This window comes from Melopsittacus undulatus, chromosome 1, assembly GCF_012275295.1.
Source record: "Melopsittacus undulatus isolate bMelUnd1 chromosome 1, bMelUnd1.mat.Z, whole genome shotgun sequence".
Lineage (NCBI taxonomy): Eukaryota > Metazoa > Chordata > Aves > Psittaciformes > Psittaculidae > Melopsittacus > Melopsittacus undulatus.
Window position 1 is genome coordinate 23,008,563 of NC_047527.1, and position 144,179 is coordinate 23,152,741.

A 144,179-nucleotide genomic window follows, 5' to 3' on the forward strand; every position below is an offset into this window, starting at 1 on the left:
AAAAGCTCATCCCTGCTATTGCTGGTCATGTTGACCTCAAAGAACAAACAGAAATCTTCTGATAGGGCTGCAGAGGCTCTGCCGTGACTCCCTGTCTCAGAGTAGCTTCACAGCTCTTCTGTCTTTGCTGGCTCCCTAGCTTCCCCTGTAAGCCAAGTAGCCAGCCCTGCTCCATGCCTGATTCGTCTACTTGCTGTTTATTCAGTCTTTCAAGTGATCCCTTTGTCCTCTGCTCCCACTAATTAGTTAAGTCCAGTCCTGGCTACACAAGATGAACCTTTCACGACTTACTGAAAACTCTCCTGTTCGAAAGGTTTGAATAATCTGAAAGAAAAAAAGTTCTTCATTAAAATAAACTACTGTTGTAGCTTGTTGTCTTGGGTAGAGTTGTAGAACTGCCTTTTTGCTTTGAAACAGCTTTGTATCTGCTGGCTGGGTGACAATGAGGTTTTCACTCCTGTAGCTTCAGTATTCTGTTCTGCTGGAGGTGGACTCAGGCTGCAGGCAGAAGGTCACACATGTGGTTTCCACACCCTGCTGAACAATTTAGCTGAAAAACTGGCCACGTTGCAGAACTGTTTTGGGTCAAGTCCATGGGTGTGGAGACATCACTTACAAATAGCAGAGTCCATCTCTGAAAGAACTCTAATCCTGATTTATCAGAGCCAAGCCTCCCTTCAGATAACCATGGCTGCTGTTTTGGATTTCTCAGAGCTGTGAACTGAGATAGTGCTGGAACACCTCCATATCATAGACACTGAGATTTTGCAAGACATGCTTTTTGATGATAGCTGACTGCAACTTCTGCAGCTAATAGAGACATATAAATGGGAAGGATATAACTTAGCTCCAGAGAAGCAGCCTCTAAGGAGAGCAGCCTCTAAGGATATAGCAGCTCCAGAGAAGCAGCTCAGAGTCATCTGTCAGACAAGAGAGTGTGGCAAGAATTTAACCAATATTCCTTCAGGTTTTAAAAAAATACATCTGTAGATGTCTTTGCTTTACAAGTGAGACCAAGAGACCAAGGTATCATCCACTACAGCAACAGAAATCTGAAACAGAACTGGTGTAGCATCTAATGTAACAGGTTACAGGAGCAATCCTACTTCCTCCTGACCCAGTGGGATTTGTAGCAGTGAACCCTGTCAATGCAGCGACATCTGGCTATCTGTGCTGTTTAGAAGATGTACATGAATGTTGCCCTCCCATGCTCTGTTCCTGTTGCCACTCTTCTCTCCATGCTGCCCTTACCGGTAGCCAAGTCTTCCATCTTGCTTACTCCCAAGCGTCAGTGAGCAGACTTGTTGATATTACCAAAAATTTGTTAACGCTGTCTGTGATGTCCCTCTAGTCGCTATACTTTGGCCAACAGGCCGCATAGGAATGCCTGATTTTGCAAGCACAGAGTTTGGAATTTGTTTCAGACTAGTTATTGTTCTTTCTGCTTCCTTGCCAAGCTTTTCTCTGGCCATAAATCGATCTGATATGGTAACATATCAAGTCTGGTATGGTAACATAGCAAGCCTTTGGTAACATATCAAGTCTGGATTGTTTTTACCAGCTGGAGGTTTTCCCAAAGAAGAACAGACAGGCGGACACCTAAAATAATGTTTTAGAAAACGGAATGTACGTAGAAGCATGAGTCACACAGTGCTGGGTTGCCACTACTGATTCCCTTTTGCTTTCTCCAATGTGATGCATGGAAGAGTGTACAGCAAAGGGAAGTTGCATTTTTGCATCAGGAATAAGAGTGTCAGGCACAGATTTGTGCCTTAGTATGTATAAGATTTGTGAAGCTTTTAGGGCCTTGTGACAGATATGTTTCAGCAAAAATCTACTGACATTTCTGGCACTATCAAGGTTTAGATTCCCATTTGCTGTTTTCCCCCCCGTATTTATGATATTCCATGTCAACAAACCTTGAAAATATTTTTTTCCACTCTTCAGTAAGTTATTAGAAATTATAAATGAAATAAATTATTTCTGTATCAGAGTGGAAGATAAGGAAAGCAGGAGAGAATTTGATAAGCACATGTTCCTAGTATCTGGGAGATAGGAAAAAATGCAAGGAATATTGAAAAAAGCACTCTTAGGAGCAAGCAGTTCCCAAAGCAAGGAAACTTAAGAAAACCAAGTTTTTAATGGGTTTCTGTGCCACAGATGATTGACTATTAAAAATGAATTACAGAAAAAGCTGGGTGTGAATTTCCGAGCATTAGACATGGAAAATTAATTCAACAACTGAGAATAAAAAACCTCCAGCTGGATTTCGTGTCTCTTCATGCAACACAGGGAACCAAGCTTTTCTTTGGAAGAGGGGGAACTCATCTCCCACAAGGGTCATCTGTACAGCTGAACTGACATTATCAGCTCCCTCCTACCTGTCACCAGCTGCCTCAGCTGTCTATCTACAGTACATTTAGGAAGGTCATGGTTTGGTACCATAACCTTCCTGCCCTCTTTAACTCAAACTGGACAAAATCCAAAAGGTATTAGGAGTACTGGCAGGACACATATACTCACACTTATGCACATATGGTATGTATGAAGAAGTCCTGATTCTTTAGTAAGACAAGCTAAAGCCTACATAAATATCATGTGAATTAGCACAACATTATTTCTACAATGATGTGGAGAAAAAGAAGCCCCAGCTTTCTATGCAGTATAGCACTGTTCTACATCACACACTTCATAAGACCTGGAAAACTGCCTGCAGTTCTGGACTGTGAGCTAACAGCTTGAATTATCTCTTGGTTTTATTGTACAATAAATTGTAGAACTTAATGGTCTATTCTCCATTTATACAGAATGGAGGGAAAGCTGGTGAATGGACTGAGGAGTAGACAGAAAAACTGTTGTTTAGGTCATTTACAAAGAAAATCTGTCCATGTCAGATTTATTGGGCAGGAATTTGCATTAGGGTTGTGCTTGGAAGACCAGTAAAGTGATTTCCATAGTTTTGAGGTAACACCCTTTTATTGTAGAGAAGTTTGTGTACACAGATGCAATGTATTTACAACTGTCTTTTCTCAAGCAGATGACTGTTTAAAATCCTTCACAAATCTGCCAAGAATGAAAGAAAATGAAGCTCAGAAGCCCAGCCAGCCCAACCCCCAAATTCAGATTCATTCCCGAAGATAACTGTAATGAGAAAATAATACGTGGAGCTATTCTGAAGGAAGCAATAGGACAATGACAGAGATCAACGGATGGACCTCAGGATTGGTTCAGTCAAAAGCATTGCTTAGTTTGTTCTCAAAGTAGACGAACCCCAAAGTAAAATTCCAACAAGCAGATGGGGATCTGCCTTTCCCAGGGCTGTGGAAGAGGCAGGCAGAAAGAGTCTGGCCCTTCCTTCCCTGGCCTCTGCAAGGACAGGTCACAGTTGCAATCTCCATGTAGACAAGTTGTTGTTCCTGTGTTCCCCTGGAAAGCTCTTTTTCCAGAAAAAGGCAGGAAAAGTTGCACTCTTGTTCAGTCTGCACAATGGAGTCAGTGCACTGAGGGCGAGAATGCGTGTCCTCCTTAGGGAGAGTGTGAACTCACATGCCAGCCGAGCCACAGGAGAGACAGCAGTGAGGTTTCTTCTGGTGCCCCTCGGCTCTGTGGCTCAGCTCTGCACTGCCCTTTATCTGGGGTGGTGTGCAGTGGCATCAGTCTAGCTTCAACCTGTTTAATCACCCCAAATGCAGAGGAGACAATACAGAGGGAAATGAAGAGAGGTAGAGACACACACTATATTCCCTTCCTTGTTCCTTTTCAATTAAAAGTAGAACCTTCATCAGCAACAAAAAGTTACATGTGCAGGAGGCACTTCTCCGGGGAATAAATAAATACCTCACGCAACCATTCATGGATGGATGAGTCCCATGGGAAAGATTCCCAGCACAACCAGTTCAGTCATAAAAGGAATCTAATATCTCCAAGCTGATGTATATGAGAAACATGCAACACATTTCTGTTGATACTTGAGGAAGTTACATGCATAAATTTCCCATAGGTTGGGAACATATATCTTAGAATTTGCATAATTTAGTTCACACTCAGCAGAACATTGTTATATTTACAGGCACATTCCAATGGAAAAACATTTGCATATCGAGTGCGAAAGTTGCAGATTTGTCACCTAACCATGAGACTTTAAAAGTAGGGATTCTGTGACCTCAAAACACTATTTGTGAGGTTTGTGGGAAGGAAAAAGGTGTACAGGCAGGAAAAGAAAATTACAAAAAATTGGTAAGAACTCTTTTTTTTGTTAAGTGTTAAAATGGTTGTAGGCTGGGACAAGGTGAGTCCATGTAGACCACAAGTTCTGTCTTGTTACACATCAGAGTGCTTTGTCTACTCTTATTTCCCATACTTATTCTTCGCAATTAAATTTGGTTCCCATTAGCCAGGTTGATAAGCGTATGGATAGTGCATAAGAATAATTCTTCCTCTTGCAATCATCATCCTTTATAGCGTAACAACTTAATAAATCCCTGCAGAACAGGAATGAAGTGGAATGTCATTGTTTTGGGCTTGGTCTGTATTCTGAAGGTGAAAGTGGGTGTCTGAGAAACACATTTGTAACGCTTTGGAAGGTTCACAAATTAAAAACACCCATAAATTACACTCTCAATGTGATTGGGAATGCAAAGTTCTATGTTCTCTATCAATCACTTCATGTCAGACGTGGAAAAAGCTATTCAGTGACTACTCTAACCGTAGCACTACCAAGAATTGTTCTGAAAGTAGTTTACTAGTTTCTGAAACACTACTGCAGCAAATTATTAAAACTATCTACAGAGTTTTAATGATACAATTTAGTTTTCAATATGTCAGCAAACCAGCAATGTATAACCCAAAGAGGTTATATCCTGGAAGTGGAATTGTCAAACTATTGCTCCAATGTCTGAAAAGTAAAGCTATCCTCCCTAGGTACACAGCACTCTCTCACTTATGCCGACACATAAGGTGGTGGTGGATCTTTAGCAGCTCCATTCACAGGATCATCATAAGGTGGCAACAGGACCTGCAGGAAAGGAAAAAAGGGTTATATTTTTTTAAAAAGAAGCTATCTGATAAAATTTACAGAAAAGAAAACCCTTATGGCCTTGCCTAAAAAAATAGTAAAAAAAAGAGTAAATTAGTAAGCAGGAGCAGACAGTTAGAAAAAGAAACACTGTTAGTTTGAAGTTCCTCATTTTCAATTTGTGTGACTGTTTTCATTATGAAGGAAAATGCAATTTCTCCTAATTTCTTACTGACTCCAGTGACAGCTTGATTTCAGCCAAAGATCATTATTGATGGTACCTGAATTTGTTCAGCCTGGTAGTGACAGTAGCTGCTTATTCTGCAGCTCTCCTCTGTCAAGAGTGCTTAAATTATGTCTTCTGGAGGAGTGCTTGAACTGCTAAGCCAGAGTGAGAAAAGTCCCGGAAACCTCTCTTCCTGAGCTCTCCCTGGAATAGCTAATAATTAGTTTGGGGAGAGGATAAGAAAAGAAAATGGAGAATTACACAATCTCTAAATAAATCTCCAGTTTTGTGCTTCTGAGGCACTCAGCCATAAGAAGGAAGACCTACATTCCCAAAAGCACTGCAGTGAATACTTAAACATTTGATAGAAATTAGGGCAGCTTTAATCATATATCATCCCTATTCATAGGAGTCCAGGCAGCTTCCTAGGACATGGGAGATGCAAGTTCAGGCCACACTGGGCAGAGAAGAGATTTGAACCAAGATTTCTACTTCTTTAGGCAAGAAAGCTAGCTATTATGCAATTTTTGATGGCACCAGCACTAACATTAATTAGCTTGCATGAGAAAAGGCAAAGGAGCACTTGGTCTGTGAATCCCAGCAGGGACTGAGGATAAAATAGATGCCTGAATGAGGAATGAGTGTATGTTCCCTAAAATATCTCAATATTGTGTAAGAATATCAGTTGTAATGCATTGGCAGAGATATTTTATGCAGCTGAAGTTCAATTATTCATGATGGAATTTCCAGATTTATCATTATTGCTTCTTAGTCATTGAAAAGTACATAAAGCTGATTGTCTAAACATGCATAGGGAAAATCCTGATCTCAATAAAGTCAATGGAAGTTTCACCATGAGAGGATGTCACCTGTTCCTAAAGAAGTTGATAAACCTGCCTGCAAAGCAGCATCTGTAATCATCCATTTTGGTCCTCATCCACAACAAAATCAGTGGAAATCTTTCTATAGATTTAAATAGACTTTGGATCATGGTTTTGTAGGACAGTTCCATGGTTTTGTAGGATAGTTCACAATTATGCTTATGTGAATTTACAGACGTGTTGATGAGCATGTGTTCAAGTACATCTGTGAACGTTTGTTAGAATACAGAATGGCTACCCTGGCACAAACAGCCCTTAATCAAAAAAATTTCATTATTTAGAAAAGGAAATTGTCAGCCCATCATTCTTTATTAATACCATATGTTTGAGCTTGTAAATACAATACACTATGCACACTATGTAATAAAAAAAACAGCATTTAATAGATTATGTCAGCTTTAGAGGGGGCAAACAGTTCACAGCAGACTAGTCTAGTGAAATTAGGACAACACAGGGAACTTCAAATAAACATTGTGATAAAAAATAATAAACATATTTTGCAATGTAACTTTGGTGAATCAAACCACTAGAGCATGTAAACTGAAAAATACTGCAGCTGAGAGCCTCTTCCTAGTACTGATCATTAGTTTAATAACAGGGTTTTTAGTAAAATCCTTGTGTTACTAAAAAGGCATTAGTTTCTCAAATGTACTGAAACATGTTCATTAGTTGATTATGAAGCAACATAATTTGTAATTAAATCTGCTCTATAGATGACTCAGAAAATTAATCGAGTTCACTTTGTGAAGATTTAGCGGTCTTACTGAACTCTTGTAATCCTAAGCCCCAAACTGTGGTCCATTTCTTTCAGGTTCAGAGTCCATCAGGTGTGATAAGAAATTACAGCAGATACAATCCAAAAAGCTGTGCATCTTCCAGGTCTATGAGCTGATTAATACAGGACAATACCTCTTCCTGTGCTCTGATCATCTTTTAGATCAATGTGTGCTAAGAGTAGTTACATCAGTGTTATTGCTTCAGCATTGAGGTTGCTGTCATTCACAGTAGGTCTACTAGAGGATATACTGAGATGAGTAAGTTTTTTCGTTCCCTTCACTCCAGTATGAAACAAAATCTGTTTCGTAGTAGAACAGCCTTCTGGCAAGTCTTTTACCTCCTCGGAGGTGGGCACTCAGATTTGCTCTATGGACCCAAAGCTCTTACATGTGTCCATGGCCCCAAGAACCCTGGGACAATGCCTTATCACAAGAAAATATCTGCAGTGGAAATATTTGCAAATGTCTGTAAGGTTTAGGGTCGCTTTATTGCTGGCAAAGGTTATTTGTCTGAACGGTTCTATCAGTGGCGACTTTACAGGTTTACTCCCCACACATTTTTGTGTTTAAATACTTCAATGTCCAGATCTTGCATTCCTGGCATGAACACAACAGTGATAAAAAAAATAAGTGTAGAATGAGCAGAATTCAAAATTACTACCTTTGCCTAACAGTGTTTGAGTTAGACAAAGAAACTATCACCAGGATATTAAACAAACGGTAAGGTGAATGAAGATGTTGGACAAAACATGGAAGAAAGCACTCAGAGTTTGTGGAATACATGGCTGGGACTCCAAGTATCTCATGTCATTAGTATAGTAAAAGTCTTTTAAACTAATTTAACTGTTCAGCTTTAGGCCAGTGTGGTTTTATTATTGTTACTTAATCATTTGTCAACTGTAAGTCTAAATAATCATCCTTCAGCTTTCACAACAGCTTGAATAACTCTGCAACCACTCTAGTACTACAAATATTGCAACTCTGCCTCTGTAAGACTACCTTTTAAGTATTTTTTCATTACTTTCCCTTAACAATTTTTCCATCTTTTCTCAATTAAATCAACTTTTGTAAGTTAATTTTGGCAAAAGGGAAAAATATGATAAAACCTGAATTATCTCAGCTTTTAACTGGTCACTGCTGAAAAGGTTAACAGTTTACAAAAATCTTAAGGAAAAGAGAATTTCATTAGAATTTTTATCATTGAATTTTTACAAAAGTATCTAATATGAAAATCTAGATCAGAGAGGTTTTCCCTTCTCTCATGTTTATTTTAAAACTCAGCATGGTTTAATGGAAGCAGGTAAATGCCTGGGACATGAACCAGCATAGTTATTCAGGCAGTATGTTATGGTCTCCAAACACAAAATGGAAGCCAGTCATTGGGCCAAAGGATGAATTCAGAAACTGGAAAAACAAACAGAAACTCACTGCTCAGTCTTATATAAGAACCTAATAAGAATGGATGCAGTCTAAAATAATTCATGAAGAACAAAAAATATGCATATTTTAGGTCCATGGTATCCCCAGGGTACAACATCCACTAGGGAACTGATGCATTTTGCTTCCAAGGCACTACATTTGCTAGTTTGTTGTGAATTGGGAAAACTGTATGCTATTTCCCCTGGATGCTCTGGGACTAATGTTTACAGTGTGATTGAGATTGTCACTGGCAAGTTATTACAAAACATAGGTATGAAGGACCCCCATTTTTGGAACTCAGTGATCACTGTGAAAAGACCTTCTGGCTTTTTATCAGCAGACGGGCAAGCAAGTTTGGAAGATCAGATGGTTGCAGGGGTCAGTACTACAAGATGCCTAAAATCCAAAGGACAGAAGCTCCTGACTTCTTTCACAACTCCTATAATTGTATTTAAGAACCATGTAGCATTTTAACATCATCCTTTAATATGGATCCAATGGAGGAGCTGACATGACTAGTCTGGTGATAAAAGCACTGCACAGAGACTCTTGAGATGAGAGCTGTAGGGGCTCCCAAACCAAGAGGATTCAACCCACAGCTCTTGCACATGAATGCTCCAGACACAAAGTCTTCAGTCAGGTTGGAAGAACCATTTTCCACCTTCCCATTGTCACAGTGACACCAAGTGTGCAAGAATCCATGGAGAAAGAAAGAAAATAGGAGAAAGTGTGACTATGTAGCCCCATGGACAGGTTAGGTGCTTAAGTGGGACAGGAAGCCCTGGATGCTGGGCTTTGCTCCCAACACTATTTAGGCATTTTGTGATGAGCAGTCTTGTTGTATAATATACAGAAATAATCCAGAACTGACCCATGAATAATACTGGTCCTGACTTAGCTGTTGTCATCCAAGTGGTTTGAATAATTGTATTACATAAGCATCTCTCTATAATAAACCATATGATACATGATGACCTTTTCTGGAAGAAATAATTACCATACAGGTTTGCCAAAAGCTATAACATATTCAGTTAATATAAGCATTTGTCATTTATTTCTACATCCTGGTTAATCTAGTTTTGGAGAACAAGTTTTTAAAAACATTGCTTAGAAATATGCCTAAGAAATAAAACAGACAAATACTTGTATATTCAAACAGTCTGAAATTAATCTTGGCCCAAAGGTGTTCTTTTCTGGAGTGGAATTGACTTTTAACAGTCACTCTGTACCTTTGCAGCTGATTCCCCATTTACCTAACCTTCCAGTAGAAAATTTCTTTCTTCAGCTTACATACAAGTTTCCTCATATTGCTGCCATTACTGTTGTTTGCACTCAAATCCTCAGATCTGTTTGTTATCTAGGACATTTGTAAAGAAAATGTGCTTAGTTCTGTATGAGTAAATTTCAATATTTGATTGATTATTTCTACATTCTTGATAGTCTCATCTGAAACTCACTGAACTCAACAGAAATCTTCCTGTCTCTCCAGAGAGCTTTGGATCACTTCTTTCCACAGCCATTTGTATTCTTCACTGTGTAGAATAGTACAGTTGTCACATAGCAGCTTTGAGCTTGAGCAGCATTTTGTCTGGCAGCTATATGTCTCCATGGCAAAACACCTTGCTGATGTCTTGTTAGAAACAAACACTGCTAGGGACAGCTCTAACATATCTAACACCTTCTAGAACAGAAATGCATTTGATAATGCCAAAAAAACCTACAGATTCAAAATGTCTGTGGAAGGTGCAGATGGTTATAGTGAGTGTTTGGGATGCTTTCTCAAACTTTAGCTTTTCAATAAAACTCCAGTCCTTTACGCTGAAGGACTTCACGCTGCGTCAATACACAGTATATAGACAGGGACAGGTGACCACAAGTAGTTGAGAGGAATCATCACCACTGCAATTTAATCCTGGTTCTGTCGCTGACCTTTTGAGTTTTATCAAAGTGCTTGACTTTGTGTTTAGGAAGATCTTCCATTTGTGAATCGCGCACATTATATGAAACATCCTAAAAGGTGTTGGGAAACCTTAAGATAGATTTAAAGCTCTCTTGGATGAAACTTTCATATGACTGTATGAGACAGGGACTAAATCGTGGAAGTATGTATGAACTAAATATATATTTGCAGAAGTTTCAGCCTATGCCTGGAAATGTTTACCCTAACCTCTTTACCACAGCTCTGTATGCATTACACATCATTCCTCTGCAGAAGTGATCTTTACATTTCAGACACCCAAACCCCTACCAGGAATCTTTATGGGACGCCCATGCTAATACACGGGGAGGAAAGAGGGCAAAAGGTGCCCTTTCTTTCACACAGCTCACATACAGAGTGTCAGTGGATTCAGGCCTTACACTCTGTTTACTTAGAAAGGGAGAGGGAGTAACCACAGAATGAATAGTGGTATGCAGATGGTGAGGGCACACTAAAGGCAGTGCTGGACTGTTTCACAGATGAAAGTGCTGAACCACAGCTATTTCCTCATCCAGGAGCCTCTGTCTCACATGCAGCCCCTGGCCTGGTGATGGGACAAATGCTGACACAGCTGCAGGCTGAAGTAGTCACCACATGCCTTTCTTCTCCTAATTCGGGAAGACAGCACTGATGCAATGGGTTCAGAGACAACACAATTGAAAGATGAGGTTTTAAACAGCACATGCCTAGTTGCACCAGTCCTCTACTGTGGGTTCATTTCACCTCAATGATTCCATGAGATCAACCAACTTGTACCAACCCAGTACCATTTTGGAGAGTGTTTAATGGTGCATAATAACATTTACTAATTTAATGTTTATTTCCTTGCTCTCATGTCACTCACACAGCCAAGAGGAGTGGAATTTCCTTCCACAGCTGCAGTGCTTTGAGGAGCCATTAACTGCAATCTAACCCAGCTCAGCTGCAGTGAAACTAGCAGTGAGTCTACAGACAGCTCTGGAGGGAAGGCTGCTGATGTGACCACCTGTCCAGTTCAAAATAGTCCCAACAGCCCTCGTGTTCTGTTGGATTCTTGACGACGCAAATATTATGGAGATCACCTGGGGAAAACAGAAGATTTCTGTGTGCATAAACAGCTATCGCTGGCTGATTGCTTCACTCTGTACACAGGAAAGGCTGAGAGTAATCCTGTCTTTGCAACATTTCCCTGTCAAGTTTGACAATGTGGTTTTCTTGTGAGAACTCTGAGATTATAGAGGAAAATGTAAAGTTAAGGTGTATTTTTTGATTAAAATGGTCAGAAATCCAGATCTCAGCACAGCTCTGTGCTGGAGACCCAAGGCACCAGGTAGCATCTATTTCCTTCCGTACTAAGTATAACAAAGAGCACTGGACTCACTGATTACATAATTAAATTGGTATTTTACGTGAAAAGAAATAAGCTAATTAATGTATTCCATGTTCTATTTCCTGTACCAAGCTTTCTGGGAGTTACTATATATACTGGTTTTATTGAGGCACATTCTTCTAAAGTCTAACTTTCCTGTATGTAGGGTGGGAAGAAATCATGTTTATCGAGAGTTTCTGGAGAAATGTGCTTTTTCTATAATGCGTGTCCAAGAGTTTTTAAGCCCAAAGGCTTTTCAGATGACTCAGAAGTGACTCACCCAAGGTCTTCCACTACCTTTAATATTTAATACTTTAAAAAATTCAGTTCATAAAATGGAGGTGCAAACTGCACCTTTGGGTCATCTGATCTGGTCATCTCTGAGATAACTTCAGAAAAGTAGGTAATATTTGGCCCTGAAGAACAGTACACTCAATGGGAGAGATTGACTGAAACAGTCAGGAAGTATTAAAACTAAATCCCTTAGAATTCAGTTTTCTCTTTAACCCTTTAACATGAAGACATACTTTAAACTGACTGTATGAGAAGACTGACAGGCCTCAGGAGAAGAAAGAGCTTTTTCCTAGTAGTGAAGAAACTATTACTAGTATTATTATTATTACTACTACTAGTATTATTATTCTGTGGTGAGAAGCACTCAAATGTTGCATACAAGATAAGCATCGAAGAAAGAAGTAGGGAGTAGCTTTCATCACACTGCAGCTAAACTACTTGCATGCAGGGACAGCTCTACTGGATCAGGTGAAAGGTCCATCCAGATCACAGCAATTAGTGAAGGATGATGAAAAAGAGAAGTGTAAGCCAGAACAATGAAAGAAATTAAGGAGGAGCAGTACAAACATATTGTCACAACATGCCCAGAATATTCTTCAAACTGTTAGCAATTTGAATGTCAGGGACTTGCTGAATCAGTGGTCGTGTCTTACAGGAATTTTTCTTCCACTGATTTTCCTAGCCTGCATTTGAATCCATGTTGACTTTCAGTACCTGCAGTGTCCTGTGGTAAGCAGTCCCACAGCTAATCTAGGCGTTACATGAAGAAATACTTTCTTTGGTTTGCTATGAAACCTGCCACTAGCTGTTTCATCGAATCTACTCTGGTTCTTTTGCTAGGATGGTGAGCAGTTGTTCCTCCTTTACTTCCCCTGCCACTCATGACTTTAAAGACCTCTATCATGTTTTCTTTTATTCTATCCCTCTTTCATCCCACTAAAGATTCTTGTTCCCCTGTAGTGTAGCTTGCAGTGAATTTCTTCATACAAACAGTTTTGGGCTGAAGAGAGAGCTCCAAGACCAGGCATGTGAAGAAGTATCACAGTCAGGAGGGTGCTGGGAAGGGAGATGACCTCCATTTGGATGAAGCTTCCTTCATCGCTCAGGAGGGCAGCAAGTGTTAGATGTTCTCCCAGATGAGACTAAGTGCCCTTTAGAAGCAATTCTTATAAATAAGTGCTTATAAATATGTGCTTGAGGGGTGGCTGTTTACAATGTAAATGGCTGCTCTGGTCAAATGAGTCCAGTCAAAGCAACTGTTTCTGAGAAAATCAGAGAGAAATGTTTACAAAATACCTTTCCCATCTTTCTTTTTCTCCTTTCCCTGTCCCCAGATGAAAAAGCCCTGGGGATAGGGCCAAAGCTTCATATCTGAGCCAAATCATCTTTATACGAAATGAGAAATGTTTTACTTTGCTTTAAGCACATATGCTTTTGCTTGAAAAGTTTGTCCAAAATGTGCTAGTTAGTTACAATTTAAGGGTTTCATGATGTGTTGTCTGTCAAATAAATCCCAAGAAACCTTCCTCTCAATGTGGACAGGAACTATTTTCATGTTTATATGCATGCATTTCCTTTTGAAACCACACTAGAATGATTACAGATGGAGTAACTGGAAGCAGAATAACTCTGAGATAATTTATCACCCCATTCAGTGAAGTAGGCCTCAATGCTGCAGAACCATCTGTGCGAAGTTAGAGTTGTTATGTTTTATTTCCCCTTGACCAAGCTGCTAAGCTTCCAAGCCACCAGCTCTCCAAAACACTATTTAAGAAACTTTGCAAGAGTTTATGGATTTCTGTAACAAAGCAGCACAATGTTTTCAGCACTCCAGATACAGGAATAAATGTATATATTAGTAGGACACAGCAATATTTAGGGACAGATTGTGATTACCCCTGCGTGGGAAGAAAATTGGATTCGGGAAGCTATTATATTTTTCCATCATGTGCAACCTCTTAAAAGTCATCCAGAATAATGGTGTAGTTACTTTCTCCCTTCAAAGGCATGGAGGGATAGTCCACCTCAGGCCGCAGAAGTCTTTCCTACATCTTGGCCAGCCCTCTACTGCTGCATCTCTAGCTGCACATCATGATTTTGTATGGACAGAACATACTTATCTTTCAATTTTTCCTTAGTTGTTTTCAAAATGAGAGTGTTCTGGATGAGGACATGCAGGGGGTATTTGCCTGCAGGTCATCGGTACTGAAAACCTGAAGTATCCTTTGTGTAACAAACAGGTGATGTGTTATCCTGAGGGCAGAGACTGTGTCAGAGCACTAATCTTCCAACAGATTTTTTAATTACTAACCTGAATCTTTTTCTAACCTTATCTCCTCTTATGATTACATTGTGTATCCCACACAAGAATAAACAATACAAGCTCCTAGGAACAGCTCACACAGAGCAGCCAAATGGTTTAATAGGAATGGTTATCTCCCCTAAAGTGTGGTTATCACAGCCATGCTTGCATTACAGGTATTGCTGGAAAGCCTTCTGTTTTATCTTCATGTCACCAAATGCACCATTTTTCCTTATCTACATGCCTAAGGACATTGGGTGACCCAATGTCAGTCTTTGAGCACCACAACAGAGAGATGGGCCAGTTGTAAAGTTTAATGATAGATTTTGAAGTCTCACTATGAAATTTGGGAGCAGTAAAATCCGGGATTTTAAGATAATCAATCTCTACTTCTGTCTTCCATATAGATTTTTCAACTAATTTTTTATTTTTAAACAAACAAACACATTCTTTTGGTATCCCTATTAAAAAGTAAGGCATAATACTGCCATATAAAATGGCACAGGTATTTTGCACAATGTATTTTGGCATTTCATAGTGAACACTGAATGCCTTTGTTTATAACCAAATTTTTAGTGTGTTAAAACTACAAAGGACAAGTGTAACAAAAAGTGATGAACTGACAGCCTGAAGGGAAAGCCTTACATTTATATAAAATCTGTTAATGTTAGTAAAACACATCTGTAAAGCACTTGTCAACCAGAAACTCCCGCTTTTGAAGATCTTCTAAACTGGGTACGTCAACACCCGCTCAGCCTTGTTCTTTCTGAAGCTGAGTGTCAGAGTTCATTCAACTCAGACCTTACTTTCCTCACTGCTCTTAAGACAGAGGACCAAAACCGCAAGTGCTCTGTGGGATGGGACAGACTGCAGCCAACAGTCCATAAAAAGTCCTGAGGGATACTTGGGAAGAGCACAGTTGCTCTATGGGAGCCATTAAAGAGAATTGAAATTAGACTGAAAGAATGGTTCCAAAATCCCCAGAAACCATTAATAACCACAGGAAGCCAGACCTCTCCATTATTGTCACATTCTTAGCAAAACAACCGCAGGAGGGTGCTCCTCCCTGGAGCTGAGCATCGCTTTCATGCCATATCCAAGAGGACAATGCCACCTACTGAACCACCAGCTACAACAGCTCCCTCCATTCAGCTGATGGCTGACGTTCTTTCTGCATCTGCCTAGTTTGTGGTGTTGGGTAAGTTTCAGCAGTGATGCTTATGGCTGGAGGGACTGGGATGTACGAGGAGTTCCTCCTCCGCTTGGCAAAGGCCTGGCTTGCACTGTGGGAGGGGATTTGATGCAAAGACACCAGATGAGCTTGTGCTGCAGCTCTGCAGAAGGGCAGGGCTTTTAGTGTGGGCCAACTATATGGTAGAAAGCCACAACATGGCTAACTGCTGCAGAGACTTTGCCTCTTGCACTCTGCTGTGTTTCCCTGTTTGAGCAATACCTGCCTGAGTGAATTCAGGCTTCCCCCATCCTTCCTTGTACAGTGTAACTACAATTTGAGCCTGACCTGAAAAATTCACACACGGCTCAGCTTAACACCCGTACATCCTTGGCAACAGGGATTTAAGTTGTCATCAGCTTTTGCAGCACTGGTGCATATCCTTTGAATTACACTGAAGATTCTGACTCGTTTTCTGAAGCCCACAAAACAGCAGCTGTCAGATGGTAATGAATCAACCCTGCTAGAAAAAAAGGGTCTGTAAAGAAACACTGCAAATTTATAAACATTCTGTTTCTTCCCACATTGCAACACTCCCAATTAGCGAATCCAAAATGATTTGGAAGATTTAAATCACATATCCCCATTTCATGTCTTCCTTTTAATCTAATTATGAATACTGAGAACAGATTTGTCTATTCCTATTGCAAATCTCTTAGGAATTTTATGTATTAGAATAATCCCAGTATTTGAGCTGCAAACATAAATACATTTTTTTGTGTTCAAGATAAAATCTACTGGGGAAGATAGATAAAAATGTATATTTTGATCTTTCAATTTAACTTGTAAGTAAAGTTAATGACTGCAGTGACAAATGAAAACGTTTTGGAAATCTTATTTTTAAATTTAAGAGGGCATTTGCTCCAAATTGTCACTGTTAATAGCCTGTTCCAAACAGCACATCTGGCTCCTGACAGCAGCTACCTTGTAATAGGTAAGACATAACAAGATAGCAAATAGCACTAAGCAAGAGAGCAAACAGGCAGTATGAAGTAATTCAGACCACAGGAGATGCTTGATTTCAGGACAAAATCCTTTCACAAACCAGGAAGCAGTGGAAAAAAGAGCAGAGTATAGATGCTAAGGTGGGAAAGTTAAAAAAAGGAAAGGAAAGGGAATGAAAGAAAAGAAGAAAAAAAAAGAAAAGAAGAAAAAAAACAAAAAAGAAAAGAAGAGAAAAGAAAAAAAAAGGAAAGGAAAAGAAAAAAAGAAAAGGAAAAAAGAAAAGAGAAAAGAAAAGAAAAAAGAAAGGAAAGGAAAGGAAAGGAAAGGAAAGGAAAGGAAAGGAAAGGAAAGGAAAGGAAAGGAAAGGAAAGGAAAGGAAAGGAAAGGAAAGGAAAGGAAAGGAAAGGAAAGGAAAGGAAAGGAAAGGAAAGGAAAGGAAAGGAAAGGAAAGGAAAGGAAAGGAAAGGAAAGGAAAGGAAAGGAAAGGAAAGGAAAGGAAAGGAAAGGAAAGGAAAGGAAAGGAAAGGAAAGGAAAGGAAAGGAAAGGAAAGAAAAGAAAAGAAAAGAAAAGAAAAGAAAAGAAAAGAAAAGAAAAGAAAAGAAAAGAAAAGAAAAGAAAAGAAAAGAAAAGAAAAGAAAAGAAAAGAAAAGAAAAGAAAAGAAAAGAAAAGAAAAGAAAAGAAAAGAAAAGAAAAGAAAAGAAAAGAAAAGAAAAGAAAAGAAAAAAGAAAAGAAAAGAAGAAAAGAAAAGAAAAAAGACATTCTCTTTGCTAAGACTGAAGAACAACTGACACGGGATGGGACTAGAGGTAGAACGTGAAACACTGGAGAGGCTGAATAGCTCTTTGTTGGCAGATACAGACTGTCATGATACTTTTATGCAACGCAAAGACAAACAGAAGAGGAGGAAGGGCACACGCATACTAGCAAGACATGAAAGCTGGCACCCACAAGCCTGAGTCCTTTGAAGATTCTTGGGTTAAAGACATTGCTATGGGAATGTTATAAGCGCAATTCTGCAGAAAACCAGATCCGGCATTTAAACCACATTCCCAGGTCTCATGTAGACTATTGCATGTGGTTACTAACTAACCACCTCCTTTACCTCCAGCTCTGGGTAGTTCTGCTCCTGCTTCTTCTTCATCTTCTCTGCCTCCTGTTTTACCTGCTTTCCCTCTTGCAGGTCTTACCAGACAGTTTCCACTAAGGAAGGTCAGAGCTCCTCGGCCTGGACTCAACTGGAGGCCCTGAGAAGGGCTCAGAGAGTGAGTCATGACAGGAGGATTCATTTGTGGTGTTTGCTCACTTTAAAGCATGCTCATGGTTACTACTCACTGGAGAAAGACGTCTCTGATCTAGTGGCTCAGTAATAATGCTGTGCATACAAACTGTCGCACAAGACCAGCTACCTGGTGAACACTGCCAAGTCTGTAGGATTTTTATGCCACATTATGGAAATACTGCTTTAAAGCAGTATTCTTCTCCAAGTTGTCTTCTACTCTTAACATGTACCATCCCAAAACTGGCTCAGTAGCTGGAAATCTTAGTTCCCAAAGGGTCTATCATCTCCTGCTTCAATCTGTTTATTTGACATAAGTCTAATGGTTCTTCTCCAATAGCCAAATTAATTGTCTTTCACACATAATGACACAAAGAATAGTTTTTCCAACCTTATCTAAGAATATTTTTCCTCTGCTCAGAGGAATCATCCAACAGGAATGAAAGACCTAACCCTGCACTTCTCAAATAGGTTTCCTATTGCTTTGAGAAAGGGAGAGCAAACAAAAGTGTTGACAGATTAATTACAGGCTACTTAGCTGATCTCATGTCCACAGAAGGAATGCATCTGCATTGAAAAAAACAAGTAACTTATTAACTGTTGTGGCTAAATCGATGTCAGATAGACTCTACTGAAGTGATTTGATAAAGTATGTAAGGATCTAAATCCCACTTTGAAGGGAGATTTACGGCTTTACATTTTATCCCCACCGGCAGCATGACTGGAGATAAAACTTCCATTGATTGGCTTCAGTGAGAGTTAAAAATAAACAGAATGAAATCCCCTGGCTGTCCAAGAACACAAAGGAGCTGTTCCTGCTCCAGAGAACAAAGTGGCTGACTTTGGGTTATCTTCTGAGCTCAGAAGCTGGCATTTTTTACCAAATTAGATAAACATTTCCATGGTACTGCTGTCACAGTTTAAATTAGTGCAGAAAATTAATCTTCATCCATGGTGTGCTTGAGCAGTTGGCAGAAAAAAGCAATCCCAGGTTGGGAAAGTGGAAAAAAATAATCTTCAGGTTACTACGGTTCACTGCAGGGGAGTTACCTTTCTGCCATGCCAAAATCTCCTACAGATACCTCCAGAAAATGAGGGGAAAGTAATATTGGAAGAACATTTAGAGGGGGTAGATGTTACCATATCCCTAAGAGGCTCTGCTGTGACTAAGGTACACAGCTGGATACTCAGGTCCTAGCATTATCAGTCCCAAGAGCACTAGGGGGTCATGTTTTCCCACCAGCTGAGGTCCATTCCCCTGCCCCATACCTCCTGGTCTCCCCATCCACAAACACAGTCTGTTTTTTGATCAAAGACAGGTACATTCATGTGATGCTGAATTTTGATCCAGGACCACTGGAGGAGGACCTCTCAACTAACAGGGGCAGCAGGAATATCCCATTCAGAGCCTGCAGTGGGGAGGATGACCTTTTCTTCCAGATGGCACACTTGCAAAAGGGATGGCTTAAACCACTTAGTCTGAGTGAAAAAAAAATCAGATTATCTGGTAGCCGATAACCATGGTTAATTACAGTTCAGATCTATGAGCATTGTTTATAAGAACCAGTTTGACTGGGGGGAGCTAACTGGAAATTTCAGTACTGAGAATTTCCTCCCCAGTTCAGTCCACACTTGAGTTGTTCCCATGGCTTTTAGTGGTATGACAATTGGATAGTAAGTAGGAAGGCACAGACAGCTGAATATTGTTAAAAATAAAGTATTACTGAATTGGGGTCTGGTAACAGAGAGGGGTCTATACAGAGCATCTCATGAGGACCATGAGAGAAGGTACAACAGATGCGGCAGAGTGCCAGTGACCAGCGCTGGCAGAGAGCAGTGCTTTATGAGGACAGAAAACACAAAAGCTCAGCTCTTGGAAAGACGTATCAGTAGATTTCTACCATGCCACCAGCCAGGAAGATGACAGATCAATACTGCTGTTGAGATGCTCCCAACATGAATTTACAGAGTCACAATGAATTTGTTTTAGATAGAAATGGGGGAAACTAATTGTGAGATCAGCCAAGGACTTCCTGAATGCAGAGAGCCAAGTAACAAAAAAACAGGTCTGCACGGCTGTGCTTAAGGACTTGTCCATTCTCCTAATCAAATCACATCCAATGTGATGTGTAAATGTGCTTACCCACCTTGCCAGTGGTAAATTAAGAAATGCAGTAAAACAAAAGATAATCCAGTTACTATGTTCAGAACAGCTTCCTGGACTGGAGAACCAATTACATACAATCACAATTTCTAACTCTCTTGAACCAAATCCTAGTGCTCTATATTAAAGAAGTTTCTTACTTTCCTAAGAGACCTGTAATGTAAACATCTCAGAAGGGTTCACACCTCCTGCAGCCAGCAAGTAAATGTGGATCCTTCCTGCCTCTCATGCCACAGCATCCCAGTTAGCAAGGATTTGACTGTTCTTCTTGAGAAAAGCTCAGTCATTAATGTCCTATTTCCATTTAAAATGAAGATATACTTGTCAAGGGTTCTGACCAGGTAAAACAGGCAACTTCTAGTTCAAAAGTCAGAAGAGGGAAAATAATAATCCTTATGAAGGTATAAGTAAATTTGTATTTAGCTGGCAATAGAAGATCCAAGAATCTGATTTTTCCAAGATGTTAAAAGACCTGAGATAAAAATAGCTATTGCAGGTGACATGTCTTCTCTTACAACAGACATAAGTCTCCCTTCAAAAAACGGCACACTACAACCATCAAATAGCCATAACATGAATGTAATTGTTTATGGCTATTAAATCATGTGTAATTAGAGTTAGTAGAGGACAAGGGCTTACCCATTCCTTTTCCATTTTCAGTACAAATCTTCCAGGTATATAGAATTTTGAATTCAAGGATGAATCAGTTGATGATATGTTATTGAAGGCAGAGATTTCTTTTTTTCCTCTGAATGCAAATTATAATAGAACTAAGGTATACATTTTAGTTTTAAGGTATTTTTCAAAGACAGCTTTCCCACTAAAAATTAGAAGACACAATAATAAAGCATTTGAGTAATAAATTTCTTAGCTCCATTGAAAATATTAATGCAACTGGAGAAAGATTCTGAATTTCTAATCATGCAAATATATAAACTAGATCTTTTAAGCCTGGCAGTAAACTAACCCATACTGTAGCCTGTACCTAAACTTTATTCTAAATGCTTTTTTCTTTGTAATACAGTGTCTAGCACTTGCAAACCTAATAACTTAAAAAAATTGTGTGTAAAGTGTAGATGTGATACATCAATTACTATGCAGCGCAAGAGATATTAGGTGGGATCTGATCTCTAGATTTTGGAAGTGTTGGGGCATATTTAAAGCTTGTTAGTCTAATTGTAGCTCTTATGCCCAGTCCCATAATTAAGCTTAGATCTTCACCTCTGTTTGTACAGACTGGTATTCTTTCAGCAATGATGATGACGAGTATATATCAAAAAAACATCCTGAAGCTGAGAATATGCCCTGCAGAAATGAGCTGCAGCTCTGTTGAATTCATGTAGTAGTTTTGAGTCTATAAAAATGAGACATTTCTTTCAAAACAGCAGAGACTGACCCACATGTTTTAAGAACCCGGTAGTCTAGAATTCAGAGGCATGTCGGTGTGAAGGAGCCCTACCAAAAGAAGTTTCCCAGCATCAATAAAAATAAGAAAACATTGTTTTAATACAAAAGCACACTTGAGTGTTGGAGGAATATTATACAATTCAACAGATAGCAGTGACCTATCACAGCAGTTCATAATTTCACAAGGTTTCTTCAAGAGTCCTGAACTCTCAAAGATCCTCTGCACTCGACTTTTAAAGCTCTCTTTTTCCACACTTCATTTTGAAACCATTTTTGTCCATTGTATTGAGCTTACTTTTTTATAGTCATCTGAAGAGGGGTTCTTGCTGATGTCTCTCAATGTAGACATAGAAAAAAAGTATCTTTCTGAATCTGATTTGAGGGGCAAAGGAAGGGAATAACAATCTTTGGATTCACAGTGGAGAATGATAAGTATTTAACCTAATCTCATTTAACTGATGTAGAAAGAATGAACCACAGATGCATCATACCTGAATGCAAGACCATATTAAAATTAAGGAAGTGTGAATATTAAGGAAAGAAGAGCCAAATTATCAGGGCACTAGCTAGGAATGCACAGCATTTCTCAAAACCTGCCCCTTCTGTAGCTGTCTTGTAAGATCAAGATAAGCAAAATTAATTTAAACAATCACTGCAAGAATATGTCATCTGTAAATGAGATAAAATGGCTTCCATTCATACAGAAACATAAGTGCTTTAAAGATGAGGAGACAGCTGAGAGCACTTTGGTGATTACTAACTACAAAAGTGCCAAGAGAGGTTTTGTTAACCAGGCATCTCTGAAAGAAGTATTTTCCTTTGCCAAGGCAGCAAGTGGTTTTAATGTAGCTTTTAAAAAGCCTTAATAAATTTAGTTTTCAAAATAATGCAGCTGACACTGTCCCACCACCGAGCCTGCCAGTTCTGTGGGCTGTACGGTTAGCAGTGTTTGAAGATGAGTTACAGCTACCCACAAGCTGAACAAAAGAGCTATCAAAATCATTTCACATAAACATCCTGGTTTTACTCAAAGTAAATCCCAGTAAAGAAAGTAGTAAATACTTCTTAGCTTTCAATAAACCCGTATTTTTATACTTAAATGACTTGGTTGCCAACTCTGATCATATTCTGTAAAACTTTACGCTTTCCTTAAAGCTCCGGGTATTGAAGACAAGTAACTATGCAAGAGTTAGAGCTTTAATGCAAAAATAGTAATAGTTTTCTAAGTGGCTTTCTTTTTTTTGCAGCTGCAAAGGAATACTCATTCCAGTGGTCTAAAGTTGAAGTCTAATACCTCAGTGTGTGGAGACCACCCATGATTAGGAAAACCTGAGGAAGGCAATCCTCAAATTTTACCCAGATGATCCAAAGGACCGAGTTCATGCTGCTCTCATTCTGTTACGTAAATGATGCAAAGACCCTCATTACATAAGCCAGTGGAGTCACCCCGGGGACCGATTTGGCACAGTGCTCTCAGTGTAGCTTGGGTGGAACCGAGCAGCTCCACAGAGATACTGCTGCAAACAGAACTGGCTCTTTCCAGGGACTCTTTCTTCTTGTGTTCTTCAGTGCCTTCCACAACAAGCAAGACCTTGCTTACCAGCCAAGCTCTGCATGTACCCATGTCATCACTAACCTATAAAATGAACCTTCCACTCTTTGAGGTTAAAACCTGCTTATTCATTCCTTTCATGTTGATCTCCTTTTTTATTCTGCCTCCCTACTATACAAAGCCCATCATGTGCTGGGAGATGAATCCCTGAACTTTTGTTGCCTTTTAGCTCCTCTCTGTGAGCATGTAAAGCACTACATCAGATGCTGAGTGTCCTAAATGACAATTTCTACAGTGAAATCCACATTTCACAGCATGTGTATACTATGGCATCCATGGGTCCTAATCAGGCTCCCCTCCAGTGTCCAGACCATCACACAGCTGAAGAGCTCAGAACTAGGGGCCATTCCTGTGGCCACAAGGTAAACTGTAATTTATGCTTAACACTGACTCTTTAACAAATTGTATACCTAAAATAAAAGCAGTATATAGCAGTAGATGTGATTTGTAACCACAGTACACCAGCCTGTTGAATCCCAAGTCTAAACATAACCAGCAGACGAGGACTCTCAAAAGAATGAATATGGTTAACTAAGGAGTCAGAATTTAATGTAAACTAAAGCTATTAAATATATAATATTAGACAAATGTTTGTGATCTAACATCCTTACCGCAGTGTCATTGGTGGTAATGTACACCAGCACATCTGAGTTGTTTCTGCTGTTAATGTATCGGTAACAGTTCCACACGCAGCTTATCAAGTAACCCTGAAAAGAAAAGGGATTTATAATTCTGTGCAGAAAAATAAACTATGCAGTTCCCTGTTAGAGCATTTATACTCTTATATAAATAAGAATATGAGCCTTCTAGAAGCAAGGGACAGTCACTTTGCTGGTTGCATTGACTGTAAGTATGTGTAGGGGCTCTGTGAGTAATTCAACACTGTTACTCATAATTACAGTTGGGGTTATTCAGCTGTGAGAAGAGAAGGCTCCAGGGACACCTTACTGTAGCCTTTCAATATATAAAAGAAGCTTCTAAGAAAGTTGGAGAGAGAAGGCCTGTAGTGACAGGACAAGGGACAATTGTTTTAGACTGAAAAGGTTTTGACTAGACAAAAGGAATAAACGTTTTACAGTGAGGGTGGTGATACACTGAAACAGGTTGCCCAGAGTTGTTGTGGATGCCCCATCCCTGGAAGTGTTCATGGCCAGGCAGGATGGGGCTTTGAGCAACATGATCTAGTGAAAGGTGTCCCTGTCCACAGAGAGGGGTGGACTACATGACCTTTAAAAGTCCCTTGCAACCCAAGCCATTCTGTGATTATATGGTTCTGTGATTATGGATACTTGTGTTGCACTACAAGATGCTCCATCTAGGCAGAGATACACCAACCTAGACCACCCGAATGAAATTTACTATTCCAGATATTTGATATTACAGGTAGTAGTAATATTCTTCAGGTAGATTAACTGATTTGAAAAGAAGAGGTTTCTTTGGGCCTGAATGTAGCTAAAGTAACATCATTTTGTGTATATAACCCCCATTTTCCTTAAACGAGCAGGTCACATATGCTGTCTTTCTTTCTTACACCTCTCTAGAAATAGAGAGATGAGTTCAGTCAGGCACTGCGTTACTGTGTATGGGACACTGGGTACCATCAGAGGTGAGTTTTACTACATAAAATGAAGGCACAAATTAGACTGTGGCAAAAGAGGTGATACTGTGTATGCAGAATTCTCAGGGACAGCAACAAAAAGTGAACAGAAATCAGTTTTGTATTCCTCCATGGGAAGGATGTTTAAATATCATCAACTGGGGGTTAACAGTATTAGAAACTGGAAGCAAACCCCAGTGAAAGAGCACAAACATGCTGGGGACCAAAGAATCACCCAGCAAATTACAGGAAACCCTCCTTGTCTTCTGGCCTGGCCTGACCTGGCCAATGACTTTGTGATGATCCTATATATCAGCTGATTGTTCTAATACTTTCTTTCACTTAATCTGACATTAAATCAATGTATTCCATATGATTGGAATGGTCAGGGGTCTTCCTATTCTTGCCTGTCTAGAGGAACATGCCAGTGTTAAAGTTTTAATTGAAATCTGACATTATTTCTAACCTTTTAACCACTATTACAAATTATTCTCCTTTTTTCCTGTATAAAGCAAAGCAAACTGCTATTGTAGCAATGCTCCTACCACAGAATCATAAACTTCGCTGGTTTTGTTCTTGGAGCTCACTTGGCTCTGGGTGGAGCTGCTCCCTGGCAAAAAAAAAACAAACTAGTTTTCTCCACTTATTTTGGAACTGGTTGGGCGAAGTGCTCATGTCTATCATCTCCTTCACCAGTCTGGGCCAGCAGAGGCGTGCAAAGTGACTGGGAGAAAGACAGGAGGCAGTAACACATATGGAGGAGCAAGAATCAGATTCTCAGCATGCCAGGGACAAAGCTGGTGGGACTAAGCAGATCCCTCTGGAGCTCTCTGCTTCCCATGTAGTCACACATGACAGTAGTGAGGAGAACAATGTGTTTTGATAGCACACAACTTATATTTTTACTTAGTAGGTTCCGCATAGCAATTCTTTCACAAACCTAGCGAGTGCAAATTAATCTGCCAGCGCTGATTGGATCTGCATCTGTGCCTCACTGAGTGAGTCATACTTCTATGACTCACTTGCACTGATGACCTTCCAAAAGCCTCTTATCCTTTTGAGCTGCCCTGTGCTTCCTCCCTCTCCAGAGCTGTCACACATGAGCTGTGTTTTTCAGGATGCCACATGACTCACTGATGGCTCTCTTGCAGATCAGGAAGGTTTTTCAGCCAGGGCTGAACTGGCTGAAATCCAGTAAGTTTGATTCCTCTTCTCTATGGTATCTTACAGAGCCTGGGTGACTTGGAGGTGTCGCAGACTTCCCAGTACTTCTGACCAGCAAATGGAGAGAGCAAAAGGCTTCTGGAGCAGCAGAGTCCCAAAGGGAAGGTGAGACTGGCTCTACAGCGTAAGCTACTAAAACCTGCCCCAGGCTACTGAAACAAGTGGAGCAAAGGCATATGCATGGAAAACTGCATCTTTTTCAGAATTAAGTAAAATGCCATTGTTAATTATAAATAGTAATAAGTAGTTCAGTAGCTCTCAATGCTCAGATTCTGTGTGCTGAGAAAGGCATGAGAACTAGTACAGAACAGAGACTGAATACAGTACCCTTCTGTGGGGATATAGCCTGACGTCGTGGTTTAAACCCAAATCGCACAGCTCGTTCACGCACTCCCCCCCTTGCTCCCCCAACTCCCGGAGAGTTAGGAAGGAGAATCCAAAGAATGTAGCCCCCACGGGTTGAGATAAGAACAGTTTAATAGCTAAGGTATAACACAAATCACTACTGCTACTACTACTACTAATAATAATGATAAAGCCAATAACAAGTGAAGAGAATACAACAGCTCACCAGCCACCGACCCATAACTCACCTCACACTCTGCCCAACCGAGCACCGACTGATACCTCCTCCATCCCCCCCAGAGCTCCAGCCCTTCCAGGTAACTCCTGGTTACATACTGGGTATGACGTGCTATGGTATGGAATACCTCTTTGGCTAGCCTGGGTCAGGTGTCCTGCCTCTCCTTCCTCCTGGCCTCCCCTCCTCCCTGGCAGAGCATGAGCTCAGAAAGTCCTTGGACAAACCAAACATTTGAGCAGTAACTCAAAACACACTTGCTATCAGCAACCGTTCCCAGCCCGAAAGTCAAAACACAGCACTGCACCAGCTACCAAGGAGAAAAAAATCACTGCTACTGCTGAACCCAAGACACCCGACTTTGTAAGACATCCTTTACATTAAGCCTACCCTATTTGCAGACCAATTTCTATACTCCTGTCAAAATCCAAACTGAGGGAAGCCCCATTTCAGATAATACAGGCTTATCTGGAAGACACTGGCAGGAGATTTATTTTTAAATGCTCCAATTCCATTACATGTGATGAATAAAACACATTTAACCCCACAATGAGCTCCTACAGCTCTTCCAGCTCTGAGCCCTAGCTCTAATCAGCCCTGCTTCTACATGCACGGGTTGTTTCTCAGTGGGTGAGGTCCATTCCAGCCCTTGAATTAAAGAGGTCATTAGCCAGCACACACCAAGTTAATTGGCTCTGAGACAGTGACCCACATACAGCTGAGAGCAACAGCAGCTTTTGGAGCATGTACTTGTCCAAGTGCTTTGGCCTGCAAATCATGAGTCATGGAAACTTTTTCCTCAACCTGTAACTTCTTTAAACTTGTTCCTAATAATTGTTTTCTAATGATGCTGCTGCACTGTTCTACGGGATTGCTCAGTTACCTTTTCTTTTTTCTGAAAAACTTGGCTGAGCTTTCAAATACTGCTTTAAAATGTGTGGCTGAACATGCAGTATATAAATATATCAATTTTTCTTTCAGGAGACCAATATTCTCATTTGGAATAGGCCCTGTGTAAAGGCATTAAATCACTGCAGCCTAATCCATCCTTAGAGGTGTTTCTGCATACCACCGCACAGGCTGCTGACAGCCACCTTTTGGGGGCAGCCCCAAGCAGCCACCATGTGAAAGGAAGGGTGCACAAGAAGGGCTAAATGTGGAAACTGTGCCTGTTTCTGCTACATTTCGGTCTTCCCCTTTGAATGGTGAGAAATTACTTGAGCCCCTGAGGAACTGAAACCCAGAAAAATTTCTAACCCTGCCTCTTGCTGTTGTTACTGCATATGCACTTGTTAAGCAGCATAACAAAGTAATGTACTGCACAACTTCTGCTTATCAGACATGTGTCTGACCAGATGACTGACCAGCCTCTCTGTGGAAATTAGAAGCTGCTGTATCCTACTGTTTCTTGTAACACAGCAAGAAATCTGCCTATCTGGGTCAAGGCAGCCCTCTGGGCTGCTCCCTCGCTGGCAGCAAGCGCAGGGTGAGTGCCACAGACCTGACAGAGCTCCCTTGGGTATGGAGCTTTCTGCACCAAGTCCCATTTTATTCTTCCATCTGCTGTGAATTTTCTATTTATAGAGCTGGGCTGATGTGCAGTAACTGGTGAAAATGAGATAAAGATTTCTACACAAAACAAAATTTATACAAAGATTTCAGATGGAAGCTAATGGCAGACAAGTCAACCATGTGTATTTCACATGTTGGTGCTGCAGGAGAAACAGTGGGCTGCTGTGCTAATGAAATCTGCAAATAAAGCTTCTCACTATCTTGTGAGTATAAAAAGGCTGCAAATCTTGCATTTCTTTGCAGTTGTACAGAAATGCAAGAATTAATGATGTCAAACCACTGGTATGCAATGGTTATGGGCCAGGACACCATCTACTGGCTCACAAGTCACACATACACATATATGATTTAAAGCAAATGACCCTTGCTTTACAGATGCTTCTCATATAAGAACCCTGCCACCAGCAAGCCCTGGGCTGGGACCTGTCCCAGGCTTTCTTAGAACAGGTGGCAACCTCATGGCTCTGTGTTGGCCATTCCCGGGAGCAGGGATCAGAGTTTGGCCATTAGGGCTGTGTTTGTGTCATGACTGCTGCTCCATCATTGCTGCAGGAAGGTAGCAGACACTGGGGTGATGTGCTGCTCGTCAGGGTTCTCCCTGCCAGGAGCAATCCCCCTTGGGCTGAGACATGAAATGTCTCAGGGTGAGCATAGAACTTCATTCTACATTACCCTTTCCCATGTGTTGATGATACCAGAGCATGCAGAGTGGTTTCATCTCCAAGCTCAACACCTTGTACATGCAGGTTATAGGCATATGATGGAAAACAGGGTTAATATTGCATTTGGTGAAGACCAGCCTGTGTCACTGAACTGGAATACCTTTTATCTGTCCCACTGGTAACTAGTTCTTCTTATCTCCTTTCCAGTATAAGAAGGGCCAGAAAAAAAGAGTCCAATATTCTGCAGCTGCAGAGTACTCAGGGCAACTTGTTCTGATTGTGTTTGTGGTCACCAGAGCTTAGCTCATTTGAGACTGGGGATCTTTGCTCAGCGTGAGGAGGGAAAGGTTGAAGTCTCAACCATTCTGTTTCAGCAGCTGGGACTGGCGAGAGGAAACGAAGCCCCTGTTCTCCAAACCAGCTGCAAAGGAAGGCATGATTCAAGAACCACCGTGTTGGCCATATGCTCTTTGAAATCCTGTGTACATGTATATAAATACATTTGTGCCACTGGATGTCCTTCCTCAGCCAGATAGGAAACACATATGTTACATGGTATGTAACTCTGGTTCAGTTTCTAAACAAACACAGTAAATGGCATAACACATTTTGGTCTACCCTGAAAAAGATTTTGCATGAAAGCACTTGGAATATCCATTAGCTGCTTCAGATCCAAGTAAATCCTAAGGACTAAAAAGACAAGTGCTAGCTGGCTCCCTTTTTAGCTACCCTCTCTTGTTACCCTTCCCTTTTGATAATCCTATTACTGCAAAGCACAAACCCACCATATTATACTGCTATATCTTGGTTTCTGCTCAACAGTGCTTTCCTTTACATGTAGCTTCACTCAAAAAAAAGCATAATGATGCCAAATGTTTCTAAGGAGTTATGTGATTCTGTTTCATATTACCCACCAGCTGAAAGCAGCTTTTACTACTGTAGCTTTTCCTAGGCTACAATGTTTTGGTTTCTCTCCTTATTTCTAGTTGAACTCCAGAGGGAGAGGGAGCTCAGGCATATTTTTACTCACAGTACCTTTTCAGTTTCAATGTATAAATGTGGTACCATCTGTTAAGTCTATCAGTGATAAAGTGTGATGCATCTCATCGTGTCCAGCTTTCTTTTCATGGAGCAGACTACATAAATCTGCATAGCAGCTCTTCTGGGAACACAAGAAATTCAAATGAAAATGCTAACTATAATTTAGCATGTGTTTCTGCATGAGTCATATCTTTTGTGACTCATTTGCATGATAATATGTTGCTAGAATGAGCATTATATGAACCACATATACTCTTGGAAAAAACATAAAATCTGCGTTCACCACTTTAAAACAAAACTAAGTCTTTTTTGCTATTTGTTAGGTTTCTTTCTTCTGTAGTATTTTTGCCATTCCAATTTTAGTTCCACTTTTTCTTTATAATCTTAGAACTTCCCTGCCATACTTAGGTCAACAAAATACCAGCCCAGCCTGGGGCAGAAATGAGCTAATGCTTGCATCTGAGAAATTTAAGAGCACATCGCTTGTGGCACCTGACACATCTATGTGTTTATCACATTCATTCATATTTCTTAAAGGTGCAAAAAAATCAGCTGTATGGCTGTGAACACATAAAGCCAGAAGGCTAAATTATATTTCTAAATGACAGAAAAAAAGTGAAGATCACTTCCAACAGTACCTTAAAATACCCTGTTTGTTGGTTTGGGGTTCTTTTCCTTCCATTTTGAAGTATCTTAAATAACCTAATCTACCTCTTTTGTCACAATAACATTCATGTTGTCAAATGTGTTGTCTGGAAGCAACATCCCTGGTGTCGCTGTGTCTCTTCGGGACTTCTCTAGTCTAATGCATAATTGTTCTGCAGAGCAAGAGCAAGACCTATTCTGAAATAAAACCCAACACAAGAAATACAAGAGTGGCAGCACTGCACTGTGAGAAACTTGCAGAAGGGTGCAAGAAGAGGGCAAACATACCAGCGTACTTTGCTGGAGGTCCAAGGCTCAGGGACTTGTTGAGCCACAGGTGGTTGTTTTTCATATGATGATTTGTATGATCTTATTCTGAGCTCCTTTTGGACTTCTGACCTGCACAGCAGGTGGGGGTGGGCCTTGCTGGACCAGAAACCTCGTTCAGTGGTTTCACATGAGCCCTTTCTGGCTGTGCTGGGTGATGCTACATCTCCCCTTTATCTGGTATCTACCACTGCTAGAGTCTCATTCATGAGGTTTATGTAACAGCAACTAAATCATCACTCCCCTGTGTCCTTTTGCTGCCTTGTGTGACAGTTGTTTCCATTGTCCCACCCAGGAGGGATTGTTTGGATCTATTTACCTGCTCTACAACGTCCTTTTTGAGATAAGGCACCAGAAGCAAATGCATACTTCCAGAGGTGGTAGGCATCAAAACTGGCAAAGAAATCTTTACATTTCTGTTTTTTCTATTCCTTTCTTAATATTCTTAGCATTTTATTTACTTGGTTGATCAGAACTGAGCAGTAAACTAATATTTTCACAGGTCTAGCTATTACAGCTATGAGATCACTTTTCCATGTGGTCATGCTCAGTTCAGAGTCTACTGGAGTGTCTGCAAAACAAGATTGTGCTTCCTCTGTGCCCACCACCTGGAATTTATCACCACTGAGCTTCTCTGCCATTTCACTGCCCAATCACTCAGTGCCATGAGCTCTTTCTGCAAAGCTTTCTTGGCTGTTTTCTCTGCTTTGAATAACATTGCAAAACAGTGTTGTTGTAGATTTCCTTCCCCTTCCCAGATCTTTTATGAGCATGAGTCTCGCTATTGTAAAAAACAATGATTTATCCTTATTCTCTATTTCCTAGCTACTGTCTGTGAGATGACCTTTCCTCTTGTCCCTACACATCTGAGGGTGGTCTTTAAAGCCTTTGATGACAGACTCTGCCACAGACCTTTTGAAAAAACAAGAAGTCTGTATCAACAGGCTCTCCCTTGTCCACTGAACAACCTGCTCCTTCAAAGGATTTATGTTATGAGTTGCCCCTACAGCATCACATTTCTCCATGGAGGCCCATATGTTCACGTGTTTGTCTGTGAGATTTTCTGCCTTTTTTCCATAATGCTTTGTACAGCTGTCAGGATGCCTGGTCTGTAGTTCCCAAGATCTCTTTTAAAGCCACGTTCCCCAAGCAAGGGACATTCCATCCAGGACCAGAAGTAGACATTATACACAGTAATGTACTTACCTTAAAAGCCAAAATGATACTTATGAAAAGGAGGATAATCACGACCAGACACGTAGGGTTCACAGACATAATCTCTTCCTTGTAGGGAAAATTGGTGGGCTGCAAAAGCAAAAAGCAAACCACTGTACGTTAATCTCACAAGTCAATCAGGAGCCATTCAATTAGTGCACTCTATATAAACAGCTCACAAAACTTTCTGTGATCTACTAAATCAGGAGCTCACCACACCAAAAACCAGTTTCAGTGAGTTTGGCTGGGACACTTTGGGAAGGCTCAGCAGCCAAACGTTTCCTGGAGGGCTGAGGATTTACTTTTTGCTTTGTATGTGGTGTGAGCTGTCTTCTCTCTGCACACTGGGTTTGTATCTGACACAGACTGGCAAAGGACATCTCTTGGGGAGCTTTGCAGCAGAAAACCTGCCATCATGGGCAGTGGCAGGCAAGTCCTGTACTTATTAAGTAATCATTATACTGGCACTGGTTGCCAACGTGGCAGTTCCTGCCAGAAAATCAAAGCAGGAAAAGCTGGACAGTGAAATCCTTTCACCTAAATATTTGATCAAAAGACATTTTGTCTATTCTGCTCCATCTTGTTTTGGCTAAATTTGGACTACTTCTCTAGGACACTTGTTAGTGCTGCTGTCTGAGTGTTTGCCCCAAGGAGGAATGGCTCCTACAGTGGAGCAATGACATGATTTCAAACTGAAATGTGCCCCAGGTTCTTCTCTTATCTCATACATGAAATAGAGGTAACAAAACTAATCTTTCCACGTAGCATAGGCTCTAGTGATTTACAATTGTGAAACGTTTTAAGATTCCTGGCTGAAAAACTGCCTCTAAAGATGTTTTAGTACCTTGTAATCCTTGTTACTACTTCAAGAAAACACACCCTCTAAAATGAATGTTCAAAATCGGTTTGAAATATTGCAAGGCACAAGTTCCTGTTTCGGTTAGAAGAAACCATTGTTCACAAAAGATAGCTTTGCCGCAACAGTAGCTCATTATAACTGAATGCATTAGCTCCTTCCACACACAACTCCCTTTTCCCTTACAGGTCTAATTACTTAACCAGGCCAGCTCTGCATCCTTGTCAGGACAATTAACTAGACCAAGCTATAACTGTATTCTTGGCGATGATGATGTAAATAGAGACTAACCCCTTAATACCCCTTACACCAGCACTCAGCCCAGTGAATCAGGAAATCATCTTTTTGTGGACAGATGTTAGTGAGAATGGCTCTTTATTTAGCGTGTCCATGACCTGTTCAGAGTGGTTAACATCAACAGCAGCTGTAACCGTTTGCAGATAACATTACATAAGCACATTTTCCGCTTCTTGACAGCAATGTTTCTGTTCCTGTACTGAATTTCATGGCTGGAGTTTTTATCATGTTATCTTCTTTGTTGAGCTACAGCTTTTGTAAGACATTAGCTTGGTATAATTCAGTAAGTTGCTTTTCTTTTTTTACTTTTTTTTTTGACAGAGGGTTATAGCTAAATATAGTGGATGCAGTCACCCAGAGATCAAGAAAGCAAGAGTATATGCCAAGAAAAGATGAACTGAAAAATAAACACAAACCTTATATGCAGAAAATGTAAGTATTAACACCACAGCTTGCCCTCCGGCTTGCAGGAGGGAGGCCATGCCCGTGGTTAGAAAGTTTTATCAGTTAAGGACAGTGACAATAAAACTGCTCCAAAACGATTTTTTTATACTGACTGACCATTAAAAAACTAGTCAAACTAGTTTGTGAATGTAATAAAAACTCCTACTGAGGCTTTGGTCCTCCTACACACTGGTTTCTGGGAACCAGTCATCAGTCAAACACTTGGTGACTGCATGCTGGGGTCTTGGCCATAACCTAAATGCTTGCTTCCAGATGTCAACTCAACTGGGATTTGCATGGGGCTGAGAGGAGGGCAGGAAAATGACCGAGAAAGTTCCTGCTACCTTGAAGAGAAGGAACATCTGCTGGAGCCATGAGCTATAAGCCAGGAGCAGCATGTGCTGTAGAGCAGTGCCTGGCCCTTCCTTACAGCAGCAGTGTTCCACGTGAAAAGACAGTAATTTAGCACCAGAATCACAAGCCAGGAGAGCACATGAGGAACAAATGCTGCAGTTTGTTCCCTTCAGCCTCTGCTCTCTGCGTCTCTATCCTGAAGTGATGCAAGGTTTGAGCAAGCCCCAGCAAGGCAGCAGGTGCTGCAGCCATGCAGCAGTCACCCCCACCACAGGTGCCTGGGAGTTCTGGGTGCAGGCTGGAAAACTGAAGCAGTCCCTCCCAGAGCTTCCAAGATTGCTGTGTGGGAGACAAGAGCTTTCATAAGAGTGATTTTGCAGCAGGACATGATGAAATTTTCCATACAAACAAGAGGTCATTGTAGTAGTGTGGCACTGACATACTAATTTCATAATTAAAGTGTCATTTATAACCTTGTTATGGACATGAAGAGGCCAGCATGCATAATATACCTGGTCGATTTTCCATTCGAAAAAAAATTATACATAGCAAACCTCTATTAGGGACTTAAAAAGAATCTAAAACTTGCATGGAAATCATATTTCTACTGTATCAATATTGTAGAAATGCACAAGAAGAAAAGTTCAAGGCTGAAGCACTTTGTCATTCCCTCAGCCTGCTTGCATAATGCTTTTCTTCCCTCAGACCACAAAAATCCATTTAAAAAGGTGGCACAGATTCTCATTCAGCAGTTACAGTCCTTTGAGTATTCACATCTTACAAACCCGAAAGAAAATGGTAACGTGTCTGCAGAACTTTTAAAGCTCTGCTAGAAGTTAGTAGTACTTCTTTGGAATTATAAAATGGTGTTAAGAATGTCAGGAAGGATATTCCTTGTTTAAGCTTTAGTTTATAGGAAACATTTCTTCAGATTTAATGTCTTTTACACTCTCTAGATATTTCCCCTAGGATTGAAATGCATACTGAAACCACCTGAATTGTTAAATAGTAACACTGGAGGTAGTCCCATAGAAAAGCTATTTAATATACTCTAAAATCTTCTTTAGATGAACTGTCATAGGCCTGTACTTTAATAAAACCCAAGTTTGCATTACTCGGTGGCAGACTCGCCTGTTCTGCACCTCCGCTTCAATTCATTTCATGTACTGTTATCAGTTGACAGAAGGTGAAGTGTTTAATTTAGAGACCTAAGAAAGCCCATATATCAAAGATTTAGTGTGGCTAAAGAAATGTGCTTTAGGTCAAACTGCCTTAGCACATTACTGCTGCAGGAACCAAAATCATTTTTGATGTACACATTCTGGATTTACCATGTGTAAAGGTTTTTGTTTTTCTAGTGACAGCGATAATGACCAAGATGTCCAACATAACCCTACCCTCAGAAAGTTTCACCACATCATCGCCACACATTTCAAACATGAGGTTTACAAGTTTATAACATCTGCTTATTTTACATGACCTTTCATGCTCAGATGCTTTTGCAATTTATGGGAATTAGGTGGCACACCTGTGTTCAATTGGGTATTAAAAGGCAACAAAAAGTTTCCAAAGACAGTTGTGCCTCTGAAATCAGCAGCCAGTATAGGCTGACATTACCAAATACCCTGTGAACACGATGTTCTGTATTTTACAATTGCAACATTTTCAGCTAATGCTCTGCCTCACCTACTGGTAGGCACTTATTGATCATCTTGCTACAAGTATATAGAGGGTTTGACAGCAGCTTGTAACTCATCACTGGTAGGCTGAAATCTAGGAGATGTGCACCAATGTGAATAGATAATATAATCCCAAACGCTAACATAGGGAAGTAGAAACTGTTAAAGACATGGAGTATTCACCTTTGAGCAAGAAAGAAATGTTCTTCTAAGATTGCCAAATATATTCCATCACATAATGCATACCTTCTTCCAGAAGAAGAATATGGATAATGGATTTGAAGAACTATCAGGATTTTTCATTTCCCTTATGGAGCTGTGCTCCCTAAAATGTCATGCACCAAATTCAAAGCAGTTTTAGAGGAACAAAAAATGCGGGAATGCCAGGAAGAAATACAACCCTTGTTTTCTGCCTACCTTGGCAGACCTCTGCAAAGGGGGTGAGATCAAGATGACTCTAGGGCTAATTTATAAATCATCAGGAGGGATCACACCCAATTGGCACAACTCAGGTCTCACCTATGGGTACAAGGGTATTGACTGCAGTCTTGTTCTAAACATGGTGTTTCAGATGACAAACTTATCTACCATAAGCATTATTAAAAGATAGGGAAACAAGTCCACAGGTACAAGCCTGTTTGTTTAACAATGTTTGAGTGCTAGGACTGCAATGACAGCATTACTGCTAAAAGTTTGAAAAGCTTGGGTTTAGCTTCATCTCATTGTGTGTGTGAGTATGATACCGATGGATGTGATCTTCTCTCCCTTTTGCTTTTCCCCCTCAGACACAGTGTATTTGCTCTGAACCAAACACACCAACCTTCTGCCAACTGATATAGCCCTTCCAGGTAAAGGTATGAGGGGTTTCTGCTGAGCTGCTTGTGCTTGGGACTACAGCTAAGACACAGGAGGCATAAACAGCTTCAAAGCAGATTCAGAACAGCTTCAAAACTTCGTTAACAGGTGACATTAACTGTACAAATTTCATTACAGCTCTTTTTAGTTTTTGACAACCACTAATCTCCACTGTGAATGGTAAAATAGAAATTACTTGTTTCTAAATGAGCTGAATTTGGACTAGCTTTTAGCTACTCACTGTGCCTTACATCTAATTTAAACAGCCTTTTAATACCTCATTATTCTGCATACAAAAACCCTAATGGCACCACCTCTTGGTCACCTTTCTCAGTAAAGGAAGCAGGAAAAGCTGACTCTCATCATACTTCAATATATACCAATCTTACAAAGTTTTTGGGGGAACTTTTCTAAATGTTCTCCAACTTTTAAGCATTGTTTTGCAAACAGACACCATAAACAGACAAATGAAACCTATGTCACCAAGCGAGAAAGGAAGTCTCTCTATTACTATTAATTGCTGGTTTTTATCTGTTCACAAATATAGTTATCTGTCCACAAATGGTCTCTGCAAACAGCAAAAAAAACCCTGGATACTCTTGTTTTGACACTTAGTTCCCTAGACTACTTACAGGGTCACTGCATCCCAGGTACAGTTGCCATAGCATGCTCATCTGTATTCCTCATGTTTTCACATTTCTTTGCTTTTAACAGTGTAGCACCCATTAGTGACTGAACTCAGGCTCTCAGTCACTCTAACTCACTGATTAATGGCTCTGTCCTTACTGTTATTTACTTCATCATTAATCTCTGTGTCAGCCATGGGTTATATTAGAAGCGATTTTGCTGGGAAAAGTCACAAATACAGCCTCTGTGAAATGCCAATGTGCTCACTTTGGGCAATGCAGGGATAGGGTCTTTCAGAGGATGACACAGATTAGGCTCCTGCTTGCAATCTCCAGCTAGAGAATTCAATTGCTCTGGACAGTGAGCCTGGGGAAGCTCTCCCAAGGCTGACATTAGCCTTTGTGAATGGCCTGTTTGATACCAACTTTATTAATCGAAGTCAGGAAGAGCATGAAATCCACTGCCGATTCCTGGAGACGTTCCTCTACCCAAAATAGAAACTCTTTGGCAGATGGTCAGCTTGACCATAACCCATTGCAGTCTGCCAGCTAAACTTTCTTAATCCATCTGATACATCCTTTATTGATCTAGTGTTTTATTGTTGCTTTGAGCATCATGCTGCAACGTCAAATGTCTTACGGAAGTCTATTATGCCCCTGCCCATCTTTATTGATGAAGACAGTAATCCTGTCAGTGAAAGAAAATGAGTTTGCCTGCAGGACTGATTTTCCCTGAAACCATGTTGGCAACCATTAATCATATTCCTCTGCTCTAATCCTCTACCAATTGACTTTCCTCTCAGACCTCCTGTTACTATTCTGCTTGGTAACAATGTCAGGCTAATCAGCCTATAATTATCCTGGAAATCCCCCTTGCCCTTTTGCGCACTGACAGTTTAGCACTTCTGAAGTCTTGCCGCATTTCATTACCAGTCCAGAAAATTTTTTACAACAGCAAGACAGAGATTTGTGCAACCAGAGATTTTAATGCTCCAGAGCCCCAACGTGGCTCACACTGTGCTCTGCTGCACTGTTCCAAACACCTTTCAAGGCCTGCTACAGAAGGGCCTGTTATTTCTTCTATCTGCGGGAATGACAGTGATGTTTAGCAGACATTTCAGGAGAATCAGCTACTTTCTACCCTGTTAGTGAGCCAGCTCTAGATGTGGCACTAGGTTTTCAGCAGAAGAGCAGGGGCTTTTTGGTGTGTAGCTCCCAGCCTGCTCCTGCACCCCTCATGTTCTCCCACAGCGACCAAAACTGAGTAAAACCTGGTTACAACTCCTGCTCTGAAGAGGGGAGAATTCCTGCAGCCAAACAGATGCTTGTGCTGCCAAATGAGCAGGGCTGGCACTGATGCAGAAGCAAGGAACTGAAGGCAAAAGATGGGCAGAATAGCTCCAGTCAGTGGCAGCGCCAGCTTCAAGCACTTGACAAAATGCCATAATTTGCTCTTTTCCACTCATATTTCTGAGAACCTTTCGAATTATTCCTCTGCTGCTCTTCTAGTGTACCAGCAGCTGTGAATGCAAGTGAGTGTTAAATAAGGTGAAGGATAACAGGCCTCTGACACATCCCAGCTCCTCTGGCTTGACACATTGCCTCTTCCAGCAGATTTGTGTGGCTACTTATCTGCTTGCTGTTTGTTATTATCTGTTATTCATAGAATCACAGAATTATTTAGGTTGGAAAGACCTTTAAGATCATTGAGTCCAACTGCTAACTTAGTACTGCCAAGTCCACCACTAAACCATGTTCCTAAGTAAGTGCCACATCTTTTAAATACCTCCAGGGACGGTGACTCCACCACTTCCTTGTGCAGCCTGTTCCAGTGCTTGACAACCCTTTCAGTGAAGAAATTTTTCCCAATACCAAACCTAAACCTCCTATGGCACAACTTGATGCCATTTCCTCTCGTCCTGTCACTTGTTACTTGGGAAAAGAGAAAACACTCACCTCACTACAACCTCCTTTCAGGCAGCTGTGGAGAGCAATAAGGTCCCTCCTGAGCCTCCTTTTCTCAGGCTAAACAACTCCAGTTCCCTCAGCCATTCCTCATAATACCTGTGCTCTTGACTGACCACCAGCTTTTGCTGCCCTTCTCTGGACCCACTCCAGCACCTCAATGTCTCTTGTAGTGAGGGGCCCAGATGCAGCCTCACCAGTGCTGAGTACAGGGTGACAATCACTTCCCTGGCCCTGATGCCACACTATTGATGATACAGGCCAGGATGCCATTGGCCTTGGCCACCTGGGCACACTGATGGCTCATATTCAGCTCTGTCAATCAGCACCTGCAGGTCCTTTTCCACTGAGCAGCTTTCCAAACACTCTTCCCCAGGCCTGTAGTGCTGCATGGGGTTATTGTGGCCCAAGTGCAGGACCCAGCACTTTGCCTTATTGAATCTCATACAATTGGCCACAGCCCAGCCAGCCAGCCTGTCTAAATACCTCTGCAGAGCCTTCCTACCCTCAAGCCCACTCCTGCCCAGCTTGATGTCAGCTGCAAACTTATTGAGTGTGCAGCCGATCTCCTTGTCCAGATCATTGATAGAGATATTAATAGAACTGGCCCCAATACTGAGCCCTGGGGAACACCTGTGGAACACTTTTTATACTGCCCTAACTAGTTTCCCATCCACATAACAAAGTTCACAGCCAAGATAATCTGTATTCCGGTTCTCAAGGCAGATTCTCAGAGACAGCTGCACTGTTGGCTTCTTGAGAGAACTCCTACTCCACCTGAACCCTGCTGGACATGGTATGTGATCCTGTGATGAGACAGAGGGTCATGGGCTCTTGTCTTTATGTTAGGTGATTATAATCACACCCTGTAAGTCTACACAATGGCTATGGATGTTTGGCCAAAGCAGACCACAGCAATAAGAGAACCTCTGGTTGTCCATTAGACAGGATCCAAACATATGCTTTAGCAAAACGAAACCTACATTGAATTGAACTCCTGCCTAATGAAATCTGCATTAAAGCCACAAAATGAATTAAAAGGAGCAATAAAACATCCTTGAAATAGTACCAAAAATAAGCCATGTATAGGAACACAATAACTCTGAATCCAAAAGCAATTATTTATTATCTATGTCTTGCAATATGAGTCTCAGTCTAAATGAAGTGGTGTTGAGAGCTTCCACGATATTGCAGAACTCCAGAGCTCTGCACAAATGTTGTAATAAGTAATGTAACCTTGCAAGAGATCTTGAACACACTAGCAAGGACTGAGAGGACTTCCAAGGACTGCATAGTAAGTCAACAGCAAATCGTGGGATAGAAATAGAGGACAAACAGTGCACTTTGCACATTTCTCCTCCCTCCCCCCCACCTTGAAGGCTTGTGAACATCGACTGATTTACCAGCTGGCGGAGGTAGTCCTGAATTGTGCTGGGATAGACAAGTACACTGATGGCAACCAATGTGTTGAGAGCAAAGTCAAAGATCTGGTAACAGAAGAAAGGGATGATCCAAGCTGCATGTTGCTAAAAAGGAAATAAAACAAAAACAGCCACAGGTTAAAATAGAAGGATATATGCCTTTCTGCATGAAACTGTAAGGAATATTTGACACAATGCAGTGTTAGATAAGCTAAAAGAAATAGGGTATTTGGCCAAAAAGGTTGGCCAAGCCAGTTTGGCTGCTGATCTGCAATAATATGTGTGGTGTAAGCCCACAACCCATTATACTAGGATATTTAGAAACCACATGATACTTTTCTCCCCTAATCAATAGGAATAATACTGGGACAAAGCACAGGTTTGGCAGGTGAATGGGGAAAATAATCCCTTAACTTTGGTAGGTACAAGATTCAGTTATCTGAATTCCCAGTTTGCCCAGAGCTTACTGATATTTGAAACTGCAGGCACTTGACACAGCTGAGCACTCTTCCTACCTGCAGCACAGGGCTCTGGGATAGCATCAATCTAATCAATCAGTTCTGCTGCCTCTGACTTTTTTTTCCCCTCTCAGTTTTGAGCTAAACAGCTAAGCAAGACAGCATTAGAGAACAATTTTCTTAATTTTGTTTCTACAGGGTTTTACATTTCACTTGATTCATGTCTTCATCAAATATAATTAAATTACCTTGTATGCGCCATATGTAGCCATTGCACAGATCAGAATCATAAGAAGAGAAATTGCTGTTGCAATGCACATATCTGGAAGAGAAACACATCAAAATGATTGCAGATAAATCCAGAGCTTGGTTCAGTTATTTTGCCCTCTACCTGATGCAGAGCATCCCAAAGAGCAGGGTGGAAAGTGGGTGGAGATGGGAGTCAGGTGCATATTGAGCCGTTGCTGGAGGAAATCCATGGCTCTTATGAGAAGCACAGACTCTGCAGCCTCTCTGAGGTTGTGGAGATGCCATGAATGGTGTGTTTTTTTCTGAGGATTTTAAAAAAGTCAGCAGCAATCTTGACAAGAACACTATTTTGCTGGTGATGAGGATGTCTGTAGTCAGAAAGTATCTGCTTTCCTACACTACAGATTGGTTTTGCACTAATAGCTGCTGTGTACCTTTGCTTGCCTATCTCTCAGAACTCTGGAAAAGGAGAAATGAATTTTTAAAAGCAAAACTGGCAGGTAGAGGCACCTTAGAGCAGAAATAACATCTTGGAAATTTCTATTTCAACCAAGAATACTACAGAGATATACAGTTTATTAATGAAGATGTGCAACTGCCAGGAAAGGTGAAGTAGTAGAGGCAGGAAAATATTCTTTAAGGTTTTGGCTGGAGTAATTACAGGACTCTATTTTTTTCTTCTATTGCTGCTCAGCTTTCACAGAACTTTTCATTAGAGATAGGAAGCTCCTAAGCCACAAACTGCTGGAAGGGGATGCTGGGGGAAAAAAAATCTGTATGTTTTATCTTTTCATATATCATTGATATCATTATTACAGGCCATAGCCAGGATACCAAAAGTATATTTCTGAGTCCAACCTTATAGTGAGCTTGGGAGTGCAAATGAACATTGCAACTACTTTTCTGAGGCTAAGCCAGTGCACAAAGAGGAGAGGGGATCTGAGGTATACAGGACATCACTTTGGAGATCCCACCTCTCCTGGTATCTGTGAGGAACCTGCTGTTCACACTGCTGTCACCAGGTGCATTTAAACTACCTGCCTTGTGAGACCTGTGGTGGACTTGAGGCACACAAATACCTGACAATGTTCAGGCTGTTCACTACCCATCACTACCTGAATTTGGAGGCATTCAAAGTGTGAAGATGCCTCCATTTGGTCACAGAGTTGACACAACATCCAACTTCAGCACATGATGAGGAGCATCCCACAGCATGGGACAGTCCCTCCACCTCCCTGGCTACATCAAAATGAGGTTCTGAGCAGCTGCCCTGAAGCCTTCATCAAAGCTCCATTGAATGTCTGGATCTGGTAGCTGTGGACCTACCACTACCAGGCAGCAGTGCAGGTTCACCAGCTCATGGCTGAAGAGGAGGGTTAGACCCTAAGTCCTGTCTGTCATTTTTTCCAGCCTACCAGTACAATCATGCATGTAGAAAAGCAAAGGAGATAGACTTTGATCCCCCCCCGCCTGAGGGTACACAAACCTTGCTCTTACAGCTTCTACCTGCACTAAACCAGATTTCTGCTGGCCCTTGATGCAGAGAGGATCCTGAGACTTGTGAAGCTGGCAAGAGGAGACTGTTGTTGGCTGGCAAGGGCATCATTCAGCATAACATCCTTATGTATGTTAGGCTACAGGCTCCTTGTGAGCCATGCCTACCAATAGCAGGATCAAGGAACTAGGAACCTAGGTCTCCTCTTTTCCAAGACACTTCCTGTGTCTGGGTTTCAGGCCTCTTGCTCTCTCTCTCACCCCCAGATTTAGTCCTTGCATAGGGACTCAAATGCAACAGAAGAAGCCCTATTGTGCTCTACTTCCTAATTTAATGGATGGAGCCCCTTTCTTGGGAGCTCGGAGGAGCACATTTAAATCACTGTAGTCTGATGAGAGCCTGAAGTCCAGATGACCTTACTTGCTTGAATATTTGTCTTATGGTCAAAAGTAGCAGGTCTCACCCAGGAGAGGAATCAGCACTCAGGGCTGAGGTTAGCTACACCCCTGCACCCAGTTTCCTACCTGGTGGCTTTATGCAGCTTAGCTTGTGGGTGCTTGGAAATGCTATTAAGAGGCAGCTGGGCTCCCTGCTCATAATTCAGGAGGGGATGACATCTCAGTGTATCCCAAAATGCTCTTCATCCCAAGTTGCTCTTCACTGGCACCTCCTTCTCCTCTTTGACTGTGTAGAGAATCCAGACAATCCAGCACAGGCATCTGAGCACAACCTGTCTCCATCTTTTTAGGAGCTATAAGGATGTGCTGTGCTTGTTAGAGGTGATCTAAATTCTGCCCTCAAGAGGAAGAAGCACCCACAAAAGAAACCTGTATCAATAAAAAGTACTGAAGCCTCTTCACATAACTGTGTGGTCTTTACTCTGGTTACCCACATACATCCTGTAAAATCAAAATGATTTTGAATAGACCAAGTACAATTGCAGTAATGAAAGAAAATGAGAGAAGTGGAAATAGCTGCTTGTAGCCACCAACCTCAACTGAACCTATTGTAAAAGAGGCTCTTTGGATCAATATTTTCGTTCTAACCACCAGTCTGAAGGCACTGCTCATGTATTTATTCTGTCCCTTCTTAATCCCAGCCACCTACTCACTGTATCTAAGCTGCTGCCATTGTCATTTGCAGCAGATGCAGCAGTCACAGGCCTCATCCTGCTTGTGACAGCAGCAGCAGTGGTTCAGAGCCAGAGCCCAGCAAACTGCAATAAACTTGACATTGAGGCTCTGGTCTGATATATTCATATTCTCCATCCCCACTGTCCTTCTAGCTGTGCTCCACTGTGCCAAGTCCTAGTTGGCTTAGGCTGGTTGTATCTCATTTAAGGCTTCATTGGATTTTTGAGTTGTGTCAGCTTCAATTAATCAGAACAAAACTAGATGTGTTGCACATTAAATAAGAAGCTAACAGAGGTGTGTGATTTATTTTCTAGCCATGCTGTACTTTCTGTTGCACTTACAGCTAGAAGAGCTGTACTTGTACCACTGCAATGGTTATACAGCCTCTTGTCCTAGAGAGTTTTGAGTTTTCTGCTTGGGTTTAAAGAAAACATTTGGTATTTTTTTTTTCCTTTTATACCTTGCAGTGAGATCCTTCCTACCACACTGGGGCTGGGCAGAGCTCCTGCCATGGGGTGCTTGTGTGCACAGCAAGCTCTGCAACTGGAGTTCCCTCAAACCCATCTCACAAGCATTTCCGTGCCTTACCCTCTCCTTGTCTAGAGAAGGGGGGTGGTGGTGGGGACAGAGAGGAGCAGCAAGCAAGGCCAGTCCCTGAGCCAGGACCTGTGTGGAGTGATGGAGATCTCGAATCCTCCAGCTCATCAGCTGCCTCAGCCCTGGAGTTAATCACCGGTTCACAGCTCCAACAGCAGGGGCCAGGAAGCTGCTGATCACCATCCTACAATCCTCAGGCAGTCTTGTCCACCCTCCTAGCCTTACTTATCCAGCAGCCTGGCCTCCTTACTGACAGCTAAAGATTACTGCCTCATTCTCCTCCAGAATGCTTGTCCAACCCATGTGGCAGTGGCATTTTCTCTCCAGCAAACAAAGGAGGCCAATGGGAAGGAAAGGGTTTGCTGCACCTTTGAACCCAGCTCGTTTACTCCAGGGGATACAGCTAGAGAGGAAGATGCAGCCCTGAATATGTTATACTGGAGCACGGAACTAGTTTTTTCCCCCTCCCTGTGTGTGATGTAGGGCTCATGCTACCTGAGTGGTGGTGATGGATTGGGGCAGGAAGGATACCTCCTCTGCCACTTCCATTTAACCCCCAACACAAGTCCAAGCCTGCTGTCTGTAGGTTTCCTTATTAAATTTATCTGCTTTGATTAATCTTTTTAAGCCCTGGATGCATGTCACATTCAGCAGAGAGACCATCGCATTACCTTGCCCTGCAACCTCTGCTTGTCTCATCTGCCTGCCCCAGGGCAGGGACACAGGTGGATTTTGGCCTGAGTTGCTGACATCAGTGTCAAAGTTCCCCTCAGTTTCTATAGGGCACACATACGATAGGACACACATCAGATTTCAGTCCTTTTCATAGGGCTTATGAAGTATCACACACATCTGTGAAACTGTGACGGCAGTAAGTATAACTAAGCAACATTCACTGCTTGTTTGGGCTGTTGATATGTCAGAATCTGGAGAAGCTGAGCAGGAGGTTCAGGTGAAACCCTCTGAGGAGTCAAAACAAATTATAGGGCTCTTCTATCTCCTGACCAGAGATTACTAGTCTTTTAATAGCAGCAGTATTACACTGGGCAGCTCAGACATTTCTATTTCTTCCTAGTCCAGCTTCTAGTTCATAAACTCCCTCAGGCCCTGAGGAAATAATAAAAAGAAAGACGAGACTAAATGGGCTTAGTTGTATATGCAGCACAGGAGGAAGCCCAGCGTTTTCCCTGGCTCCTAGATGTAAGTCTCAGAGAGCCAGCCAAACCACACACTGGTGTCTTGCAGTACCTCCATCTGCCGCCTGGCAGGTCTTGGCAGACTTCTCCCTCCCACCTTGTTTCTTTTTCTAAGTAGAGGGGAAAAGCTATAACCTACATTCTTTTTTAAGTGCTCAGGTAAATTCCTTCTCTCCTTATTCAAACAGGCATTTTGGAGCTTCTGGCAACATACTGGGAACTGTGCTACGTCCTGAAAGTTAGGCTGAGCAACCATTAGCAGAACTGATGCTGCGCTGGCATTTTCAAGCAGTTTGTACTACACTGGCTCTGGCTCTATGCATGGCAGGAGTTTTTCCCACTGCTGAAACGGAAAATTGGCTATTCTCCATAAACCGTGCCTGAGCACAGCCAGAAATAAATATGAATACAAATACTGGGGGAATCCTGGTTTCTTGGAAGTCAAGAGAAATCTGTCATAAACTTCAAGTTAGCTGTAATTCCACTACTGTGACTCAGCTGATAAGTTTATTTCCAGATCATATTTTCAGCTCTGTTATGAAGGAGCCTGCTTGAGGAGGGAGGGAAAGGGAGTGATAATTTCACAGGCAATTGTAATTATTTTTTTTGCTTGCTATTGATAGGAGCATCAAAATTAGTAATAATGGTTGCTAGTATTTCCATCACTATTTTTTGTCAACACAAGTACCTATAGATAACAACTTTGGGAGCTTCATTATCATAAAAATAGATGTCTCTTCCTGTATTTCATACACATGGTTTCATATCTAAGAATTTCAGCACGTGCAGCTAACCTGGGAAACTCTTGGAAAAAAGGCAAATAAAAGGAGGACAGTGGAAGTCTATCAGTTTTTTATCAGAAAGCATTTCCACAGATTTGAACAAATATAGTTATACTTGAAAAGAAAAGAACAAAATTAGCTCCTGCCACCTATATCCAGTATCTATAAAAGCCAGTCCCTTGATTCAGCTGCATTAGGCGTTAAACCAGGGGGAGTCAAAAAATAAAAGGAGACATTAATTCAAGTGTTCATTTGTAATTTAACTGCCTGTGTAATGTTCTCTTTACCAAATAGAAATGAGGTCACTTGGCCCACAAGCCATCCTTTTACAGTCTTGCAGGGTTCACTTCAGAAGCCTCGATAAAAAATAGTATAGAAAATACAGTTTTCAAGTGTAGCTGGAAATCCCCAATGTACTTGATCTGACAGCTATTGCATTACAAAACAGAATTACAATTTTAAAGCCTTGGGCACTGGCAGGCCTCTGATGTCGGCTATATAAAACCACACTGACAGACAGTCATTACCAAGGTTAATCTCTGAGAATTAGGACAAGGCAGTCAGTTTTAATATGTCAGAATCAGCTAGGAGCCCATCTGTATCTGCTATGGTCCTTACTTTCTTAAATCCAGTTATATAAAAAGATTTTAAGTAGGAAATTGTAGGTGGTTTTTCAGTGAAGACACAATGAAGTAGCAATTGCCCTCTAATAAATTGAATTAGGCATATCTGCACTAAAGACCTTGTGGAAATAAGCATCCCTTAACTAATACCCAGCAGCTCTAACCCACTATGGGTGCAATTATTTTTCTCATGTATGGGACCATTCCTTTTCTTACTGATATTCTTACTGAAGGACTTAGAGCTTTTTGCTGTGGATGGGTGTGATTCTGAGCAGGAAGACACCAGTGTAATTAGTGGGAGACTTTGTTTCAGATTACTGTGAGAAATGTTGAATGTAACAGTCTTGTGAGCAGAAATGAAAATATCAAAATCACATTGAGGGAGAACTTTTCTGGATACAAATTAAATGGTTAAAGCAAATCAACAGACCAAACATCAGCAAATAATCTGAAACAGTCATGGAAGAAAGAAACATTTGCAAAGGATAGGAAGTTTTTCCTGGAGACATAAATGGCCTAGTTCACCATGCCCTGGAACTATAATGAAGATTTTCTGTTATGGCCTTTGATGAGAGAAGGAAGTCATCCTGTGTTACTGCCAATATGCTTATGACCATGCAGTCAATATTTTTACTTCCATCTATTACAACAGGCTTATGCAAATCTGCCATGTGTACATGGGAGGTGTGTAAGTATGTGCAACATGAATGAACACATTTAGCCAGTTACATGAGAAGCCGTATGGGTTCTTATGCCTGTGCAGACACTACAGGACACGGTTCTGGGATGTGCAGACACTCCATATCATGTTGTGTCTAGCAAAATCCCCCTGGGGCTCTTTGCATCATGCTCAAGGATAACACCTCCATGTCAAGGGTTGGCCTCTGCCAAGCCAGTAGCACATGGATTACTAATAGGCAGCAGATAAGGTTACTAGTAGGTAATGAGTTTGAACTTTGATATGAATACACCTTTCACAACGAAAATATCTTTAAGATAACAAGGTGAAGCAATAATTAAAGGACAGTAATTACTGAAATGATAGGACAGTTGCGTAAAGCTGAAGCAATGAGTGCTAGCATTCAGGCAATTTGTACTTACTGGCATCATCCATAAATTCAAATTCACCCCCTAGTTCAGCACTGGTTAGATGGTACTGGTCAGGATCAGTCAGGGCACTCAGCAGAATCAGCAAAACCACTGAATTGATAATCTACAGAGAGGAAAAAGGGAAAAGGGTCAGGCTGTGCAAGTTATCCATGAAAAACCTCTGGGCAGCATATACCCACCACAGTCCATGCCAATCACGGTAAATGCCATTTTCAAGCTGTACAACTGTAGTAGCTAACTAACACTGCAAATACTTTTTCTGGGTTTGTGTAAACAGGACCTATTTATTTCCCAAGCTGTGGCAGGAAAATTAAACAAAATGTGGACTATCCCTTTTTTTTTCCTATTTTCCCCACAGCATCAGAAAAGATACTGCTGCTCTTTCAGATTATAAACACGTTAACACATCCACTTCAGTTTGCAAAAACTAAAATAAATCAAAACAAATCATTTTGAGATTATTACAAATGAGTGCTGCAGTCAAGGATTACTAGCATGGCACAGTTGTAATTGGGGACAAGCCTTGTGAAATTGCAGGTAGATCAAAGAAGATGTGATTTGATGGAAGAGGTTATATTTTAAGAGGCCATGAATGATGAGCTGATTCACATGAGCTGCTAAGTGAGGAGGCCTTGTGGGGACAGGAGTAGGTGGCAATGTGAGCCCTATGTCTGATGCACATGCTCCTCTGTCATATGTCAAAGACAGGCAAGCACATATGTTGAGGCCTTGGCTATGAAATGAAATAAGTGAATTAAACACAAGAATATAGTATCAAGTGATTCAGTAGAAGCGGATTGTCGAGTATCAGCTGTGAGAGGAACACAGAGGTAGCCAAGAGCTATATTTTAAAACAAATCTGAACAAAATGCTCATATCACTTTAAGCAAAGAGGGCTAATTGCAGAAAAGAAGATTGCTCAGTGTGAAATAACAGCCTGGCTAAAAGATTATTCTACAGAACTAGGAAGATAACTGATGAACAGAAAAACGGAGAGAAGAAAGCTGATAATAGAATCATAGAATCATAGAATAGTTAGGCTTGGAAAAGACTTTGAGATCATATAGTTCCAACCCCCCTGCCATGGGCAGGGACACCTCACACTAAACCATGTCACCCAAGGCTCTGTCCAACCTGGCCTTGGACATGGTAAGGGAGGGAGCTTCTCTGGGCAACCCACTCCAGTGCCTCACCACCCTTACATTAAAGAACTTCTTCCTTACATCCAATCTAAACTTCCCTTGTTTAAGTTTGAACCCATTACCCCTTGTCCTATCACTACAGTCCCTAATAAAGAATCTCTCTCTGGCATAATAGAGTACACTGGGAAAGATGGATTTTCATTGCTTTGATTCTCACTTTGAAGTCATCCCAATCTGATCACAGATTACTAACAGTAACAGAAAGGTGTAGGAACACAGGCTACTATAAAACATAACACGGTAGAGAACTTCAAGGGTAAGATAAACACTTTTTGATAGACATATTCCATCAAGTTTAGCTGACACCAGATCTGTTAGTAATTGTCACTGAAAAACTGTTGAGAATAGATTGAGTTCACAGGATGGGGAATGAGCAAGCACAGTTTATTATGTTTCAATGCAGGAAGGCCATGTAAAAGAATTTCTAGCTAGATTATGACAATTAAAGATAAAATAAGACCAAGAACAGACAATCAAATAGTATCCCCATTTTAGTACTTCAAATTTGTATGGTCATAACCAACAGCCACCATGGGCTTGTCCAGGACAAGCTGTAATTAAATTCCTTTTATTTTCCATTTCCAACAGGCTCAGAGGCCTTGTGGACAGAGAAAAAGCAGTAGTGATCACCCCTTTGCATCTTAGCAAGCCTTTTGACATTATGAGCTTCTCATAAATGGGCCATGAAACCTTGTTTGATTTAAAGTGCAGGAAGGTGAGTGCACAGCCAGCTGGATAGTTGTAATGAAAGAATAGCTGTCAAGGATTCACAGTCAGCACGGAAGATGTATCTATTAGGGTTTTCCAGTACCATTGAAAAACTTGGCATTTCACAAGTGACTTGTACCTTTCTTTAATTTGCAGACAATGTAAAACTGTAAGCACTTTAGGAGGTAAAATTAAATAGATCTTGACCAGCTATGGCAGAATTCAGAAAGCAGAGCACAATTCAGTACCAAGCATAGAGCATCACATCTGTGACAGCTGCAGAAGAGGAGAAATAACTGAATAGGTAACAGTTCCTCAGTTACTCCCCAGAAAGGAGTCTGGGTATGACAACAAATAAACTGAATGTGACTTAGTGCCATCTCATGAGCTCATCTTTGCAGCTACATGGTGGTGGGCAGTACTGCAGAAACAAGGGTATTTGACACACAACTCATCCTCCCACTCACCCTCCACAAGGCCTCTGCAGACAGGGTCCAGTTCAAAGTCCTTCTAAAATGTTCCAAGAAAAACCCTGGGGAAGATCCTGCACAGAACACAGGGTGATCAGACACCTGGAAAGTGTGACTGACAGGGAAAAAACTGGGGTCAATTAGCAAGAAGAGGGCTTAGGGAGATGCTTTCAGTCTTTTTCTTCAGAAAGGCAAGGAAAAGGAGGCAATAGACTTTCCTCCAGATCTGCTGGGAAATGAGGGAAGTAACAGATTTAAGTTACAGCAAAAGGAAATCTAGGTTAGGCAGTTTGCTGAATAATAAGAACAATCAGATAGCAGAAGAGTTTGTCTGGAGGGGCTTAGAGGTCTTCATTAATGCATTTTTCCACAGAACAGTTAAATGGCTTTGTGTTGGGAAGACTGAAGCCATAGTTGCTCATCTTGGCTTTGAAGAGAGATCAGATAATTGTCAATATTCAAAGTTATGTTTTATAAATCCTACTAATTTTTAACATTATGTATGCATAAAATAACAAATAACATTATTTAACATTATGCATAGTTTTATATTGCGATCTAGTTCGTGCTTTATGGAAAGCTAGAGGACATATGTCAGTAATAAATATGTTACTTGAGTACTGAAAATAACCCTGCAATCAGAAACTATAAACATATATATGTTGCTATTTTAAATGTGTCTTTTGTACAGGAAGATTCATAAAATACTGACCTAGGTACTCTACTTTCTCTGGCTATGTCCAGACTCAGATTACGTGTTTGTCAGCATTGCCTCTAAGTCTCTATTTAAGACAGATTTGTGTTTGCCTGATCTGAAGTCTGCTGCAGTCAGTAGGAATCTCTCTAATGCTCTTTAGTGCATCACTTTTCTGTGATCAGGTTGTTTTATCAGGTTTGTTCTCTTGTGATCCTCATAATGATCTCTAAGCACGTTCCAACTGTGCTGTCAGAAGTGCAAGTGAAATACACCATGTGTATTTCTCATCCTCTTTCTCCAGAAAAAAATGTGTGCACTGTATATATTCTATTTATTAGGGTTTTCCTTTTGGTTTGAAAATGATGCCACCATTGAATTTTAAAAAATGTTTTAATGCATAAAACTAATATGTCTAAAACCTTACAGATAGAGCATCTTCCAAGGACACATAATCAAGGACAAGAGCATAAAGAGATTCGCTGAAGATATATACAGTTGTATGAGTTGAAATTTCTGTTCTAGGAAAAGGAAAGGGATATTTCTGCTCTCTCAATAGGGCCAAGATCTCCTTCAAGATGTTTTATATTCCATCAGCAACAAATACTGTAATATCTAATTAACAATGCTTAGAAAGCATTTTTATTATGCAAAGTTCCAGTAAGCAGCTAAGCACTACACCTTCCCAATGAGACCTGACATCCTTCTTTTTATGGACAGAGAAACAGAAGCATGATCACAAACATGAGGCAGGGTGGTGTTCAGCGGTAAGAATAAAATGCAAGATTTTGCACAGTCAAGTCAGAACTGTAACCATTGGGTCCTGCTGCTGGATAGGGCCATAGTGCTACCCAGAGTGATAGGAGAGGAGCCTGGGGGCACTAACAGGCCTTACTGACTCTACACAGTCTCACCATGGGCCTCCCCACACCCCTGTCCATGGTCCAGGACCCCATTTCAGCTCAGCCTGGGGTCATCAGTCACTGTCTCAGTGGCACCACTAGAGTGCCTGTCTCCAGCCAAGCTTTCTGGATGGACCTGTTGTATTCATGCTGTAGCTTTTCTACAGCTGTGCCCCTGGTCTCATCCCCTTTTGCACCAGTTGGGCCTCCTGGATGGCCCCTGGCCCTGGCTCATCACCTGCCATGTTGGGGGCTGTTGGTGGACCCCATTACAAGCTCCCAGACCTGCACTTGGGCTCAGCCCCTGAAGAACGGTGCCCAGAGTGTCCCAGCAAAAGACTGTACAAAGATCTCACACAAAGCCCTAGAAATGCCCAAGTGTCCTCTTATCCTGATACAGAAGTAAAATAATAATTTTTAAAATCCCCAAATCTTGCTTGTCTGGCAACTAGCTGGAAAACATCACCTTCTCATCAATATAGAAGCGGAAAATAACTCTGCTTTGTAGAGACCCTAGAAGGTATAATGAAAAAGGGGAAACAGGAAATATTATGGAGGAGATGGGTAGTGCAGATACTGGAGCATTACTTGGATTTTTTGCTCTGGGCTTGCAAACACCATTTCAGATTTGAGTAGAAGATATTTTAAACAGTAACAACTTTGTGAGAGAAGGTGCATGCAGGCAGCAGGTGTGGAGCCTTTGACTGGCACCCCCAGCCACTGCTGCTGCTACCACCATCTCTACCACAGTAAAGAACCAGCAGCTTATGTACGATATGAGGCAGCTCTGCTAGAGGGAATGTGTAGTGTTTAGGATGCAAGGAAGCAACTTCCTGTCTTCCACAGACAGCATCCAGCATTTAGAAACTGTATTGTGCACTAAAATTCACACCTCTGCTACCAGCAAGTGAGTTGTCTTTTCCATATCATTTGTTCCAGAGATCACAAGTGAACTGTGGTCACCCGTGGAGATAAAGTGCAGGGGAAGGAAGGTGTCAGGAACCACTGCATCAACAAGTGTTGAGAAACTGAGTACCACTGTAATTTCAGACCCTTCACAGGAATGTAGCTGCATGGTATTTATCCCAGTTTATCTAAAATAAAATTAGTTCCATTAGCTCCTAAGAGCATGCAATTGACACAGATCTTTAGGCAGTTCCTAATTCAAGCAGTGAAATGCTCAAGCCAGCAACTTACATCGATATCTGCAAATACTGAAAGATTGTCAGGAGTTATAATGGCTTAATTTTCCCCGGCCTTCATCCAGCTTACAGTCAAGAGCTGAACTAAAATTGCTCTGATAAAGAAGTTTTGGAAGAGGAAATAGTAAGGTTACTTTAACTTGACACACTGTATTAAAAATACACCAATGTTTCTATTGAAGGTCCCCTCTACAAATATTTACTATGGTTCTCCCAAGACTTCCCAATGTAGTGAAGAGAGACCCTTATATTTGTAGGAAAAAGTAAGAAAAAAACCCCTAGCTTTATTCATATTGAGGATTCAACTTATAACTGAAGCCATGAATTCAATAGTCTGGATGCTGTATCTGTCGTGAAAAATTTACATACACTTTCAATTCTGGGTCTATTTTCAGCCTCACTGAACTCAAGATAAATCCATTTAAGCACACTCCTTAAATCTCTGCCTTTGCTCCTTGTTGGAGAGCTGGTTTAATGACAGTGAACCCTGATACTTTCAGATAAGGGGAGAAAAGTAGAAAACTGCAAAGATAAACTCTGATTTAATAATACAGAAAATAATAATTAAAAAAAAAACATGAATGAAAACACAATTATTCTGGGCTAACCCCCAACTTTCTGTAATCTGCATTAGTGGATTATAATACTGTGATTGATATGGACAGTGGGTTACCAAAAACATCAATGGAGTTTACTCTGTAGTCCCATATCGAGCTACCAGGTGAAATAAGACATGATGTTTCTGAACAAAAACAGTTGTGACTGAGGATCAAACAGGAGAGTTCTCTATGGACTTTGAACAGTGACTCATCCCGGGGTGCTGCTGACCGAGGCTCCTAAACCTTGGCCAGGTTTTGAGCTGGCACACACAACACTAACATATTTTTAATATCCCACAAAACTGGCAGTGTTTAGTTTGTTGTCCTCTATAGAGTCATTACTGAAGCAAATCACCAAGGGCATTAATTTTACTAGTAAGAAATCCTAAATGTTTTCAATAAAACTGAATAAAGACTCAAGCAAAATCCCCATACCATCTACCTCCCTTTAAAAAACTCAAGGTAAGTTTATGACTGTAGGTGCTCATTCTCTATAGAAACTCTAGAAACAAAAGCGCAGTCTTAAAGTATTTTTGCTCCTTGAAACTAAATTAACAACAGAAGAGTATTTTATAGTACTTGGACATTTGAAGTTAGTATTACTGTTAGAGAAAGTAAAACATACAGAAAACATATAGTTAAGCTATCCTGAATTCTCCCCATGCACCTTTGCCTTCCCACTTGGCATGTTCTTTGCATTTTTCTTGCTTTTTTCTTTTAGCGTAGGAAATGCTAATTGGAGCAAGAGCACTTGTTCATCAGAAAGACACAAGAACCCTACAGAAGGGAAAAAAAAATATCAAGTTCAGGGTTTAACCCAAGAATTCGGGGCCGATTTGCGCTATCTGGGATGCCTTTCCCAAACTTCTCTGTTAGCACTGATGATGAGTTAAGCTTTATGAACTATTACCCTGTATAGGCAGATTTTTCTATCTGTTCTCTCTGTGTTAGGCAGTCTGTTGGGTTGATGGATTTTTTTTCCCCAGAATTCTGACCAAAGAGGAAACAAGGAGGCAATTTTAGCAAAGAAGGTTTTCCAGCTGTCTGACTGCTGTGGAGAGCAGGCAAACAATGTGAGAAGGAACAAGGCGTCCCCTCTGTGCGCCCAACTTTCTTTACATACCTTCCTCCTCAGGGCACAAGGATCCCGAGCTACATCTGAGCATACCTTGGACAGTGGCTTGCACTTTGGAAAGCAGGAGCAAGAGAACCCTGGCTGTCAAGAGTAGATATTTCCCTCTTCTTTGCTATGTAAGCCATCTGCCTCATACCATTGAAAATGTTTCAACTCTCCAGTGCTGGGGGACAAGCAGCAGATGTGTTAGTGATGCACAAATTAATGAATGGTCCCAAGAAGAAAACCCAGCTACGCTTGGTTATCTTTCCCCAAATGAAACATAAGAGTCTGGAGACTAAACAGAAAGATGGCCACATAAAGTTGGATTAAAAGAGAATCCTTCATTCCTTTCACCAGTGAAATTCATGATCAGACATTATTACTGAAGCCAAAAGGTTGGAGGAATACAGAAAAGGATGAGTTGTTTATTCAGGAAATGCAACTGCTTAACTGTATTACAAAGCATCTTGGAAACAATATTTAAGTTTTCCTCCTTCACATTATTGCCTAAAATAACAGAAGAATAAAAGAAAATGTTGTCCCTACACACGTTATTCTTTCTTACTTTCCTGTGTGGTTTCTCAAAGCATATGTTTCTGGCTGCTACCTGAAATACTGCACTGGAATAGGGACTGCATTAGGCAGATCAGAAGTAGCAATTAAGTTTTTATGTTCTCTAATCTGGAGAAGACAGGCTAGAGTCTGCAATTCTTGTTGCTTCTTTTTCTATACCCACGAGAAGTCAAAGAATGATTCAGGCAGGCTCAGACTAGCGTATTACAGAGAGCATATAATAGAAAGCTGCGTAAGATATTTTAATTTTCATCATATTTATACATAATTTCAACTTTGATTATTATAATGACACTGGGCATTGAATTTTAAAGTCTGTGCTGATTAAACTGATATAGAAAGTCCAGCATAAATTATCAGCAATCCTCTATACAAATGACTCAACTACTGCCTACTGCCAGCCTTTTAACAGCTCTAAAACCCAAAGCACAAGAGGTCTGTTATTAATGAAATACGATAATGACTTCATTTATATGAAGAAAAATAGATGGACCAACTGTGCAGGATGCCCACTAGAGTTTTCTGCCTCCCTAGAGACAAAGTTTAATGTGTTATATACTTAATTTTTGTCCTTAAATAGTTTAAGGAAATAATGGTATTTCATGCAAATTAATCAGTGGATACTTTGTTATTTTTACATTGTATTTAAAGAAAATTGAAACTGTATCTGAGCAAAGTCCTGAAAATGATTCTCCCCAGCCTTGAGGAAATACAGTCATATACCCACGTTCAAGTTATAACACTGCCAGACCAGCTCACAATTTCTACCAAAGCACATCTGGATTCAGGAGTCTATGGAGAGCCAGCAAAGAAGTGATATACATTAAAACCTCATTAGAAAAAGGGTTGTTCAGACTGGTCAGTTGGGATCTGTTTGGTTTCTGTGTTTGCCCTTGACTTCGAAAAAGGGATTTTTGAGTCTTGCAGGTGACTGTGAAAGGTTGAGGGCAGATGCTAATGGGAGTTGTGGCAGTTTCCATGGCTCTGAATCTTAGTGGGGACATGTGACAGAGGAAGGGCCAGTCAACGCAGCTGTGAGTATGCTGTACTGCCAAAGGCAGATGGCCCTGGCCAGCAGGTCTTACCCACACCAGCCCACAATGCTGTATGGGCTCAGACTCACCTCTAGCCACTTTGGACATTGTTACTGGCGAGAGAGGAGTGTGCCCCACCTTTGGACTGCAAGCCATTTATGTACACTTAATTAAAAAAAAAACAACAAACCAACCACCAAAACACACCAAACCTTTGCTCAATTATTCTTAGGTAGCCACCACAGCCAAGATCCACAGAAGCCATGTAGGGGACCAGAGCTGTGTCCTGGTTTCAGCTGAGATTAAGTTTATTTTCTTTCTAGTAGCTGGTGCAGTGTTGTGTTTTGGCTTTATTCTGGGAATAATGCTGATTTAGCTATGTGGTGCTTACCCTGATCAAGGAATATTCAGTGTCATGATCTGCCAGTGAAGAGGGGCATGAGAAGCCAGGAGGAAGCAGAAACAGGACACCTGACCCAAAATAGCCAAGAGGGTATTCCATACCACAGCACATCATGCCCAGTATATAAACTGGGGGGAGTTACCTGGAAGGGCAGATCACTGCTCAGGTCAGGCTGCTGGTGGTGAGCAACTGAACTGTGCATCACTTGGGCTTATTGTTTGCTTTTCATTTCCTCTTTTAGTTGTATATTCTCTCCCCTTGTTATTTCATTTATCATTATTATTACTAGAATTATATTGTACCTTAGTTATTGGATTGTTCTTATCTCAACCCGTGGGCTTTACATTCTTTTGATTCTTCTCCCCATCCTGCCCAGGGTTGTAGGGAGAGTGAGCAGCTGCCTGGTACTGAATTATCAGCTGCTTTTAAAACACAACAGGCTGTCAGGAATAAACTGCATTCTTCCATCACTTTGTAACCCAAGGCAAGGATTTAGTTATGCAAGGAAGAAGTGGGCACACACAAAGAATGTTACAGTGCAGATAATTACTGAAATAGTAAACAACATGATCACATGGATCTGATTTTTCTGAGCACAGCTGTTTCATAGTTGGGAAATGCATCCCTGCAAGGTGAAAATGTTCCACAAACCTGTGTTTCTGCCAAAGCATCTGTCCTGTCAGTTTTAAGTAGCTTAATGTATCTCCTGACAGAACAAGGCCTTGCTCAGCACAAGGCAGTACAAAACAGCCACAGCACTTTGAAAAACCTCTTCTAAGGCAGATGCTTAAGGTGAGGGTAGTCAGAGCTGACTACAGACATCCAAAAGAGAGAGACCCACAGCAGGGCCAGGAAGTGTGCAAGGCTCAAGTCCAGATTACTTCTTCAGTGATGCCTTCTTGGCAGATTCACTACCTCAGATCAACCAGGAGCACTCTCTTGCATCTTTGGCAAAGAGCATGGTTTTTCTCTTCCTCTTCTTCTGTTTGGAGATTTGGGGCTTTAAACTTCAGCCCAGCTGCAGAACAGCACAGTAGCTCCTGTGCACTTTTTCAAGCCTTGGGTACTTTAAACTTGCACAGTTTTACAGTCAAGGTGTAAGCCTCACAGTAAAACCAGAAAAAAAGAAAGCAATCAAGGAAATTAACTCCTGGCTATTTTGCAACATCCGTTCCATATGTCCAGGAATATATAAGACTAATTGCATTTTCACTGACGTCAGTCTAATCAACGATCAGTTTTATAAAGCTTAATGTGTTCTCCTTTGGCTCACTAGAAGATACATAATAAACCTTCAGCAGAACTTATAAATACATTTAACTTGATTAGTGCAATACGTTCTCTCCTTTCCATAAATACATTAATGATTTTTTGTATAAAACCCGAATTTAATTGTAGCATACTGGACTCTTCATGGGTTTCTTTCCTCTAACAAGCATTTATGTAAACTTTGCTCCTCTTACAACCAAACGTGTTTTCTCACTGGAGGGAGACAACTGTTCCCTTTAATCCCAGTGAATTTATGATCCAACTGAAGGTTTACTAAGAAAAAAAAAGGGTATTTAACAAAGGTTTGCATTTTCTGAATTGGTAACTGTGTCATTATGCTAGACAACTGATGCAGATTACCAGCTATCATTGCAAAGAGTCATATACTCTGCAAAAAATCCCAGTGTGATATTTGAGGATATAAGAAAAACTGACTATGTAAGGGGATTAGAGCTTAAAGACGTTACAGAAATCCTTGTGTTGTGCTGCAGACTAATAAACATTTCAGTAAATGCATGGAGCATCCAGAAGATTCTTACAAGAAATTTTATCTCTCCAACAACTTAAACAGTCTTTAAAACAAAAACATTAGTAAACACACTGCTGCATGACAGTCTTTGGACACCGACAGAGTGCTGTTTCTGCTCCTCTCTGCAACACAGCAGACACAAACTTGGCTGGTTTCATTCAGAACAGAAAGCACAAATGTAACTTGGGATATGTAGCGATTAATCCACCTTTTTTTTCCCCAGATAATTTTTATGGGCTGCTCATGGATCGATTCTGTCATGCAGAGGTATTTACAGTCTTTGCAAGCTCTCTTATTAACTGTGTGATTTACATTCCTCCCATGTGGTACTGTATTTTGTAATTTAACTGAAGACGGCCTGAAGCACGAATTTGAGAAAGGAGGCAGGAGAAGATCCTGTTTTGCAGAAACCAACCTGGGCTTGTGCGTACTGGGGAGGAGTTCTTTAAGCTCTCCAGAAGCCATTCTTGAAGCAATTAACTATAATGTTATTTAATTCTGTCCCTCTAGATAAGGTACAATCAGAATGTAGTTACTGAGAAAGTCCTTCAGACAAGATACATTGTGCTCATGCTAATGATCAGGGCAGGTCTTTATTCCTTGCTCTATCACACCTAAAATATTTTCAGTTTCTTAAGGAAATACCATGCAGGTTCTGAGCAGGTATTTGTGCAGGATCAGTCATTTATTTCCTGCTGGTCTTGAAGAAGATAATGAAATGGATGCAATCCACTGCAAGAGCAAATGCTCTGAACTTCCTCTGATTTCAGTCTCAGTTGGATTTCAACATGTACATCAATTATACAGGGAAGCTTTTGAAAGTCGGATTCATATTTTTCTTTATTCATAATGAATTCCAAGTTTTCTCTCCACTCTCCTGAAGAGCAATGTGCACAGAAGTCTCCAATGACTTACTTCAGAATGCTACTGTTTTTTTCAAGATCTCAGCTTTCATTTTATGAAAGGAAGTACAGACAATAGAAAAACTACTGATAATTTTATAGACATGGCACTGGGACATAAATACTCAGTCACTGCAGAGCCTTTGGTGAGATGGCTGATATACTATGACCATTCATATGGAGATAAAGTTGGAGATCCTTTATTCTTAGCCCATTTCATTCTATATAAAAGCAAAGAAAACTAATTTTCTAAGTAAAACACACAGCCTCATACTTGTGTTCATGCAAAATCCCACAACCTGGCTCTCGGATAACAAAGTTTCCAATTCCCTCTAACATCAGGCTTCCTTATGCTGCAATTTCTCCCTTTTCACAACTTCAGTTCTTTTTTAATTTTTCAAAATCTCCCAATTCTCACGTTTGAAAGTAAGTAATAACTTCACCTTTTCTTTGTTTTCCATGAAAGGGGCTTTCCCCCTGTTTATGAGTCCTCCACTTACAGCTCCTTCCTGATGTGAGCTGTCTCAGACAGTGCAAAGGTTGCAGAAAGAAGGACAGAGCAGCTTGGAAGTACTCCAGTGTACGTGTATTTTCCTTACATGAGCTGATCTCTACTCCCTGCCAAGTAAGCCAATATCTCAGTAATCTTCTAACTGGTATTTAAGCACATTGTCATAATCCTGCTTTGCATAGGGCTTGAAATCAATAAATAAGTTGCAAAAGATACACTTTGAGTCTTTCTGACATTGGGTCAAGTGTACTCTACTGATCTCAGCAAGGTGTTCCACCTGTGAATCAATGAGGCCACAGCAAACAGTGCTTTTCCTTCACTTTACAGTATAGAGCACATTTTTTCATCCATTAGGATTCAATTCTTCTATTAAAAATGACCTTGGATGCAGACAGAAATTACGCGCGCTTTCAACTGTATGTTCAGAGAAACCCAGAACTGGCATGCCACGACCAGCAATTGATGCTGAGCTGCCCACAGATAGCAGCTCAAATGCTGAAGCTGGCCTGGCTGAGAGCTGCGGCTCGCTCCCCTTCTTACCGCACGTCCTTCTGAGGGAGCTGCACGATGCGGTAACACGTGGGTATAAAAGGTTCTCGGCCTTTCATTAGGGTTTTATTTTTAGCCCCTGACTGCCAGGGCCCTGGGGAAGGCAGCGGGGCTGCACAGCTCCCGTGGCTCCTGCCATGCTCATGGGGCACCAGAGGGGAAGCAGCCCCTGCCCAGGGCACTGCTGCAGCCAGCAGCAATGGGCACATAGAACTCAAAACGAAAGCTCCTTCTTGTAACATCTGGGTTTTGGTTTTTTTTTCCTGAGCTGATGCCTTGAAGTTTCATCTTCTTCCCATCCAAGTAAATGGCAAATAATTCCCATTATCCCAGGAGGTGCTGGTGGGGTCTTGGGGTGCGCATAAACCCCCAATGCCATGTCAGGAGAGTGGGAAATCCTTCCATAACATTGCCAGCATGTCTGGCATTGTTCCTTCTTTGTGCTTTAGATAAAGAGAGTGGAGCCCGTTTCCTCAGGAAGAAGACATGCTGTGTTTGTAAATGTGTTTGTAAATGCCATTACCGACGGGGATGTTGTTCTGACTCACCAGTACTGACTGGGTCACTTGGAACTGACAAAAATGCTGGCTTTCTCCTGTACTGTGGAACCCAGGGGAGATCAGAACTGAAGCTGGCTCATTTCAGTGGTGTCCCTGCCTGGACCAGCACGCTGATACAACTGTCTGGAACAAAACCTAAGCTGCTGGAAGTCACTTTCTAACTTTCCTTTTTATTTATTTTTTTTTAATAATATGACATTTGTAAGACTTTTGTGCCTTCCCTGTTATTACTTGAGACCTTTGATTTCATGTTATAATACATTAAAGTCTATGCCAATGGGATACAGACCAAAGTAAGAGAACCAGCCAAACGAAATTGGTCCTCAGGGTTTGAAATAAATGCTACCCTCAGCCAGCCCTATTACTGCTATTTTAACCTTCAGCATAACATTTGCATTCAGCATTGCAGCACCCCCTTCTAAGCTTTCCTCCCCAAGGCAGCACACAAGTTCCTGAAGTGCGGGCTGTTCCGTAACCCGGTGAGATACTCTTTTCAGGAAATTTCCCCTGGCTTCCCCACCCTTTGCAAGTTACTTTTGACACTGAAGTACCTCAGTGCTCAGTGAGAACATGTATGTTGTATTCTGCGTACTACATTGCAATATCATCCAGTGCTGTACTGTATTATAATAGTCTAGATGGAGTAGCTATGGCTCTACCAGGAAGAAACTACTGAAACACAATAGCTATAGAAACATTAGCATTCTGAGGTCCATTATGTTCTAAAATAGAGCAAAGTTAAATATTTATTTCCCAGCTATTGATACTTTACGAGACCATTGTAAGTGTCCATAGCTGCTGGGTCTGTACTGGAAGTGCACACAGTGTTCCTTCCCCTTACCTGTGAGGGAAAGTGCTCTCATCATGCAGCCCTGAAGACACCAACTGCACTCAGCTCCCCACTCTCTCCACTATTTGTAGGATCCCAAACATCCAATTAAAACATTAAAACTAAAGAGCTAAAATACCATCCTGGAAAAATGCACTGTTTTTTTCCCACATTTACTCAGACATGAAATTCTGCCTCCTGAAATTGTTCTAAAATGGTCAACGTGTGAAAATGTTATTTTAAAAGGCTGCCAAAACTATTCATTCTCTTGGAGGGATGTTTTTTCCTCAAGTAATTTCCTGTAAAGCATAATGTCAAACAGTATGCACGGTGAAAAATCAAAGGGGTTTTTGCTTGAACTTTATTTGAGGCAATGTTCATAGCTCACATGTGGTTTGGGGTAACACAGCCACCCAAAATGCATGCAAAATACTGCATCTATTTCTATGTAAACCCTTGATAGCACATGCCATCAAATCATAATTGCTCTTCTGAGATAAAGCAATATTTTTGTATGTGAGTTTGTAAACCAGTCCTTTCAGCCAGGAGAGCTATTTACTCAAGTAGCTATCCCTTCCTTACTTACTGCTTCTTAACTCTGTAAGCTGGCAAAAAGACTCAGCCTTTGTTATCAATATGCATCTAAGTTTCTATTCTTAATAGTTAACCTTGAAAATCTAAATATTTGCAATAGTAGAGAAAGCGCAGAAAGAAACATGCACCTTGACGTGTTATGAGTTATTGCCAGTTTGAAGTCATTGAGAAATCCTCCCTGAAGAAGTTATGAAAGCAAAAGAAGCAAAGTAGGAAGAGGTGTAAATCAGGGAATACCTGCTGGCTAGAGAATTTAAAAGCAGATTTTGCAGAAAAATACTGTGTTAAGTTGGCCACTGGTAATTAAATGTTAGTAATGCAATAGGTAACAAAGTCTAAAAAGTTGTCAGTCTCTTTATCTAAGGCCAGGTGATGCACTTCCCTCTTTTTGAATATATTTAGGTCCACTAAACAGCAGAATTATCTGTATCCCTGCCTTTGTGGAGCCAATGTCAAAGGACTTCATTGAGCTGAAGGCAGCAAGAAATAACAAGCATCCTAGAAGAAATGTTCAAAACCTTTCAGGTCATATTAAAACTTACTGAAACTTCACTGCAGCCAGGCAAAGAGGGGTGTATTTTTGATACTGCCAGTATTCCAGATACCACAGGCTGTGGATATTGCATTTAACTTTATTTTATTAAACCAGGAACAAGAAATGATTCGACTAATGCACCATTTTCTCAGTTGTGAAAGATGTATTTTATAGGAAATTGAACATTTTATATGATGTCTATGACATAAATGTCAACCTAGCCTTTTTATTACACTGATTGAATTTATTTAATGAGCTGTCTTACAATGGGGGGGCAGCCCTGCGTTTTTCAGTTGCTTCTAAAGGGAATTTCAGTAGTTAGCAAATAAACCAGGGTCTAATCTGCCTCAGTCTGAAGTTGTTTGAAAAACGATGCTTGGCAAACAGCTCTCCGTGGCCTTTGCTGTCAGATGGAGACTCATTTCTCATACCAAGAGACTGAACAGGCTGAGAAGTGCATCTACTTAACCCACAGCCATGAACCCACTCTTTTTATTGTCATGACACACTTGCAAATCCTGCGACTATGGCAGGGCCAGCTCTGGGAAAGCTGCTTTTCCTGCATTGCCACCCAAGGGACTGAAGAATGATTGTCAAAGACAGGAGAGGAATCAAGGGCTTAATGTGCCTTCTCTGCACCGAGTCTTTGCCCTGGCTGAATAACAGGGTGTCGAACAACCCCCGGGGTCGATGGTAACGCATTAAAACTGTGCCTCAAGGGTCCATTCCTCACCCATGTCCTATAGCCCTGCCAGAGGAAAGAAGTCTTTCTAGTACCCCATAGCAGCTGCGTGGAAGGTTTGAGAGCCCCCTGACAGACAGACCAAGATAGTACTGACAAGCAGTTATCTGACAACCAAGGGACAGCAATGATGAGAACACCCAACTTCAAGAAGCAGCGGCCAGAAATGATAAACCAACATTTTCCGCGCAGCGTGCTCAGGGGCCGGGCAGCCTTGCTGGGGCTCACGCAGCAGTGGGATCTCAGCGCTGCGGTCGACAAACACAGCTCCGAAGTTTGGGGGGAAACCCCTCTCTCCGGGGATCTTCATTCCTTACATTTTCATCCCCTACAGAGCTCTGTGCATGACACCCTGTGAGCCCGTCCGCGCTCTGTCTCCTGCCCCCCCTCCCCTGGCCATTACCCACACGCACGGTTCGTTCCCCAGCTCGGGCAGAGGCTGAACACCCCTCCGGGGGACACCCGTGGGACAGCAGAGTGGAAGCGCGGGGCTCCCCCGCGTAGCCCCTCCGCGGAGCAGCACCGGAGGCTGCCGCGGTGCCGAGAGGGGACCCCCGTGGAACGGGCACGGCCGAAGGGGGCGCTTACCAGGTACCATACTCCGAGGATGATGGTGCCGGTGCGGACATGGCAGCAGAGGCAGCAGCTGTTGGAGTAGAAGCGCGCCCAGGCCGAGCTCTGCATCTCCGCGGCTCCTCTGGGCTCCGCGCCGCTACGCGCCTCTCACCGCGCTGCTCCGCGGAGGCGGGACCGGGGCAGGGCCGGGGCCAGGCCGGGCTGGGGCCGCCCCTCCCGGCGGGCGGGACCGACAGCGGAGGGACCCGGCCCAGGCTGTGGTAGCGGGCGGGGGCTTCCCGGGTTGGGGGTTCCCAGGGCAGAGGGTGGTGCTTCCTCCAAACCCTGCTGTGTCCGAGCAGGCCCCAGAGCACTGGAGCAGTCACGGCAAAGCACGGACGGGGTTTAACACAGAGCTGAGGGAACTGAGGGAGCGGACAGCCTGGCCTGCCTGTCCCCGGCACTGCGCGGTAGTGGCATAGCGCTGTTCTCCCGGTGTCCTACCGCACTTCCCAGGCACCGCTGGGCCTGGAATTACTGTGCTGAGAGTGGACTCAGAGAGTGCTTCCTTAGGAAAGCTTCTAGCTCATCTGACAACTCGACTGGCAAATCAACAGGAATAACACTCCATTTCACTAGAAAGAAAGGTAATATTGGAAGAGATCATGGAATGCTTTGGATTTGCCCCATAGTCAGAAGTCACGAACATTGGGGCACCTTTAGATCCATCTGGACAGGGTGCTGGGACATCTAGTCTAGGTTGTGCTTTGCCTAGAAAAGTTGGACCACCTTGAGATCCCTTCCAACCTGGCATTTTATGATTCTGTGATTTATCGTCTTTTACAGTGCCCTCCCAATCCATTCCCAGTTTCAGCTATTAAGGAGGCTGGAGTTGCCTTGTGTAACTGATACACAAATTAACATTAATCTCATTGTTACTACATGCAGTTACTGCTCCGATGGAGGTGTTGAAACAGCACTAGGGGGGAGGACTCTCCAGTGTGTTCCAGCACTGATGTGTGTGGGTAGAAGCTAAACTTCCTGCCAAGCAGCTGACTTTTTTCATACTTAATTTATCTGAGAGCTGTAGCATTCTCTAGAGGAAATAACAAAGAAAATTCTACCAGGAGATCTGTATGCCCAGCCTGACCCTAAGAATTATTTATTTACTGCTGTCTATCTTGGCTTCCTACCAAATCCCAGAGTTTATCATCAAAATATAACACCAAAATTACTCAAATGTTTCCCTATATGGTTACTTTGGGGCTCTTCTGTGTTTCATATATACATCTGCACAGAACAGGAACTCCAAGATAAAAGCTAATTTGGCACAGAGGAACATTTTTAACTATGCCTTATCCCTACACATAAAGCCACTATAGTAAATTAAATTAAAAATACTTTAAGTAGGAACTTTACATAACCTTTCTTTTTGGCTTGTCCTTATAAAACTTTCAGGGTTGTTTGGGATTTTTTTTGTGCATAAAAAGAAAAGCCACTTGGCACTGAATTTACTGTTTTGACTAGATTGTATGCATAAGCCAAATACTGTATTTTTAAGATTCATATTCAAACATGACAATAAAATTGTAATAAAATGAACCATCCACATTAGCAAAGCAAATATTTAAGAGACCAAAGGAAAAACCCAAACAATGTGGTCTGGATTATCTCACTGGTAACCTTGAGAGACCTTGTAACACCAGAAAGTAAGCAAGTCAGAGACTAAACCCTTGTATATACACCTTGTAAGTGTGCATGGAAGGTAAGAGAATGTGCTTCATGAAGGTTATCTGACCAAGGAGCTGACCTTTTCAAAGAAAGGGGATAATAGGCAAAGGGGGATGTGATAAACAAGGATACACAGGGCAAATCTGTTGGACAGGTGACAATGGAGACAATGCCAAAGACCAAAAGTCTCTGGTTACTGATTGATGGGCCATTGAAGAGCTCCAGGTGCAGCTTTGGAGAGTGTCACCTGGAATTTGTGACTGATAAGAAGCGTCAAAGAAGAGGAACATGAGGATTGGAGATACTTGAGGGATAGGCTGCAAAATTTAGGGAGGAATGATTAGAGGAAGAGAATGAGGAAGGAGCAAGGGAAGGAATCAGACAAAAAGAGGTATAAAAGGGGTCGATTGCATGTAAAGTGCACTTGTTTGATGGAGCCCTGTGCCTGATTACTCTCTCTTATAAAACCTTTCTTAACTGTCCCTCTGTGCAATCTCACTCTCCCACAGAGTGGTTGGGTGGGGACTGCAAGGAGTAAGGGCCAGCTACTCGGGCATTGGTGTGAGGCAAGCAAAGGGCTCACTGCCAGTGTCTGGAGTGGGACTATGGGTCACACATAGCCTGTGTTCCCTGGGGCTGGCTGCTGGGGACTGTGAGTCTGTACCTGCCCCAGCTGGGGGGGTATGTGTGGTATTCACTTGCCAAGGTCAAGTTGGACTGGCTGGTCTGTACTCAGGTCTTCTGCAAGTCTAGCTGAAGGCACCACCATGCCTGTGGTCATCTGCATAGCCATCCCCATTGGTGTCCTATGCCTGCAAACAGGAAAGCAGTGGCCACATCCATTTTCCTGGGATGGGCACAACAAGCTGGGCTCCAGCAGCCAGGCTGGAGGAACCCTGGGCCCCAGAACTGCTGGAGGCAGTAGCCACTTGTGACAGTCCCCAGCACAGCCCTCATCTCTGTAAAGAGAAATTAACTGCACTTTTTCTTTTGCTTACTGTTTCCCATAAATGGCTTTAACTTGGATATCCTTAGAAGAAAGAGGAAGGAAGAACGAGAAGGTGAACACTAATTACCCAAGAGCAGTTTCCTGTATAATTATTAATTTCCATTCAAAAAGCCTGGTGGAAAAGATCACAAAACATCAGGCTTCATGTAACACTCCTGATTTATAACCAACTGTATCAGGTCTGTGTGCAGGCTTTTGGTACTGGGGGAGCCCCAGGGTGGCATCTGTGAGAAGCTGCTAGAAGCTTCCACTGTGCCCAACATAGCCAATGCCACCTGACTCCAAGACAGACCAGCTGCTGCCCAAGGCTGAGCCCCTCAGCAATGGTGGTAGCACCTCTGGAATAACATGTTTAAGGAGGGGGAAAGTTAAGGCACAGGAGCAACCTCAGCTGGAGAGAAGAGTGGGAATATGTGACAGCAACAGCTCTGTAGACTCCCGGTGAAGAGGGAGGGAGGTGGTAGTCCAGGCACCAGAGCCCTTGCTCAGCCACAGGTCACTGTGTAGTCTCCATCCAGAATAGAAATGCAGACTCATGGCTCATGCCCGTCCTTACCACAGCAGAGCTGTAAATCAACAAGCTTATTTCATACAGCTGCAGCACATGCTGAGAGCAGCACTAGCCAGCTCGGGAAGGACCCAGTGCAACTTTGGTCTGTGGCTAATTCTGTGTGCTGCAAGCTGTTAAGAAATCAATTATATCCTGTGTCCCGCTGCTGCTCTGTACTCCGTGCTGCTCATGTATCCTCCATGACGATCTCACTCCAGGGTACAACTTCTCTGCCAGATGATGCTCTGATCAGTCTGGCTTTTTCCTGGGCTTTCATTAAAATTGGTTATTGGTACTCCTCTTTCCAACCTTTTTGATACCTATCTGAGCAAGACTGCTTGAGGAGGTGTCCTGGATTCAGCAGTAGCAGTCATTTTTCTCCTTCTTAGTAGCTGGTGCAGTGCTGTGTTTTTGACTTTCAGCCTGGGAACAGTGCTGATACCACTGATGTTTTCAGTTGTTGCTCAGTAATGTTCACTCTGACCAAGGACTTTATAAATCTCATGCTCTGCCAGGGAGGAGGGGAAGCCAGGGGGAAGCAGAGACAGGACACCTGATCCAAACTGACCAAAGGGATATTCCATACCACAGCACGTCATGCCTGGGTTGTAAACTGAGGGCAGTTACCCTGAAGGGGAAAGTTTGCTGCTCAGGTCGGGCTGGGTATTGGTCGGCAGGTGGTGAGCAGTTGTATTCTCTTCCCTTATTATTTCCCTTATCATTATTGTTATTGATGTCAGCAGTAGTGGTTTTGTGTTATACCTTAGTTACTGGGCTGCTCTTATTTCAACCCATGGGAGTTACATTCCTTCAATTCTTCTCCCCATCCCTCCAGTGGCAGGGGAGGAAGAAAAGGGGGGAGTGAGTGAGGGAGCAGCTGTGTGGTTCTGGGTTATTGGCTGGGCTGAAACCATGGCAGGAGGACTATCATTCCCACCTTCTGTCTGCACTTAAGAGTCCACAGAGGTGGTGGAGTAAAGTTCATTTGGCCTTGAATAATTCACTTCCTCTGTTGTTCAGCATTACCCACAGCACATACACTAAAGGGCAGCAAGGGAACATCATCTGCTTGTAGAATTAGCCACATGCTCCAGACTTAGCAAAGAAGTTGTTAATTGTTTTGTATTTGGCCAGGTTAAAACAAGATAAGAAAAGGGTTAAACATTGTCTAGAAACCAAGGTCTGGGTATTGTCCTTTGGCACAGGGTGGTGACAACATTGGGAAACTGTGATTGTAGCAAAAAGGCATTTTAAGAGTCCAAGTTGTTGTTTGTCTTGCTTCAGAGCCTGTGTTTCAGGATGGCTGCAAATGCTTCACATATTCTGGGCTACAGAAACATTTAATGCAACAGAGTTTAAAAAACATCCTGCTTTCTCAAAAAAGCAACCCTTCAGTAAACGTCTGATGCTATCTCTCTGCCACAAAGGCTGGGCAACAGGCAACAGAATAGGACTACTGCCACAATTCAAAATGGGTTCAAGAGGTCATTCATTCTTCTGGGTTGTGTAAAGAAGATCAGGATGAGAACAGTATTTTTCTCCAGAGTGTCAGAACACACTTTAGAAGCCCAAGAAGCCCGCAAGGGAGTCACTGTGAAGACTCAGCTTCGTATGCAACTGCTTACACAGAGCTAGTCAAATTCTCATGTTTCAGTACCAAACAGTGGACGAGAAACTGGGATTGGGGGGGTAGGATAGTGGGTGGTAACAGTGTTTGGGGTCTTTTTTGTTGTGTGAATTTTGGGTTATTTATTTATTCATTTATTCCCCCTGCCCCTCCCCTCCATCCCCCATACCCATCCCTGCCCCATTCTTTCTAAGCTCTCTTTTGACCTTTAAGAAGTTGTTGAGAGAAATGCCTGGACCTTTTTAGCTCATTTCTGGGATATTTTGCCATGATTTGCCTTATAGAAAGAAGATAGCAATTCTAATCTCTTAGACAACTGGTATATTTACCCACTTTAGTTTTCATGATAGTAAACTGCAGCTGTAACTCTAGCTTCTTTGGTCCACAGCTTCATAATTCTGTTTAAAGTTGCTGATTTTAAACCAACATATCAGTAAAATATTTGGATAAGCTGCCTGTGTTAATTGGATAAGCTAAGAGCTCAAATGTTCTCCAAGAAAAGGTCATCTTACTGGCTCCTTCATTTTCCCCTTTACTGACTTGAAAAAGCCTTTCAGTTTTGCTGTGGAGAGAGAGGGCTCACAAGAAGGCTGGTGAATTCTGAAGCACACTGAGATCCAGCTCTTTTTCCTTCTGGCCTTCCCATTCATGATAGCTTTGAAGATTAGTGTCAACATCTTGTATAATAAGAAGCCATCTGTGCTGCATTCACTAAAAACCTCAAAAGTAGGTGAGGTGATTGTCTCCTTAATTGCCTGGCAGCAGATTTGCAATTTGGTAACATGTACTGTAAACCTTCCTGCAGTGACAGACACAATATGCTAGCTATGGGCTGCAGTCTGCTCAGAGGTGTACCTGCTCCAGCATGGAGCACCTCCTTTCAAAAGTACATCACAGCACCAACAATGTCTCCTTCCATTTCTCCTCAGGTGACTTTTTCATGTCCCTTCCTTTTTTCATCTCCCTTGCCCCTGCTCTTTTCTTAAGCACATTTGCCACGGTTGCCACAAGCTTCCCTCACTAAAGTTTTGGTGTGCAGAAGGTATTTACACTGGAGTCAGAGCCATCTGGCACTGGCTGTGGCCAACTCTCATGAATAATTTTTGGTTAGTAATAATGTGCAGGTTTAATGGAAATTTTAAAAGTGCTAATGCAAGTTTGACTGAAGACAACTGGCATTAGTAAAAATGCTTGAGATGAATACATGAAATTAAAGTATATAAAGTCAAACAGTGTGAAAAGCGCATCTAAAGATAGAGTATGTGTTAAGAGCATACTTATTCTCTGAAACTTTCTACCCTGTAGCATTTCTACACCACTAACCAGTACCTTAGCAATAAATTCTCCCTCCTTTTGTCTCAAAAGTCTGCAAATTCCTATAATAACTTCAATTTTCCCAGATGAACAGAGCTAGTGAACCTGTACCCCACCTTATACCCAGGGGAGCAGAAGAGCTTTGGCTTTTCCTCTCCACTGGCTTAAGCATGCCTAAAGACACTGAAAAGCAGAGATACCACCACCAATCCTGGCAGCTCGGTTCCAGCCATTATCAACCAAATTGATAACCACAGTATATATACAATACAGGTGTCTTGTATCCAACTCAAACTTATTCTTTTCTTCCATCAGGCTAATAAGCTCTTTGGTAACTTGTATCCTAGTAGCTGCTGCTCTACAATGAAGTCTTCTCCAAATCTTTTGGGTAAACTAATAAATTAATGTTCTACTTATCAGACACAGCTTCCAGTCCTTTAAGTACGTGTATTGCTTCTCTTACTAGTGTGGGGATCTATACAGTTTTGTAAAAGCTTTTAAAATAGCAGGCATCAGGCATAACAGTATTTAATCAATGGACACAGTACTGAGATTGTACCCCCCATTCCTCTTCACTACTCAGATTCAAACATCCCAGGATTTACACTTGACATTTTACTACAGAGACCCAGTGGAAGGTCACACTTGGAGGTTTTTTTGGCCTGAATTCTTATGCTGGACACAGGATTAAACTGACTGGGACATTTTATCCATAGTCTGTAGCCAATTATAGAACATGAAATACAGCATATGAGGATGAGATGGAGCTGCTGGATAAATAAGCTGCTGTGTTGCCAGCAGTGTCTCACTGCTTGCCAGATTGCTTGAGCAGAGGAAATCTCAGTGACAGTTTTTAATAGTGTGTCGACTTTGTGGTCAGAGAGGTCACAGGTCTTTGATTGATAGAAGAGGCAGACCTTCTAAGAAAAGCTAATATACATCAAATAGCATTTACTTCCTTTTAGTTCCATTAGTTAGATTAGTTAATGTTTAATTTATGGATTCATTTGAGTATGGCTCAACTCTGGGAATATTGCCAGACTTGATTTCCTTTTTCATTATACAATTATGAGTTTTACCCCTTCTTTTAAAAGCTCACTTTTAAAAAAGGTAGGTAACCCCTTTCCCCCCCATTTTGCTCATGGAACATGATCTGTTTACATATTTTGATTATTTTTTTACTTATATTTATTAAAAGTCATAATCATTTTGTCTTTCATTATCAATCTCAATCTAGTGAGAAATAATTTTCTTCCAACCTGTTGAGAACCAACACTCATTTTTAAGTACAGTCAAGAGGAATTAAACCAGCACATCTTCCATAACTGTGATTTATGGGTTATTACTGCCTGTAACTTACACAGCAAACACTTCCCAGTTCTGTATTTTTAGATGCTAGTCAGGTTTCAAGAGGTAACTCACCATTTCACTCAGGGGCCTGCTCAGACTTTCTCCCAGGTGCACTTTATTCTTTATCACATTAAGCCATATGAGCCAAAAACCTGAGCTTTGAAGAAACTGAATAGCATCACCATCTATTGCTAGATATTAATCTGAATACCTATGGAGCTATTTTTTCCTGCTTTCTTTCAAGTTTGCTGGACATCTGAGCAAACTCCAGGGCATTTCTCACCAGTGTTCACCACAGGCAGAGGTTTGAAGTGCAGCTTTACAGAAACTTTGAGTCCCACTCATATTATTTTTTTCCTGTGACAAGAAAAACACTTTACTTTCTCACAGGTGCCACATCCTCTACCAATTCACCCATCTACTGCTTAATATGGAGTCACCAGTGATGTTCACTTCCTTGCCAGCCAAGCCTGCAGAACATGCCACAGGAGGTGGTGGCTTTAAATGCAAAAATGTCATCTGTGTTTGCACCCTTCAGCATCCTGTCCTGAATCCCCTTGATGGTTGCTTTGCTGAGCACACGATAGCAATTCAGACACAGCCAATACCTGCCTTTTCCTGCAGTCCCTGCAGAGGCAAACTGCAAGTACTGTACGTGCAACATTTTGTATATTTATATGCAGACCTCCTATATACACTGTTTATAATTACAGGCCTATGGTATATCTTTCATGAGGTGCAGAGATGCAGCACAGACTTCACGAGCAAGGAAAACACTTTATGGCGCTGATGGTGCAGAAAATTTAATTGGATGAAGTTTGTTCCAATTTATAAATCTTTTGTATGTACTGGGAAATGCAGCTAGGAAATCCAGATTAAAAACTGCATAAGATGAATCCACCGGTACCATGAGTCTGTGTGCATGGGGTGAGACTGAAACTCTCTAGCACATTATTTTTTATATTGCCTCTTCTAAAGAGACTCAGATCAAGGCTGCTAATGCTCTTCCAAGTATAGAAACCAAAGCCACTCTTGGCTTCTCTTCATCACAGGCTCCTCCAAATGTCCACAATGTCCTTCTAGGATCCCCCATGGCAGATGTAACATTGATAGTTTAAATCATATGCCTAATTTTTCATCCTCCACTTTGTATAGCAAATGGCATTGTAAATACCAATATAACTCTACTGAAATAGCATTGCTTGGCAACTGATCCCCAAAAGCTGTGTAAACATCACTTCAAAAACACATCTCACAATGACACTGCTTTCTGCTGTGTGTCCCAATACAGGTTATCAATGTAAAGTCTATTACTGTATTGTGACTGTAAATCATATTATAGGCATGCACATGTGAACACGTTGGATTATAGTCTGAAGCAACTTTGGGATATCCTGATTGAGCCAACATTGCAGAGATCTCCCAACTCACATTGGTATTCAGTAAATAACACAGAGAAAGTTTAATTGCAATAACACACAATTCTAACTCATCATCTCTGCTGCAACTCAGTGTCAAGCACTCAGTGTCAAACATCTACGTACAAACCTTTTGAATACAGTTGGTTAGAAATGGCATATGGAAACCTCATCTCTGCAGATCAGAATGATACATACATGTTTGTCACTTTGAAGAGCAGTACCTCCCATTTAGTACGAGCTCAGTGTTTCATTCAGTCAATGTTTGAAGTGATTCTGGGAGTGCTCTGAAATGAAGTAAGATTTGGTGGGGCAAGTCAGTAAGTACATAACAGTACAATGCTGTTGTTACGCATTCTGCAGCTTCCTTATTGCACACTCCTGCAGTGAAGTACTCAACACTGCTCAGCTTCTCAGCATCTGAATTTTTCAGTTCTAACATCAAAATAACTGATCACCAACAAGACATTGTTCAAAACCAAGCATTACTTTGATTATGTAAATCTGAATATTTTTTCCCTTTGATGTTTATTGTATATGAGCTCTTAAACCACATAACTGTCACAGTACACCTTCCTATTTGCAAGATAGTCAGCACCCCTCACTGAGAGGTTTTACCATGCTGATGGAGGCATCCTTAAAACCCTGGCAGAACACCCTGCAGATAACTCATTTGGAGCCGGGCTGAGCCACTGGTTTGCCATAAATAATGAACACAATTTGCAGCTGGGAATTCTTCCCACAGTTAACTTGTCAAAATACTTCCTTTGAGGTGGATGCTCAAGAAATGTTTTGAATGATTATGTCTAAAGAGTTTAAAGCCTCAAACCATATCATGTCCTCCATACAGCAGCAACACAAAACAGAAGCAAAACAGTGTGTGAAAGGCAACGTGTGGTGCTCTCAAGAGACGTTAGCATTACATCAAGTCTTTACATAAGAAAATGTTCCAGCACAATGCTCTCTGACAGCACAGAGTGATGAATCCCAGCGGCATAGTAGCACAAAGTCAAGATTTTTAGTGACAGAATTATTAATGCAAAGTGAAGCACTTGCAATCCTGCTTCCACAGGTTGACCTTGTGCTACGTGACAGATGCTCTGCCTGGAAGTGAACAGGCAAAAAGCTATTTTCTGATGTGACACACATGACTTCTGACCAAGTTTTTCATAGCCTAGTATTTGTGTGATGTGACTGCAGAAATCCAAAACATGTGGTGTAAAACCTGCCCCTCTCAGACACCAAAATGCCTGGCTTTGGAGATCTTCAGTTACGCATTTCTGTTACAGCCAACAAAGAATTTTTTTATGTTTAAGGCAGAGCAAGCTAAAATGTTTTAATCATCACAAATCCAATCACTAAATCTGCTGTTCTGCATGCCTTGCAAGGCCTTGCAGTAAGAGACACTCCTAAAGCACTGTAAAGAAGTTCCATGGTTAACAGCAGGCTGCATGACTTAGATGACTTTGAACTGCATCTCTGTAGTACATGAATATAAAATAGCACAATATTGATTTTCCAGCACAGCTCTACCAGTGCTGAGTATCCTGAGCCCACTCCAGAAAAGCACTTACATCTGTTTTCCTATTACTACTATTCAGAAATGCTCAATCCCTACGCCAAGTCTGAGTATCATTATTTTTGCTTATTCAGGAGACAAGTTTTCCTTTTTTTTTTCTTCTTTTTAATGGAATTATCCTATTAGTTCCAAGCAGACAGCTGTTTGAACCCCTGTCCCTGGAAACTGCAGAAGAGAATTCCAGCTAAAAAAGAAGAAAACTTTGCAAATCTCTACTACAATTAAGATTTTTAAAGGTTTTAGAAGTAATCATCCAGGCATGACAGTGACAGAAAAAAGAAGAAGTATCTATGAAGGGCAACTCCCTCAATGTTAAGGTCAACTGCAAAAGTCTTCATATTTAAAATAACCTCAATATTAACCCTACTCTACACATGCCACAGACTTGACTCATAGCAGAAATACTGGAGAGGCAGCTGGAGTAAGGATACCTCTCAAGTACCACTGCAGTGTTAGCCTTACTTAACAGCTACACTTGCACCTTCTGGAGGTGAGCGGGACAGGCCAGGTTAAGTGCAGGCAAATGGGCACTGATGCTGTAGGGTGTTGGCTGGGTGGTCTGCAAGAGCATGTGAGTCACAGTGGTCTCTGATCTGTTTTTTCTTGAAGTGGCTGCTCAGACCGTGCAGCAAGCATGGAGAAAGGGTTTTATCTGAAAAAGTTTCAAAGGATTTGAAAGGCTCCAGCTCTGCAGCAAAGCTAAAGGCCAGGGTAACCAAGAGACAACTGGAACAAAATAGTTCAAGAGTCAAATGAAAGATGACGCTGGCACAGCAGGGTTACTTCTAACAGATGACTTGAAATAGGCACCCAAGGTAGCTTGCCCTGTCCCAAACTGGCCCTGGCAAAACTCAGTTGGGCCAAGACTACAGCCTTTGTTTCACTGAATTTACAGGTTTTTCTACCACCCATGCTATCAGAAAAATAAATACTGATGGACTACGTTCTTCTATAATTCAGAAGCATCTGGACTGTTGAAGTACAGTTGTTTAACACTGCATTAGTCTAAAGCAGTAGGAGAACACATGGACCTCTCAAAGTCTTAAACAAGCCTCTAGAAAAAAACAGTTTGGTAAGTCCATGCAGGATTTGATTGACAGAAAACAGAACTATTGAGGCATGTATTATGCATACCACAGAAAACCCCACAGATGGAAAGCCAGGCAGCAGCCATGTGAAATTTTATAGTAGCCTGTGTTTTCTGTTTGTAATTTTACTGCATTCAAACAATAGCCAGCCTAAGTATGGCTTATGGGTTTTTGTTTTTTTCCTGGGAAAAGTGGGAACTGGGAAATCCCACTTCATTCAGATGTAAACTGTTCTATGCTTAGGCTGAGATATCTCCTGTAGAGCCTTCACAATTCCTCAGTTAAAGCAGAACATACAGCTCCAAACTCAGTGGGCACAGAGTGGGCACTGGGTTACCTGGCAAAACCAGTGTCTGTATTAGGAACACTTGCTATCTTCCAACTCATCTGGATGAGAGCTCCAGAGTTATCTTAAAAACTTTCCCCACCCCAAGACTGGATAAAGATCTGGAGCTTTAAGGAAAGCATTCTGGCTGCAAAAGTAGTTCGGCCAATTAAATGTTGATGTCAATATTTCAGCCTTACAGTCAGGAAGAGATTACCTTGCCAGTCATCACTTGTCTGTCAGTTTTGATGAGGAAAACAAGAGCTCTCTGAAATACCTGAGCTCCCAAGGCATGCATTATTTTTGTAATGCAATTCTCCCAGTTTTCATGGCAATGAAAAAAAGTTTAGAGGAAATACCTAATCACAGTGTATACAAATAGGGAATTCATATAGGGAATAGCTGATCATTAGCAAACTAATTATTTTTCCTTTTTTAGCTATTTAGTTTGAGCTACAAGTAAGGTAATTTTAAATCAGGATGATTTAACTCTTGCAGCCAATCTAGAATCCAGCCTGTAGCTTTTCAGGAATTGTAATGACAGCTTCAGCATTCTCCCCTCTTCAAAAACATGTTGCCTTGCTTTGAGTAATGAGAGATCAAAGAATACCAGGTTTGAAGGGACCTCAAGGATCATCTAGTCCAACTTTTCGTGGCACAAGCACAGTCTAGACAGAGTGGACTAGCAATCTGACCAGTCAAATCTTAGGTGTCCAGTGTTGGAGAATCCACCATTTTCCTGAGGAGATTATTCCAATAGCTGATAGCTCTAATTGTAGCCACCCTTAAAATACTGGAACATGGCAACATCCACCTATCAGTAGGCTCCAGGGAAGTTTCACACGGCATCCCTCCCTTCTTGGGGAAACTCAAGTCTGTAGTAATTTCAAACATGACTGCCTTGTGTATGGGTGAAAATGCAAGGTTACCAGTCTCTCATAATGCCTTCAGGGACTTCAAGAGCAAAAGCAAAGCTTGTGCATCTCCATGAATATACACTTACACCCAGTCATGCAGCCCCACAGCAGCAGAGGGACCATCAATTGATGGAGCTCCTTTTGGCTAACTGGCTAAGGCTGAGATAACACCAATCTCCAATCTCACACATCTCTTGAAGAGAGACAGTAAAGCCTGGCTGTCCAAGAACGAGCCCAAGTTACCATATAACATCAGAGAGGAGTTACCTCCCATCCAGAGCTTCACTTACAGATGTAGCTCAAGGCCTGGCTTTGTTTGCTAGCTATGTAGATAAGGATGGTCAAGGAAATAGTAGGCATGAAAACAAGCTGTGGCAGCTTTAGTCATAACACCCTCTGAAAACAAAGTTCTCAGTAAAGAAGTATTTAGTTTATACTTCATCAGATACCTGAAATGAGGAATCACTTAAGTCTGAACCAGAGCTTACTGAACAGCAGGGGAAACAGTGTGTAAGAGACTTAATATCCCCAAGAAAAAAAAGGGAACCGTCTCAAACAAGTCAGTTTTATGAGTTCATTGTGGTGATCCAGTTCTCAGTGGTCCATGACATACCCTCTGCTGTGGACTGAATTAAAAACACTGAGCCAAGCTATGAGGTTACTCGATGCCACAATTAGGACGGAAAATGTAATTGCTTTGTAGCTGCAGATGTTCTAAGTATTTTAAGAGCACTGTAGGAAACCTTGAAACTAGGAGTTTCATGTTAAGAGTTTTAAATGCAGTTTTCTTTTCCAGAAGACACCAAAATTAAAGACATCAGTTTAAATAAAGAAACGTATTTTCAGCGAACCAGAAACCTTCAGCTTGGTGGAACTAGCTACGTATTTAAAATAATGTAAATTCTACAGTTTCTTAAAGGACCCACTATGGAGACCAGACAAGTTCAGCAATTCACTCGTTTCAATAGGAATAGTCTGCGAACCACTAACAGCAACATGACACAGAGTACAGGAATCAATAACTCCCACCCATCAGACAAAAATATATGCTCTTCCACTTCACTCCCAACATCCATCCCAATTCACAGCAGTTCTGTTAGTCCTGTAGGGAATAAAAACCATGGTGACACTGCACTACTTTCAGGTTAAGAACAGGCAGCCCTTCCTGGTTCTTCCCCCCACCTGAAGTCACTCAGCTGAAACTCTTGGTTCCTAAATGAATCAATTCATGTAGCATTTTAACAGCATTAGGATAATTTTAGCAGTATCTTCAGAAGAAATTCAGCTTTGTAGTTGCTTCCCTCCCCCTCATTTACAGCAGAATAATGGAGAAATCTTTCATTACTGGCCCAGAAAACTGAAACTCTGTCCTTCACTAGCACTCAGTGGTCACCAGGAGACTCTCAGGTACAGGTGGCTGCAAGAGACTTGCATTTTTAACAACTGAAATCCTGACTGGTGACCAACTGAAGTCAAAATATGATTAACAATGATAACTGCAAATCTGCTATATCCTGTATTCTGAAGTCTGCATTTTTCAAAAGCCTTACTCACAGGCAAATCCTAGGAACTATTAAGGCAGTTTCCAAAGAGATGCAATTCAGTTACAACACAACAGTACCAAAGTATTTCTATAAAGTTTGAAATGTTTTTAATATGTACATTCTTTCTTAGTAAATATTAAAGTAGTGCTTTTCTCTTGCACTTTTTTCATTAGACTTCTAAAAGGGCATCAGAAATACATTTTTCAACCCCCTCCAAACCAATGCACAGTTGTTACCTTCGCAACAAGCACATATGAATTCTGTACACCTTTCCCTCCCCATAACAGAAATAAAAATATGCCATGATTATCCAATTACACATCATCACAACAGGTTTAAATTATGCATACAAATAATTCCAGAGCCCAACATACTGGATTTATGAAACCATTCCATGCATTCAACAACAAATAAAAAGAAAAAAAAAAGAAAAAAAGATGATTAAGTTTCTTTAAATGGCGTTTTCTCTTTCTATCCAAGTACCAAAGTCTGGATTCAGTGTATCATTAAGACTAACCACTGCTTGAGTCATAAAACATGACAGTACATAGATAACCAAATTTCTATTTATAGACAATATGCTATACAGTTACTACCTCTTTTAATGAATGTCAGATAAAGCAAGTTTCGCTAAGACACTGAAACTGCACATTAAGGAAACAGTAAGAGGTGCTGCTAAATAGGTAACATCATTTTGAAAGGAGGCTATGTATTTATATGATCCTTCTTAGTAGTAGCAGTTAATTAGCAGGGTTCCTATGCTGTTGGCTAGTTTGTTTCTTTTTCCCCAGAATGACAAGCTATTCAAGAGCTACAGCTGACTCACCCAGGAATATCACCAACTTTATCTTCAAGAGGACAAAAACCAGTTTATGCAGTGAAAGCCCCTGGGGGTAGTCTCTCTCGTTACATAAAATCTTGGTATTTTCTACAAAAGAAGCTCATAGCACAACATACAGATTCGAAACAGACATTTCAGACATACATCACAAACCTGAATTCAAAGGGTATTCTTTTTCATCTTTACTATGAAGACAAGTAAAATAATAATACTATTTACATGCAAATGACTCTGCATGATTTTGTAATATCCTATTTTTGTGTTTGCCTTAAGATACTCCTTGAAAAGCTGTACTTCAGTTCTAAATTTATTTTACATGAATCTTGACAGGTCTCAGTTTCAGGCATTACTCCCTCCCAGTGAATCTATCAATACTGTCAATAAGCTCAATTTATTTTAACGAATCAATGTAGTGTCTTATGTTCCTGATATACAGGGGATCATTTCTGTGCACGTTAGTATCCATTTAGTAGAAAAGCTCTCCATTAGCAAGGTGCATTTTCAGTACAATTAAAACCAGCTTGCTGCATTAAATATTTGCACCTTGCAATACTGCTGAACTGCAGTCAAGTACAGTGAGAGTACAAGATCATTGATCAGTACCATGTGTTTCAGCTGCTAACAATTCTGTTTGTGCCACAAAACCAGCAGCTAATCATTGAGAAAAAATCTTGGCTCTTCTTTAACTGCATTTACCAGGTGATGTTGGTTACCATCCTTATCAAACACATTTTGTATAGGCTATTTACAGTGTACATGGCTGAGCATGCACCTTACAGACACAAACACATCTGCCAGTTTGATACCATGTAATTACACAGTGCCTGAAAATGACAACACATCTTAAAACACCATTTTAATTAACAGCTTCAAGCGGGAAATGGTCTTTATTTTATAACTGCTATACTTGCATGAGTTTTTACTTTTTTTATATAAAACACTAGCTCCTGCCCAGAAGTCTAGACACATTCTACATACTACAGGTTAAGGCAGTAAAAAAAATGTGTTCCTGATAACTGGTCTTGACAACGTCAATTAAAGCTGTCTGAAGCCACTCCAGTTCTCCAACAGAGCTCTGAGACATCAAATAATTTGCAAGTGAAAAAAAAAATTAAAAAACCCCATCACTTTTCTTTCTTCAGTTTTAGTAATAGAGAACAACAGAACTGGGTAGGGCAGAACAGAACGGGGTATGGCAAGTCAAAAAGTGTTGAGGGAAGGGAACATTTGATTTCAAATGATTCCATGAGTTTAACAGTTGAAAGAATACAGTTTTACATGGGAGTCTGACTCAACCAAGAACTGTATGGAATGAAGGAGAAAACCAATTTTATGCACATTACTGCGTTCTTAAAAATATACTGTTATCTTCAATAATTCAAGTAAGGTAATAGACATTATCAAAAATAACTTCATGAACCATACTCAAGTTTCAAATCACATTCTCAAACTTTTAACCCAAAACAGTTTTATTGTGTTAACTTCATATAATAAACCATGAAGGTCTGACTGTACAAATGGTTAATGATTTGCACTTGTGACTGCTGCAATAGCTAGCAGACTTGCTAACCAACTTACTGTAAAGATATGGCAGATTATATGTTTAATCAAAGCACTTTCATTTAGGCATGAAACAAATTCAAATGGTTGACATTCTGTGCTTCTAATGCATCACTCCTAAGAGAGGCAAGAAACACCCACTATTGTACAGACAATTATTTTTACAGAATACCCTTCCTTGAAATTAATCTTTTCTCCACAGCTGTAGATGAGAGTATAATCTGTCGTAAACAGGGCACTGTGTTGTAAAATCAGTTTTTTTAAATCAAGATCTCTCTCCAAAAGTTGGAAAAACAGACTCTTCAGCATGTCTTTCAAACGTAGCATGTTCTGTTTGCTGCATCAGTTACTTTCCTTTGATTCCTTTTTAAAGACGTTTATGTTCACAGCAGTTCTGTTTTTAAAAAGTGTTTGAAATTTATATAAAATTCTGTACATGTTCACAAATTATTGCATAAACAGCATAATCTTCATGACAATATTCAGCAACACATGTCCATCTCAGGAAGTTCACGTTTCCCTTCTTGCTTTTTTCTTCTTTTTAACTTGTTTGGGAGATTCCCAGCTTTCTTCAGACTTTGCTAAAAGAAAACCAAAACCCAGCATAACTGGAGTGTTAGGTCTGAGAAAGTTTACAAAGAACTGACTTTAAAATTTTATGAAGTAGTTTAGAGCAATCAACTAGCATGAATTTTGAAGGAGAGTTATACTCATCTGTTTCTCCCAAATAGTCTAATTTGAATTGAAATGCATCTAAACTAATGTTTGCTAATTTCAACCTATTTTTTTATGCCACAAGCATAGTGATATACAAAGGTAATTAGTTTTGTAAATATTATTGACAATAGAGCCATTATTTTTCAGCTAACTGGAAATACCATACATGTACACAATTGACATTAAATGTTTACTTTTATCAGATTATGCTGGTTTTAACTACTAAATAAGTGACACTCCAAAAAAGTATTTTTAAGAGCAATGAACTACATAAAGGTATTGTTCCATGGAATCCTTAATCAGATCAAGAAGATATGTATTATTTTTTTCAAAATAGACTGCCTTGAAACATGCTGACTGCCATGTGTAAAATAGGGTAAAATATTTTATATGCTGAACATAAAAGATGTTTTTTCAATTGCTGAGGCATGAATCAGTCAGAAAAGCCTTCATATTTAAGAACCAGAACAAAAAGTTCTAAGTTAACACGTGGTTTGAAAGAAGCCAATTAGTGCAGCTGAATGAGACTAATATTATAAAATCATCTAGGTTCTTCTGCAGTCATTAAAAGTGGTTTAGTACTTCAACACTTAGCCAGGAAGTTCTTAGGAAATGTCAGTACTTATTAATCTCATTGAAAAGCCTAATTCAAAGATTTTTACCTAATTTTTCTGTCTTACGGGGCAGGTACTCCAGTACAAGCACTTTTGCTGAGTACAACAGAATACACTTGACATCTTTGGACACAACATATTTTTAAAAAGCAATCTACCTGCAAGTTCAATCTGAAGTACGTGCTGTTAGGCTACAACAAAGAACTGCATCACCCAGTATCTTTCTACTCCCATACCAGCAACTGTTTCCCTCCATGATTACTACATTTCATGGAAGCATATGGAAAAAAGATGATAATAAGCTGAGAAGTAAAAAAAAAAACAAAACCAAAAATCCCCAAAACTCCAGTAGGTTGAATATTGAATTGCATGTATTTTTCAAATTTTTCTAGATTTCCGTAGCTAAACATTCTGTCAACTGCTATGTTAGTACCCATCTGTTCCACTGAAGACTCACAAGCAGGTCTTTGGAAACAGTGTTGGCAGAACTACTTAATCACAGCATGGAGTTCCAGTCCTGATGGCAAAGAGTAAGTCCAAATGTCTGTTAAGGACTGGACAAGGCCAACAGACATTTTCAGTCACTCAAGCATATGAAGCCAGTATTTCCTCACAGTGAAAGCGCATTTGTCGGATTATTTCAAGAAAAGCTAACATATGGAAAGATATACAAATGACGCACATAAAGCACGCAAGTACCTGATATGGTCCTCTAGCACCAAACCTCAGTGCAAAGCATTCCTACTATATATATGCTCTATGGTGACAAAAAGGACATGCTGCATTAAAAAAATGAACTGTACTGAGAGATACTTACTCTGTGGAGGAGGCACACTGTTTTGCTTAATATTGGGACTAGAAACATCTGTCTGTTGCAGCATCTGTGGCACTTGGGAAGCGATCTTGTCAGACTCGCTCTCTGATACAATTATGGATGGCTCAGTAGAAACAGCAAGCGAAGGAGCCTCCTCAGGCTATTTGAAAAACAGAAAGAAGTTGCTAAAGGTTTATTATGTCATACAGCAGTAAAACATTCTTATACAGTGTTATTCTGGCAGTATACTTAGCAGCTGTTGGAAAGATAGCATTGAAAAATTAAACCAATATTAAAATACTTCACAATTTTAGTTCAAGGCCGCAAGGCTATGACTGCCACCTAGTGTCAAAACATTTAGTTACACACAAGCAAAGAATTATTAAAATACATAACATGCAAAGAAAGAGAGAACAATCTAAAAATCACTAAAATCCTAAAGAAACTCTAGAACTTATATTCAGGAGAGATGCAAGACAGTGAAGCTTACACGTTCTGCTGCAAGGCAAATACGCAAGCTGTGTATGTCTTAATACACACTACAAACCCCAAATTTTGTAATATTTAGAAAGCATTTGCTTTCTAAACGTAACATTTAGAAAGTCATTCCTATCAACTGCTCAAAACCTTCTGTGTGCTCATATCAGAACACCAGATATTTGCAAGAGGAGTAAAAAAGTATTTCAACAGAAACTACTGGAGGAGTCACTGCCGAAAGATGCTTGTAGTAATTCCCAATTATCTGGTCAACCTATTTTGAAGGTTCCCACAACAGAGACAAGATGTAACTGTAGCTCCCTCTGTAGCACTTAATGACATTGAAGTACAGTAAACCAGAAGTCAACAATGCAAAAAACATTTTGACATTCCAATAGTAAAATCAGAACATAAATAAAAGATTCCACTGCAGGCAACCTACTGACAAAAAGGATTCAAGTATTAGAAGCCTTTAAATACTAGAAAACAGAGCCTCAGTCAAGCAATAAACCCCAAACCTGACTGTTACTGAGAAGTCATGGCTGTAGTTGTGCCACAACAGCCAGGACCTGGAACTATGACAAAACAGTGAAGCCTACACCTAGCCCTGGATGTGGCTGTACACAGATCCTACGCTGTAGTCATCAGTTTGTACTGTTCCCATCACCGTAAATATCTCAAAAATTTCGCAAAAACAGAAAAAAGAGCAAAAAGCTACACTTTCTTATATTTTAATCAAATCATACTGAGCAAAAAGTTAAAAAGCTTTAATTAAAACCACACAGGAATTTGGAGGGTATTTCTCTAACCTTCCATAAGTACAGGATTTAGAAATACATCAACTGAAAATGTTTTTTAATAGCTATAATTGCAGTATTTCTTTTAATCTACTGAAAATATGGTAGTCAACCTGTTCTTTTAGTATCAACCATGCTAGTAAAAATCAACTCCCATCCTGCAGGATTTCCAAGCTTAGCCAATTCTAATGACTAAGCAATCAGCAATCATCAGCTACATAAATACAAAGAATAGAACCATAGAATAGTTAGGGTTGGAAAGGACCTTAAGATCATGTAGTTCCAACCCCCCCTGTCATGGGCAGGGACACCTCACACTAAACCATGTCACCCAAGGCTCTATCCAGCCTGGTCTTGACCACTGCCAGGAATGGAGCATTCACAACTTCCCTGGGCAACCCATTCCAGTGCCTCACCACCCTCACAGGGAAGAATTTCTTCCTTATATCCAGTCTGAACTTCCTCTGTTTAAGCTTTAATCCGTTACCCCTTGTCCTGTCATTACAATTCCTAATAAATAGTCCCTCCCCAGCACCTTTACAGGCCCCCTTCAGATACTGGAAGGCTGCTATGAGGTCTCCACGCAGCCTTCTCTTCTCCAGGCTGAACAGACCCAACTTTCTCAGCCTCTCTTCATACAGGAGGTGCTCCAGTCCCCTGATCATCCTCGTAGCCCTTCTCTGGACTTGTTCCAACAGTTCCATATCCTTTTTATGTTGAGGACACCAGAACTGCACACAATACTCTTAAGTGGGGTCACACAAGAGCAGAGCAGAAAGGCAGGATCACCTCCTTTGACCTGCTGGTCATGGTCCGTTTGATGCAGCCCAGGATATGGTTGGCTTTCTGGGCTATAAGCGCACACTGAAGCTGGCTCATGTTCATTTTCTCATTGAAAATGGCCAACACCCCCAAGTCCTTCTCTGCAGGGCTGCTCTGAATCTCTTCTTTGCCCAACCTGTAGCTATGCCTGGGATTGCTCTGACTCAGGTGTAGTACCTTGCATTTGGCATGGTTAAACTTCCTGAGGTTGGCATCAGCCCACCTCACAAGCGTGGCAAGGTCCCTCTGGATGGCATTCCTTCCCTCCAGCGTATCAACAGAACCACACAGCTTGGTGTCATCAGCAAACTTGCTGAGGGTGCACTCAATTCCATTGTCCATGTCAGCGACAAAGATGTTAAACAAGACCAGTCCCAAAACCGATCCCCGAGGAACACCACTCGTTACTCGTCTCCAGACGGACATTGAGCCATTTACCACAACTCTTTGCATGTGGCCATCCAGCCAGTTCATCCACCAAGTGGTATTAAATTGATGTCTCTCCAATTTAGAGACAAGGATGTCATGTGGGACAGTGTCAAACGCTTTGCACAAGTCCAGGTAGATGACATCAACTGCTCCACCCCTGTCCATCACTTTTGTAGCCCCATCATAGAAGGCCACCAAATTGGTCAGGCAGGATTTCCCCCTAGTAAAGCCATGCTGGCTGTCACCAAGCACCTTTCTCTTTTTCATGTGCCCCAGCATGCCTTCCAGGAGAATCTGCTCCAAAATTTTGCCAGGCACAGAGGTGAGACTGACTGGTCTGTAATTCCCCGGGTCATCCATTTTCCCCTTCTTGAAAATGGGGGTTATATTTCTCTTTTTCCAGTTGGGCACTTCACCCGAGTGCCACAATTTTTCATATATGACGGACAGTGGCTTAGCAACTTCATTTGCCAGCTCCTTCTGGAGCCATGGATGGATTTCATCAGGTCCCATGGACTTCTGCATGTTCAGGTTCTGAAGATGGTCTCGAACCAGATCCTCTCCTACAGTGTGCCCAAGGTCTTCATTCTCACAGTCCCTGCATCTACCTTCCAAGACTTGGGTCGTGTGGTCTGAGCATTTGCCAGTGAAGTCTGAGGCAAAGAAGTCATTAAGAACCTCAGCCTTCTCCAAATCCAGGGTAGCCAGTTCTCCTGATAGCTTCTGGAGAGGGCTCATGTTGTCCCTAGTCTGTCTTCTATTCACAGTGCACCTATAGAATCCTTTCCTGTTATCATAGAAACCCTTCCTGTCAACATGAACTCTTAACGAAATGGATGTGGCATCTAGAACAGGAGGAGGTCTTAAAGCTCGTAGTTCTGCAGGATAATCGGTTCAGGTCACTGGCACCATAGTTTCATTAGTACAGAGTCACTCTCCAACTGCAAGTAAAGCAACTTAAGATTTAATGGCATACTGCTGACTAACATGTTGCAGCTTGAATACTGAAGTATGCAGTATTACTGCAAATGTAACAATACAGGTATCTACAGCATTATGTGGACATTTTTCCAAATATCATACTTCTGTGTGAGTTTTGGAGGAGGAAAGTGGATTGTGGTACCAAACGTTAAACTTGGTTCTACTCTTTGCTAGGTTGTTTTGTGCTAACAAGCATTTTGGAAAGGAAATCTTATACAACGAATAAAAGCATTTTTTACAGAATCAGAGAATGGTCTGGGCTGGAAGGGACCTTTTGAGAATATAAAGTTATATGCATAATTCTATAATTTATTAATGAAGTAGTGACTTGTGAAACTGTTACAAATAAAGGACTTTCAAAGATATCTCTTAATTTAAGACCTGTGCCTGCTGATAAAATGCAAAGGTTGCCACACAGCCCAATATATGAGACTGATATAATTGCCAGATAAACCCCAAAAAGTGTTCAACATTCAGCTGTCTGGTCTTTATATTCTGGATTACAAATTATTTGCATTCAGTTCATTTTTCCTCATATTTAGTTCTCAAGTTTTGGAGCACTTGCTCAAGACCCGATTATCTACCTTGGAAACAAAAGTCACCCATTTCACACATCAGTCACAGGCTGTTTCTAAAACTTTCTGGAACAGCCAAGTCGAACAATATCAGAAAGCATCTTTGCATGTGTGAAATTACAACAAAACCCCATCTATTGGCAAGGAGACTTGATAATGACTGACAGACCATCTATGTTCCCAGATACAACAATGTACAATTTGTCCTTTATCAAGTCCAAATAAGTTCCAGAGAATGTTGATACTAAAAATTTTATGTGTCTTTTGCCCCTACACCGAGTAACTTCACACAGGTAATTTCTTGCTTCACAAAACTGCTACTAACACAGCTATACAGAGGCACACATGCGAACAGATGGAATTTAGGACTCAAGGGTAATAGGAGCAATCAAGCTTCCAAAATGTAGTGCACATAGCAGCTCTACATCAGAGCTGATGCCATCAAATCAACTAGGAAGTTCGGTATGGTTTTGAACACTAAACAACTGAGCAGTCTACTAAAACTTGGCTGGTATTTTGGCAATACTAACACCTTGTGAGAAAAAGGTCAGATCAAAGGAATCATTATATGTGGCTGAAGAATATTTCTTAAATCAATTTAGATTTCTAAACAGCAACAGCCAGCCTTCTGGGATACACCAGTACACCTCTTTCTAGATGTCAAAAAAAGCACCTCCAGGTCACAATTTAAATGAGATTTCTGACTGCGCATTTTCAGATATGGCCTCAAAACACAAAACAATGTATTTGAAGTTTTAAAAACCCTCACATGGCCAGGAACAAGGCCATTTCCACATATAGGTGTTTTTTTCAGATACAGCTTCAAAAAGCCACAAAACCCATCTCTGCATTAGTCAGAGAAAATAGGCAGCTGTTGCTAACCTTGAACATGGGTTGAACCTAAACACAATTATAGTAAAAGCTGTACTTCAGTGCAGAAGTAGATATTTAGAATAACCTAAAAGTACAACTGAATGTGCTTTTCAAGGCATGTGTTCTCAATGAACATTTCCTGTAGTTTCCTTTGGTGACCTGAAGTCTCTCATAAAAGATCCAATTCTAATATCCTCATTAGGATCTGAAGACCTTATTACTGTTATAAAGCAAATGCTTAGCAATGAAAAAGTAAACCTCTATATTCCGACAGATATTCTGTGGTACTAAACTGCTGTCACACTGGTATAGTTTTCTCTTTATGGAACACAAATCCAATATCACTAGAAAAATTAAATATGATACTTCTTCCTATAACGTGATGCTTGTAGGATGACAGTACCTAAAAGCTGCTCGTTGGAGAGAGATTAAGGAGAACTTCTGTTGTCTAGAATATCTCTTTAAATTGTGAGCTGAAGCAGAGAGTTTATGATCTGATTCAGATAAAACTTTTCTTATACATTTATGAAGCTCAGCATAGCCATTAAAAATCAAATTTAGACTGCATTTATTTTAGAATATACTAAGCTAGTAACACTTCATTCTGTTGCAGTGAAACAGTAAAATACGTTTAAGTCTTGCGCTTCAACCTATTAGTTCTTAGGTTTCCAGATTCTGAAGTTTTCAACTAGTGTTTGAATATTCAAACAAGAAAGTAATTTGACAGTCACAAAAATGACTACTAATTCAGAAGATACTCCTTTTCAAAACAGACATCCTTTTTAAAATTTGTAACTGACCTATAACTAAAATCCAACCTCTCAATCCCCTTTATATTCATAAACATATAGCCTGAAATAGTATTCTTACTGTAACTTTACATACACAAATTAACGTTTCGAAGGACCTTGATCACTTCCAAATCAGAAATTGTAACATAAATCCAATTCTGTTTCCCTACCTTAGCTGGTTCACTAGTACTTATGGTCTTCAGAGAAAAAGGTATTTCCTTCTGTGGTTGAACTTTTGAGGTATCCTTCTGAAATTCCTCTCCAGCTTCTCTATCCAGTTCTTCATGGTCCTACAAAAGTGGGATGGGAAAGGGGGAGGAAGAGCCTGTGTTTACAGTAAATTTAATAGAAGCACAGAATTATTTGAGTTGGAAGGGACCTTAGGAATCATCTAGTTCCACCCTGCTGCCATGGGTACGGACACCTTCCATTAGACCAGGTTGTTCAGAGCCCCACCCAATCCATCCCCATCCAAAGCCCCAGTGGCCTTGAACACTGCCAGGGATGGGGCATCCACAGCTTCTCTGGGCAACTTGTGCCACTGTCTCACCACCCTCATAGTGAGGAATTTCTTCTAAGTATCTAATCTGAATCTCCCCTCTTTCAGTTTAAAACCACTACCTCTTTGTCCTATCCCTACATGTCCTTGTAGAAAGTCCCTCTCCAGCTTTCTTGTAGGTCCCCTTTAGGTACTGGAGGGTTCCTCCAAGGTCTCCCTGGAGCCTTCTCAAGTTCTAACTCTTCTTCCTTGCACATCAGTTCTGTTGCCATAATCAGCTTCTGTAACTAAGAAAATCTATCTATAAAAAAATTAAGCAGTGGGCTAATATTAGTTCATGCTAACACTCAAAACTTATAGAACAACATATTACAAAAATACCCATAGGATGCAATAATACCCAAAAAGCAATATTCTTCATGCAATTTACTAGCAAAAATCCAAATCTGTAAATTAACTACATTTCACACTCCTGTGAAATTGTAAGATGCGAAATTAAATGGAAGTTACGCCAAAAACTTTGCAAAAGTATGATGATGAGACTTGACTGCTCCCAATTCTGTGCTTTCTTAGAAGTGGATGCAAGCTCTACATATTAACCTTTACATTTTTTACATATTAAGCTTTACTATTTTTGCAACCCAATTTAGTTTGCCATGATGCCTTTAAAACAAATTATCTTGATACAGAAACTCAAATTATCCAAAGTATCCAAGAGTCTCAACCTTTACCCCTTAAACACTCTAATAGCGAAAAGTTTTCATTTCAGATGATGAGCAAATAGTTACATTTGTTTATTTGTTTATAGCATCACAAGAATCCTGTGGTGGTAAACAGTAAATAGAACACATCTGCAATTTCAAGCTGGAAGTAGCCCCTGAAACATTATTCCTTCACTTGCTTCCCCTGGAACCTTGTGAAAATGCAGTCACAGTCTGTTGGTTCGTGACAGGAAAGAATACATACTGCCTTACACCTAGCTCTGAAGGTAGCTTCCACTGCACTGACAAACACTGAACTCAACAAATGAGTGTGAACAGTGTCAGTGAGAGAGAATGCTGTTTAAATGAACATACTCAATTTTCAGAGGATAAATATACAGGTTTTAAGTGAGTCTGAAGTAGGACTGGCAAGTTAAATTACTGAACTACTATAACAAGGATAATGTATGCAATATTAGAAGTTCTGTCTGCTCCTGTCAACTAACAAACTCCAATATTTCATAAAAATTTATTACAGAGAAATTCTCATATTTCAACTGATGATCTCATAGACTGATGGATTAAAGGAAAAAGCAACAAAACCAGAATGGTTAGAAACCAATGGGTAGAATAAATGAATCTGCTTATGCTAATATGGACAGTAGGATTCTGTTTGACATATACAACCTAAAAGGCACCTCACAGGCAATGGAAAAAAAAAAAATACTTCAGAATGCACTCACTGACCTTAGCATCCATGCAAAACATCCACAAATACCTGTTAACCCTAACCTATTAATCTTGACCTACATGTAGAGTCATTGCAGATACTAGAATGTGACAGATTTCAATTACAAAAAAAGCTGCAGTCCTAGTACCCTCAGTTTCAATTTTCTAAAAATAAATCAATCAATCTCACTCTCAATGGACAGCAGCACCCACCTCCAAACAACTTTAAAAGTTCTAAGGAGTTTAAAAGAGTGCAGTAGGAATTTAGTCTTTTAAAATTGTTTTATTAAAAATCTCAGACTGAAAACATGATAATCATAAAAAGCAAATTCAAAGTGAGAACAACTGAAGTAATGCTTTCTGCCTCTCTCCAATTCACGTAAGTCAAATTCAACAGAACATTTAATATTTTGTAAATAATGTAAATTCTGAATGACTGTCACTACAAGCAGAAGCAGAATATATTCTGAGCATGAGCTATTTAAAGCTTTTTCCTACTAGGAAAGTACTTGTTTTTGTCTATTCAAACATGAGTCAATTGCCAAGTGAATGAAGTGCAAACTGCTTTTGCTATTTTTACAAATCTGTTTCAATGTAATTCTTAAAAAGCTATTTAAGTAACACAAAACTCCAACCATCCTCAGTCTGCAAATACTAACCAATTCAAATCTGACTCACAGAGCAGCTTCACCTACTGAGCCTGAGGCACCGATACTTACCATTTGGAATAAAGCTCCAACAGTACTTCAGAAAACCACTATATTCTCCCAGAATTGCGCTTTAAGGCAGCCTAAGAGATAACTTCAATTTCCTTTATTCTCCTAGCTAGCTATATCCACCTAGGCTCCTGGTCAACGGACATGAGAAGAAGGTTTCCCATGCAGAGGAAAGTTCCTCCTGGAAGTAACTCTACTAACCACTTTCCAGATATTTTATTCTTCTTAAAAATCCAGCAAAACTATGTTGAATTCACAAATCAAAGGAAATACTAGTAAGAGAAGGATTAAATCTTAAGAAACAGCAGACTATCCAATACTGTAAGGAAATTAATTTCCCCCAAATTAATTTTTGCTTTAGTCACTAATATACAAAAATAATGTGATTTTATGAATTTCTCACAACTGCATTTCAGACTATCCAGATTTCATTCCATTTACCTGTGCAGGAGAGTTAGCTTCTTCACCTTGCTTCTTCTTTTTCTTCTTCTTTTTCTTGGATTTGCCAGTTGTAGAACTCTGAAGAACGGGCTCTGCTTTTTCTCTTTCATTATCTGAAGCCTTCATATGGGAATAAAAAGTATTAGCCTTTAAAATGGCAATGAAATATGCCTTTTATAGACTAAACATATTAGTAGCTCTAAGGAATTTAATTGCGTATGAAAGTATAAATGAATACCATCTTATCTGTTCAGTTCATTTCAGGAAAACATGCTACCTGGTAATATAGGTACAGGAGCTGAGAATGAAAAAGGAACAGAGCACCATGCACTGGTGGCATGGAAATGCTGTTTTTCATACAGAGAATTAAATACTGTTATGAAGAATTTATGAAAAGAAATCTAAATCCTCTCTTAGTCTACAATGATAAGATAATCCTCTTAATATGGTGAGACTGTAACACATGACATGGAGCTAAGTGGCTTTGTTCTCAATAACAACATTCAGCATTTTCCTTCTCTGTGTACATATTAATGGAACTGTGATGCTCTTATCAGTGTAAAAGAGATGAGAGATTACCTTTATTACCACTGTTAAGTTACTTTAAGAAATGGCAGTGATGAGAGCAAAGACCTGGAGCTAAGGAAAAAATATCACCTTTTACCTTCTGAACATCAGGGATCTCTTCAGTTTGAGGAACAGAAGCAACTTTCTCTTCATCTACCCAGTTTCCCCACTCTTCTGCAGGTGCATTCCAATCAGAACTGGGATCAGCTGAAGAAAGTCCATCTACAAAGATTATAAAGATTTTTTAGGAATGTCTCCTTACTTTAGCAGGTGCTATTTGATAGTTTAAAAATGAAAAAAGAGACTCTATGCATAAAATAACTTATTGATATCAAGGTATAAAGATTAATTTCCCATATTTCTGAGAGAAAGTATTAGATTCCAATGACAGGTGGAAGACTTGTAAGTAATGAGTATAACAGTTATTTTACAGAGCTATCCTATTACAAAGAATAGCAGCTAGCTAGATGCACTTGCTTTAAGATACTATTCTAGACTATGTGAAGAGCAACAAATTTTTAAGGGTTGCTCTCTTAAACGTCCCTAGTATTTGTACACAGAGTTAATTTCCTTGTCTGAACCTTGTCTTATAGTGCAATAAGGCATTATCTGTGCATTACACTCGCGTAAACATCCATTATTTCCCTATTTTTATTAATGAACACTTCAAATAATTGACACCTATGACCAAACTACTGTATTAACAGAGGCTATAGACATAAACACTCTATGTTCAGAAATGTGAATGAATTATGCTTTGGATAATATGCAAAACTGACTGCTTTCAAATTATTAACTGAAATATGCTTCCCTTATTCTGAAGCAGGATAAAAGACAAAAGAGAAGTTTCAAAGTGTTCTGGTACCTGAGCAGGCATGCCAAAACTTGTGCAGTAAAGGACTGAGTCAACCCATTCCACTTTTGCAGTCAATTAAACAAGAAGCTGTTCTCTGAGAAGGTAACATGCAAGTTGGCTTTTCTGGCCAACTTCTTGAACAATTTTTCAGGTCAATGACCTAATGAGAGGCACTAAATAGTTTCTCTCAAGCACTCTTAGATCTGACTGAATAAAGCTGTCAGTTACAAAGCAGAACAAAAAGCGAGTTTAAGGCTAAAAGCTTTCTCCACATGTAATGTTACCCTAATAAATACATAGGAATCGCTATAACTTTATGACACTACAGTCCAATTTATGGAGAGACTGTGGTAAGAACTACAGGAATATTTTAAAATTGGCAAGGAGGGGGAAAGGGAGACCAAACACCAATTTTGCTACAATTCTCAAGTAATTTCAGTGATTTCTAACCTACACATGCTTTCCACTCACATAACTTCCTAACTTTTGCTAAATGAGAAATTAAGTTAGATCAATTATAAGAGTCTTATGTCACGTAAGTTTTCAGTAAGGTACAAGTATGTAAAAGCAAAATGTGTGACTCAAATACAATCTGCTAACTATGTCTTTTGCAGACTTGAAGTAAATTTTCCTCATCATTTGCAGTAAGACTGCTTTAATTGATTACTAAGATTTTCTAGCAAAAGCCAGAACCACATTAAAATGCATGAGCTCTCTTTCACTTCTGCATTTCAATACCTAAATATTTTTCCTAGAAATTAACCATTTTCTGTTATCATTCATCAAAATACTTCTTCCTGCTTCTTCAAATGGTCAATTAGCTTTAAAGCAGTAAAGCATTCCAGGTTTCTCTTCAGATGCTCACAACTGGCTAAATACAAGTAACTAATATAAGAAACTACACTTCAAAGTAATGGTAATTAACAAAATTTTCTTAATTAACATTTTAGAGGAACATACTTAACCCAGACCATTCGTCATCAACAGGAGCTTGAGCATGACTTAAATCCCACTGGAAATCAGAAGTACCAGCCTGAGAAACTGACTCACTGTTGGATCCTGAAAAGGAATAAATAAAATTGTACATGTACATTAACAAGCTCCCTGAGTTTTCTTGGACAAAAAATCCAATCAAAGTAGGAAAGGAAGAGAGAAGGCTGAAAGAAAAAAGTCTGCTTCTATGAACAGCACAGAACAGGAAAACTACAAAGCTCTTGAAACTTAGATATATTCAGAAAACAAGGGAACTGAAGAAGGAAGACAAAATTAACTCCTGAGAAGAATATGGAAAACAATAGGTAAGGGTGAATAATAACAGTCTATAAGGCCTTCAGCAGTCTCCTCAAACTGAAAAAAATACAGTGAAATTTTACTACCCCATATCAGTAAGAACCCTTATAGGGAGAAGCTTAAATGAAGGGTACTAGAAAGAAATCTCAGTAATTACATTGCAGATATAGCAATTAAATTATTCATTACTAAGAATCCAATTCTCATTTCAGATAGAGGTTTTCAGGAACATAAAAACAGCATGACAAATAACAGTAAGGCCAATACCAGCCATGATAACAGAAAGTTTTAAGACATCTAACACCATTATTTTGCGGGAAAAAAAAAAGAAGACGTTCCCAAATAGAAACAATTCTATTAAAATAAAAACTTAAACCAAAAAATGTTACTTGTGAGACTGAAAAAAAAAAAAGTATCAATTTCTTACTTTGAGACTTACTTTGGAAGTGAAGTTTAAACAGGGCAATAGCTATCTGGTCTTTAGTTTATAAACCACCTCTGCAAAACATCCCTGGCATTGTTCAAGGCCAGGCTGGACAAAATCTTGATTGACATGATTTAGTGTGGGGTGTCCCTGCCGATGACGGGGGGGTTGGAACTAGATGATCTTAAAAGTCCTTTCCAACCCTAACTATTCTATGATTCTATGAAAATATACCTCAGATGACATGAGCCTTGATGTGTTCCCATTTTTGCTAGCCAGTCACAAGTAAGTAGTAAATATTTATTCATGTGGTCACTTTGCATTACAACATTGTCGGCTAAGGGGCACCAAAGATGCTGAGTATATTTCACAGCTTTCACACTTCTCTTTCAATTAGAAGTCAAATGGTAATACTGCAGATGAAATTCAGCTCAGCCTTGGCCCACTTTATTAACTACACTTTCTTAAGTTTTAGCCTCAAGACTGAAGGTGAATTCAAGTGGCTCCCTTTGCAGGTAGAAGGAGGTGACCCTGCCCCTCTACTCTGCTCTTGTGAGACCTCATTGGGAGTACTGTGTACAGTTCTGGTGTCCTCAACATAAAAAGGACATGGAACTGTTGGAACAAGTCCAGAGGAGGGTCATGAGAATGATCAAGGAGCACCTCCCATATGAAGACAGGCTGAGAAAGTTGGGGCTGTTCAGCCTGGAGAAGAGAAGGCTGCGTGGAGACCTCATAGCAGCCTTCCAGTATCTGAAGGGGAGCTACAGGGATGCTGGGGAGGGACTCTTCATTAGGGACTGTAGTGACAGGACAAGGGGTAATGGGTTGAAATTTAAACAGGGGAAGTTTAGATTGGATATAAGGAGGAAATTCTTTACTGTAAGGGTGGTGAAGCATTGGAATGGGTTGCCCAGTGAAGTTGTGAATGCTCCATCCTGGGCGGTATTCAAGACCAGGCTGGATAGAGCATTGGGTGACATGGTTTAGTGTGAGGTGTCCCTGCCCATGGCAGGGGGATTGGAACTAGATAATCTTAAGGTCGTTTCCAACCCTAACTATTCTATGATTCTATGAAATGTTATTTTATTAAAACTCTGTACAATTAAAACCCTGTTTCTTCTTTTTCTTTAAAAAAGGTGTCTGTAAGATTTCATTAAGTTCTTTGGACCTGGGCATTTATAAGTTCTTTATCATGGCTCGCTCATATGTGCCCAGAGAATGAAGCACGCATGAGCTAGGACTCTGATACTGAATCACAGTTAAAACTGTGAACTGCAATACAACTAAAGAGCAGAAAACCTGACATATCACCCCTTTATTGTATAATAACTCACTGCAGTATTTATGTCAGTAGTGTAACACACGAGATTTGTTATAAAGCCAGGTTTGCACTCTGTAGTAATTTCACCCTGCAAATAAGGCCCCAGAGTTCAGCTTTCCCACCCAACATACAGAGATGAGACTGAAGACTTCAAATCCTGTCTATCAAACTGAAGCATTACTTTCAAAATATGTTTCTTAAAGGGGAAAAAAACAACCATAAAATAACAAATCTCCCAGAAGATCAGGGTAACACTGTCTTAGAAAGCAACCTTCAGATCTCCAACTTGAGACACAGCAACACTGAGCAATCTCTTATACCCATTATTTAGACTTAACACACAAACAGGAAGGCCAAGTATGACATATCACCCTCTTATTCATCTACCTTTTCATTATCAATTTTCAACAATTACTTTACTGCATAATTTCAGCATAACAAAAAAACTTCCTGGGCTTCCACAGAACATGTTTTCCACCTGTTTCCAGTTACCAGTACGATTTTTGAATAACAATGAGAAAGATGCACATTAATAACACTTGGCAAATCCTACTTCCACCTGGTGGAGTATAAGAAAGTGGTGGTGGTGGTGAATAAAATAAAACAAAAAAGTCTTTGGAAGGGCATGGCATACATACCAGAAACTCCAGGAGTTAATCCAAAGGAAGAGAAAGAAGTAGAATTCTGTTCAGAGGTATTAATCCTTGCATCCACATTCCAAGCAGCTGTGGGGGAAGGGAAAAAAAACAAAACAACAAACTTCACACTGCTGGCAATGCTGAAAAAGTTATTTATTTAATTATGAATAGTGTCAGAACCAAAGTGGACATTCCAGCCATTTTTACATTTCACACAACTGAGGGCATTCTTTTGCTTATTACATCAGACAATCAGTGCTGAGAGAGATGGGACTGTACGAATGATCAGCCTGAAACAATTTTCAAGCTTTCTAACATCTTCCCTTTACAGCATTTTGCATATAGAAATTTCTCACAAAGGAAAGGTAAATTGTGTTCTGAGCCCCACACTATAACTATTCTTCCCATTACTGTAATTGTTTAAGTTACTGAAAAGCGTATCTATTAACTCTGTAGATGAAACCTAGCTTGAAGCAAACTGGACATATATTAAAAGAACAGAACTGAGCTCGGAACAATTTCTCACAAGTAGGAGATGCTGCTTAAAAATGAAGATATACCTGCCTGTTAAGTGTAAGGTAAAAAATAAGCAGAAATAATCAGTGGCATCAATGTGTCAAAAGGAACAACTGGTTAGAGTAATAAATTGCATTTATTTAACTGGAGGGGCAGGTGCTCAAAACTGGTCAGACTATTCCAGATGACGTAGAAGAAGTAGATAATCACCATGCCCAATCTACTGAATCCTGTTAATACAGCCCAAAATACTGCTGCTGTCCTTTGCTGCCAGGGCCCATGGCTGGGTCATGTCCAGCTTGGTGTCCACCGCAACCCCTTATACACAGAGCTGCTCTCCAAACAGTCCTACCCAGGTGCAGCACTTCACATTTGTCCTTGTTGACCCTCCTCAGTTCCTGTTGGCCCATTCCTCCTGGTTTAGGTCCCTCGGGATGGCACCCCTGACCTGGATGGTATCAACTGTTCTCCCCTGCACCCCCCAACTCTAGTGTAACCTGGGAATCTGATGTGAATGACACCTTGCTGTCTTCTCCAAGTCATTTATAAGTATGGACATAGATGGGACAGCCCTGCATACAGAGCCCTGCAATATCCCCCTTGTTATCAGCCTCCAGGTAGAGTAGAACTCATTAAAAACTTCTTTTGAGCCTGACCAGTTTTTCAGCCATCCTAACTTGGATACAACAATACTGTGAGAGAGACAGAGTCGACAGCATTACTGAAGTCATCGTACAAGACATCCACTGCTCTCCCCTCACTCGCAAAACTCGCCATTTTACCAGAAGCAAGTCTTCCTGGTCAGGCACAATGTATTCTCAGTAACAAAATCAGTAACAAGCTTGTCAAAGTCACCAAGAACTACCTTATTAGACTATACAGCAGAATAAAGCTAACTGGAATATGAATAAAGCCCTTTACCTCTCCTTGGCAACAGTTCACATCTACTTCCAACAGTTCAGTCTCTGGAAACCCATTTCAAGATATGTGAGACAAATAAAAGAGGTCTAGACTAAAGCAACACTGCTGACCACACAGAAACTCTGCTTTTCATAAGACACCAGGATCACTTGCACTGAACAGTGAGAGGGACCATACTGCAGCATCTACTACTACATTCAGGACTGCTGTTCAAATAAAAACAAAGAATTCTCCTTTCATTATTATTACACACACAGTACAAGTTATGAAGGCAAAAAAATTGTACCAGAGAACACTAAAAACAATTTCTAATGAGAAAAACAATATAACATTAAATATCAGGAGAGCTGAACAACCTCTGACTGGAGCTTAAACAAACACCTTCCAGAAACACACACACTTGATTTGACCGTGCTGGATCAACAGAACAGACTTACAACCTGGGTTTTAAGACATTAATTAAAAAAGAAAGTTACATTTCAAAATTATTTAGTAATCTCTTTCAGAATTTTAGGAAAGGGGTATAAAAAATTTGATTCCTTCTCAGAAATAATTTTATTTCAGGCAAACTCCAAAACCCCAGTTAACCTGTGAACAGAGACATAGATATTAAGCCATTAAAACTAACAGTAAACAAAAAGCTGTTTAGTTCACAAGACCACTCCATGATACTTCTACAATATAGAAACATTAAACTATTTAAGAGATTCACTACTAAAAAATATACTTCTATAAAAATGCTTAAGTGAAAAACATTTTCTTTGGAATAGCTTACCAATAGGAGTGAACAATGAACGCTCTTTCCAAGGCCTGCCCACCAGGGTTACACCCCAGTCCTTTCCATTTCCATTAGCATCTCCAGTGTCCTGGCCCCAGGCCAAAGTCTCATTCTTCCTCTTCCCAGCTCCAGTTGAAGAAACAGATGTCCATTTCTCCTCCCCTACACCAATCTGTGAGGAGATTTTTACAGACTTCTCATTCCAGCTTCCTCCATTTACTGTATGGCTTTCACTCAATCCTGGAGAAACTTAAATACAAACATAATGAAAGCATTATATAAAATAAGAACCAGATGAATAATGAAAGTGTTACTTATATGCATATATACTTAAAAATAAAAAAAAAAAAGTAAAAATGAACAGCAGCTTTGCTACACCAGTGTGATAGAGAAAAGCTGCTGCTCTATCTCAGCTGATTTTCCAGTTCAGACGACATGCACCATCTGTCTACTAACTTGAAGGGCGGGAAAAAACAGCACTAAGCTGCATTCTCCTTCCTGCATCCCCTTCTTTATATGGCTGGTATCTTGGTGAACCAGTGTCTCTACATTAGAAAAAAAGGGGGTGGGGGTGCTTCCAACACTGCCAGGTAATTTCTCTCAGAGTATGGCAATGATTTGTGAATACCTCCATGCAGAAAATGGAAAGTAATTTCTATTCCGTAACTGCGTACTTCCTGCTTTCTAATGAGGAAGTAGAAGAAATGACCAAGGATTAGAAAATGCTTTCTAAACTCTACACAGGATTTACAAAGAGCATAGCTACCATACTGAACATAGCATCCAACAAGATTAGAGTTTACAAAATTATGGTAACACTCAAAATACTTCATAAGCAGTATATTTGACATTACACTAAGGTAGTAGACCACAAGAGTTTACTAGCCATGGCAAGCTTAAAGTATACGTTGAGAGAAGTCACAAGATCATTATAAAACTTTAATTTTTATATACCTGAATGGTCATATGATGCACCCAGCCTGACCTTCTACATATCCCAAACCTTTCTCAAAGGGCTTTGTATATTAACTCTTCTCTATTTTTATATATGCAGTATAAACGATAGAAAAACTGCTAATTTACAGAAAATTAAGAATATCTGCATATTGCAAGGGTCACACTTAAGCAGTCAGCCAAAACCTGACGTTATCATATGCCAACAAAAATTACGTACCACGTATTTTATTCCTCAAATGAACTCATAGCTCAGGCAGCATGAGCATGCCACACTGACGGCAGCCTCACCAGCAAGGATTTAATTGCTGAAGCGAAATATCCCTAGATTTTCTCAAGACAAATCACTTCCAAACACAGGCATCTATAAGGTCAGCATTGCTGTAGCTAAAAGCACTGCCCTTTCTCTACAGCACTAACATTGTGTCAGTAAACATCCTCTAAAGATAACATGATGTCTCAGGGGATGGCAACAATAAAAATAGCAAAAAAGAGACAGAAACCAAACCACAGCTGGTAGAAAATACCTTTTTGCACATTTGCAAAAAGACAGCATAAATCTTGAAGCTGGATCATTCTATGTTTATCATACTACTCTCCTGTCACGAACATTTACCTTCTGTACAATCAGCAAGTTTTCACAGAATCAGAGAAAACTTAAGATTGGAAGGGATGCCTGGAGGTCACCTAGTTCCACCTTCTGCTCAAAGCACAGCTGGCTTCAAAATCATACCAACATTATTGAAGCTCTGGAAATAATAAAGGCTGATAATTCAAAGCATCTCTGGGCAATCTTATGTAGAATTTTTTTTTCCTCATGGCTAGCCACAATTTCCCTTACTGAAACTTCATTATTGCCTCCTGCCCTCTTATTATGCATCTCTGAATAATACAGATTCTTCCTTCTGTACTATGGTCCAGGAAGTTTGCACGTAAAGTAGAAGCTCTGAAAAACTAGCAAAAAGTGATTCACTTTCTGGATCTGGGTGATTTCAATAACTCATTTATTGACTTAATTATACTAACTACTTTTCCTTACAGCATCACCTCTAATGTTGTCTATGAGTAAGAAGCAACCATCTTGATTTTATTATGCCAAACTAATTAACTTCAAGTCTTACTACACAATATCTTTTATTAGAGAACAGCTAAGATTCACCAGTTGATCGCAATCTAAAAATAGCCAAATATTTTCACATGTGTGTATGATATGTAATATATAATGTCATGGGTATTTATCAACATACATTTATATTTAAGTACGTTCAAAATGAAGATATTTAAAGCGTGCCTCTCAAAGGAACATGCAAAGAACTGAGTTACCCATGTACACAATCTGAAGCAAGCACAAAGTCTGCAATAGTCAGGACTGGTATTTTTGAGCTCTTTGCAGTTATCAATATTTGAAGTTTTAATTTGAGCAAATAATTCATTAACACAAAAAAGTTTGAAAAGCTAGTATAAAGAATTTAAGCAGAGTTTGAGAATAAGCTTTGCTGTTCTGTAGGTAACCATTTGTATAATAAACAATCTGTCTGAAAATTCTAGATACTGAATCCTTTTCCTACACATAACAGACTGGTTTCAATCTGTTAAGAAATAACCATAACTTAGAAGTATAGCATTTGCATGACCAAAAAAGCCAGCTACATAATAAAGTTCCAGATCAGCAACTGCGCGAACTCCTGCACCAACATTTTGTGTTTCACTTCTGTAAAGCACTTTTCTAGTTATTTTGGATGCCTAATAATGAAAGCCTTTACCTTGTGGAATTGATGACTCCCCCTTTGCAGGTTTAGAACTGCTAACTTGCGCATTCAGAAGTGCATCACCTGATTAAGAGAAGGGAACAGAAGGGTTTTATTCCCCCCTGCCCCCAAATGGCAACACCTGCAAAAATCTTCTAAAAAGAACATAATTACTGATACTTTTAGAGAAACCCCAAACAAGCCCAAACTATGCATACTTTAAAGTAAATCAAAACATTTCCAGAAAACTCAGTTAATTTTATCAAATTAAAATTCTCCAATTTTTATTATTTGTGTTTATTTTGCACAGAGAATGAACTCAAAAAAGATTTAGGGCCTATAAAGCAAGTAACCACAGATTTCAAACAACTCTAGCTAGTTTCCCAAGAATGAAGAGCACAAACCTAAAACAGAGGCTGTCATTTTCAAGCAAAGGGCAGCTCTATGTATTTCAGAAATAGCTATATATTTCTAATTTCTACTGTACCATGAAAACACTAGATATAGCTGAGTGGCATTAGAAAGCTACACTGTTTTCAGATTCTTTTAGCATCTTAAACCATTTCTCAGTAGCAGCCAAATATGAATTCCTATGCCTACACACGGTTTAAACAAGCCCATGCAGTTTTTTCTCTGAAACAGTAGCAACCATAGAGCCTAAAGCCAACATTTCCTCACTGAATCCTTGGCTATAGTAATTGATCTACCAATTCTCAGCCAGATGGGCTCCACCAATATGAACAGGTTTTGTATACGTACTACTAAACCTATGTTGGAAAAAAAATGTCTGCATGTTAAGCAGTGAATGAACCGTAAGGAGAACTCATGGGCATAACCTTCCCACAAGGAAACATTTGAAACGTCTAGCTGGCTGCCTGCAGTCATGCTGAGGGTGCCTTTGAAGTTTCCAGAAACATAAAGGGCAGAGTCAGCAGAGCACAAGGGAAGGAATGGGGACATGGGCCCATGCAGCTGTGCAGCTACTGACAGAGGACGCGTGTGGAGGCCAGTGTCTTAGCCACTTGCTCCAGAATGTTCTCTCCTGAGATTCCCTGTAAGCCTGGCTCAAAACAAAGAGGGAGTTTTGCACAATGAAAAGCAGCTTTATACAGCTTGAAATAATTGCTTCAAAAGCTACACCTCCAAATATACTTATCACACATCCAAAGAGAGATTATTTAAGCATTCAAGTAAAGTTATTTTTCTAGAATACATTCAGAGACTTATGGACCACCATACCTTTATTTTTTCTGAGACCAACCGGAAGTGATGCTGTAGGCATCAGCTGTTCAATGGATACAGTAACTGTATTTTCCACCCCTTGGAGATTTGATTCTGCTGAGCCACCATCAGTCAGCACCTTGTCTCGCTTACGCTGCTGTCGCTTCTCTCTGTTACTGATTTTTGTTTCCCAGGCTCCTAAAACATTCCCCAAATGAAAACATCACTAAATATGTCAAAGAGTAAAAAAAGAAAGCATTTTAGCTTGTTTCATATCAAGCTTAAGTCTGAGTATAGGTTAAGTTTAAAAACCACAGACATGGCAGTCAACTTCAAAATTAGCTTGAAAGCATGAACAACTGTCCAAAAGTAAGTTTTTCTGGGTGCAATATGATAATACTTTACTTCACAGAGCAATACATGAACAACAAGGGCCCAGCTATTCACAGTTTTTCCCCAGGTTTTGTAAGTTTAACTTAAAAAATAAATAAAAAAGTCAACTGAAGCTATTAAATACTGCTGTTTGAAAGGTCATATTTCCAGATATAATATGCAACTATGATGTTATGATAAAATTGTTTCTTTATATAGCACAAGCAAGTAACTCTTATATAGCAATTAATCCAAAAGATGTCTAATTGCATTTTTGTGCGTTTGTGTTCAGTACCTTCATCAACTTCCTTTCCATCTAGACGCGACATATCCTGAGCTGTTTTAGCATCTCCCTTTGATTTCTTTTTTTTCTTTGACTAGAATAAAAATAAAACATTGTCTTAATAATTACTTGATCACTTGTCACAGTGATTTAGAATTCCGTCTTTTTGCTAATCCCCCCCAAAAAAACAGTAAACTTGAAACAGATTTTCCTGAACAACTCTCTATACAGACAGCCCCTTAAAAGGAGAACTAACCAATACTAATTGCTAAACATAATACCATTAATCAACATGAAAGACTTGTGCAGTGCAAAAATGGCAGGTGGGTGAAACAATTACTTATCCTACAGATCATAAAGCCCGGTGGAAGAAGTTACGCTGATGGCATCACAGTCACAGAGGAAAATGGACTCTCTGGCAGGCACATCCCACTGTGGCAAAATTTGTTTTGTGCAGAAGCAAGTACAAAATTATACATGGAGAAATAAGTAATACCAGTGACTCATTTAAAAAACAGTGGGTAAGAGAATTCCAGCTTGGAAAATGACTTCAAAACAGGAACTGTGATTAGAGTCCATGCAATAGATACACAGGATTTTTTTCCAAGGTTTTGTCTGGTATGGCTTTTTGACTACACAAACAAAGAGGAACAGAGATGACTACTTCTGCAAACAGCAATATAAAGTGTTATAAAGATAACATTGAGAGAAAAAGATGAAAAATGACCAAAGATACTGGGAGAGAGTATATTACAGAAAACCTTTGAGTTTAATCTTTTGATAAGCTAAAATGATGGCAAATTGACCTGACTACCAAAGAACTAGACTCAAAAGCTTTTCACTATTGTATAAAGATGTAAGAACTACCAGATAAACCTGACTGAAAAAAAACCCAGACTTTTTAAAGAAAGATGGTTATCCATTCAAACATTATAATGTGAACTATTCACTGATTCACTGTCTCTGTAATATTCGAATAAGGATATTGTAAGAATGGCTGATGTCTTTCTGGAATCCATGCTTTTCTCAGAGTAAGATTAGTAATTGTCAGCTTTATACCCGAGATCAAACTATATGATATTCTAGTCTCAGATGTACAAGAAGAGTGTAACAATCTTTCTAGAACTCAGAATTGGTAAAAGCTAAATTATTACTCCAGCTGCAGCTGATAACCTATGGGCTCACAATGGCATGCAGTTCATATGCCTCTTGAGTTAGCATGCCCCGAAAGTATCATGTAGCTTCAATGTAAGTACTGAAAGCAGTATAGCTTGCTAGTACAGCATCATAGATAACTTCACTGCTTATATGTAATGCTGTGCCAACACACCTGTAACAGTTAGGGAACTGACTTAATTCATGGTTTACTGTACTAAGAAACCCACAATACAGATGCACCCAAACTGAATTATCTTACTTATTTGCTCAGTAAGGTACCTTTACCCACATACCAGCAATCTAACTTCTAAGAAAATCCCCAAGAGAAGGGACAGTTTCAAAAGCACTCTGATAAAAATTAGTTCTAAAAATATGAACAAGACACATTATTTGCCAGAACACATTATAAGCAAAGAACTAAAAGAAGAAACGAAAACCAGCATGAAAAACAGTTACAAATTGCTTCTCAGAGCTCAAACAGAGGAAAGATTACTAAGTTTGTACCTATGTCTCCCATTTTCAGCTACATTGAGAACAGAAATTGAGGTTTCGGAATCTCCCACCCACAAAGCTGTAACTACCCAACTGTCTTGTGGCACCAAGAGAACACCTGAAATTACTTCAGAAGTCTCATGGATAACAGTTTAAGATGACTGATCCTCCAAGTTATGCCTCCAGTTTCTTACATAATTAAATTAGCGCCTACAGAGGTATTGACATTAACTGTACACTTCTCACAAAACATGGAAGCTTAAGTTTTAAAAATAAGTTTTATTAACAAACACTGTTATTAAAAGGATAAAGAATTCAAATCTTGAAAATACATTCACTTTTCCTAACCTGAGTTAATAGAACCTTATTTGAGAAAAACACAGAACCCTAATTAGTTATCCAATTTATTTCCACCTACCAAGTTTAGTGTTGTTAACCGTCACTATCTGTAACAAACTGACAAAACCAGCAGGAGATGTTAAAGGTTACTTAGCAAGATAGCAGTGATTCTGCAGAAGCATATTCAGTGTCACCTTCTGCAACATAGAAAGCTGCCAGTGTTGGCTCTGCCACCAGCCAAAGAGCACATGAGGAACTCGGCAGTCGTTAAGATGCATTGTCCTCTAAGCAAGAGCAATGGGGAAAAAAAAACCCGACCCTTCTTCCTCATCCCTAATGGTTTGTTTATTTCTAGTATTCAAGACAAGGCAGTTGTGTGTTTGCAAACGGAATGGAAAATAGAGTTCTAGCATCCCAAATCTCATGCAGAATCAATTCTTAGATACAGTCCTTTGCACTAAAAGAAAAAAAAAAAAAACAACCCCCAAAACCCTAAGCTGTGCAAGTCACTAAAATGTTACAAATGTAACAGATGCCCTGAGAGGCTTAACCAAGTAACTGAATGGCTGCAAAGTTACCTGGTGTTTAAAGAAAGTTCTTGGGCATGCTTTTAATTGGAGGGAAACAATCATACTTGCCCAGGCTTCCCAAAGTGATCCAAACCCATAATTAAAGAAGCTTTCTATCCATATAGTGATATTGATTTCCTGGAGCTGCAGCTTCAACTCAGTATTTTTAAACTCAAGTCACTATGTTTGCAATTTTAAGGTAAAGCTCAAGTTTAGTACTTAAACACCACACCTATTTGGAAACCTGCTTGAGATAAAGTCAAAGTTGAAAGGAGAAATATACTTATTCCTTCAAAATTAAATTTCATTATGGTCTTGAAAAACAAAACCCCAAAGCAAAACAAACCACAAAATCCATCTGATGTGTGACACGCGGAGAAGAGAAAGAAATGTGCAGCATGAAATTTTAAGGCAAACCCATTTCACAGAAAAGTCTATTTGCCAGTACTAAAAATGCTTAGAGCCCTATAGCCAAGTAACAGGATACAGTCTTTCAGCCAACATGTTAACTCCTAAAGAAGTTATTATAGTCAACTCAAAGCTTGAATGAGCTAAACAAATTACATCATGCAACTACTGTTTTCTGGCTGTTTATGCATAATAATTTATTTTTCCATTACTCCTCAGTACTGTTAGAACAAATGCATTTTGTTTAAGAAAATAAATCAGAAATCTGTGACAGCAGGAACATTTCATGCACAACGTTAGCAAAATAACAAAACTAGAAATTATTGTCAAAGGCCTATCATAAATATATTCATGTTGCCTACAAATGATAGCATCTATGATAAGGCCAGGAGATACAAGTCCTCACAGTGAAAAAAAACCCCAAGCCATTAGTATGGTTACTTCTTGAAGCTACAGATCAAGCTTTTAAAAAATGTTCTTAATGTAGCTGCTCAATTTGCCTAACAAAAAGCTCACACCAGACTTCAAAGCCCATATTTGTCATCAGAAATTAAGAACTCTAATCACTAATGGATACATCTCACAAAAGAAACAAGCAGACACACGGTCTTAATCCTTTGAATAGCAGTCCCCAGTTGTTATACCACAAGCCACTTAACAATACTAGCATTACACTACACCTCCAGAGAAGCCCACAAAGATTAAAAACTTGATTTCTGCAGGCTTAACATCTTCACAAGTTGAACAGGGATATCAGTATTTAGTGGGGGGTGGAAAGTCATGATAAGGCATGACTCAAGAAAATACTACTTTAGCTCTTTCCAGCACCAAATCAGATTAGTACTCTTCACAGTAAGAACTATGCCTCTTCACTCATATCAGTAACAAGATTTCAAACCACAAACAGAATTATTAGCTATTGAAATAACGTGCACTAAACTTTGACACTGTCATTTCATATCCATAACTTACCTTTTCATTCTTCTTTTCTGTGTCCACAGGCTGCTTTATATTTTCCTTACGGGCAGCATGTATTACTTCATCTTCAGATGCATCAAGGAAAGACCGTCCATTAGGCTGTGTAAACAGTAAATGTGAATAATAATGAATTTGGAGAAAGCAGACTCTTACTGAAATGCAACTATCCGATGACTGAAAAATGCTTACAAGATTAATGAATAAAGCAGACAGAATCATGGATTGGTGCTCACAATATTTACTGCAGTTCTGTATTTACCAAACACAGAAATGAGAAACAAAAGAAAACAGGTCTCCTCATTTTATCTCAACACTGTTCAACACAGGAATTGCTTTCTCAAAAAGTAAATTTCTGAAAGTTACCAGCTTTCAGAACAGCTAGGAAGGACGGCAACAGTTCTGAAAACTGATTCAGAACAACAGCTACAGTGGTATGTGCCATAAATTATCTAATTAAATGAACACATTTACCACACTGTACCAGTTCAGCACCAGGCTGAATTCTTAAAACAATTTCTACCTAACCAAATTTCTGCTATTTCTACCTATGCATATCCCTCACAGCTCATTTCCTTCACAAGTTAAACTTCATAGTAGAACTTCATAGTAGTCAAACACAAAGCATGACTAAGCATGACATCCTATTGTTCTTTTCAGACAGAGTTGATTATAGGTATTACGTTAGTCAACCTTTTTTTCCCTCGCATAATAACAGAAAGAAAATTAGCATGTATTAATTAATATACAAAGTTAAAACTCTGGGCAGATATTAAATTAGTCTTTAGTAACATAGGCATACACCCTAGCCCACATATTCCCTATGCAAAAATGTTAATATTTTAAGCAAAGTTTATTGTTAACAAAAAGCTAAGACTGAACCCATTCATGATGATTCAGATAAAGATTGAAAACTAAGACATTAAGCATACATAACTACTTCATAGTTACTTTAATTTCTGCGATTTCTTTTAAAGTAAAGCCTAAACAATATTATCTTTAGTTATGCTTGTTACTAAGAACCTCAAAGTTATTTTAGCTCTGCATCACATGAACCTGATTGCCTTTAAAATTGTTTAAAACAGAGGCCATGTACAAATTTGTGTGACTTACTCCTTCAAATACCAGATCTGATCCTCAATTTAACCAGTACAGGTTTTAAAGTCTTGCAAGTTATATTATGCTTACAAATCACCCTTGGCATGACTTCGCCACTGCACAGCATAGTATTGCTTACTGAAGTTAGACAGCATGCCAACTTCTTATTTTCTAACTATTAATAGAAATTGGAAGATCAGGTCACCTAAACCTTCTTCTTCTGCAACAACCAGTTTTAACTAGACTTTTTCATATCTAAGATGCAGCACATTTCCATGAGCATTCTGAAATGAAGCATATCTTACAGATCTGGGTCCCAAACTTCAAAAGTACCCCTCAAAAAAGCTCACAGTAGTTGATTCCACAGGGATACTGAAGACCTGATAATTCAATCTTGAAAAAAACACACTGCCAAAAATCAGTTCTGGAACCCGTCTATTTTCTCCAGATTCTGCACAGCAATGTTATTAGTGGTGTGATGTCTTTCAATTCACATTGGTACCCGTGACATTTAAGATCTTCAGCTGGAGATAGAATCACTATTTCTAAGTTATTTATCCGTAGAGTTAGATAACAGATTGTTGCATCCAATATTGGACTTGTGTAAAAAATGTTTACAGCCAACTAACCTTTTTAATTCTGTACTTTGCTTCTTTGCTCTTACATACATACATTAAATTGAAAACTACTTTAATTCCTCTCATAAATTTCAACAGATAAAAGTTTTAATCTTTAAAAATGAAACAAAACAACTCTCAGCTCTCTCTCTGAAGCAATAAACTAATTCATGCCCATTAAGAACCCTCTGGAAAAATTTATCCACATGACTCTTTTAAAATGCTATCTGCTCATCTGATCATGTAAACAACCATTAGAAATAGGTTTAAAAACTTGAACTTTGAGACATCTCTCCCCAAATGTATCCCTGAATTGTAATAGTCTCCTTTCCACTGGAAGCTTTTGACATCCATTTTCTGCCCACAGATGAATCATAGAATTTTAACAAAAATTCATATGACCATTTTTGGTTATACAAATTATAGTAACAGAGGCGGGAAAGAAAAAAAAGCTTCCTATAGTATTCAGAAACATTTCTTCTACAAAACAACTACAGCCAGAAAGACTAAGTTTAAAACTGTACAGTAATATCTTAAACATCCACTGGCAATATGAATTCATTCAAATTGGGCAACTTCTTGTTTGTAATTTTAATTTCCTCAACTCAAAAGCTACAGGGAAGGTGCAACAAGGCAGAAATAGTGCTGTTAATAACAATACTGATTTTTGAACACGTTTCTTTCTTGCCTGCTGATCTTAAAATCCCAGCATTTAAATTAAACATTTTCACGCACATTCACTTGAAGGCATTAAGATAACCCAGAAGTGGAATAAGTTTTGTTTAGACTGTTAAAATGAAAAATGCTGTTCTTTAAATATGGTACAGTGCAACAAGATACCTCAGTTTTGCAACTTCAAATGGCAGTAATGAAATTGCTAGCGTTTGAGTCTTACAAGGCTGTATTAACCAAAGTCCTTAGTTACACATTACAAAGATATGCCTACATAGAACATCTTCGGCAAATGAAAGAATCTGTTTGTAAGCTTCTCTAAAGAAAGAAACTTTTCTCTGAGCAGCAAAGAACGCTACAGCCCTACTTCTCCTGCAATCTGACAACATATACGTAAACTCAACATGTGAGTATCAGCTGGAATTATGAAAAAGTCTTTATGGAGTCTATTTTCAAGTGCAATAAGCATAAATCAGTCAGTCTGAAAAGCTCTTCCAAGCAGACCAAGTAGCAAACTCTCTCAAATGAATGCAAATGCTTTATTAAAAAGTGTAGCCTCTGCTGTCCAGGTGTGCTTCAAACCATAGCAAGAATATAGCTAATTTGGTATTTTCTGGATCCACAAATAGATGGCATGAGTGGCTTTCTAAAGCATTAGCACAGTATGCAAGATGGGTACTCTCAAATTTCTGTGGTGTTTTGCAGACTGTATACAATGCACATAAAATCAGTCTCACCTTTATCTACTGAAGGTTTGAGAAGCACAGCAATTATTTAGAATGGAGAGGAATTGAAATTAAAGCTGAAGTAATCTTTTGAAAGAAAAAGAAGTCCAAATGAACACTAAACTGTTTCATTTTTCCCCCTTCCTCAGCAAATAAATAAACAGAATCTCATAGTTGCGACTGTACCTATCCAATGAAATGCTATTGAACTAAACTTATTTTACTAAAAATATCAGGTGAGTTGCACCCTATATATTCAGAAACAGAATAAAGCCACATGCAAAACAAAGCAGTAATACTCTTCCTCAGAAAGGGTACAGTGAAGAATATTTCTGATCCTGACTGATGAGTTACGCATTACCTGCCATACGATGAGCTCAGTAATTCTGTATTAAAGTAACCCTACAGCTTTTAATTAGACATCCGTAGTGTGTTCTTTATTGCTACAGGCCAGTTGCTCTAAGCTTTCTGAAATGCCCACAATGGAAATCTAGACCCTGGCACAACAAACCTTGTAGTAAATCTACTGATAATAGGCTTACTCTTTTCCCTCCACAGAACCTCAGTAACCACATCATAGTGCACAGAAACACAAGATAAAAATGACTATACAGCAATCAGTACAAATTTTTGCTGCATCTTTAGATTTTCAATATTATTTTGAGATTTTTTTTTATGTGAAAGTTGGAAAACATGCTAATACAGGTCTCTGTGAACTTCTTTTGGAAAAACATCATAAGGCAAGTCTATTAAACTTTGCCACTGATACAAACTTATTTGCACCACAGCTAATGATTTCAGTTGGTACCTTCTTTTTTTTAGGGTTTCTTTTTTTTTCTAACACAGAAATAATGAACAGAGTACTATAAAAACAGCTATAAACATATTAACAACACAGATTGGCAGCTGAAATACTATTTTACTTTTTATGGAAATATTTAGTCTTACATAGCCTTAACTTTATTCTTGAATAAACCAAGCTTGAAAGAGCATGAGTATTTATATTCACCCAAAATGTCAGTAAGTTCTATATAAAATTAATACAAAGTTTTCTTTTACGAAGCCCTGCACTACAGAGCATTGTCAAGTTAGCAGTGTATCTGCCTCTTTATCTTCTGTTTAGGCAGATTTTAATGTCTTCAATGATGACTTGCAAGAGCTCATGCTTTGTTTTCATACTGGAGTTTAAAGAAAATAAAACAAGGAAAATTAAATTGCTTCTAGGATTAGTCTTCATTTTCAAGAAGGCATAACAGACCTACTAAATCTTGAAGAATCTGCTGGTCAAGATGGCCAAAAAACATTGCATCTTCAACATGCCTTCTCCAAAATGGAGACCTAGCTACACTGCAAAGATTGACTCACAATGCTTCCTCTTCTTGGTGGTCTGCATTTAGTCTCTTGCAACTTCCAGAATAAACTTCAGTAGTTCACTGCTCAAAGACAGACTGTTGCTGTATACAGGCATTTTCTCTTGTAAGATATTCTAGCCTTAAATTCTCATTAAAAAACATACCCTAACTTCTCAAGTCTTAATACTGCCGAACTCAAATGAAGGTACAAACCCATTTCCTCTGCCTTTTCTGGTCGTTAGGGAAACAATTCAGGTTTTATAGAGCAAGATATAATTAAAAGATGCAGTTGTAACAGGCAGGAGACATCTGCTGCACTTTCATTCTATAATCCATTTGGACTTAAATAGGATTACAAACATACTAACAATACAAAAACTATAGAAGCAATCCTTTTGAGCCCCCAAACTACAATACAGTAAGACAGTTGATAATTTCTGCATTTTTACTAATTTTCGCGTGAAGTGTATGCATACTGTCAAAGAGAAAAGTTCCCACACAACATGCCAAGGATTGAGAAAAAAAGGTAGGAATGATCTGTTTCTACAGGGCTGCTAAGACAGATTTCCTTATTAAAGGAGATGATCCTTACTGAACAACTAAATCAGACATATTCCTACTGAGACAAGCTCAAAAGACTGATGTTAACATGTTCATCGAAAAGGCACAGTGAAAAGCCTTACTCAAGTTTGAATCATCACAGCATTTATGGGGCTTTACAATGATGCTTCCAACTGTCTATACCTGCCTGGACTGCGACCCCTGGCTTTAAATTCTAAGCCATGCTAAGGTCTTCACTACTTGTTCCTAACCCTGAAAGCACTCGATGAAAAATAATAATAAAAAATAATGCTTCTGTGTAATTAACCTTTCCATTAACAAGCTTCTAAGAAAAAACGATCTTTTTTCTCATCACCCTGGACTATTAACGTGTAATTTCTGCATGTGCGCGCTGCTCCTCCAGGTTTCAAAGCAACAGAGTAACCCAGACGACACAAGACAGCACTCAGATCCCCCCATCGCCTCCAAGGGCAAAGAGCACCCAGGTGAGCAGCACAGTGGTTCAGTGGGAGGAGCTCTATGGCCTCCAGACCTTGCGGCCAGGCCTCCAGCTCTTCTCACTAGTGCCTATTGCCCGGCAGGCGTTTCACCGAACAGGGGGCACAGGGGACAAGGCCTGGGGAAAGGCACACCCGGCGATCAGGGCCGCTCGCCAAACGCGCCTTCCCCCTCACCTTCCCGAAAGGGACCCACCGCGCTCGGCCGGTGCCACTGCAAACGCCGCCACTGCCGTCCCCATCCTGTCGCTGTCAACGAGCCTTCTCCCTCGCGGGAGCCCAGACCCCGCCGCCTCCCGCACCCCACCGCGACCTTCCGCCGGAGCAGCGCGGCCCCCGCAGCCCCTCTCACCCGCGCCGTTTTCTCCGACAGCTTTTTCTTGTTTCGCTTCCTCTGCTCGTCGCCTTTCAGGTGCAGCTGCCCCGGGCCCGGCCCCACCGCCTTGCCCTGGCCTCCGCCGGCTGTCAGGCCCGCGCCGGCCACCTCATTACTCTTCCTCTCCGCCGCGCTCCGCGCTGGCTTCCGACGGAGGCCGCCACCGCAGGCCACGGCCAAGAGCAGCCCCAGCAATCCCAGCCCCAGCGCGGCCGGGACCACCAGAGCGAGCCAGGTGGGCAGACTCTGCGGGTCGAGGCCCAGGTCGAGGCCCAGTTCGGCACGCAGCAGGCCCAGGCCGCCAGACAGGACGTCCCGTACCCGGGCAGCCACCTCCTCGGCCTGCTGGGCCACTGCCTCCTGCCAGCTCCCCGCAGCCATCGCGGTCCCCTGCCCCGCAGAGGTCCAAACCGGGCGGGGCGGCGAGGGAGCGCTCAGGCTGAGCGCATCGCGACCTCAGGAGAGTCGCGCTCGCCGACCGAACCGGAGCCGCCGGGGGCGTGTGTGGAGGGGGGCAGCGGGACACGCGCACAGCCTCGGCGGGACGCAACTGCCTCAGCCCCGGAGGCGCCCGGGTCTCCTCCTCTTCCTGCCCGCCCTCCGCCTTGTGCGCAACGTCACCGCCCCGCCGAGCGCCCACCGCAGCGCGCCGCCGCCATCACCGCGAGGCTGACGCCTGAAGGGCGGGCATGGAGCTCCCCAACGCCCATCTCCTCCTCCTCTTTCTCCTCCCCCTCCCAGCCCAGCCCAGGGAGGTGCCGGTCACAGAGAGAGGGGAAGGGTGGTGCGGGGAAAGGGGAGGGGTGGCTGGAGCAACCTCGACGTGGCAGCCAGGGAGCGGCGAGCGCCGGGGGCTGCGTGGCGCCGCCCGGCGGTGGGGCCGCCTGGCCCCTGCTGTCGGGGCGGGAGACCCCGGGGTGTCTCAGGGCTGGCTGAGGTGGCTGCCGGTCGGACGTCAGCGGTCCCTCCTCGGGGGCACTCCCCGGGGACACGGGGACGTGCCGCGGTACGCGCGAAGCGGAGCGGGCTGTCTCCGGGCAGCCCGGCGCGGGGGCGAGGGACGGCCTCGGACCCGCGTCCCTGCCCTGGCAGGGCCTTGCTGTACCCGCAGCAGCGTGGGTGTATCGCCACAGTAACGATCATTACTCGGCTCTATTTTAGCCTGCGGTTGCTCCACCGGGCGGTTCCGGTGCGGACACAGTAACCGCTGGTCTGTGGGTGCTGAAAGCAGCAGTGTAACTCCGGGAGCAGCCCTGGGGCCATAGCAGGGGCTCCGGGACTTGCAGGTAGATAACTCTGTCAGGCTTCTGAGGCTGGGACTAGGGCCCGCCAGAGATCATCCCTTCTGCAGAGAAGGCATTTGAAAATGTTGGCAAGAAAACCCCAACCCAAAACCCAAGTGTACTTTTAGTTATTGCTAAATACAGTAGGTAAGGTAATAGAACAGCATAGATTTTTTTTTTACAAGCTGTATTTTGTAAGTTCTTAACTCCCATAAACTGTATGAACATGTCACATTTAAGCAGCTGCATGAAAAGTACAGCTGTGTATCACTATGAGAGGCCTTCTGTCATTAGGATGTCCAGAATTACATTTCTCCACATAAATGAGTCAAAAAAAATTTGCCCCCAGGTTTTTGTCTTGATTTTTCATCAATCCAGCCTCAGCAGCCAGAGTTCCTGCAGAATTTGAGCTGTCAGAACCTCAGGGCTGGCATTGCTGAGTGGCTTCACAGTGACTATGGGCTTCTGCAATGGTGAATTGCTGGAAAGTAATGTAGTCCATGCTTTCCATGTGCAATTGTAAAAAATACTCCTCTCTCATAGCATGCTAGACAAATACCTGGATTTTGTGGATTAAAATCTGCATGGGATACTTGAAATTCAAAATGTAAGATAAAATCAGTTTGTTTAAACAGGACAGTGATTGCCTACACTGCTTTCATATAACTTCTGTATTTTGTGAAGTCAAAAGTCAAGTTTCACATACAAGTGTTTGTATGTTTTTACTGCTTTCAAAGTTTTTTAGTAAAGTACTCGCAAATTGCTTCTAATATTTTTGGTGATGCCACCAGGCAGACAAGTCCTGATTTTCTGATTTACTTCAGTTGGACAAAGGAAGTAGTGGTTGCAACAACTCTTGCTTGGGCCGAGCATTTTACTGGTAGATTTATATATATACTTTTAGAAGATTTTTTAGTTATTATTGTTTTATTCAAAGCCATAATACTTACAATACTTTTTTAATTATTTTTTTTTGTTATTAAGCCTTTTATGCTTTAGCATAGACCATGCACATTTCTCAGGAAATATTAATTACTATTATACTGGTTGTTGCACAATTCAGCTACCCTAACATGCCAAATAAATTATTCTATAAGTAGTTTCTTTGTTTAAGATGTTGATCTATATTGATAAGAGTTGACAAAACAGTGATCACATACTTTTATTTCTAAATACATTAGCTGAAAAAACACACCTAAAAATATTGAAAGCTACAGTTGAGTTTTATGTAATTTTTTTTTAAACCGAGGCTACTGAACAATAGATATTGTTAATTTTGAAGAAACAGCAAGAACCAAGGGGGTTTGAATTCCACAATACAAATGATTGACTTAAGACCCGCTGAAGCTTTTAAAATACAGCACCCTGGCACCACCGAGTGGCAGCTTCGTGAACAGCCGAGAAGCCTTAGGAAACAGTTTTACTGGGAAAATCCCTAAAGGTAGCAGGTGCTCACTTGAAAATAGCTACTTTCGTTTTGATTCGGCTGCTGGAGCACGATAATCTGAAACTAATAAATACCTTGTTATTCTGAACTAATGAGAGCCATAAATAGGCATCTGATTTGTAGAAAATTGAAATATTTTGAAGTTTGACTCATTAGAAATGGAGAAGTGTGTCACTGGCAGTACTCATCAAATACAGCAAACGTTCTATGTCATACTAATTTCGATACTGATATTATTCAAAGCCAGGTTGGATGGAGCTTTGAGCAATCTGCTCTAGTGGAAGGTGTTGGTGCCTGTGGCAGGGGGATTTGAACTGGACGAGCTTTAAGCTCCCTTCCAATCCAAACCATTCTATGATTTTATGATTCTGTCATTAGTTTAGTGTTAATATTCAAATACTTTGATAGATTTGATCGAAGCTACTCCAAGGCCTCTTTCTGCCAGTGCTGAACATAAAATATCTTTCTCATGCCATTTCCCCAAGGATTACAGCAGAAGGTCTAATGACACATTACAAAAGAGAAAATAATGAAAAAAAAAAACAAAAAAGAGGGAAGACAAAGCTTAATTTTTATTTTCTTTTAATGTAAACTCTCCTGTGCCTGTGAACATTCCTTATTTTACCACAACTACTATTAGACATGCCTGGTATAATACCTTTCCACAACCATATTTGAAACTTGGCACCTTCCATTTGGCATGGCATGACAAAAAAGGAACTATTGTTTCATAGATTTCAAAATACCTATTCCACACAGTTTCATGATTATCTCAAATATTATTGAAGCCATGTATCTTGCAGCTCTAGACATTCTTTAGAAGTCAGGTGGGTACAGTAGAAATAAATTAAGCCCCATTAAGCATTTAAATAGAAACCCAACAAAACACATTCAGTGTTTCTCGTGTCAGGAAAATGAAAAATCTTGAACAATAGGCAGTTATAACGTGTCACACAGATCATGACTCTAAATTGCGTTAAGGTGGACTCAGTACATAAGCCTTTGAAAATACTAGGGTGGATACTCAGCATTTATCCTGAAGGAGGGAACAACAACAAATCCCTGACTCAACAATCACCATCCTTGGCAATGTCAACAAATGGCCAGGAAAGTGATGAGTAGTCTGCAGGCAGAGTTTTCCTTGAGAAATTATTAATCTGGATCATGGCTGGGTGCCTTGGGCTAAGACTCAGCCCAGGTTGAGGACTGTGTTCAGAGTTAGGGATTGGATTAGGAGAAAGAGAGTCATTACGCTTAGAGATGCAGTTGGAGTGGAGCTACTAAGAGTGGCCAGAGAGGGGCAGGTCATGAAAAGAATTCTTTGTGACATTTTTCAGCCAGGCCATGTCTGGGCATGTTGGGGACACTCAGCTGATGTCTGGGTTAGGGTTCATCTTAATATTATGCACATGGTTGGGAGAGAAAGAAAGCTCACAGCTATGTCTTATGTGGGGCAGAGAGGGAGCAGTCAGAGGAAGAAGTAGGCTGCAAAAAATAGTTCTTCCCTGAGATCTTTTTATCTGGGTGCTAGCATAGGGACTGAAGCTAAAGCTCCAGTGTTCAAACTAAATTAGAGTTATACCAGGGAAGAGCCTAGAGCCCCATCTTGAGTCATCCTGAGAAAGGATTGCTGAAGGAATTGCTTTCTGAGAATTTGATCATCATTGGCCTGGGGTCTTGGGCTAGTCTCTGTTGGTATCATTTGTTAAAGTTGAAACTACAGTTAGACTTAGGGACAGGGAACAGATAAAGTTTGGATCCCATCTGGAATGGGATAGGAAAAGAGCTGCTAAAAGGATTATCCTCTGAGAAGTTTCTCATCTGGTTGTTGGTAGCTTTGGGCTAAGTCTCAGCCCAGACCTATGGTCAGGGATCTGATTATGTTCAGGTTTGGATGAAGAGAGAAAGCCTGGAGCTTCATTTGGTCTGGGATTGGAAAGAGATTGCAAAGGAAAATAATTGTCCCCTGAGGACCTGTTTACCTGTGCTGTGGCTGGGGATGTTGGGCTAGACCTCACCTGACGCCTAGGTTTTGGGTTAAAGTTAGAAAAGACACAAAGAGTGGGAGCTCCATTTTAGTGGTCCAGAAACGGGCTGCCAAAGGGAAGAGTGGAGTGTCAAAAGAATTCTCTCCTGAGATCTTTTCTACCTAGGCCATGGCTGAGACCTTATCCTGAGCTTCAGCTGACGTGAGGACATATTTGTCATGGCTAGGATATTTTGGGGAATGTCTGGGGAGTTTGGGGCTGGAAGAAAGACAAAGTGCAGAGCTCCATATTGGGGGTTACTGAGGGAATGTGTGGGTTGCAAAAAACATTTTGTCCCCTGAGGACTTGTTCATCTGGGCTATGGCTGAGGGACTTGGGCTAATGCTCAGTAACCTCCTGTTATCAAGAGTAGTAAATGATTTCAGCAGGTCATAATTTTGGTTTTTCTCATGCAGTGCTTCAGGAAGGATTTCTTGCTCAAGTAAGGAAAAATGAAGAAGACAGTTCAGTTAGATGAGTAATCCAGGTTTTTCTTCCTGTTGACATGATGAGCTTTATGAAGTGACACAGAATCCTAAATGAAAATTCACTGTTAAGGAATACTATGTTCTTCAAAGTATTTCTTAATTTATATAGTTTTTCATTATAGTTCACATTCTTGTGCATAACCATGTAGTTCAAGTAGAGAAACATTCTGACAAAAATCTTAAAAATTCCCTGTACGAAGGATGTCTGTTCTCATTAAACCTTTGACATAAATAGTGTTTAGTCATCAAAGCTAAATTGTTGTTATGACTGATAGAGCTCCTGAGTGTCTTGGGAGGTGAAGAACACTTTGGCAGACTGTTCACATTCAAATTTCTATCAATCAGCCCTAAGCACTGAGAAAAATAAATATGCAAAGACTTGCTACCCAGCTGAGAAAAATCCCCTTCAAATTAACTGAATGCAAACACAAAATTATGGGCCTATTAGCTCATATCACTGGTTATACAAAATTGTTTTCTGTATTTTTTTCAAGTGTACATGAAATATCTCCTGTGATATGTCTTCTAACATTTCTCTTTGGAGAGTTTTCACAGCTTTAGTTGGTAGGCGAGACAGTTTTCCTAATACAGCATTTTAATCAAGAGGTGGTTGCTGTTCGTACAGATGGCACCAAGTGAATTTGAAACCATGTGGTTCATTTATTAGCAATACAGTTACAGAATCCAAGGCTGCATCTCGTTTGTGCATTTAGCCTTTTGCACTGCGTTGCTGGATCTCCTGCACTGTCAGTACCTAAGATATCTAGTGACAGAAGCAGCAGGGACATTAGTGTAGATGTATTCAAGCTCTTTCAGTTGTTCCTGTATGTCCTAAATAATTTTGCTATAAGCTCGGTTTCTATCATTCTGACCTAGAGGTAGGTAGGAATATTCCAAAATATCAAATGTTCTCAGAAAACTGAAGTTCAGGGAAATTACAGTCACAGCAGGAAACGTCTCTGTTTCAGTGAGCTTTTGATGCAGCACACCTGGGGCTCCCACAGGATGCCTCATCTAGTCCTGCATTCCTCATGGCTCACATAGCAGGGTGCTGTGAAGCCTAAGCACCCTTGGCTGTGAGGTCTGCCAAAGAGAAGACCTGTTCTGGGCAGCTGTACTCTTGGAAACCCAGAAAACCCAAACCCTTGCCTAAGCTAGGATATCATGGTTTTTCAGTGCTCTTTTTAGTAAATGGAAAACTGTATAGTCCCATGGGAGGATAAAAAAAAACCAACAACCAACCCACCAGTCAGTCATGAAACTATGAATAATACATAGAACATATGTGAATTCCATCTGCACCATCAGTGCTAGAGATGGCATTTCCTAACTTCTGGGTACTTGATTTGGCACTTGTAGTTATTCTTAATGTGAGAATTTACATGCCAATTAGTCTTTTTAGAAAATCAAATAGGAATAAAAAGGTTTCCAGATTTTAAAATCTACCTCTAAGATTACTACTAAAACTAAGATTGAAATTATTCCTATAAAACTAAAAACCTCAGTGTCATTTAAAACTCACTGAAATCTGACTCCCTGAATAAAACACACTGTCTATGGTATGTATGTCCATAGTGCTCAGTGAAATAATTCCAGAGATTGTTTCAGTTCCTGGCCCTGAGGTGTCTTACATCTACACTGCTTAAGGCTCTCCTTAAACTTATGTGCTGTGTTCATCCTGAATAGGTTCTGCCTCTGGGTTTCACTTGGGTACCACATGGTGCTCCTATGACCCTAACAGATAACTGCTTTTTTTTTTTAATATATTTTTTTTAGGTCAAACTATCTGAAACAGTATGAAGGCTGTTTTGCAGCTTGCCAGAGTGAGGTTTTTATAGAATGAAATTAATGGGTATATGCTTTGCTCTGCACTTTCAGGTCTGTGAAGATGTTTCAACACATGAAGACTCTGTAGATCAAGCAAAGCCAAGCCTTGTCAACAGGGCTTACAGTAAACTACCCTGATCATGCTGCCTAAATTTTGGTAAGGAATTTAGCTGGAGTGGTCCAAAACAAACCCAGAATGCAAACTAGTGGTTAAGGACTGTCAATACTCAAAATAAATAATTCAAATTTTCTCTTTGCCGTATTTTATTTATATAAATCGACCTATCTAAATTGTCTAACACAGGTACTGAAGGAAGTGTTCCCTTTTGAAAATTTCCTCCTAAACAGTAGTCAAGCTCAACCTGAAAGTCTAAAGTAGTGTGAAAGACCACCTAGATTTCTATGAAGTTTTTTGCATTAGCTGCCAGACATTTTGGTAATCATGTAGTTGTTGCTCAATCATTCTGTGCATGGTTTTGATCTAAACCAGAGCACTACTATGCAAAACTTTCATATTTAGAATTACAGATTAAATTAGGTTAGATTGACCCATCTACTCCCATCCACTGCACAAAGCAGCACTAACTTTGAAGCTTGATTGTGGTGCTCAGCCTTACCCAGTTAGGTTTCAAAAGTCTCCAAATAACTGAGATTTTTTAGGTTCTCTATTTTCAAGTTTCAGTGCTTGGCCACACTCTTGTTGTGAAAAGTATTATCTTTATATCCAGCTGGAATTTCCTGTGAAGCAGCTTGCAGCCATTGCCTCTTGTCTTTCTGCGTGCACATCTGAAACAAGTCTGGCCCTGTTTTCTCTATAACTCTTCTTTAGTTAGCTGAAGACAGCAATTAAATTCCTTGTAGCCTTCTCTTCCCCAGGCTAACCAAAGCCAATTCTCCTTCTATGCCATATGCTCTAGCCTTCTAAGTATAAAAAAATACTGAGAAAACAATTAATTTTACACTGAGAAAATACATTATAGAGCTTGAAAATCAGTATGTAAATGAAAAGAAAAATAGACAGTAACAGGTATTTTTGTCTGAAAGCTAAACCAGAGCAATGGGGACAATAGGAAAAATTCCTGTGTGACAAGGCAGAAACAGTTTCGGCCAAACTGTGAGACATGCCTTGTTTTCCTGTTTCACTTTTAGGTCTTTTGCTTAGCCGTCTTCTTGTTTTAACTCAGGCTGTTCTTAAAATGAGAAAATGTTCTTTTGAAACCAAAATTTGTATTTTAAACCTTTGGCATTTCAGAACAGAAATATCTTACTGAGGAGAAGTTGAACTGTTTCAACCTATTATGGATTTTCCATCCTGTCTTTTAGGTAGAACTGCTAGTCAGCAGTTTGACTCAAATTCATGAACACTCCCCTTTAGTTCCATTTTACCATATCTACTGTTAATTGATTCTTCTGTATGTTGAACTTTAAGAAGCATTTTATAGCTTCAAATAGGTGAACAGGTCTAAGTGTTTCATTAAAAAAATGAAGATCTAAAAGGTCCCAGCTGTTTAATTCCACATATTTTTCCAAGCATGTTCATGATTATGAACCAGTATGCTACAAACACAGCAGACTGCACACCAAATTTCTGATCAGCATCCCAGTTTTCTGCCTGCAGCTGTGCTGTCTCTGTGCTATCAGCACGTCTTACTGGCCTATGGCCTTTGACTTTAAGAAAATTCTGCATGTTCCCTTGTCTTCATTTTCTCCATTTTGTTTGCAAAGTCCATTTGAAGTAAAAGAAAAATCATAGTAAAAAAGCAGTACTCAAACAAAAGGACTAACTTTTATGATACTTAGGTTTATTATGTGACATTTATGGAGACCATTCAACAATTGATGCTTCATTTTTGCTGTGTCTAAAATAGACACTATTTCCTGTATTAAAATCATACTCTCGAATCTTTCTTTAGGGAATTATAGTGAACAATAATAAAAAAATATTCTCAAGATATCAGCAGTCCATGTGCATTAGGAAATAACAGATGCCTAAAAATCTTTACAACACAGTGGACTCCTATTAAAATCCGAGGTGATACAATTATGCAGATGCCAAACTGCCACCAACAATTGCATGTAATTCCTAATGCTGATGTCTGGATTATCTTTTAAAGCATTTCTTTCTATGGTGATTGTTTTTCCCAAAGTTCTCTTGGATAATTCATTCTGAAATAACACATTTCTTGCAGTAGCATTCAAGCAGTAATGGAGAGAGGAGATTTTTGAAAAGGCCAATGGATGGTTCATCAGGGCACAAATGACATACCGTGTGCTCCAGAGTGGATATTAGCTCTTCTTTTGTTCTTACTGGTCTTGTTTCTTTTGCTGCCATTTCTGCAAACTCATCTGTGTGACTTGCCTTCTTCCTAACCCTTCCACTTCCCCTGGATCCTGCCACATTTTTCGTTCCAGTTAGGCATGCACTTGTGCCCTTTTCTAATTCCATAGTCTTGTAAATAATTCTCTGTTTTTTTTAATTAAATATAATCCACCAGAATATATATAGCTGAACAAGAAACAAGGACTAAAATATAATAATATAGTTTTAAAAGTTTGCTAGCCTTTACTCCAATTACTCCATCTGTATCTTACATCTTTTTATCCTGTGCTAGAGTGCAAATATTTTAGGGCAAGACAATTCTTTTTTTGGTGCATCATTATAATTTTTCTTATGGCGTCAGATACACTGACGTCCCCTTCATGAGGTGCCCTGGGGCACCTCTGTAACATTGCATTCAGTTACTGCTGTAAGGACCCAAACACTCGAATGGATCAGGCTGGCTGGGAAAAGTATGAAAGAGGCTCCATCTGCTAACATGTGTTAGACAAGAAAAACGTCCTGAAATAAAGGAAGAGAATTTGACTTAATGTACTCCATTTTTGGCTCTTCCTTAGAGATCTTCTATCTGTCTTAGCTGCTAGGGAGCACCTGGCTCATTTCCATCCTGGTTAAATTTTCTGTCTAGGCTGATAACTATCCAAGCCTCAAAAAATTACAGAAGAAATCAAATCAGCTTTTGGAGCTATCTTCTAAAGAATGGGAAAACGAGAGTAGTTTAATTCTCAGGAAAGAAGAGAAGGTGCTGTGGTGCTGCAAAAGGGCAAGGAGAAGGAAGGGTAGTCAGAGACAATCTGTCAGGAAATTGGCTGGGATGACTTAAAAGGAAACCTTTCATCTGGTCCCTTCTGGTCCCTTCATCAGCTATGGTAGCAATTACTTGCAATATACTAGAGTAAAAGGGAAAGTTGACACCTGCATTAATAGTGATAATAACATTAGAAATGTCTCCTTGCTTTGTATTAGCAGGATTCCTACTCATTTATGTGACAGTTTAATGAGAAGTCACTGACTAGCAACATTGGATGTGGTTAAGGTGCTGTAGTAAAGCATTAGAAAACATGATTTCCAAACTTGCACCCACTTAATGAATTTTGTCTGCTCTAAGACTGTCAACAGTGTTATTCAGCACTGAAAAAGATATGCTGATCACCTAGAAAACTTTGCACTGTGATGTCAGGTAGAAAAATCAGGTGAGCAGGGTCTGGAGAAAAATGCCGAGACCAAAGAGTTAGACAAGCATAGTTCTCCATGCCTTCCTTGTATTAATTCTCTCAGCCAGAAGCCACCAAAAAGAATAGCAGGACTACACACTACTTTCTGCTTTCTGAGGAGCATGGTGATTATGTTTGAGGTTTCATTCAGTATTAACAATTCTGATAGTGTTGAAAACGCATAGCCTTTTCCATTCAGCTTGACTTTAGATTAAATTCATTTTAGACTTGCACATCTCGAACATTAGGTGTTGACAAAAAAGTAAAAAAGGAACAAGTGTGCCATGATTTAACTACTTAAGTGGTCCTTGGATTGACCAAATTCTTCAGCTGCTCATTATTTGTACTGTGCAGTGAGTTCTCTTGAGGAAGCCACTAAGATGCATAGTGTACAAGCAGAACAAAAAGACAGTTCCTGTCCCAGAGACCTTCCTTTCTTCATGATGAACCTTGGCAGTGTCTCTTAACCCCTCTACTTGGTTCAAAAGTATTTGTTAAAGGTATAATCTTTGGTCCATGTTATCCTTGGTCACAGGCACAGCCTTGAGTCTTGTGCACAAGTTAGTCCTCTACACAGGTACTTGGTGCCCTCTTCCAGAAATGTTTGCCACACCCTTGCTCCTTTTGTGCCTCCCTCCCAACTTTAGCACTTCTGCAGCTTTGGAAATTTGGCCTTATGATAACAAGTAGGAGTTTAAAACAAACGTGAACTACCCAGAGATCGAGGAACTGAAATACTTCTTAGTGAAGAGGCATAAATACTTGCCAAAACCATGAAATCACATCAAGTAGAAAAGAGTCACCAGTGATCCCACTGAGCCCAATATGGGGCTTTGTATTGGCATGTGCTTGTGAATTGAAGACATCCAGAAACAGCTACAGAGAGGCAGCAGTAAGTTCCAAGTGAGTCTCAAAAGATTTTATTTTTACTCTGCCTCGATGTTGCCAGCTAAAAGGGGGAGGGAGAAATTTTGTGCATGGGGAATAAAATACATCACCCCACATTTGAAGTGTATTTGCCTGATTTAGATTCTGTCTTCCTGTTACCAGTACATCAGAGTGAAATAATTTTTTGATCCTAAAAAAAAATAAAATAGTATTTTCAAGATAACTTTTTTATTCCTTTCTGATTTTGTTCCTCTTGACACTAATTAGCTGAAGCACATAAGACTAAGCTGCTATTGCACAGCACAGCTTTTTGTGGGCACTAGGCAGCAATACCACAGGACTCTGCACTCACATGAACCCAAGGCAGGAATAGGCAAGGGTGGACTGAGAAAGATGAAAGAAAAGAGCTTAAAATTTAGAGAAGGTTGAAAAAGCTGTTTTTTAACTGCTCAGGAAAGGTTTGGTGCCTGGGAACCCTCGCCACCAGAGAGCAATGGAAGCCTTTAAGTACACACATCACCCACCTGGTTTAAAAGACTTCCTTGTCTGTCACTGAATAACATGGGTTGTTATTTGTTCTAAAACCAGTCTAAGGAGACTGAAGATCAGTTGTGGAAGCTTTATTGGGGCTCTTTTAAAATTATACTCCAGATACACATGAAACATTTTAAATATTCAAATATTTGAAACCTTTTTTTTTTTCTTTTTTTTTTCTTTTTTTTTTCCTAGTTAGCAGAACGCACATTTTTTACAGGACATTAGAGATTTTATATATGGCTTTTTAGGGTGGAATGACTTAGTACCAATCCTAAATCCACTCGTCCATAATATTGTACAAATGACTGAGTTTCTTGTAATCTCATACGTATTCTACATTTCTTCTTACTGTCACGGAAACGGGCATTTTCACTATGGTCTTTAATGGACAGGGGCAAAACTTCTATTTGTCTCTGCGTTTCTTCCTCTGCTTCTCTGTCACATAAGAGAATGGCATCTGGTTTATTGCTGAAGTCACAACATAACTTCTAACCATGATAGTGAAAATCGAGAAACAATGGATTGCTAACTGTCTATCAGTAGAGTGCCCCTGAGACCACTGTGGTCTTCGAAAATTATGAGAAAACTGGTTGAGAATTCTTGAGATTAGGTTTCCCAATAAAATTAGTGTATGGCCAGGGACGCAGTGGAATCTTCACATGACCCAGTGCAAGAAATGCAGTGACTTCCAGTCAGCTGTTGGTGCTCACTGCCTACTGCCCACAGCTCTGCCCACTCTTTTTGGCCTTTCCAGCCTGTGGTTCCCAATGTGTTGACTCTCTAAACCTGAGCTTATGCTTTTCAGCTCTCTTCATACCAAAAGCATGAAAATACTTGAGGTTCATTTTTAAAGCAGCATGCAAGAATGAGGGAGGCAGCTCTACAATAGGTTGAAGTGATAAACCACAATGTCTCCTTCTTTATCTCCCTCCCACTCAGTGAGGCAAAGGTAAGCAAAGAGAAATGCACGCACACACACACATGCACAACCTTTCTGAGGGAAGTGGTATAACCAAGTCAAAACATAATGTCTTTAATAGGTGGTATGTTTACTGAAAGGAAAGACTTCGGCCTCCTCTGTTCACAGCACATCTTGGCCAGCAAACAGAATGGTTTCCTTTACTACCCTAGCAGTAAATGCATCAGAGCAGATCAGTAAATGAAACAGGAAGAAAAGATAGTGTATAATGATATCAGTTGTGGATGCCAAGCCCATGCCTCAGACATAGTCCACTTAGACATATGTCCATATTGCTCAAGAAGTCTTAGAATAAATGATCATAGAATCATAGAATGGTTTGGGCTGGAACCCCATCTTCATAAAGGTCACCAGTTTAAATCCCCCTGCCATGAGCAGGGGTACCTTCTACTAGACCAGGCTGTTCAAAGCCCTGTCCAACCTGGCCTTGAATGCCTGTGAATAAATACTCAGTCTGAGAGACTTCTCAAACTAGCATTATTCATTGATGCAGCTAAACCTTAGCTCTGCTCCCTTCCTGTCTCTTTCACTGGCCACTTTGCATTCCTCAGCTTACGTTTCCATGCTTGGCTCACCCATATTATTTCTGTGGTTCTTCTCTACTAACAACTCCTCACCTAGTCTTTCTTCCTCAGCTTCGCCATTCACAACTATTTCTGATATTCTCCTTTAGATTTGTCATGTGATCTTAGGTTCTTCTAGTGTTTTTTCCTAGGCATTTCCCACCATTTTCACCATATCTGATCACTAATTAAACCCATATCCTTTTCATACCTCATTCCTACCAACCTATTTGTTTACTGTCAGACTGCTATAGAGCTTCATCTCAATCCCATCTCAAACTACATCCTAAACTACCCACCCCAGCCTTTTTTCTCCTCTTGAATATTCCGATCCTACTGTTGTCAGCACCTTGGCAGCCCATTCCAGCTTTCCTCTCTCACGCTGGAGCTTCCACACCACCCACACTTACCATGGCATTCCTGCCCTGGCCAGCTCCCCTTTCCTCTCCTGTACCAACAAGATCTGGTGTTGTGACTGTTGAAAGTGCATCCTTGCTCTCAGATCACATGCCCAAACCTCATCCAGCAACATCAACAGCTTGGAGGCAGAAACATGGGGAAAGTAAAGCTCAGCCTGAGGCTGCAGTCTGCCTGGGTGGATGGACTCCGGGAGAGTTTAATTCAAAACTGAGGTCTCCACTGACAGCATCTGTTGTGCACAGGCTCCAAGGTCTATAACGTGACCAAACTTTGATAAAATGTCATGAGAACACCAAGAAGTTAATCTTTGATAAATGGACCACCCGGCTTGCAAACAGGAAGTCTCTGTACCAAAGGGTGAATGGGTTCATGCTATTTAAAGAAAAACCTGCCAGAAGTTTTTAGCATGGTCGAAACAGTGTATTTTTTTTCTTAGTTGTGATTTCAGAAACAGCTGAAAGCTTTTGACTGAAGTTTTCTAGAAAATTGTCCAGAGGCAAACATCCAGCATGGAAAATTCCAGACTGAGCAATTCATGTGTGGCAAGATTACATGCAGCTGATAACAGTGCTCTGGGTTTGGAAGAGATGGATAATTGTCATAATAGTGTGACCAGTCCAACTGCAACAGACTAATGTACTAACCAAATCAGACAGCATACTACTGCTTACCAAAGAGTAGCAAAAGCAGTGTGCAATTTCTTTTAGTTCAGCGGTGATTATAACATTTCATGCCGTTCATTCACATCAAGGAAATATGAATTTGAAGCCTAATGGAATATATTCAAAAGCATCATGAAGCACAGCCAAACAAGAGGGTTCTGTCAAAATTCCAAAGTTATTCAATGTGAATAGTATGCAGCATGTATGTGTAACAGTAGCCATCAATAATAGCATTACAGGAACACTAGGTTTGATTCTCTTTTTAAAATGTTTTATCATCAAGGTTAGCTTAACACATTACTTTTTATGTAAAATAAGAAGACCCTTTTCTCTTTGAATGTGCAGTACTGCAGAGTGGCTAGAGGAAGATTGTTCTGTTGAAATAATACAAATACAAAACTGTTTTTAGTGGGGTTATGAGCTAAAATGTGAGCAATGTCAGATACCGTATAGAAAAGTGGATTTGGACTTGGATCACATCTCTAGACCTCTTCCATTAAGTCTCTCTGTAAATAATTTCTGTGACTCATTTCTCCACTGGTAAACAGCATGTGAAGGTATATCTTAAGAACCTGAAAGTGCACAAGTCCATGGGACCTGATGAAATCCATCCGCAGGTCCTGAAGGAGCTGGCGAATGAAGTTTCTAAGCCACTGTCCATTATATTTGAAAAATCATGACAGTCAGGTGACATTCCTGATGACTGGAAGAAGGGAAATATAACCCCCATTTTCAAGAACGGGAAAATGGATGACCTGGGGAATTACAGACCAGTCAGTCTCACCTCTGTGCCTGGCAAAATCTGGGAGCAGATTCTCCTGGAAGGCATGCTAGGGCACATGAAAAAGAGAAAGGTGCTTGGTGACAGCCAGCATGGCTTTACTGGGGGGAAATCCTGCCTGACCAATTTGGTGGCCTTCTATGATGGGGCTACAGAACTGACGGACAGGGGTGGAGCAGTTGATGTCATCTACCTGGACTTGTGCAAAGAGTTTGACACTGTCCCACGTGACATCCTTGTCTCTAAGTTGGAGAGACATCAATTTGACAGGTGGAGCACTTGGTGGATAAAGAACTGGCTGGATGGCTTCATGCAAAGAGTTGTGGTCAATGGCTCAATGTCCAACTGGAGACCAGTAACGAGTGGTGTCCCTCAGGGATCGGTGTTGGGACTGGTCTTGTTCAACATCTTTGTCGATGACATGGACAGTGGGATTGAGTGCTCCCTCAGCAAGTTTGCCGATGACACCAAGCTGTGTGGTTTGGTTGATACGCTGGAGGGAAGGAATGCCATCCAGAGGGACCTTGCCATGCTTGTGAGGTGGGCTGATGCTAACCTCATGAAGTTGAACCATGCCAAGTGCGAGGTCCCACACCTGGGTTGGAGCAATTTGAGGCACCTCTACAGGTTGGGCAAAAAAGAAATACATGGTAGTCCTGTGGAGAAGGACTTGGGGGTGTTAGTCAATGAGAAAATGAACATGAGCTGGCTTCAATGTGCGCTTACAGCCCAGAAAGCCAACCGGATCCTGGGCTGCATCAAGAGGAGAGTGGCCAGCAGGTCAAAGGTGATCCTGCACCTCTACTCTGCTCTCATGAGACCTCACTTGGAGCATTGTGTCCTCAACATAAAAAGGACATGGAACTGTTAGAACAAGTCCAGAGGAGGCCACAAGGACGATCAGGGGACTGGAGCACCTCCTGTATGAAGACAGGCTAGGAAAGTTGGGGCTGTTCAGCCTGGAGAAGGCTACGTGGAGACCAAATAGCAGCCTTTCAGTATCTGAAGGGGGCCTATGGGGATGCTGGGGAGGGACTATTCATTAGGGACTGTAGTGACAGGACAAGGGGTAACGGGTTAAAACTTAAACAGGGACTTGAATGGGTTGCCCAGGGAAGTTGTGGGTTCTCCATCCCTGGTTGTCAAGTCCAGGTTGGACAGAGTCTTAGGTGACATGGTTTAGTGTGAGGTGTCCCTGCCCATGGCGGGGGGGTTGGAAATAGATGATCTTAAGGTCCTTTTCAACCCTAACTATTCTATGAGTCTATGAGTCTTTGGTATGCTGCAGCTAAAGTTTCAATTTCTTAACTTCTAGAATGCTATTTGTTCAGTTCTTTTGTATTTGGCCACCAAAACAAGTAATGCCAGCCTCATTAGTGCTAGAAAACATCCTTCCAGCAGATGGCAGATATTGCTTATCCAATGTAATCCTGTCATTCTGATCCGTACGACTGCTGTGGGACCTGAAACACCAGTAAAACGGGAGCTAAAACCTGGAAAACAATCCTCAAGACACATGTTTCAAAACTATCTTGGGTAGCATGATGAAAATTTGCCTTATTTCTTACGTCTTTAGTTAGTACAGAATTCCTAAGTGTATGCTTACGTGTGCTTCTTTTTCACTGTATGTATACTTTCTTTAGTAAAGTATTTTTTTGGGGAAAAAAAAAGTCAAGTAATGATAAGTAATCCAGCTGTTCAGAATTAAAGGAAACTGTTCTCAGTTGGGAATGTGTTTATGGCGTTTGAGTACTGATATTTCCCATTACTGAATCCCATGAATTGCCACCTATGATGTGAACTAATGAGTCAGAATTCTTTCAGACTTGAAGTCAATGAGGCAGTTTGTAACAGGAACAACTCATGCAAGTCTGACCAATGTATAGCAGATTTAAAGCCCTGAAATACTTCACAGTAAATCTTGAAATCTGCTCTATTTTCACTGCTATTCATCGTACCATACTTACTAGTTTCTTCTACCCTTTATATAAATCTACAGTCAGAGAAGTTACAGTAAAGTTCACCTCATGGTGTAAGAAGCATAAAATACATTAGTTGATGGAGATATCTAATGTCACAGCTCTGTGCTTCATTCGAATATTTTTTGTCTGCTGCTTAAGAAAAATGTACCAACTGGGGAAAGAAAAGGGAAAAGAAATAGTAAGAAATAGCTTAATATTTGGAAACATTCACAATTTATCCACCTCTTGCAGATGCTAAATTATTTTCCAGATCTGGGGTGTGTAACAGGAAAGACCCTCTTCTGTACAAATTCTGGGCTTTTATTCATTAGCCATTCAGATGAGAATTGAGTTCTTCCTTGGTACCCTAAAAATGTTATGCAAAAGAAATTATTTTTGCAACTTCTTTTGTTTTGTTTTGTTTGGGAGTTGGGTTTCTTTTGTCCCAGATGGCTGGGTTATTTTGATTAGATAGTACTCTAGGAGGCCATCTCTTTCCAGTATTTTTTTAAACATTCTTCATTTCTTTTCCTGATCTTTTCTTCCTGGAAACATTGTTTAGAGATTGATCAGCTTGTGCCAGGACACGGATCATTCCCAGGCAGCATCTTCACTCTTAATGGGAAATGTTACATTGCTGCTTAATATCATTCTGGGAATATAGATTTAAATGCTCTGTGAACAGCTCTATAATTTCTTTATTATGATAGCAAGTCCCTTGACAAAACTAGACTATGCCAGATGATGCTTTATTGATATTATTCCCACTATTATTATTACTATTGACATTATTATGCGTAATGTTGAAGCCATTCCATAAAGGAGAAGGTATTACAAAGAGATTGTAGGATCATTTTTCCGTTGGTTACCCAGCATAAACTTGAGTGACACATGGAGTATATATGTTGAAGGCGTAAGAGTTTCAGAATTAGGGAGTTTCAGAAATAAGGGAATTTCCCATGAGCTGTATTCCAAAGGTAAAGTATTGAAATTGTCCACTAGCTAGTCTTGTCTCCTGCTTCATAACTAACAGGGATAAGCATGTCCAGGAGAAAATGTAACACTTTGCAAAGTCTAGCTTTCATGCCAGTGTGAAATACAGCATGAAGTATTTGTTAGCACCTGTATCAATATGTAACATTGGACTGTTAGACTTCAAATCTCAATAAGAAGAATTTAGTATTTACCACTTTTAAATTATTTGTGCAGTCAGATGGGGGATCCAAGTGGCAGTGAATGCACCACAGGTCTTCTTGCACGATACAATTTCTTGCATGATACAATTTCTATCAAGAATAGGAAGCAAATGACACTTGATCATAAATAAGAGTCTAGGAGCATTGTCCTGGGTTCAGCTGTAGCAGCCATTTTTCTCATTAATAGCTGGCGCAGTGCTGTATTTTCAGCTTTAGCCTGAGAACAACACTGATAACACTGATGTTTTTATTTGCTGCTAAGTAATGTTTATTCTGTTTAAGCACTTTTCAATCTCTCATGCTCTGTCATTGAGGAGGGGCACAAGAAGCTGGGAGGGAGCAGAGACAGAACACCTGACCCAAACTAACCAAAGGGGTATTCCATACTTATTTGCAAAATATTACTATTCGTTCTTCTAGAAAGCTGTGCTGCTGTGTCACTGCCCTGATAAGGATCACAAGATTTGCTGGGTTTTAGCCTGGTTTGCTAAGAGCTAATCATTGTGGGCTCTTTCCTTTTTATGTATCTGGAAGGAAAGAAACAGAAAAATGGTGAAAAAGATAAAGGTTGACTGACTAAACATCTGCTTCTCTTTTCTTCTGCCCTCTTCATTACTATAGGTGCTGGGAGGCGAAACATAAAAGTTTTTATGCATCAAGTGAAACAACAATCCTCTCTTTACAGTCTTGATCTTAGGAAACATAATTTTTCTTTCTTCTTGAATCAAAGCATATAAATGAGATGAGACATAGATAGTGTTGTATCTAGCATATCTATCATTTCACCTCTACACATCTATACAGACCAAAGCATGAAATAATATAGCAAGAAAATAGCAGTAAGTAAGAGAAACTATTGAGGTTTAAATCTGATTTAGCACTGCTGGCAGTTTCACTGTGGGATTATAATCAGCATTACTTTACATGAAGTTGTTCATAATATCTGATATATAAAATGAAAATTAAATTGGAATTCTGTCAAGTCTTGACAGTTTATTTAGGCATGGAATCTCCATAGCAGAAACTTCCTATATCCCCATTGCTGGAACTTAACAGTATTTCCCAGGTTGGGTGTAAATGGAAGCAAGGGAAGATGAAGACACTCTCACAACTCAACACATAGTATTAACAATGGAATTTGCATCAAGTTGAGTGCTCGCAGGAAGAATGCCAGTCTTGTTCAAATACCTGAGGGTGCAAAGAGTCAGGCTCAATTTTCTCAGCCATGCCACAAAGCACTTTGATCATCAGACACCCACATTCTCTTTCATTGGGAACTCCCATGGGAGGTAGGTACCTCAAAACTTTAAAAGTCTATCTATCAGTAACTCTGTTTCTCACGGTACTGAGGATAACAGCATTTTTTTAATTAACATGGCTGAGAGTATAACTGTGAAGTCTCAGAGTTTTGTTACTTAGATAACAGAGATGGATACTTCTCATCCATTATGGTGTTTTTTTTTAATAAATCAAAATGGAACAGTTGGAACCTAACTATGCAAGTGGATTTGTACTACAGTTGCTATAATTTAAATAAATGTTTAAATCAACCCTAAGTATAAATGCAGAGCATGAAAACAGATTTGTAAAACTTGTCTTTATTGAGTTGTAAAGTTTCTGTCAAAGCACTTTGTAACCGAGCTTCTTGTAACACTGCTCTTCCTTCAGCCATCCACTGTGCTGTGGCTGCCTGTTTGCTGCGTGTGCCTTAAAGATACCCCTTTATCTTTTCTGAATTGACTCGCAAGAAAGTACTCTTCTCTTTTACACTCTCTCTGAAGGAGGATCTCAGATATGAAACCTGTGGGACAGCTGGGAATGATACAAATCTGCAGAATCACTGAACTGCATGAAATACTATTTCTCGACAAGCAATTTTCCCAGATTATCCATACCTTTATAAAGTGTTTCTTCTTAATGTTTAATCTTGTTTAAATCTGTAAGACTTTAGCTGCTATATAAATATTTGTTTTTATTATTTAATATTTTTCCTTTCTCCCTTTCCATTTGGTCGTCTCCCAGACTGGGTTGTAAGCCTCTTAGGGCAGGAGCAGCATCTGGCTGTGTTTCTGCAGGGCCTGCTACAACTAGATTCATAAGTTTCTATAGCTGTGTATACACAACTTAAGACTTCAGAAGTATCTGGACCCAAAGCATTTACCCCTGGTATGCTGTTGCTGCTATCGCACTTTCTCTGTGCAAAAAATTATAACAAAGAGTCATCTCTGCAATGAAGAGATCCTTCAGAAAGATCCTGTGTCACAAGCACAACCGCAGCATTACTCAGCCTATGGTACAGCTCAGCTTATCATAAAGTCTTAAATGCTTGTATAGTGAGCCAAAATGTCAAATTTTTGTCCTGAATTGTCATAAAGGTGACTTTCGTCTTCACTTGACACATCAAAGCTCCACATTTCTGTCAGAGCAGAAAATCCTGACACTGTATTGAGAAGTCCTTCCTGACCCTGCCAAATTACCTGAGTGGGAACTGGGGCCCTCTTCCTATTGGCATATCTTAGAAACAGAGCTGTTTCCTTTTACTACCTGAAAAACAAATAGAGGAGGAAGAAAGAGTGGAAGCAAGAACTAACAAAACCTGCAGAAGGGATAGCCAACTTTACAGCACCCAAAAATCTGTGACTCTGTAGCATACTGATGGAGGGTTTCTGGTGTGGACTGAGGACACTCCAGGGCTTCCAGTGTTGGAGGAGTTGCTGGTGGGAATGAGCTACCCTCAGTCACTGTACAGTTTTGTCTAGTTTTCACTAGATTTTCACTAGTTCTGCTGCCCTTGAGACATGCTGGTGGAAGCACTGGCCTGTGTGCAGCATGAGAGGCTGGAGAGGCAGGGTCCCAGAGTGCTGCAGGCAGTGTACAGCCTGGTGGCCTGGCAGAGGCTCAGCACAACTGCAGTGGGACATCCTTTGCCCTCTCAGAGGGAATGAAACCAGAAAGCCAGTTTAGCAGAAAACATGCAATGGAAAAAAGCAAATAGCTGGATGCTGCTTTACCTCCCCAGCCTGATTCCTTATGGTGTTGCAGAGAGTGTTAATGCAGTGTGAATGAAAGTGTAAGAGAAGGTATGAAAAACACAGCTCTAGGCATTTGAATGGTATGAGAGGACCTTGCCCTGTTTGGCATCACCTGGCCAGATGTACTGCACAGATGCTGATGCTGTGGGGAATTTACAGCATGGTCTATCACCCTCCAGGGGATCCCATTTGTCCTGTATGCAGGGATCTTAACTCCTCCGCTTCCCCCTCAAACTGCACAGCGTGAATGCTTTCTCTCAGTGCGTAGCATATAGACAACACACAGCTTTTATGTCAGATGCAACACATCTTGACAAAAATAGAAACAAACTGCATTCTCTTGCATCTGCTGTACTTAGATCTGATTTAGGACTCCCTTGCTCTTAATATCTGTCTTTGTCATAGGGCCAGAGTCAGCTAAAACTGCCATTTGAATTTTCCTCCTAGGTGGAGATGTGAGCCTTTCAGCTGTAGCTGATGGGGTGGTGGTGGCTAATGCTTGAAGTTACAGCTATTTTTTTTGTGGCTGAAACACCAGTAATTATGGTTAGATCTCCAACCTTCAAACAGTAAATGTTATGGAAATGGGAGTCTCCAGAAATGCATGTACAGGCTCCATGTGTATCTCCATGATGTACAGGCTCCCTGAAATGAGCTGAAGGGAGAAACAAACAAATTGTGCATGAGGAATCACAACATGAAGAAATCAGAATAAACCCCCAAACCACTGAAACCACATTGGCTGCTCCTCAACTTGGACGTTTTCTGATGAAAAGAGAGACACTTGGAGCCCAGTGTCCTCTGCACTTCTGTGCCATCAGCATCTGGAGGAACTTCCTGATGTCCCAGCTCTCTAGAGCTGGTGCCCTCCCATGGTCTCTGACAGCAGCCTGCCCACAACTTTGGAGTCACATGCTGCACTTCTGAAACCCACAACTCTGTTTACATTACTGACGTAATACACAGAACTGTGGTATTCAGCATTTCTGTATTAAGTTGCCCAGATGGCCAGAAATCCGTACATCTTTACTATTACAGCTTCACCTTCTTAACCTACTGATGATAATTTATTTCCAAGATCCTCCTGCTACAACTCCTGTGTTGTTTATGGTCTTCTTGTCCCTCTCTCTTTCACTTTCTTGAGTTCAATACTCCAACTTCTCTGTATGTAATTGAGTATGAAGTAATAAAATTAACATACGTGGTTTTATGTACACTCCAATCAAAGATAATATTAATTGCATTAGTGTAAGAAAAATTTTAATACAGTAAACTGTTAAACCTTTTTAAATACTTCAATGCCTAACATTGAATCCAGCTTCATTTAAACTTGGGGTGTATGTAACTGGGGGGAAGTGTGTACACAGCCTTCGTAATGTAAACAAAGAGAAGCCAGCACCCCCAGGACTAGCAGAAACCACATTACAGTCCAAAGCTACTCCACTTTGTACTCTGTTTTGTAATCTCTAGTTTCTTTATTTTCTCTTGTTTCTGAATTCTCTTATTTCATTTGCAAAAACATAACACTTTTCATAGCTTTCCACGGAGAAGATATTACATAGGATCCAGTGTTCTTAAATGCAGTAGGATTGCTCTGCATTTAAGAATATCAAAGGTCCTTTGAGATGTTGCACACACAGACTGGGTATTGCGAGAGGTACCCATGGTCTGTGAAAAGTGAAAACTTTTACAGGGCTGTGGCTCTAAAATTTAGGAGCTTCAGAATAGGGTGCATATGTTCCATTTGTTTTGAAAATGCTATGGTGTTGTGCAGCTAAATAGATATGATCTGTGATACTGGTCATAGCATTGCTATTTGTGAAGTAATCATGATTATGTTTTCCTTATAAAGCTGTATTTAACCAATATCCTTCATTAAATGGTGCCATAATTTCTGGTTATGTTTTGAAAATCTTCCTGCACCTAAGAAACATTCAGTGCCTCTTGCTCATTCCTTACGAAGTAGCAGTGGATTTGGGGAACAGGCTAAGGGGTAGAACTGATACCTAGAAAGTGTCAGAAAGCTCGGTGCTACCTACATAAACAAGCTGCTACATGAAGGCCTGGGTTGTCTTTGTTCTGCAAGTTATGAGCTCATACATCAACATGGGAAAACAGATGTTTAGATGAAAAAAAAAAAGAATAAAGTGAAAAAGCAGAATGAGGAACATGTCCAAGTTCCTTTGGCTTTTGTTCACGTGTTCCATGGGCTCAGCTAATGGGGATCATGTGGAGTGGCTGATTATCATTGGAATCAGATGGTCTTTTTGTAACTGTAATAAGGAAAGAAGCAATTTTACTCTGTATACACACATCTTTGATTTACTGCTGGGCTTAGTAAAATAGTCTTTCACTGCTTATTACGAGAAGGGTAGAAGCTAATTGACAGAATGCACTTAGTTTTCTTTTGTGGAAAAAAAATCTATAACATGACATTAGCAGAAGATCATCAGAGCTCTTCCTTCTGTAACCAGCAAGATGAAAGACCTGGCTGTCTTGGCCTTTACTGCTCAGGTAGTCATCTGTGCCAAACAACAGCACTTTTTTGCACATTTTAACACAGATGTAAGATCCTACTCAATGTGCAAACCTCTGGAAAGGCATCTCCTGTATTGTCCATTCAATAATTACTTCCAGGCCCAGTTCTTACTTAGCCTTGACTGAAGTACTGCCACGCTCTTTCGCTTCAAGTGGAGTATTCCCAGTCTTTTTTTGCCTTCATTTCCTCCTTATGATGCTGTGGCCTGGCTAGTTACTTCACGGCCTGTGGTGTGACTTCCCATGTCCCTGGCTGAAAAACCCAATAACTCCTAAGGAATATTTTTTTAAAGGGATGCTATTTTCTTCTTCCTATGAACTACTTTTCTTTTTTATTAGTTGCCTCATGCTGCTCTTTTGCAGGATTATTCACGTACTTGCTTCCTTCGACCAGAGTGTAATATGCCCCACCTGTTCCAATTGGTTAGATACCAAATATTATTTTTCTTCTCTTGCTCTCAGCTTCAGTGAGTAAACAGAACTTCCCATCACAGGGAACTGCTCTTATTATGACTTTGGAACCCCATTTTTTTCAGTTGCTATAGAGTCTTGAATCCTGGTCCTCCTACACCTCTCCCAAACAGCCACTTTCAGACGCTTTCTCAGGGCATGATGTTCCATGGAACAGTCTGCTAGAAAATTATATTAAAGCAATCAGTTATATCACAGTCTTTAGACTGGAGACTTTCATGCAGCAAACCGTGCTAAGTTTTTTGAAAGATATGAATCCGTAGCCTGCAAGGGACTGATGAGTGCCTGTGGTACCTGAAGGTTTATGCTGAGAAATGGCTTAAGTTTATTTATAAAAAGTAATTATAGAATAATCTGATCTAAGGCCTCCTTGCTGGACTGGTTGCCAAAGGTTGTATTTATAGTATTACTTTAACATTCTTTCGTTTCATGAATTTCATTATTAAGTCATTTTTGCCCAAAACAATTTATACTGACCTTAAAAGGAAATGGAAACAAATGGTGCCAGAAGTGAAAGTCAACAAGGGAAGGATGATACATGGCTGTCATCCATTTATCCAGAGAAACAAGATTAAGGGCTAGGTTGTCATCTGCGCTAAGGCAGTGCTCAGCCCAGCTGGGAGGGTGGGGGAGCATGGCTGTGAGCTGCCTCGGTTGTTCTTGTTTCTGGGAAAAAAATGGTTCCCAGATTAGCTGGGATTCAAGTTCTATCAGACCAGCCCTGCACCTTCCCACACTGCCACACTGCTCTGTTGGCCTCTGGGAATCATGCTCTTCTGCTCAAATCGGTTTCAAGAGAAGGAGAGAAAGGTCTCTCAATTTCTTAGCTGAAGATTTTCCTTCTCATGCTCCCCCTTCTGCTGGGGTCTAGTCTTCTGACATTTCTTTTTTCTGGTTCTTGGTTCCCAGTTTTTATCCCCAGCTCTTTTGCCACCACCTCCAGAGCCTGGCTGGCCCCTGCTGCTGGCAGTTGTCACTGTCAGGACAGTATGTCTCCACAGGACCTGGCCTGCTGGCCATAAGTCAGCAAAGATGTATTCTAAAATGAATGTAACAGTATCTGATTTATCCCCACCTACACCCAAAATGTCTCCAGGCCCATCTCTATATTTTCTGTTTATTTCTCTGACTGCCCAAAGCTTCCTAGAGTAGTTGGCTGCAGCCAACATAGAACTGTTTTGAGACTCAGTACTTGTTTCTTTGAGCATCTGATGCTTGCCAGTCAGCACTCACAACAAATAGCCCAATGCTACCACCCAGAATGCAGCTGAAGCCAAATTTGAAGAGGTGGTAATACAGAAACCCAGAAATCCCAAGGCTGACACTCAGTCTTGGTGTGTGTGTTGAGGGGAAGTTTCCTTTCAGTTCAAACCCATGGAGAAGTTGCTTCAGGGTGCTGGGAAAGCCAGAAGTATTAGAAGCTAAAGCTGCCACAAATCTTTGCTTTACCTTCCTATCAGGAAGTAAAGACCAGCCAACAGGGTGCTCCATCCTGCCAGAAGAGAAGTTCTTCCTCTCCCATTGCTGTAGATAATCCCCCACACAAAGCTGGGTATTGAGGATGGGATTAGTTCTTAAATGCTCAAAGATGTAAAACACTGAAAAGCTACTCAAATGCCAATGTGAAAGGATTTATATTCCCAGATGGCAGAGAATGAATACAGAAAGTGCTAGTCTTTGTCTAAGGATGAAATGCATCTTATCTCAAGATGAAAGAGTAAAGAGCTCCAGTGGGGGAAACTTCTAAATTTAAACCTTTCCCCTCCTACCTGAAGGGCAGCTGTATACCAGTTTACAGCATAGTCAGAGCACATGCTTATGGAAAATGTCCTCATGTGACACAGTTACAGGATTTGAAAGGAAGCTGTGGATTTTTCTATGCTACCTTACTGTTCTTCAGCTCCTCCTTCGTCAAAGTGAAAGTGTACAATTTCTGCTGCTCCTGAAGACTCTCTGGCCACAGGATGAATGTGGGTTGTGTTTCAACCTAAATGTTCTCATAAAAAGCTGTTTTTAATAAAGGAATTAGAGAGAATGAGACTGCTGATAGACAACTTGATGAGCCTTCTTAAATTCCTTCTATGATATTGATTTGATTCCAGTTTCTCATTTACAACATTTGCTTGTTGTATACCTAAACTATTTCTGCAACAGCTGAAGTCATCCAATGAGCCATGCACAATCCAAATGTAAATTCCAGAGCTCTGTTTTCAACGGGAATGTTCTCTTGGATAGAAACCCCAGAGATTTAATATGTCAAAGCAGGAACAGCACACAAACATAAGCCTGGAAAAACTTTGGAGAGATTCTGTATAGTAATACCACTAAAACAGCTCTGCACAGAAAAGTGATGCAGTTAGCGATTACCTGCTATTGGCACTAGATTATATGCACTAGTATTATACATCACCTATGAGTATAAATATAAAGGACTGTTTGGTAAAAAGCAAGGCATCCCGTTCCCAGCAGATGGAGAAGTTCTTTAAAGCACATATAAGAAGGATAAGCATGACATGGTTTTTGTTTGTTTTTTGGGGGGGAAAGGATGTTATTTTCCTTCCAACCTTTGGCAATCAAGGTTTGAATCAACTGCAATGTAAATGGCAAAGGCACCTGCGGGAGTTTCTGTAACAGGTGTGGGTATCACTAAAGGAGCATGTGGCTGTACTTTCTAGGGAACATTTAGTTTTGCATACTGAGATATGGGGAAGAAAAATAAGAAAATACAAATCAGTTTCAGCTTTCAAGGGTAGTATTTATTTTTAATCAACAAATAGTATTTCTTAAAGCATCTGGTAATGGAATTCTGATTGCTAATAAAATTGGAACAATATTCCATTTTTTTATATTGACTGGAAAAATGAGAAGGGCATTTATGCATAGACCAGCTTGTAGCTAGAATTTAATTATGACTGGACTTCCTGTGATAACCTTCTTGTGTTATACTTTAGTACTAAAATAGAATATTATTTCCCAAACCTGAGCATTAAAGATGTATCTTAAGGAACAATTCAAATAGGATAACAGAGAGTTGCAAATGAAATTAGGAATGTTCCTACATAATCACATTCAATGATAATTTAAAAATTTCAAGGAAGACACATGGAGACAGTTTCATTATTTTGTAAGTGTTAACTGACCTTTTGTTTGTTTAGAAACTAAATTAAAAACATTGGCTTAAGATGAAAGATTAAATTAACTACTCCTCTGAGAAAGATTTTTCCTTAAGAACATTTTTAAGCCTAAAAATAAAGGTATTTTTGACAAATTAATGACAAAAAAAGACCGATGCAGAGAATTCCTGATTCACAGGAGCATGGAGAGCTTAAGATCACTGTGGTATTGTGCTAATATCAACAGTATTTTATTCTGAGAGATTCGCGAATGTTAATATTTAATAACAGCACTTATTTTCTTTTTTCATCTTGCAAAGACATTATCTCTCCCTTTAAGAAAATACTTCAGTCTCTTAATCAAATGGTAGAGGTAATTTAAAGGTATTAAGATTTGGAGCTGCTAACTACTGTGTATTAAGTAGACTGATCAGTAATTTTTACAACAGAAGTTAAGAGCCCCCATACTGTACAGTCTGAAGAAATGGTGGTGCTTATGTTTCTTTAGATGGCAGTAGCAGCAGTTAACTAACAAGCTGTCATCGTTGGTGAACTCTTTCTGCAGAAACAACAGCCATTCATTTCATGGATTTTACAACATCCTATAAGCCAACTTCATTTTACATAAATCTACTTGGGTTCCACCAGGAATGGAGCTTGGCCTTGTGTTCTCCACTTTTTCTGTTGGCTGCAGAGCAGCAGGTAGCAGCCAGAAAACTCTGCAGAACAGACCCTTTTGTAATACGTGAGTTGTGGGGCCAATCCAACAGTCAGTGCACACGCAGCACTATCACAGTTGTTACCAGATACCTGACCTGAGTAAGGAACAGAGGACTGTGTTATTGCAAAACCTCTCCCATCTACAGAATTTAGGAATTTTAGCTTTAAATAATTTTGGAAAGAAGCGGAAAAAAAAAAACCAACCCAACCTAAGAAGGGTAGAAAAAGAAAATGAGGAGTAGCTGGAAAGAGGAATCATAGGATCATAGAAGAGTTCTATGTCCATAAGACACCAAGCAAGCTGTTATATCTACATAGCATAGCAGAAAGCCATGAAAAGATTATTTTTTGGGTGCTGAAAGCAGGGAAGACATGTCAGTGTGGCATTACAATTGTGCCTATTTGTCAACACAGATATTATGCCTCTGGCTCCAAGCTAAGTCACTGCCATTGGCCAATGCCATGACGGTCCATGGAGAGGAGTAAACGTAAGCCAGAGAGCACAGAAATACAACCAGCAGAACTACTAGCCACATTTCCATGACCATAGACTGATGCTCAGGAAAGCACTAAAGCAAACTTCAGGTTGAATTTCAGTGGTGCTGGAGCCAAATATTTTGCCTTGCCTCAAGAGGTGTCTCAGACACATGCTCATAAAACCTCTGCTATTCCAGGTAGGAAAAAACCCAGATGAAGAGGGGATCAGTGTAGTGAACTGATAAAACAAAATCCAAACAAATTGCAGCTTCACATTTTGGGTTTATTTTGAGCCTTACATCTTTTTCATTGGTTTCATACATCAGTTAGATGAGGGTTAGGAGCTTCTTACTGGAACTCCTGGATATCTTATGTTACAGCTGTGGAAAAGTTCCTTGGCTGTTTGCCACTCTTTCCAGTACAATGTTATGGAGTGACAGATGGATTCAATAACAGTGGCTAGCAATCCAGAGATGCGAACCACAGGGTGTGTCGGAATTAACTGTCACCGTGACTTGTGAGAGGATATGCTGTCGTACATGTCAATACAGGTTTTCATAGGGAAGGAAGTGGTCACCTGTCTAAAAAGTGCACCACTGAATTTCCTCTTGTTTCACTGCTCTTGGGAGTAACTTGTCTTTTCAGCCCCCTTAAAGTGGTAACAGTTTCACAGCTGCTCTAGGGTAACATGTCCTTGTCGCCACTAACCTCAGCATGTGGGGAGAAGGAAGAAAAGGTGGGATGCAGCTTTCTGCTACTGGAGTGACCCCATCCGTTCTGCAAGCTGAAGTTGCCTAACCTTCTCCCTATGCATCACTGTTGATGTCTATCATCCTGGGTCTGTCCTCCTATGTATGCTCCTGGCTGCATTTAGGTTCTTGTCTCTCCTGGCTGGTCTATCAGCCTGTGCATGCTCTCCTGTTCTTCTGAGTGCCAATGTGCTGTACTCAGGGTCTTCTGCTCCAGCCTTAACTCCAAAAGAAGTCAAATCTTCAGGACTGTACCAGTGTGAACCATGCCTATCAACCAGCATTTTCATAGCAGTGTGGGACAGACTTGCTCTGCATGGCTGTAGTGGTAAAACAGCAAGGAGGAAAGAGAAAAGATGAAGATCTACATCTGGCCTTTGTTCAGTGCTCCTGAGTCACTGCAGACCCAAACTAAGAGGCTGGTTTTAAATATTTTTCCTTGAAAATCAAGTTACTGTTTCAATAAACCAGGATCAATTTATTGAACTCTCATGTACTTTCTGTGCCGGACATGATCAAGAAATGTGTTTTCATCTACCACCTACATTTT

At 40.4% G+C, this 144,179-nt stretch overlaps 2 protein-coding genes across 3 annotated transcripts; both read right to left on the reverse strand.

The window, feature by feature from the left end:
- Nucleotides 1–2,957: 2,957 nt before the first annotated feature.
- LAPTM4B (lysosomal protein transmembrane 4 beta) lies at nucleotides 2,958–64,551 on the reverse strand. The gene is made up of 7 exons (XM_005150880.3): nucleotides 64,392–64,551; nucleotides 47,871–47,982; nucleotides 40,943–41,016; nucleotides 40,219–40,341; nucleotides 31,731–31,829; nucleotides 23,488–23,583; nucleotides 2,958–5,014 (listed from the first exon to the last, which is right to left on the reverse strand). Exons 1-7 carry the CDS (start codon nucleotides 64,485–64,487, stop codon nucleotides 4,940–4,942), a joined length of 675 nt encoding a protein of 224 aa, XP_005150937.1. The 5' UTR covers nucleotides 64,488–64,551; the 3' UTR covers nucleotides 2,958–4,939.
- Nucleotides 64,552–78,894: 14,343 nt separating this feature from the next.
- Nucleotides 78,895–114,547, reverse strand: MTDH (metadherin). 2 transcript variants are annotated; one of them, XM_031050528.2, is made up of 13 exons: nucleotides 113,895–114,547; nucleotides 108,018–108,122; nucleotides 104,092–104,173; nucleotides 103,443–103,622; nucleotides 102,219–102,287; nucleotides 99,499–99,750; nucleotides 97,287–97,373; nucleotides 94,571–94,669; nucleotides 92,852–92,976; nucleotides 92,188–92,307; nucleotides 89,272–89,391; nucleotides 83,360–83,516; nucleotides 78,899–81,792 (listed from the first exon to the last, which is right to left on the reverse strand). In XM_031050528.2, exons 1-13 carry the CDS (start codon nucleotides 114,297–114,299, stop codon nucleotides 81,722–81,724), a joined length of 1,872 nt encoding a protein of 623 aa, XP_030906388.2. In that variant the 5' UTR covers nucleotides 114,300–114,547; the 3' UTR covers nucleotides 78,899–81,721. The 2 variants fall into 2 exon arrangements, with proteins under 2 accessions (XP_030906387.2, XP_030906388.2); XM_031050527.2 differs by lacking the exon at nucleotides 102,219–102,287 and having other exon boundaries at nucleotides 78,895–81,792; nucleotides 113,895–114,443.
- Between the last annotated feature and the right edge of the window lie 29,632 nt (nucleotides 114,548–144,179).

Excerpts from the sequence above, each read along its gene's own strand:
- LAPTM4B (XM_005150880.3), bottom strand. The coding sequence starts at position 64,487 with ATGCAGAGCTCGGCCTGGGCGCGCTTCTACTCCAACAGCTGCTGCCTC. Across the intron at positions 47,983-64,391 it reads TCCTCGGAGTATGGTACCTG|ATTATCAATTCAGTGGTTTT; the intron begins GTAAGCGCCCCC and ends TCCTCTCTGTAG. Across the intron at positions 23,584-31,730 it reads GTATCATTTTGGCTTTTAAG|GGTTACTTGATAAGCTGCGT; the intron begins GTAAGTACATTA and ends TTTTCTTTTCAG.
- MTDH (XM_031050528.2), bottom strand. The coding sequence starts at position 114,299 with ATGGCTGCGGGGAGCTGGCAGGAGGCAGTGGCCCAGCAGGCCGAGGAG. Across the intron at positions 108,123-113,894 it reads TGTCGGAGAAAACGGCGCGG|CCTAATGGACGGTCTTTCCT; the intron begins GTGAGAGGGGCT and ends CTGTTTACACAG. Across the intron at positions 102,288-103,442 it reads TGGTCTCAGAAAAAATAAAG|GTGATGCACTTCTGAATGCG; the intron begins GTATGGTGGTCC and ends TCTCTTAATCAG.